This window comes from Haliotis rufescens, unplaced genomic scaffold, assembly GCF_023055435.1.
Source record: "Haliotis rufescens isolate VD_foot unplaced genomic scaffold, xgHalRufe1.0.p SCAF_76, whole genome shotgun sequence".
In the NCBI taxonomy this organism is placed as follows: domain Eukaryota; kingdom Metazoa; phylum Mollusca; class Gastropoda; order Lepetellida; family Haliotidae; genus Haliotis; species Haliotis rufescens.
The window spans coordinates 501,209-620,180 of record NW_025964368.1 but is presented as its reverse complement, the minus strand read 5'-3'; the positions used below and the strand labels follow the sequence as shown (position 1 = coordinate 620,180).

The 118,972-nt window shown below is 41.0% G+C and overlaps 6 protein-coding genes across 8 annotated transcripts; all 6 read right to left on the bottom strand.

The window, feature by feature from the left end:
- Positions 1-4,672: 4,672 nt before the first annotated feature.
- LOC124122032 (GTPase IMAP family member 7-like) lies at positions 4,673-13,137 on the bottom strand. Of its 3 annotated transcripts, none has more exons than XM_048388690.1 (7): positions 12,940-13,122; positions 11,737-11,876; positions 11,054-11,188; positions 10,192-10,263; positions 9,739-9,825; positions 9,160-9,267; positions 4,673-6,739 (listed from the first exon to the last, which is right to left on the bottom strand). In XM_048388690.1, exons 2-7 carry the CDS (start codon positions 11,855-11,857, stop codon positions 5,655-5,657), a joined length of 1,608 nt encoding a protein of 535 aa, XP_048244647.1. In that variant the 5' UTR covers positions 11,858-11,876; positions 12,940-13,122; the 3' UTR covers positions 4,673-5,654. The 3 variants fall into 3 exon arrangements, with proteins under 3 accessions (XP_048244647.1, XP_046341146.2, XP_048244648.1); XM_046485190.2 differs by having other exon boundaries at positions 11,737-11,905; positions 12,940-13,121; XM_048388691.1 differs by lacking the exon at positions 4,673-6,739 and adding an exon at positions 6,747-8,779 and having other exon boundaries at positions 11,737-11,905; positions 12,940-13,137.
- A 4,510-nt stretch (positions 13,138-17,647) lies between these two features.
- LOC124122035 (GTPase IMAP family member 9-like) lies at positions 17,648-27,283 on the bottom strand. The gene is made up of 5 exons (XM_046485197.2): positions 26,996-27,283; positions 26,294-26,332; positions 22,764-22,925; positions 21,277-21,438; positions 17,648-20,908 (listed from the first exon to the last, which is right to left on the bottom strand). The coding sequence occupies exons 2-5, from the start codon at positions 26,295-26,297 to the stop codon at positions 19,809-19,811; spliced, it is 1,428 nt and encodes a 475-aa protein (XP_046341153.2). The 5' UTR covers positions 26,298-26,332; positions 26,996-27,283; the 3' UTR covers positions 17,648-19,808.
- Positions 27,284-48,798: 21,515 nt separating this feature from the next.
- LOC124122040 lies at positions 48,799-73,876 on the bottom strand. The gene is made up of 8 exons (XM_046485202.2): positions 73,789-73,876; positions 72,401-72,654; positions 69,829-70,014; positions 64,956-65,129; positions 53,847-54,067; positions 52,661-52,824; positions 49,967-50,145; positions 48,799-49,132 (listed from the first exon to the last, which is right to left on the bottom strand). The coding sequence occupies exons 1-8, from the start codon at positions 73,851-73,853 to the stop codon at positions 49,089-49,091; spliced, it is 1,287 nt and encodes a 428-aa protein (XP_046341158.2). The 5' UTR covers positions 73,854-73,876; the 3' UTR covers positions 48,799-49,088.
- A 5,717-nt stretch (positions 73,877-79,593) lies between these two features.
- Positions 79,594-84,280, bottom strand: LOC125376774 (macrophage mannose receptor 1-like). The gene is made up of 4 exons (XM_048388679.1): positions 84,208-84,280; positions 82,365-82,615; positions 80,427-80,612; positions 79,594-79,913 (listed from the first exon to the last, which is right to left on the bottom strand). The coding sequence occupies exons 1-4, from the start codon at positions 84,276-84,278 to the stop codon at positions 79,660-79,662; spliced, it is 762 nt and encodes a 253-aa protein (XP_048244636.1). The 5' UTR covers positions 84,279-84,280; the 3' UTR covers positions 79,594-79,659.
- A 6,627-nt stretch (positions 84,281-90,907) lies between these two features.
- LOC124122036 (serine-rich adhesin for platelets-like) lies at positions 90,908-102,749 on the bottom strand. Its single transcript, XM_048388667.1, has one exon. It carries the CDS (start codon positions 102,577-102,579, stop codon positions 92,527-92,529), a length of 10,053 nt encoding a protein of 3,350 aa, XP_048244624.1. The 5' UTR covers positions 102,580-102,749; the 3' UTR covers positions 90,908-92,526.
- LOC125376773 (carboxypeptidase N subunit 2-like) lies at positions 102,633-103,953 on the bottom strand. Its single transcript, XM_048388678.1, has 2 exons — positions 102,779-103,953; positions 102,633-102,639 (listed from the first exon to the last, which is right to left on the bottom strand). Exons 1-2 carry the CDS (start codon positions 103,951-103,953, stop codon positions 102,633-102,635), a joined length of 1,182 nt encoding a protein of 393 aa, XP_048244635.1.
- Between the last annotated feature and the right edge of the window lie 15,019 nt (positions 103,954-118,972).

Here is a 118,972-nt window from a genome sequence, read left to right as displayed (position 1 = left end):
TTGCAGTTACTTAGTGTTGTATTCTGTGTGTTTTTGTTGTTGTTTTTTTTGTCTTTTTTGTGTGTGTTTTGTTGTTTTTTGTTGTTGTTTTTTGTTTTGTTTATGGGGGGGGGGGGATAAAGAAGGGGTATGTGAAGTTACAATCGGAACCCTAAACCACCGTGATATAGTTAGAATACTGCTGAGTGCGGCGTTAAATAACAATCAAATTATAACCAGTGTTGTATTCTGTGTGTTTTTGTTTTTCGTTTTGTTGTTTGTTTTTGGGGGTTTGTTTTGTTGTTGTTTGTTTTTTTGTTTTTATTTTGTTTTGTTTTTGGTTGTTGTTGTTGTTGTTTTGTTTTTGTTTTGTTTTTGGGGGGAGGGATAAAGAAGGAGTATTTGAAGTTACACTCATAACCCTAAACCACCGTGATATAGTTAGAATACTGCTGAGTGCGGCGTTAAATAACAATCAAATCATAACTCTCAAATAACACGCTCTGATTGTCGTGAAAAATGCGAAGAATTATAACTGGCTGCAGATAGCAATGCTGATAAAGCAACAGTAGCAAATGTTATAATTTTACTGATCTCTGAAAATTGATGATAATTATGATGTTATATATTATTTCGCTTCACAGAATTATTCATCTTCTCATTTCACGGTAACTGTAATTAAAAAAACCATAGAATTCGAAAATTCATTCACATTTTAATTTGATATTCACAGTATATTAGTACGAGTGGTCCAGGTGTCTGAGGTTCCCGGATAAGTTTTTCAGAGTTGCGTCCCTTAGGCGTGCCAGGAACTATTGAAGATCTCAGGGATCGACTACGGTTTGGCGCAAATGTGTTTCTAGGTTTGTTAGCACCATTGGTTTCGTCAAAGTGGCAAACGTCTGCGACATCCATCACTTCGGGTTTTTCTCCCTTATTAAACTGACATGTCGTGATATAACTGTTTTTGCTTGTTTTTGCTTGTGTGCAATATTCCAGCTATATGACCTCAGTCTGTAAATAATCGAGTCTGGACCAGACAATCCAGTGATTGACATGATGAGCATCGATCCACGCAATTGGGACACGATGACATGCATCAAACCAAGTCAGCGAGCCTGACCATTCGATCCCGTAAGTCGCCTCTGACACATGCATAGTTGCCTTTTACAACAAGCATGGGCTGCTGAAGACCTATTCTACCCCGGATCTTCACGGGTCGGAATGGCGTTACACCGAACTCACTCACAGTATATTGTGGTCCCAAAATGAAACTCCGAATTATCGAAATTGTTTCACTGTGTTCACTAAACACACTCGGTACACGGGAGCAACACGAAATTCACATTAGTCATATTCGGTTTACCATATAATCCGTTGCCCCTGGTCACAACAACACACAAATGCGACACAAAGACGCAATGTAATCTACAAGTGTCGATCACTTGCATGGTAAGGTAAAGTAGATCAACAACGCAGTACACTTACCCTTATATCAGTGATAAATATGCACCATTATCTGTCAACACCACGTGAGATCCAAGTTGAATATTTAGGCGTACATACACAATAGATCATGGTAAATAGTTCTTGTTCATGTATTCGGGTGTCGCATCGCGAAGTACATTTGCTTTGTGAACCAATGGAACAGGAATGTTGCGGAGGTCAGAATCTGTTTGCTTCATGTTTGGAGTAAATAATACATTTCTTGTGCATGTGGCTGTGAGGTGAAATTGCGTTCAAAGGCATTTAGGATTTATAGCGAATGGTTGTATGTGTTTGTGTGTGTCTGCTTGTACTAGTCCGGAGTAAAGTCGGTTGTATAGTTTAACATTACCCACTCAGACACAGTACAGTCCCAGCCAACCGGCAAAGACGCTTTCATTATGAAAAGATTGAGGAATTTTGCCAGCGAGGTAGGGTGATATGGGGTTAACGTCGCGTTCAAGATTATAGCACTTATGTGGCGACGTGCATGCAGGTATAATAAACCTTATGACCTATAATAACCTTTAACGGTTTATGTTTGGTCTAGGCTGATTATTATTCCTAGAATTAGTTGTCGGGGAATTAGCTTGGACCGCACACCTTACAACAGCAAAGAGAAGCATCTGTTAGTGGCCAGTCTTTATTCTGTGTATCTCATCAGTCATTTACATATCACAATAAAACATAAACAAAGTACAACCTAAGACAATTAAAGTATTCCGAAAATTATGAATTAACAGTTACAGTATAAATCTTACAATGTATCATACAATAAACAATTGCATTTAACAATGAAACGAAGACACTTTACATTTGGCTGAAAATATAAAACACGTGATATAGCATCATGTATTTTAAATAAATAGGCTAACTCTTTGGTAAGACACGTACTACATGTGTTACCAATAACTAAAATAATCTAAGCTATTTATGAAGAACGTAATGATAAGCGTTACCTTAATATACCTAGCAGAAGATAACCTAAACTGAATAATAAGAATACACATATATTAATAAATATCTCACCAATTACTAAAATAAGCTTACATGATCTTTGATGTTTATGAAGAACGTAATGATGAGCTTTACTTTAATACAACCTTACAGAATACAACTTAAACCGAATAATAAGAATACACAAATATTAATGAATATCTCACCAATAACTTAAATAATCTTACATGATCTTTTAATGTTCATGGGAAACGTAATGATGAGCTTTACTTCAATACAACCTTACAGAATATAACGTAAACCGAATGATAAGAATACACAAATGTTAATAAGATTTCAGTCTGCTTATTAAATAATATGGCCACATGTTTTATATCTTAACTACCGTTAATAACCAAAAGGCAATGTGTACAATGTAGACATAAATAGAGACTAATAATACTGAAAATATAGCAATACATCAGCAAATGAATTAAACAACAAGTGTTATGTCCGCTCACGGGTTTTTGCGTGTACAGTATAGTTGCCTCGCTTAATAAGTACATTGTTTAAACATAAATTACATCAAGGGTAGTTTGAATCATAAGTTTGAATCATTTGAATGGAACACACACAGTAATCATTTAAAGATACATTCATTTACATACACTTCAACTGCAAATAATCAATAAAATATACAAATGACAACAGATGCACATGAATTACTTTGCTTCCACGAGCCCGATTATGTGTAATTTTAATTTGCTGAACCAATGTCTAAAAACGTTATCACATTATATTTTATACTATTTGAATATACACTATATTGTTAGATTGTTTCTCGTGCTACATGATCTAACCTAACTATAATACTAACTTTACTGATTACCTTAATCAATAATGCCGAATTTAAAATGTTGATTATATTCAAAGCAACTAATAACATAGAATGCAACAGAAAACAGGAAAAATAGGAATATAGTTTAAGAACATACAATATATATGAAGTGAACATATCTTACCTTAAGACAACCAAGAGAAGCATCTGTTAGTGGCCAGTCTTTATTCCGTGTATCTCATCAGTGAGGTACCCGGAACAAAGGCCGTTATTTATACCACCGATGCTCTTAAGTCATCATATGGTCGCATTTTCAATTATTACTTACTTTAACAATACCTACACAATGTTGCTAATCTAACGTGCTGACTATCTGAATTTAGAGATTACCTCGCAGTTTTGAAGGACATGAGTATGCAGAAATGACTAAAATTACGTAAGATTTCTCGGACAGCGCGTTATCATACTATCAGAGTAATGTTTACTTCTCTCGCTGGACATGTGGTCTTAACGATTAGCCCATAACGCTTATAGACTAAATCTTGGGAATGAAGGCAGGCGTATATCAAAACCGACTGATAGTAGACTTCGGACGGTACACGCATGTAGTCTTAACGCTTAATACATACTGCCTATCAACTACACGCATGTAGTCTTAACGCTTAATACATAATGCCTATCAACCAAACCTTGTGAATGAAGGCCGGCGCATATCATCGCCGACTGAGATAGACTTTTAGTACACAAGTCATTGAGTAATATACACAAAATATGTTGTTTAGTCTTATTTTATAAAGTCAAAATTATTTATGAAAAATAGAAGAAGATATGACATATTTTCGAACTATGACACAGGTTTGAGTCTGTACTTGTCCGGACTGATGCCGATTTTAAAGTGCTAGCCTACTGAGATGCCTTGACGCAGTTTAACATGAATACCCAACTCGGACACAGTATACTGACTCCGAACCGACCTGTCCTTCTTGTATAGCCTTTTCACATAGCACCAGGCAGGGTACCAACAAGTACATCTTTTGAAGTCTTTTGATATGACGCACCCAGGGGATCGAAACACCGCCTTTCCGCTCTCTTTCGGCTTTCCTCCCACATCAAGCTTACATTATACGCAGTGAGAAACCACTTATAAACTTATAACACCTTTCTTAAAGATATAGTATGTTTTAATTTTGAACCAAAATCTCAGTACTAATGTTTAATTTCGAGTTGTCATAATTATATGGCTACTATATATGGTGAGAGGATGTTTTTCGCCACTAAAAGATAAAAAGTGAATGTGTTTTACATCACTTAAGAAAGCTGAGGCTGCAGGTACCCCGGGTGGTTGGGTAGCCTAGAGGTTTAAGCGTTCGCTCGCAAAGCCGAAGACCCTGGGTCGATTCCCGACGTGGGTACAATGTGTGAAGCCCATTCCTTGTGTACCCGGCCGTGATATTGATGGAATATTGCTAAAAGCGGCGTTAAACCAAACTCACTCACTCACTCATTTGATACAAATCTGAAGGTGAGCTTCTGTGCCTCTTGTACCATATGATGTCATCTCGTATATTGATAATAGTCCAAACAAGTATACCAGAATGTATGTGGTCACTAACTGATGTTTATTGTTACACACTGCGACACATTAGAGCATAATATAACCTATTTGTACATAATACACTACCTTCATATACATGGTATAGCATTTCTTCATTACGGGCATTTAAGGTACGCATATGCATATGAATATGTATGTTTGTAATGTCAAGTAAAGTTTTACTGTTCTTTAAAAAACGGAGCATGTAATGATATATTCAATATGTCTGCTGCTGCATTAGCATTGTCAAAACTAACAATCTTATAGTCTACTTATCATCCCTCGGCTTCGTTTGTACATGTCGAGCGGTGTTAATCACCACATATCGTATCTCTAGGAACACACCTGAGTTGAAATTATAGGATGTTAAGAGTCGTCTTAAAATGTTCCGGTTAATTACGTCTGTTTTTATCTAACATTTGGGTAACAAATTTTCTATGACGTGGCTGTTAAAATGGTTAACTTGTGTTGTATGATAGACATAGCACTCGATGGTTAAGATTAAACGTCGACACTGACGTTAAAACCTTTTGGTCGTCTTTGGGGTAGGTTTTGGAACACCCATGTGACTATGTCTTAACAATAACGCTTTCATAATGATTGGACTTGGATACTATTTTCAATAAAAGAGGGATTATTTTGCTTTACACCAACCTACAAAATATGTATTTACAGATATGGCATAAATATAGTCTGTATATGTCACCTTAAGTACTTCAACTATACAACTTGACATTGTTGCTACATTCCTAAAAATATGACAACATATAGGTGCTTTTGTTTACTGCGCAAAACAGAACAGTGAAACATGCAATGTCACTTTCATGAAAGGATACGCATGAACGCATTCTTTATTCCACGGCCAATTTGCTTAAATCCATCCCAGATACCACCCAATTCCCCCTTCTCGACCTCTGCACGTGCTTTCTCACGTGCCATTTCCTCAACCTCTTTCAGCTTCTTGTCCAATGTCTTCATTTCCTGCCTGTGTTTTCGTTCATTCAGTTGCTTTTCAATCTCAGCATCCTTCTTTGCGTTTTCAATCTCCCTCTTGAGAGCCTGTATTTCATCAGATTGACTTGACGTTGTATTTAACAGTTTGAGTTTATCTTGAAGATCATTGACATGTTTCTCGTTGTCTTCTTTCAGTTTGTCGATCCTTTCCTCAAAATCCAACTGTAACTGTTGTCGTTCCTGTCTTACAGTTTCCTCCATTTGCTGGCCAAGTTCTTTCTCTCTCCGTTTCATCAACATCTCTGCTTCTTGGTACATCTCGGTAGTGTAGTACGTTCCACCGTTTCTCTGAATATTAGCATCGATCATGTTGAGCAGTGTACGCACCTCGGCACCATCCTGCTGTGGAAGTCTGTTGTTGAAGGCAATATATCGCTTCTTACAATCAGAAAGAAGTTGTCTCAGTGTGTCAGGGACATCTTGTATGAAGTCGTGTATCTTCTTCCCGTCAGCGTCAAGATCGTCTTTCCTAGTGAAGAGCACGAATAAGTATTCATTCATTCCTTCCCCGAACACAGCCCTGAAGTGTTCCACTGTATCTTTTTCCTCCTGTGTAAAGCGGTCTATTCTAGTTACTAAAATAATGGCATGTGGTCCCGGAGATGAAAGTCCAATACATTTAACTACCTCTTTAATTATCTCAGCGTTTGACATTCCTGTATCAAACAATCCCGGCGTGTCCACTACCTGAATTCTGCGTCCGTATCGCTGGATGGAAGTACGTTTGCATTGTTTAGTGACGGACTGACCTCCCACTTTGGACTCAAAAAGCTTCTGTCCTGTGATGGTGTTTCCAGTAGCGCTTTTACCTGATCCAGTGCGACCGATGAGCACGATACGAACTTCTTTATCCAGGGATGATTCCGTGGTCAGAAGAGCGTCAATGTCGAAGTCTGGATGTGCATCAAATACAAAGAAATGTTTTTACTACTAGATACCTCAAACTATTTTAATAAGGCCAAAATGTTATCATGATCAATGATGTTATATTGAGTATGACATTATCAAGCTATTCCCAAATGTAGAGGTACGATAATACAATTTTTTTAAACTTTGTAAGAACAAATCTTTGGGTAAAAGTATGGTTAATCTTATGTGTGGCTTTAAAGAGATATGGCATTAATAGATGTATATTAACATATAGATTATGATTGGATATGACTGTAAATAATGAAATATGACATATGAAATGTCTGCTGAAAGCAGAGCCCAAGAAACACCTCGAATTTCAAGTCCTTTACATTTGTCAAATTGTTGAAAGACAAGATGTGAAGTGCAAATAATGATAAAGACGTTGATGTTTCAGCCTGTATGTTACATCCAAGACCAATGGCAATATGATGAAGGTCACCTTCCTCGAGAATAATATTATTTGGGACCGACCATTTTATACGTAAGTGGGTAGGGGGAGGGGGGCTGGCATTTTGTACCAGGATTACATACAGCTACAAAACCATTAGCCTCCTTCCAAGAAGTACACCTTTCAAGAATGTATTTTTTTGTGGCATGCAATTTCTTTTCAACAGTTTGAAGCATAATTATTCTTATCAAGTATTTTTGAGAACGATTTTTTTTCTAGAAAATGGTCGGTCCCATATCACACTTGTACACATAGCTTGAAATAGGCATTAATATAAATACACTTTTATGGAAAGTTATGATCCAAGCCATAAGTACTTATGAAGGCAATAACCTGGTAGAACACTGTTTACTGTGTTTGTTCTTTTCTTGGCATAATACTCTCGATGTAGATGTAGATTCATACAGTATTGGTCCATCATACTAGGATGCTAAATTGCCAATCCTTTTGTTGGTATAATAATACATTATTGTTCAATTTGAGTTTGAGTTTGACAATGAGTAACACTATAGAGCTACCAAGGCACCCACTATAACAGGGATGAGACGTTTCACAACTCTTAAAATCATTCTGCCAACTTTTCGCATCGTATCTTTGTTTTCAGTTTGTATTTCCTTCCGTACTTCTTCTCTGTAATCACGATTTATGTTTGCAAATATTTCTTGATATTGTTTTTCCTTGACTGCATATTCTTCTTGAAGTCTTCGTTTGTCTTCATCTTGACGAGCCCTTAATTCCTGCAGTTGTTTCTTTAGACCGTGTATCTCTGCCTGTTCTCGATATGACTGTTCTAAACTTGAAACCTCTTTTGAACATCGTTCAGTGAAGTTGTGAATCTTTTCATCAAAATCTCGTTTCAGTTTCGCTTTTTCATCGCGAGCTTCATCATGGAATTGTTGCCTTAGTTCCTGTTCTCGTTCAACTATTGCCTTTTCAGCCTCTTTGAACATTTCAGTACTGTACCAACTGCCTCCGGTTTGTATGTGGATACTATCTACGATTTGAAGGAACGTTTTAACATCCACATCCGATGGGTTTTGGTTATTTATAGCCATGCATCTGTGGTCGCACCGTTGGAGTAATCGTTTAAGTTCCTTTGATGCATCATTCAGGAATGTCTGAAAAGTTGTTTCATTATGTATCAAGTCATCCTTCCTCGTAAACACCACAAACATGTGGGTCAGCATCCCTTCTCCGAACATCTTCTTGAAGTGTTCCATGGTGTCCTGCTCCTCTTTCGTGAAACGATCAACCCTGAGAACCAGGACAAAGACGTGGGGCCCTGGTGCCGTCATCCCAAGAAACTTGACCAACTCCCTGGAAACCTCAGCATTGGACATTCCTGTGTCAAACAGACCTGGTGTGTCTATCACTTCTAATCTATGTCCAAATCTGAAAGTAGTCCCTCTCTTACAAGTCTTGGTAACTGATAGTCCAAAGGCTTTCGATTCAAACGCTTTATACCCAAGTATTGCATTTCCCGTTGCACTCTTTCCCGAGCCAGTCCTACCCATCAACACAATTCTTCTCTCACTTTTTGAATTTGCTGCAAGTTGTGTTCCTTGTCCAGTAACTGTGGATAGTCAAACCCTGATTTCATGTATGGTCACAGATACTGAGAGTAATTTATCACACCGATTTTCTCTACACAGCTGTTCTGTGTTAAAGTAGCTGCAGATACAATATCTCCTCATCTGTTTCATTAAGTATCATTATGTATCAGGTGTTTTTTTATCTGTCACTAATGGGTAGTATAGAGTGGATGCGTTCTCAAATTCCTTGCTGTAGACATCACTACCATTTTTTATTGAGGCAGTGTGCATGTATTATTGCATTTCTGATGCCTCCAAGTAGATCAAGAAACTACTGAGGGGTTTAAAATCAAATGTCCATGAATTAAAAGGATATAAAAGAAGCTTTCAATGAAAACGCAACAAATCTTGACTGATTTACCTGGAGCTGATATTCTTGGAGCGACTGCAATGCTTGACGAGGTTTGAATGGCGCGACTTTGCGGAGACGCTGTGGTGGAATGTTGCCCGTTGGGTGCTTTGTTCTCGGCTGGAAGAATCGATACAGAAGTGAATTTAGCTTCTCTCTGTATAATTCGAAATGATATTGTCCTGTGGTGTTGTAGCGCATACAGTTATGAAATAAGATTTTTTTGACATAATTGAAATTGGTTCTTTCCAAATATTTAAGCAAATCTTTGGAGTTTTGAGACTACACATGATATATATTCCGCTGTCTCAAATACTTTCCGTGATTATACGGAACGCCCTTCGTTTGTATTGTATTAAGGAACATAGTCAGACTGAGACAGGGATTTGGTGGTACTTTTTACTGGACACAGCAATATATCTCTCAGTGTAAGGATTTAATGGTGCTTTAAAATCCAATACAAAATAAAAATGGGAATGTATTCAGGTTTTAAAACCAAATCGAAGGTTTTGGCAGATTTCTTCCTCAGTTAAGAAACTGGCCTTATAAAGAAACTTTCAGTATAAACGCAAAGAATATGGACTGACTTACCTTGAGCTGATGTTCTTGGAGTCTCTGCAAACACTGGCATGGGATTTCTGGGAGACGCCATTTGCCTGCTTGATGCTCTCTTCTCGGCTAGAGGTATCGATGAAGAAGTTGATTTAGCTTCTGTGCATTCTAGTGTTAGTATGTGGCATTTATATCTGTCTTTATTCATCTATTAGTGAGTGGGGTTTAACGCCGAATTAAACAGTAATTGGGTTCCATAATGGCATGTCAGTTCGAAGTGAGAGGAAAACCCGAAGTCATGCAGGAAACCGCCATTACGGGGATGGTGATGACACACCAAAATTCACAATCAGATCAATTGGCTCGGCCAAGTAACGTAACATAAACAATCTGACTCTTTCTTAAGACTAACAACGAATGTTATGTGAATGAACATCTTAATGTCTTGAGTACAAATTACCCTTTAAGAAAATGAAACCTAGGTAGTTTTACCTGCATTTTGAAGAGGGGTAGCAAAGCCTGAAAATATGTCCCTCTCTCCTCCATATCTCTGCAACTGTCTTCCTGAAGAAAAAACACTGAGTGCATGTGGAAACCGTCAACATATTTTTAAACTGTTTTTATATATATTAATGCTAGAAATATTAAAAAATACTATTATCATATGTAAATGTAATACAATCATGAGGAAGAGCGACTCCAAGAAATATGAGTTCCTTTGTGTTTGTTGTGTAACGCCACGCTCAGCATTATTCCAGCTCTAAGACGTCGGCTTGTAAATAATTGAGTCTGGACCAGACATTCAAATGGTTGATATTGTGAGCAGCAATCCCCGACGTCGGGGTACGATGACACGCAATCAACCATGCCACTGAACATGATCACCCATTCCGTCTCCTCTGACGACCAACACTAGTTGGTGAGGATCTGGAATCCCCTCGGGTGGTGACATGCATGCAGTGGCACTGGGCGTCCAGTTTTCCATTCTACACATACCAATAATAATCCTCTACTACTGTACATACAACTCCCCACACCACCCCACACCACCACCACAACCACCATCCCCACCCTAATGAAGATCCGGTTTAGAATTGCTCTATCGCATCCTACGGGATCCAGTGAGCAGGCTCACTGACTTGCGTAAATCGATGTTCATGGTCCAGAGTCGGTTATGTTCGACGTCAATCAACATACAGACAAGCAAACAAATAACAATAAGTCAAAATTGCTTTCTCAGCTCACAGGGGACTTTGCTACTATTAAACTCTTTCACTACACTAAACAATTGCTCCATGATATTACTAGGTATTGTCAGTGGAAGCGACTACATAAATATGTATTTGTCTGTTACCTTGGAAAAAGGGTGTGTCCCAGTCACCTCCTCTGTGGTGAGCATGATTCGCTACCATACAGAGAAAGCAAACATGCCCATGCAGTGGATTATACAGAGGACAGGGGGAAAACGGCCATACATGCGCTCCTCCAGCTGAAAAAGATCGAATAATGTGAATGGCTGACAAGGTTGCCTGCTTGAGAGTGGAACATATTAGCAATAAGACGTTAACAGTTGCAATGTTGATGTGCGAACAGCTACATGCACCATACATTTATGTCTGAATATATATTTGACGTCAATAACTGGTGGAGTTCGTTGGGTAACCTTTAGCTGAGCCAGTCACAGTGTGTGACCTTGCTGATGATGTTGATCGTTGCTCATTGAATTAACCGCTGGCCCAGAATAGATTACATAAAAGTTAGAACAGTGCTTTAGATGACATTTACTCACTTACTCATCACGGAAATGTCAGATGTCAGATTAAAAAAAAAGTCTGGAGTAAATGATTTTACAAAATCATAATTGTTCTTTGGACATACTGTGTCCTGAACAGAATTTGTCGTGGAAAACATTGTCCGTTCCCTCTTTCTGGGGAAAAAGTGTGTATCTTGAAGACTTGGCTGTAAATATGTCTCTTATAGCAAAACATCCAGGCACCCCCGCCCCCTACTGCTGAATATTAAATGATTGGTCATTACCCAAATTACGGCTTAACACCGGGTGTTGATCTGGATACTGGTTTGGTCTTTCCATATCGCACACGGCACAGCGTACATCGCTGTCGTTATTGATCAGCGTGCAGAATGAACACTCCCACATGCTTCAGACTTTAGATGACCTATACAGCAAAACAACGAAAGATGTCATCTGAAATAAAGACATGTTTTATTTAAATTACCATGTAGAAATAACATATTGCTGTGTTGTGATGATCTGACGATTGACGTATACTGGCGCACCTAACGTCTACTCTAACCCTGATTCACCGCTCTTTGGGGACAATGATTCATGACCTAGAAGGTAAGCAGTGAAAATAGCACCCACAGTGGTTCACGAGGTGTATTGATATTGAAAGTTATATCATAAACGGTATATGAGTTTTAACGGGTTTGGCAGTGATGTGGTGTCTTATTGATGTGAAAGGACAGTACGACATCAAAATATAACTGTTTTTTTATATTTAATGATTTGCTATCCATAGAAAGTATCACCACAATGAGGAGGGTAGTTTCGGTTAAAAAATGTTATTGGGGAAACTGATTAATCTGTGGGGTCGACATTTTATAGTAAATGTATATTTTAGCACCAAAGTATTGTTATGATCAATCACATCTATTTCTCTCATATATATTATAGGCATTTTTCAAAGTTTAGATTGTTTTCCTTTTTTCGTCATGAACAAATCACTTCATACGAAGGTTTTATCAAAGTCTGTGCCTTGTTAGTTTTTGAAAAGGCGATTTTGAAAAGTATTTTGGTTACAGTTGTAGCCTTGTGGTCAGAGAGTTGGTTCGTCACGCAGAAAGTCCGGGTTCTATTCCCACAGGAAGCAATGTGTTAAACCAATTGCTGGTGTCCCCAGCGAAAGGGCTGCAGTATCACTAAACATTGAGTAAAACCCCAAACAACTTCACAATTTTACATGTAAGTGGAAAAAAAACATCTTCATCTCTTCAGTTGGTTCGGGAGGTTATGGACGGATGAATGACGAACGCACCACACCAGAAGGTATCTGGGGCGTAAGTTCCGGTGAAGACAAGGAAAACGAAAATGATATTAGAATCTTGCCACATAGATGAGTTAGTCCTAAATGCAACACATCATTCAAATGGGATTAGTATCAGTATATACAACAATATGAATACAAAAAAAGCAGTCCAACAAGATGAAGGTGTACTTACACGAGACCACAGAGAGGTACGTATGGCGTATGGAGTGATTTGACAGTCTGGCCCCATACAATCATTCACCTGCTTTCTTTATGGGAGTTCCATGGTCAACGAAGCGGCAATTCGTGGAAACATATTAACATATCTTGTAAGAGTCGATCACTTCCTTGTAGTATCTTTAGGTAGGTAATGATCCGTGTTCAAGCCAAATGAAAGGGTTATCTCGCCGCATACACACTAAAGAAGGACAAGTATTTTATTGGAACTGGATTTTCCTAGAATCGGTTGGGTGGAGTACCGAATGACTATATATTTTCTGGTACCATTCAGTGTCACTTTATGATGAGCAGACAAGTTTATCGTTTAACTAGGCAGGATTCGTAATGTATGTGTACCTTATTTAGGCCTACGATTAGAGTGAGTGAGTTAGGTTTAACGCCGCTTTGAATAATATTCCTGTTACATCTGGGCGTGTCAGCTTGCACGGGTGGACCAGTTGTCTAAGGCGCCGCGATTCGCTGTGCAGAGTTGCGTCCCTTGGGCACGCCAGAAACCTATGATTGTGGGTTCGAATCCCGGTTCGCCCCGATTATGTTTCTAGGTTTGTTAGCACCATACCCGTGTTCGTGGGTTTCACCGAAGTGGTAAACGTCTGAGACCTCCCACATTAAGCTGACACGCCGCGATATAACTGTAATAATGTTCAAAGCGGCGTTAAACCCAACTCACTCACTCAAGAGCGAAGAGTGCCCTCGGGAGGAAGACCTTCAACCGCCACTACTACGGATTATTTTATACTACTAATATTTGATAAAATACATGATTTGATTATCACAGCCAATACCGAAGGAATCTGTCACGAGAGAGCATATACTGGAATTAACTAGGCATGTCAAAGGTTTCAGCACGTTGGCGTCCTGACCCTGATAAAGAACGCTCCAGGGACATCATCTTTCGTGAGAATTTACTTCGTTTTTGCTGAGACTAAACAACAGCCAAAGCATTGGAAATATCTGATGTCTCCTTCTCCGAAGATGGCAGAGTCTGTTAAATCACCTGGCAAGGTTATGGCTTCGATTTTCTAGGATTGCAAAGAAACTGTCTGGCAAGTAAAAAAGTAAATGATGATGGCGTCACTTCTGCTAAGGAAGCCTTCTTCACCAGTAGGATACAGAAACTCCAGTAGCGTTGACAGTATGTTTAAAAATAATTAGCAATGAACTCCATCCATTACATTTATGCTTAGAACTTTTCAGCCACCCCTCGTAGGTCCCCGGTATTTCAGGCGTCAGTAAATAAGGTTCCCGGTATTTCAGGCGTCAGTAAATTAGGTCCCCGGTATTTCAGGCGTCAGTAAATTAGGTCCCTGGTATTTCAGGCGTCAGTAAATTAGGGCCCCGGTATTTCAGGCGTCAGTAAATTAGGGCCCCGGTATTTCAGGCGTCAGTAAATTAGGTCCCCGGTATTTCAGGCGTCAGTAAATTAGGTCCCCGGTATTTCAGGCGTCAGTAAATATGGGCCGCGGTATTTCAGGCGTCAGTAAAGTAGGGCCCCGGTATTTCAGGCGTCAGTAAATTAGGTCCCTGGTATTTCAGGCGTCAGTAAAGTAGGTCCCCGGTATTTCAGGCGTCAGTAAAGTAGGGCCCCGGTATTTCAGGCGTCAGTAAATTAGGTCCCGGTATTTCAGGCGTCAGTAAATTAGGTCCACGGTATTTCAGGCGTCAGTAAATTAGGTCCCCGGTATTTCAGGCGTCAGTAAATTAGGTCCACGGTATTTCAGGCGTCAGTAAATTAGGTCCCCGGTATTTCAGGCGTCAGTAAATTAGGTACCCGGTATTTCAGGCGTCAGTAAATTAGGTCCCCGGTATTTCAGGTGTCAGTAGATAAGGTCCCCGGTATTTCAGGCGTCAGTAAATTAGGTCCCCGGTATTTCAGGGGTCAGTAAATTAGGTCCCGGTATTTCAGGGGTCAGTAAATTAGGTCCCGGTATTTCAGGCGTCAGTAAAGTAGGTCCCCGGTATTTCTGGTGTCAGTAGATAAGGTCCCCGGTATTTCAGGCGTCAGTAAAGTAGGTCCCCGGTATTTCAGGCGTCAGTAAATTAGGTTTCCGGTATTTCAGGCGTCAGTAAATTAGGTCCCCGGTATTTCAGGCGTCAGTAAAGTAGGTCCCCGGTATTTCAGGCGTCAGTAAATTAGGTCCCCAGTATTTCAGGCGTCATCACTCTAGGTCCCCGGTATTTCAGGCGCCATTAGACTAGGCCGCCATTGTTTCAGGCATCATCCAACTAGTTCCCAAATATTTATGGGGTCAGTAAACTGAGTCTATTGTATATCATGCGTCAGTAAACCAGTTCGCCATTGTTACAGGCATCATCAAACTAGGTCCCAAGTATTTGTGGTTGGTTGGTTGGTTTGTTCTTTAACGCCGCACTCAGCAATATTCCAGCTATATGACGGAGGTCTGTAAATAATCGAGTCTGGACCAGACAATCCAGTGAATAATGTCATGAGCATCGATCCACGCAATTGGGATCGATGACATACATCAACCAAGTCAGCGAGCCTGACCACCCGATCCCGTTAGTCACCTTTTACGACAAGCATAGTCACCTTTTACGGCAAGCATGGGTTGCTGAAGACCTATTCTACCCCGGAATCTTCACGGGTCTCAAGTATTTGTGGGTCAGTAAGCTGGGTCTTAGGTATTTCAGGCGTCATTAAACTAGATCCCAGTATTTCAGGCGGCAGTAAACTATTAGGGCTGATAATTTCGAATGCATTTCGTCTTCCTTTATACGGTTTGGATATACTGAAGTAACTTTACTTTCATCTTTCGAGTTGCTTTAAAATGTTTTTTTCTACTTATAGGAAGTTATGGGCAGGTAGGCAGTTATACTGTACAGAAAATATATCAGTAAGAAACAACGAAAAAAACAACGTGATACTGATAATGTGATCCCTTAAGAAACTTGAAAAGATGTTGAAATAATTATTTTTCAAGGTATAATCATGTATTTAAGATATGCTCTATTTGCATTGCTGAATAATTCAGACATATTTAAAGTTGTCGGACACAATGGCGGATTCTGTAAGCGTATCAAGTGAGACTATCTGATTGGTCAATCATGTAGTTTGATTGACAGGTGGCGATAGGTTCATGATGTATCACTCCTATGGAGTAAATTGCTGGTTTGCCTGGTCCAGATTCGATTATTCACAAGCTGCTGTGAGAACGCGCTATCCAGGTGATAATACAATAGCATCAGTGTTATAATGTGTCCATACCAATGCTGGTTTTATTACCTGTATTGGCATTAAATCATCATCGTTTGCATAACGTTATTCTGGACAGTAACGTTGCAGATAATATTGTCGTGATCAACAAACTTTCGTATTAATGAAGTCATTAGCATATACTAATCTCCATCAATTCTCACATTTTCACTACATTTCATAACTACAGTGTAAGTATATAAAACAGTCAAGTTGACAGTGCACGTTCACTTCAGGTACCATTAAGATAGAGCACCTATAGCTTGTATGCTTGATGTATGTGTGGGTTATATGTACCGTGTTCTTATTTCATTTACATCTTGGATACATATTCAGGGTTTTTTTCAGAGAGATCATTTCTCTCTTGTGTTTTCATCCGACTTTAGGGGCGATCGGGTAGCCTAGTGGTTAAAGCGTTCGCTCGTCACGCCGAAGACCCGAGTTCGATTCCCGACATGGGTACAATGTGTGAAGCCCATTTCTGGTGTCACCCGCCGTGATATTGCTGGAATATTGCTAAAAGCGGCGTAAAACCTCACTCACTCACTCACTCATCCGACTTGACAACCAAGATCCATATCTTAAAAGTGTATTTCTGTAGTTACTGACAGTTAAACTATGTAAGTGTCACAAAATAAGTTTTAACTATCTGTACATATCATATTTAAAGTTATCATTCATTTAATTTTGCATGTCAATTCCCGGCGCAACGTATATGCAGCATTTTGTCTCATATGTATTGAAGATAATAATGGAGTGACCACTCAAACCGGTATTTAATTCTTAAACGAGGCTTTCAATACCGTGCTCTTTCAGCGTCACTGTTTTGCTTGACGCATAAGTCGAAAGACCAGAGTATTGACTATGTGCTGAAAGGGAGTGAGTGAGAGAGTGAGTGAGTTGGGTTTAACGCCGCTTTTAACAGTATACCAGTTATATCGCGGCGTGTCAGCTTAATGTGGGAGGAAAGCCCGAAGTGATGCAGGTCTCAGACGTTTACCACTTCGCTGAAACCCACGATCACGGGTATGGTGCTGACAAACCTAGAAACATAATCGGGGCGAACCGGGATTCGAACCCACAATTATAGGTTTCTGGCGTGTCCAAGGGATGCGACTCTGCACAGCGAATCGCGGCGCCTTAGACGACTGGGCCACCCGTGCCCCCTGTGCTGAAAGGGAATTCCAGTAGGGCATATTTAGGTCACATGTTCCAGCCTTTTCCAACTGATCAATTTTCCATACATATAATTTTCACCGCTATTTCGCCATTTACGAAAAATGGAATGTTTCGTCGGTTAATCGAGACTGGTTATTTTCTAGCCCTTACGTTGTACATTTACGGGATATTTTGGAAAGAATAATAAAAATCACTAGTTCTAATTCCTTTTACCAACATCTTATTGTGTTGGTTCATGTTAAATGAAAGAATAACACAAAGATATATTTGGTTCTTTAATAAAAACACTTTAATGAAACAATCCATCAAATGGACGTTACAGACGAACTACAACATATACGTGCAGCTTCTGTTTCGTCACGAGTTGGTTCTAATACAGCGAACGGAAGATAGTACATGGTACTAGTATATCATATCATAAATATGTTACAAAAGTTATATTATGTTTATATTACAACAACACTGCAACTCATCGTCCACTGTTGGAACCTATAGTAGAATGGAACATAGTTCCCGTATCATAACATTAAGGTAACCTCGTTCATCCAGACAGTCCCGTTCCAAGTGATAACGTTGAGATTGACTTCACAACGAGGCTGTTCTATTTCACCCAAACCACTCACAGTGGTGCAATTCAGTAGTTGCATGTATACTACTCAACATTTGCCAAGGGTCACATATTTGACTAATATTGCTATTTTGGTCCTTAGAAAATGATGAGTAGTATATTAATATTAGAATGTATCATAATTCAAAATTGATACTAATGGTACAATATGACAGATGGCAAGTGAGCACTATTTTAACAGGACAGTGGAAGGACAATAATATGTCGTCTGTTTCCATCAGTATCAACCAGGAAGGCGGGGTCGTGTCCGGATTATCGGGGTCTGGACTTATGGGGTTCCACTATTTATAACTGTCAGACGTCAAGGGTGGATGGCGCTCAAGTAACTGAGGGTTGTCCCCGCAGTTTGTAAGCATTTCCAAGGAAAGATTTCAAAAACACTGAACTTAACTGTACAGTGGAATGACGTAATATGTGTGTTATCATAATGAATGGTATTGTCGGTGTCATAAACCAATCCGTTACACTTGGTATCATGTAAATATGCAAATGAGTTCACTTCTTTTAATAAGCTCAATACATTGATGCAATGCCCAAAAGCCAACGACTTACGTTTCCAATAGGGGCAGATAGAGGTCAGCCGATGTGTGAATTTGTAAACAAACATGGCTGCAAATCTGGTGGCACTATATCATGAATGGCGCCTTTAACTGTGTTCCTATGCTGTTCCAAACATGCCTTAGTGAATCGAAAGACGTCTTAAAACTTATGTTTCAGCAATGACATAATATGATAAAGAAAGTATAAGCCTATTTTGTTTTCGTATCATAAAATATATTTTATAATAGAAAAATAATATTTGTATGACCCTCGCCAAAAGGTAACATATTTTTATATTCCTTATATGACATTTACTATACGAAAACACAATTAATAATTGATATTTATATGAACTGCATTGTTGTCTGGCTGGAAATAGTCCCAGCTAACAGGTTCTTGTGGCAGAGATAAGAGCATAAAAATAACATTTATAGACTTATATCTTCCATCTACAACGGAGTAGAAAGTTATATATCTATTTCAACATATCAATCTAGAAACGTAACAGTGTCTTCACATTGACGGTCAAACATATGTAATGGTTGACATTCGTGTAATACATGCATTGATATTGGCATATGTATTGGTCTTAATGTCCGTGGTAGCATAGCGTCAAAACATCGTTGGCATAACACATACAATGAAACCTCGTTATTCCGGACAGTGACGTTTGAAATGTTCAGGATCAGCACATGTCCTTATTGGCAGGGCATTGGTTCTGACAATGTCCCTATGCATTCTTAAGATGTTTCTCAATTAATTGTCCGAAGATGCGGGTTCCAGACTAAGGGGTTTCACTGGCTTCAGCAACATCCTCCTACTTCGTTATATAACTGTAATACCAAATGGACAGTAGCAATGGTGCACATATATCACATAGATATAAAAGAATATATTTTGTCACAGTGGATAGGTCGAACGACTTAAAGAGGGATGTGTCAAATTCTCGTTTGTCTAAAATGTCACAAGTCTGACTTTCTTTGTACCAATCAATGACCCGAAATAAATAGTAATGCACTCTATAACTCTGTTAATCCAAGTATGAACCGTGTCCAGACCAAAGCGACTCTTATAATATATTGATAAAGTTTGCAACCAAAAACCACCATGTGCAGATCGCAATAAACCCTATAACTGATACCTCTACTATGCGCATTGAAAATCAAACGGATATACATAACTAAGATCAGAAGCCCCATATTCAGCGAACATTGATAATGTGTAAGTCATATTATTTTCAATATGACATATATATATATATTTATGAGAAAATGCTTGTAATTCCTTTCCAAAGCCCCTTCCCAACGTGTTTGAGCCCCTTCCATATCTCCCCGAGAGATGACTCTTCTTCCTGTTCGACTGCTTCCCGTGCTCTTTCCCGTGCTCGTCTCTCCAAGTCTCTAGTTTCCTGTTCCAGGCTCTCCATCCTCTCTTCGTGGCGCTGTATGCGTCTCTGTCGCTCGTTCTCGGCTTCGCTCTTCATTTCCGCGACTTGTTTCCTGAGATCTGCAACATCAGAGTTACCTCTCCTTGTCGTCTGCTCCCCTTCCATTGCCGTTATACTCATCTGCAGCTGTTCAATTATCTCCTGCTGTTCCGACATGTCTTTGTTGTATTTCTCCTCAAACTCCTTCTCAATAGCCTCCCTCTCGCGTCTCTTATTCTCCTCCAATTCCTTTCTGAAATCTTCCTCCCTCTTCCTCATGACTTCCTCGGCCTCCCTAAACATTGCATTCGTGTAGTACTTCCCACCATGAGTTTGGACATTCTGGTCAATCATGTCCAGAAAGTGATTGACCTGCTTATCCTTCTCATGTTGTTTATCGTTGTTGTTAAAGGCGACGTATCGTCCGCCACACGCAGAGAGAATATCTTTAAGTTTATCTGGAACATTCCTCACATATTCATCTATGTGAGATCCCTCATGGTCCAGATCGTCCTTCCTTGTGAACAACACGAACATATACTCCATCATGCCTTCTCCAAACACGTCTCTAAAATGTTTCACGGTATCCTGCTCTTCCTGGGTAAACCGGTCAATCCTGGTGACCAAGACGATAGCGTGAGGGCCAGGACAGGTCATTCCGATACATTTGACGATCTCCTTGGTGATTTGAGCATTGGTCATGTCTGTGTCAAACAACCCTGGGGTGTCGATCACGTTGATGTTGCGCCCCATCCTTTGACCGTTCCCCCCTCTACAGCTCTTGGTGACAGACGACCCCCCGGCCCTAGATTGGAACATGTTCACACCGAGAAGTGTGTTGCCCGTGGCGCTTTTCCCCGACCCTGTCCGTCCGATGAGAACAATGCGAGTCTCTTTGTTTAAGAACGAAGCTCCACCTTGGTTGATCCCGGTGCCTGGAATACAGGAAATCCACATCATTTAATTACGTGGGGTATTAGCTAATACTGTGTTATGGATGTGACGATAAAATTGCCTCGAAAAAGGTTTAATAACTCGATGAAGTGATTTTGAAACGTATCAGCCTAAGTGAGTGAGTGAGTGAGTATGGTTTTACGCCGCTTTTAGCAATATTCCAGCAATGTCACGGCGGGGGACACCAGACACACATTGTACCCATGTCGGGAGTCGAACCCGGGTCTTCGGCGTGACGAGCGAACGCTTTAACCACTAGGCTACCCGACGGCCCGTATCAGCCTAAAGCAGTTGGTCAAAAAGGCATGTCAGCCATCCATCAATCAGCCACGCTCAGTAAATAGTTTACCTTGATAAGTTTGAGACGTGAAAGGGTTACTTGGCGAATCTGTCTCCGTCTCTTCCATGACAGGTCCCCTGTCTGGGTTCTGGCCTGGTTTAACTGTACCACAAATACCGCAATGGTCTGTTACGTCCGTGTTGATGTAGGTACACTGACCGCACGTCCACTCTGAAATGGAATTGACTTGGAAATGATATCGATGTGTCCGGTTCAACTGGCTCCAAGAAATGCATGATTGAATTTAGAATGTGTATTGCGGTGGAAACCCGTTAAAGGACATCTCTCATGGTAACAACACGTCGTGTGACGAATGACTGGACGTGTGAGTCCCATATGCCTCCCTAACTATGGAATCTGGTGGATAGAGCGTCTTCCCGGAGAGAGGGTGTGGTCGGGTAGCCTAGTGGTTTAAGCGTTCGCTCGTCACGCCGAAGACCCGGGTTCGATTCCCGACATGGGTACAATGTGTGAAGCCCATTTCTGGAGTGATATTGCTGGAGTATTGCTAAAAGCGGCGTATTCACTCACTCACTTCCCGGAGAGCGGACGGTTGGGGGTTCGATACCAGGCCGCGTCATACCGATACCCTCTGTATCTTTTGATAATCGTATCAACCGTGCATCTTGTGGGGATGGGATGTCAACCCTTCATGTTACTTTATATATTTGTGAAATTTCCCTCCCTTACCAATTAACCTACACATAACATCACAAATTACAACCAGTGCATCACACACTCTTTGGATTTTTCTCTCTCGGACGTATCCACTTAAATGAGGTGAGGTGAAATTGGGTTTAACGTCGCGTCCAAGATTATTGCACTTATATAGCGACGTGCATGTACGTGTGTGTGTTTGTGTGGCTGCTTGTACTAGTCCGGACTGATGCCGATTTATAGTGCTAGCTCACTGAGATACCATGCCGCAGTTTAACATGAATACCCCACTCAGACACAGTATACTGACTCCGAGCCGACCAGTCCTTGTTTTAGCCCCTTAATGCCGAGCGCCAGACAGGGTAACAACAAGTACCATCTTTTTTAACGTCTTTTGGTATGACGCGGCCGGGGATCGAACCCCCGACCTTCCGCTCTCCGGGCGGACGCTCTACCACTAGACCACGGAGGCGGTCTCCACTTAAATGATGTTATTCCACTTAAATTATTGCACATATTTTTGCTTCAAAACTTGTGTTCCATGTCTGAAGAAAATACAAAAATTTAAATGATATACAAGCAGATATTTTCAAAGAATCATAGGTATCCAGAGAGACCAAAATATATAACGTATAAAAAATATATCCATTTTCAAAATGAAGTGCTGTTTTATAGGTAACCGCGAAAAATTGAATTCAGAACGGAAAGTTCTGTTCCAGATTCAATCATAGCCGTCATATCTACAGGTAAAAATGATCTTCATGGAGAACAAAGTGGGATTATTCTTAAATATCTGATTGCGTGTTATTGTCAAGAATATGTAGCTTATGAACACTGACCTCCAGGAAGACTAGTCTCCGATCCCCCGAACAGGAAGTCATCTTCTGGGGGAGGGTCCACGTGGTGGGCGGGGTTTGGGGCATAGCACACGGAGCAGTAGCGTTTGTCCGGCAGGTTGATCAGGGTGCAGGCTGGACACTCCCACATACTAGCTAATGAAGCTGCAGCCAATCAGACAATGCATAATTGTCACGTGGTCTAGAGAGCATGGCATTACGATCATGTCTGCTGCATCACTGCGAGATACCAAGAAAGTGTTGACAATTGTACATGTAGGGTTTTCAAATTTGTACATGTTGGGTTAAATATATTGTACATGTTGGGTTTAATACATTTTACATGTGAGGTTTAATACATTGTACATGTGAGGTTTAATACATTGTAAATGTGGGATTTAATACATTGTACATGTGAGGTTTAATACATTGTAAATATGGGGTTAAATACATTGTAAATGTGAGGTTTAATACATTGTACATGTAAGTTTAAATACATTGTACATGTGAGGTTTAATACATTGTAAATGTGAGGTTTAATACATTGTACATGTGAGGTTTAATACATTGTAAATGTGAGGTTTAATACATTGTACATGTGAGGTTTAATACATTGTAAATGTGAGGTTTAATACATTGTAAATGTGGGGTTAAATACGTTGTACATGTGAGGTTTAATACATTGTAAATGTGGGGTTAAATACGTTGTACATTGAGGTTTAATACATTGTAAATGTGGGGTTTAATACACTGTAAATGTGAGGTTTAATACATTGTAAATGTGGGGTTAAATACATTGTAAATGTGAGGTTTAATACACTGTACATGTGAGGTTTAGTACATTGAACATGTTGGGCTTAATACATTGTACCATGTAGGGTTTAATATGTTGTACATGTTGGGTTTAATAAATTGAACAGGTTGGGTTTAATACATTTTACATGTGGGGGAATCGAAGCCCATCTCCGACGTGTGAGAACGCATTTGTGCATAAATTAATGCATGCGTCACGAGAGTAGGGTTTCAGGTATTTGCGACTGATTTTCGGGTTATTTGGATAGTGCATAAACGTGTCATATCTCATCCATGTGTCGCCGTTGATAGTCGTAATAAACAGTTTTCCTAGCGTATTTGGTTTCTTGTGAGTCATCACTGATGAGGAAAAAGATACCTGTGAATCCTTTACACTGCTTCCGGCCATATGTACAAGCAAGTATATGGTATTTTATTTACATTGGTCGTATCGATAATTTGAATGATAACATGTCCTCAGTAAACTATAAACTATATGACAGATTGACATTAATGTACTGATCACGCTCTCCAATGTTCACACTCCTCCTAAATACCCCTCTACACCCGACACCCCTCACCCAAATCAATGATTACCCTACACGCCTCACCCACAATCTATTGTGTACCGATATCCCCAATCTATCGAGTACCCACTCGTCTCACCCAAAATCTATGGGGTACCACACCCAAAACACCCTATCTATCGAGTACCCACACCCCTCATCCCAAATCTATCGAGTACCCACACCCCTCATCCCCAATCTATCGTGTACCCACACCCCTCATCCCCAATCTATCGTGTACCCACACCCCTCATCCCCAATCTATCGAGTACCCACACCCCTCATCCCCAATCTATCGTGTACCCACAACCCTCATCCCCAATCTATCGAGTACCCACACCCCTCATCCCCAATCTATCGTGTACGCACACCCCTCACCCCCAATATATCGTGTACGCACACCCCTCATCCCCAATCTATCGAATACGCACACCCCTCATCCCCATCTATCGAATACGCACACCCCTCACCTCCAATCGATCGAGTACGCACACCCCTCACCAACAATCTATCGCGTACCCACGCCCATCATCACCATCTATCGAGTACCCACACCCCTGATCCCCAATCTATCGAGTACCCACACCCCTCACCCCCAATCTATCGAGTACCTACACCCCTCATCCCCATATATTGAGTACCCACACCCCTCTTCCCCAATCTATCGAGTACCCACACCCCTCGCCCCCATCTACCGAGTACCCACACCCCTGATCCCCAATCTATCGAGTACCCACACCCCTCATCCCCAATCTATCGAGTACCAACACCCCTCATCCCAATCTATCGAGTACCCACACCCCTCATCCCCAATCTATCGAGTACCCACACCCCTGATCCCCAATCTATCGAGTACCCACACCCCTCATCCCCAATCTATCGAGAACCTACACCCCTCATCCCCATATATTGAGTACCCACACCCTCATCCTCGATATACCGAGTACCCACACCCCTCATCCCTAATCTATCGAGTACCCACACCCCTAACCTCCAATCAATCGAGTACCCACACCCCTCATCCCCATCTATCGAGTACCCACACCCCTCATCCCCATCTATCGAGTACCCACACCCCTCATCCCCATCTATCGAGTACCCACACCCCTCATCCCCAATCTATCGAGTACCCACACCCCTCATCCCCAATCTATCGAGTACCCACACCCCTCATCCCCAATCTATCGAGTACCCACACCCCTCATCCCCAATCTATCGAGTACCACACCCCTCATCCCCAATCTATCGAGTACCACACCCCTCACCTCCAATCTATCGAGTACCCACACCCCTCTTCCCCAATCTATCGAGTATCACACCCCTCATCCCCAATCTATCGAGTACCCACACCCCTCATCCCCAATCTATCGAGTACCCACACCCCTCATCCCATTATATCGAGTACCCACACCCCTCATCCCCAATCTATCGAGTACCCACACCCCTCATCCCCAATCTATCGAGTACCACACCCCTCACCTCCAATCTATCGAGTACCCACACCCCTCATCCCCAATCTATCGAGTACCACACCCCTCATCCCCAATCTATCGAGTACCACACCCCTCACCTCCAATCTATCGAGTACCCACACCCCTCATCCCCAATCTATTGAGTACCCACACCCCTCATCCCCATCTATCGAGTACCCACACCCCTCATCCCCAATCTATCGAGTACCCACACCCCTCATCCCCAATCTATCGAGTACCACACCCCTCATCCCCAATCTATCGAGTACCACACCCCTCACCTCCAATCTATCGAGTACCCACACCCCTCATCCCCATCTATTGAGTACCCACACCCCTCTTCCCCAATCTATCGAGTACCCACACCCCTCATCCCCAATCTATCGAGTACCACACCCCTCATCCCCAATCTATCGAGTACCACACCCCTCACCTCCAATCTATCGAGTACCCACACCCCTCATCCCCATCTATTGAGTACCCACACCCCTAATCTCCAATCTATGGTGTACCACACCCCTCATCCCCATCTATCGAGTACCCACACCCGTAACCTCCAATCTATCGACTACGTTAAACCAAACACACACACTCCGGCCCAACAAGAGTCAGAAGGAAATAATTCAGCTCCATATTTAAACATGGCGAGGGACTACAGTTACCTAACACAGTAGAGCCCCCACCCCACCCCATACACACTTACCCATGCGTGTATCTTCTCTCAAGACTTGGTGCAAGGGATCTGCAATCAAGACACGCCTGTGAACAAGTTATATCCACAACACAACGCAGTTGAACATGACTAAGAACTAGAAAAAAATGAACCTGGATAAATTTATTGTCGATGACAAAACGTTCCCTAGTTTCGCTTTCACATTCGAGATCAATCAAAGCATATTTCAGCAGTTTTACCTTATTCATATTAACAGCCATTCGGTGAGGTACCACTTAATTAAATGTTTATTAACAAAGTGACACAATTCCTTGTAGATGTGTTATCGACATGAATATTAGCCGTGATCCTCATCCTGCATCACGACGTCGATTTCTGTTTCAGAATATTCATATTTTCTAAATCACAGAAATATCTTGTAAAAAAAGATTATGTTAGTCTACCGACGGAGGTAAGGGGTTTAAAACCAATACAAGATGCGTGAGACTGGGTCGATATTATTACTTGGGTGACACAGGGTCTTGTCTTGAGTGTTAGACCCACCACACGGGTCTCGGTTACAGGAACATGAAGGTCAGGTCTAGATCTACTGGTTCATATACATCACCTAATTAACCAGACTCTACAGACACTCTGTCATTTCAACTTAATCAAACGTTTGATAATTTGCGGATTCATAAGTTGAAGACATGAACATGGAAATATTAGAAAGTTTCAAATCAAATCACTCACCGTTCAGCCAAGCGTTGTTGGTAAGCTTCAGATACGGTCGGGTTTTCCGGATCTATTTTTAGCTCTTGAGCTGGCGCTCATCCTGTCTGCAATATCTTCTCGTGTGATCTCATGTAATCGCTGACTTCAGCGTTTCCTGGCTGTCATCCAAGTAAGGAACAAAGATGACTATTACTAAGCCCCAACAGAGCCTGAAAACCAAACTATCAGTGATAGCACACCAGGTAGTCGAATATTACAATGGCTGCCGTGACTTCCCGGAGAACATGTTGACACAGTTGTCGATCGGCAAAGTCCGCCTATTTCCGTTTAAATAGTGATCACAGCTGCCGAGTCGAGTTTGAAGTGCGTTTAGAACATGTTTAATAACCCCGCGGTTGCGACGAAATACATGTGTGCCTAAGTACAACGTTTGATGACCACGTTAATGTATATTGTTATATTGATGAATGTATAATACATATGATATATTAAAGAAATAAACGACGAGTGGGAGTTGTTTATCGAACAATATAACACTGGGGGGAGAATAAACCACGAGGGACGCAGCGAATCGTTTATTTCTTATGAGATATCAACATTATGTGCCGCCTCTTTAAGGATGTTAATAAAATGATTTATTTTGTTTGTTTGTTGTTTAACGCCGCACTCACCAATGTTCTAGTTATATGACGGCGGTATGTAAAATAATCCGAGTCTGGACCAGACGATCCAGTGATTGACATCATGAGCATCGATCCACGTGTCCTTTTACACATGATAACTTATGCTGAATCTGACCACAGATATTTCAAGAAGGTGTTGGTGTGTTTAGCTTCCTGTACTCGGAAAAGGAACAGGCTAAGCTAGCCAACATTTTTTGTTTTTGTTGCAGCTTTAATGCCAGACTTTGCATACATGTACATTTTATGACTTTTTAATGCCTGTTTATTTCAATATATATATTTATCATATAATGGGTAGGTGTCTCGGCAGGATAAAGCCAACGGATAAAAACGATATCCGTTGGGGTCACATACGGACAGAGATACAAATATCAAAGGTCAAGTAGGGACTCCTTTCAGTGTTTATGAACAAACATGGCGTCGCCCTTGTCATTCGGCGATCGAGTCAGAATTAACAATCGGGAATCTGGACAAACTACAGGGATAATTGCTATCATTATAAGAAGAGCAGTCTAAAATACTGAAAATCGGTGTCTAACTGTAACGTAGCTAAGGCATTTTATAAGTTTTGGCAAGTTTGGAGATATAAATTTCCAAACAACTAAATTTGGTTTGAAAGTATTAATAAAATAACTTTCTTTTATCTTTCCCAGTGCATCACTGTCCCATTTGTTAAACCGGAATATCACAAAATTTGGTGTTTTATTCCCGGCACACTGATCAATGTGTTGACTGAGTGGGATACACCGGCAAGAGGGGTCCCTAATTTGTTGTCTGTGGACCCTCACTCTCGCTCTTAGGGTGTCCCCTGTCTGTCCAATGTATTCGGCCTTGCATCCAGTACATTGTATGACATAAATCAAGTTTTTCGAAGCACAATTCATATTTTCACGGACATACACAGTCTTCCCCGTCTTTGAATGTAAAAGAAGAACATTGTAAAACATGAGGGCAAGTAGCACAAATTGGTCTGTTACACTTTTGTACTGTTTTACATTCTTGTTTTCCATTTGAGAAAGAAGCCCTAGTAGGAATCTGTTTCAGATTTTGGCACTGTCTTTTACTTTTAATAAGTTTATTTTGTGATATTTTTTGTTGTAGTTCTTTACACTTATTTAAGGAATACAGTGTTTCCCGAACACTTCCAATATAAATAACGTTTCTATAAAAGTCTATGGGAAAACATTTGCTTTTGTATAACCTTCTATACAGACCATATATGGAGCCTCTGTTGATGAAGTCTTCGCCTCCGCTGTACTTTCAGTCATTCAATGAAATTGATAGACATGATCAAAGTACAAATGAATCATTATTTACGCGCAACTTGGTTGATTTTGTTTTGTTGTTTAACGCCGCATTCAGCAATATTCCAGCTATATGACGGCGATCTGTAAATAATCGAGTCTGGACAAGACAATCCAGTGATTAATATCATGAGCATCGTTCACGCAATTGGGATCGATGACATGCATCAACCAAGTCAGCGAGCCTGACCACCCGATCCCGTTAGTCGCCTTTTACGACAAGCATAGTCACCCTTTACTGCAAGCATGGGTTGCTGAAGACCTTTTCTACCCCGGAATCTTCACGGGTCTGACTATGGCCGAAGGGACAAGGGAATTATAACTGTATCAAACTTTAATAATAAGTAAATCGATAACGTTAATAAATACAAAAAAAAATTTGCGAGGGAACGCAGTATTATTTTGATCAGTATAGTAGCTTGGAGCTTGCGTAAGATACAGACAGATATGTTTATACAGTAAATATGCCCCCGGCTTATATACACTTATAGGAAACGTACGTCGCCCATGTTTGAGTATTTATAGTTGAAGAAGTATTTCTCAATGTATGAAAATAAATATACCAATGTTATGAAGGATAATCCTCTCTTTCATCAACCGTATAAAGTTCGACACTGCGTGAGAGTTCACATGAAACATAGAAGGTATTCACTGCGGATACTGGAATATTGTTCGCATATAATCATCATGTGGTATTCACCTTCAACATATTTGTGGCTTCGTTGTTGGCAGCATTCGAATAATCTTTCTGTCTTCCAACAGCAATGAGAAAACTGTCGATGAACTGTATAACAGCGCGGCTAGAATTCCAGGCCTGACCTGACCGCCTCCGTGGTCTAGTGGTAGAGCGTCCGCCTGGAGAGCGGCAGGTCCGGGGTTCGATCCCCGGCCGCGTCATACCAAAAGACGTTAAAAGATGGTACTTGTTGTTACCCTGTCTGGCGCTCGGCATTAAGGTGCTAAAACAAGAATTGGTCGGCTCGGAGTCAGTATACTGTGTCTGAGTGGGGTATTCCTGTTAAACTGCGGCACCTATCTCAGTGGGCTAGCACTATAAATCAGTCCGGTCTAGTACAAGCACACACGCACGCACGCACGCACGCACGCACGCACGCACGCACGCACACACGCACACACACGCACGCTGTATAAGTGCGATAATCTTGGACGCGACGTTAAACCCAATTTCACCTCACCTCACCTCCAGGCCTGACCTGACATTACGGCCATATTGAGAAAGGCGACCATCGTTAAATGTTTTGACAAAGTTCATGGCCCTACAGCCAAAATTATTCATCTTGTCTAGAGCTGATAATGTGCACTTTTCAACATACCTATTCATATCAAAGTTGTTATTCGGTTTCATAGTATTAATTGTGTCAGTTCTTGAAAATGGCGGCCATTTTGCTTGGACCTACAGCCAAAATTAATCACCCTGGTTAAAGGTTTTATTGTACAAAGTTTCATACTTTTAACTCAAAGTGCATAATTCGGCCCTTTTTCACACTTAGCCGTTCCACTCACAAACATGTTTAAAGGAAATTGTGACATCTAAACTTATAAATATACAGCTTTGTATACTGAGAAATGTCCAAAATTAAGTAGCGTTCTATTTTGTGAATATAATTACACCAAGAGGTTTATTTCACTGAACTATGCTCTGATAGAGAAATTCATGTAGAAATAGTTCAACATCACCGGGATCTTGTATTCCGGAGACCCGTGAAGATCCGGGGTAGAATAGGTCTTCAGCAACCCATGCCTGCCGTAAAAGGCGACAATGCTTGTCGTAAGAGGCGACTGACGGGATAGGGTGGTCAGGCTCGCTGACTTGGTTGATACATGCATGTCATCGATCCCAATTGCGTGGCTCGATGCTCATGATATTAATCACTGGATTGTCTGGTCAAGACTCGATTATTTACAGACCGCGGTCATATAGCTGGAATATTGTAGAGTGAGGAGTTAAACAACCAACCAACCAACTGTATTTGGTAGATATCAATCGATACATCGATACCTTGTCCGTTAAGATACTATTCTTCCCGCCCCTTCGAAATCCAATACCTCTAGTTTTATTTAAATTAACTTTCATTCAAGTAGTTTTAATGCAAAAATATTCCCGTATCACAATTTCCTTCTAAAAATCACATTGTAAACAGTTTTTGCGACGGTTGCCGATGTTGCAGTTGATCATTCTTCACTCGAACACAACCAAGATGATCGATTAGCGAACATAGATATAATTTTTTACCGTAAGAAGTTACTATTTACTCAAACTCGTTTTAAACTTTCAAGAATAAAATCATGGTTTACTCTGTCGAACGCTTTAAAAAATCAATTAAAAAGCCCTTGGTCCTGGTGTTGAAAAAGTAATTATTGGGTCCATACTTGAGTATCTCATATTGACGGACATCACAACCATGCAACCGACATCAGCCTGCGAGATCGACCATTATTAAATTCATAGTTTAAATATTCAGATATTTCCTGTCATACAGAGGTGTGTAAATACCCTAGCCTACATAGAGTGTGGTGTACTCACTATGCTGTAAATAACAAACGTTAACCCCAGAAAATAACCTGTCTCGATAGTCTGACGAAATAGATTCCTTTTGGCATAAAAGGCAAAATAGCGGTGAAACGTATATGAATGGATCACTGAGATTGTTTGTTTGTTGTTTATCATCCAAAACTGGCTCCAACAGGAGATATCGCTTGGATGAGATTGATAAAAGTGGCAAACATCCTCGGCAAGCCTCGGAGTTTTCCCACTTTTATCAACTCGTGTTGATATATTTGATATCAAAAGACACGAGGGTGAGATTCTCTATTTAACGCCGCACTCAGCAATTGGGATACGATGACATAACAATATCTTCAATAATGTACTTGTTATAGTTATGGAAAGGGTTTTGTTGCTTTATAGGACTTCTTTCTTGCATCTACTACAAGCCCAAAGATATCTAGTGACATTTATACAAGACTAATTGGCCAGGAGTTTGACCCTCAACAAATTGCAACAGAAATAAATCCAGCTATTTTGTACTCAGTCAAAATCAGTGAACACTACACTAAAAGTCTTAGTGAATCCATCGAGGGGAAAATATTTTAATTTGACTCTAATTAAATAAGTAATTAATATACACTTGGAAAAATATGAAAAGATTTTTTGGGAAATATATTCAGCATGTTACATATCATTTTAAAGCTTATTACAAGACAGTATCATTTATTACATAAGTAAGCTCATAAGATTAATTATTTCTTTATTAATTAACTTTTCAATTGATTTTGATTGATTGGTATAAGTACAAGAGAAATGTACTGAGAACATGTTTGTAACTACTCTCTGAAAAGCTCATATCAGTCACTCTGTGATTAGTGATATACTTATTACATAATGAGCATGCTTTTTACAATAATTAAGAGACAAGAAACTCATCTAAGTATTTCCAGATGTAATTCAATGGATTAAATAATTGCAAATCTGCCATTGTTGTGCATGTCTAATAATTTCAGGTTACTCTCGCCGTCCTTGGTTAGATGTGAAAACTAGACCATATGTGCAAATTACCTCAAGCACTACATACACTATTAAAGGTTATTCTACTGTTCAGTTCATGATTGTGTCTGAAAATGTTTTAACACGATGAATAATTCCGCAATTGTAACAATGGTACTGTAACACGATTTCACTGAAGTCACTCAACAACTTGATCATGCATTTTTGTACCAATGAGCAGATTCAATCTTCATCAGCTGCACTGGAATTGGTTGGTTGGTTTGTTGTTTAACGCCGCACTCAGCAATATTCCAGCTATATGACGGCGGTCTGTAAATAATCGTGTGACAATCCAGTGATTGATATCATGAGCATCGATCCACGCCATTGAGATCGATGACATGCATCAACCAAGTCAGCGAGCCTGACCACCCGATCCCGTTAGTCGCCTTTTACGACAAGCAGTCACCTTTTACGACAAGGATGGGTTGCTGAAGACCTATTCTACCCCGGAATCTTCACGGGTGGTGCACTGGACTTGGCCCAGCTGACACCCATATACTCGCCACATGCAGTAGAACAGTCAAGGCCATGACTCCTACAAGAACATTTCAGTATACTCTTACAAATACAGGGGCCAAGGATAGCTTTTGTTCTCTTGATATCCCAAATCCTCTGTTGCTTCTTCTTTCACTTCTGACTTGAAGAAAAGCTCTGACTCTGTATCAGCATGATAGCAAAGAGGAACGAGGGGGTCTGTGTCTTCACCGATGAGAACTGTTGGTCCCTGTGTCGCTTCTTCTATAGCTTTCTGTACAATAAGAAGATCCGCATCAGACTCAGCATACAAAGCCAGAATCTCCTCATACGTCATACCATAAGACCATGGAAGTCGGTGTAGGAGAGAACCACCATCCAGTGGGCATCGTCAGTAGGAGACGTTTGAGATGAAGGCAACAGTGACCACATAGCGTCTGCAAGAACTGATTCTCGCAGCAGAGAATGGGAATCAAACAGGGCTGGTTGGTGGCTACACATTTCACATTTGAGCACATTCCCCATGTGAACAGTTTGCTGCAGTAATTAAGCGTTGACATAACAGCTGTGGATCCACTTGAACTGTTTCACCATCAATCTTCACTGATAAATGCGAAGCAAGTGTTACGGCTTGATCTTTTTGAAGCTGAAATCTCCAACCCTGTTTCCTGTCATTTTCTTGAAGATGCAAATACAAACTTCCTTTGCCTTGTCAACATTCACTGCAGTCTCTGATGTCACACCAGTAGCAATGCTCCTTAGAGTTGAATCTTCAGAGAAAGGGTTTCGGTCTTCAAGATACTGCAATACTTACAGAATATCTTGTGAATATCTTGCTTGTCTGGTAGTTGTTTAGTTGTATCCTTGTGGTGGTCATCAGTATCAGATGATACATTTGTGAGTTCTTGCATGGAGTTGCTTACTTCAGCACATGCTGGCAAGAGAACGCTGCATTTCAGTCATTCCTCTTCCCCTTGTCAAACCACCTCTTGACTTCAAGTTTCGCATCAGTGAGTGAGTGAGTTGGGATTTACGCCGCTTTTAACAGTATTCCAGTTATATCGCGGCGTGTCAGCTTAATGTGGGAGGAAAGCTCGAAGTGATGCAGGTCTCAGACGTTTACCATTTCGGTGAAACCCACGAGCACGGGTATGGTGCTGACAAACCTAGAAACTTAATCGGGGCGAACCGATTAACATTTTCAGATTTATATCAATATAAAGATAAAGTTATAACCTTTCACTAGGTATATTGCTTAAAAGGTTTCAAGATATTTCTTTAAAAGATAAAATAAAACAGTTCATGATTTTTTTTTAGTATTGGTATGTTCATAGTTAACCTCAATTTTGATATTATTAATGTTCCCCACCTAAGATATCTTAAGACTTTTTTAGTATGTGAATACTCAGGTATTTCTGACCTAGAAACAAAACAATTTGTTTCTGTTGCAATTTGTTTTAGGTTCCCCGACTTTTGGCTCTAAATCTCCTGGCCTATAAAACACTTACCTAATACACATCCACCCTACACAAACAGATTTGCACGCCCGCCCGCGCACACACACACACATTGTCATTATAAAAGCCTTAGAAAAGTGTTTGCTTATTTGGAATATTTTACAAGCCATATTCTAGTTTTTTTTAAATATTTTGTTTCACTACTTGCAAGAAGTTCAAATGGGAACACTGGTTTCCATTGGCTGCCGCGTACTTATAAATATCAAGAAGACCTATTATTTCTGATAATCCTGTGGTTATCAAATTAATTTCAAGGAAATTTTTCTAATTATCATTTAACTAAAGCATTTATCCTTGGCATAAGTTTATGACATAAAAACATGTATGTCATACCCCAATGACATAAGTATGCAAATTAGATATGCGAATAAGATAACCGGAAGTGGGACTTTTTTCGCCGGTGCACGTGAGTACGTGTTTACAAACAACATGGATACCTTTGATGTTGGAGATGTTTTAATAGATCAAAGGGGAAGTGCTACAGTGATATCCGTGTTGAAAATGGATATTACAGGTTACAGGTTGATGGTACCGAATTTGAATTTGACTGTGATGAAGGCAGATTATCAAAACTTCCCTGTGGCCAAAGTTTCATCATCGAAACGCCATCGTCGAACACGGCGAAACAGACGACGAACACAAAGCCGTAAGATGCCCAAGGAAGATTTGTGGCTGTTGAGGACGGCATGATCGATGGTGTGATCCTAGACAATCAAAACAAAAACACAGCCAAGAAAACTTTATACGATTTGAAACTGTTCGATAACTTTCTAAAAGTCCAAAATGAATTTCGCCAAATGCATGAAATCCCCCCAAACGAACTAGACACACTTCTCTGCAAGTTTTTCATTAGTGTTCGAAAAACAAATGGGGAAAATTATGAACCAAACAGTTTCACGGGTTTTCAGAGCAGCATCGAGAGATCACTAAAACGAAGGGGGTATGGCTATTCACTCACGTCATCTTTAGAATTTTCACGATCACGGGAAGAATTAAAGGGGAGAAAAATTGAACTAAAGAAAGAAGGGCGCGGCAACTTACCAAGGAGAGCCGACCCGATTGGTGATGAAGAGATGGAGTCCCTGTGGCAGTCCGGATCCATTGGAATCAGTAATCCAATGAGCATAATATACTGTCTATGGCTCTCCATCACAATCCATTTCGGGTTAAGAGGTGTCAATGATCACTACAACATGTGTTGCGGGGACATCACATTGCAGGTTAATGGTGCGATCACGAATATCTTGAACTGTCGATGAGACAAGAAAAGAATAGGTCCGGTGAGAATCCTCGTGATTGTCGCGACGTTAGGCCCAAAATGTGGGCTAATGTTGCTGATCCCTCTCGGTGAACTGTGCAGGTGTATAAGTTGTATGCCTCCACGCGTCCACTCGACTTCTGTCGAGATGACGATCCCTTTTACATCCACACACACACTTTATGTATGCCTAAACCTGGCGATCAGTGGTTTATCCGCTCTCGTATTGGGAAAAACAAAATTTCCTCTCTCATGAAAAACATTTGCGATGCCGCCAGTCTCCAAACATCGAAACGACTCACAAATCACTCTGCACACAAACACCTTGTGCAAAAGTTGAATGACAATAATGTTCCGCCAAATCAAATAATGCAGATAACTGGCCACAAAAACACCCATTCTGTGAACAATTACTGCCATATTAATCCTCACCAGCACAAGCAAATATCCAACATCATTTCACGAAACACTCCATCCCACACTGTGACATCCCAGCTTGTTGATGAAACTCCCGTTATGCAGAGCGGCCCCTCGCGTCATGTCCAAATCGACAGTAGACAACACAGTCAGCGGTCTCAAATAATAAATGTTTCTGGTGGTGTCAACACTATGTTTGCTGGCAACATTACTGGTGGGAACGGTGTCCTCCCATTAGTTAGACAACCAGTTGTTAGACACCTTAAAATAACAACTTTTCTGGTTGAGTGCACAACAAATTGCAATACTGTTACCTTGATTGATAATGGAATAAACATAGCTAAACATCAAGATATAACATTATTTTCTAAATTGAGAATTTAAAGACTAATAAGGTTACGCAATGGCAACAGTCTTAACTATGTCTGCTGAAAGTATAATTTGTTATGCTTAATAGAAGATACTCTCTAATATTAACAGCTTGCAAGTATGTGCTAATCAAAGGGTTAAACAATGTCGGTGTTAGCTTGCAGGTAAAAAAGTGTTTGTCGGTTACACTACTTGTTATATTGTATCACAAAATCTAGCCAACTGCGATCCTACAGGAAATAGTTTGAAGAGGTATTTGGCGGAGTTATCACTTGTTATTCTTGCTTACAGTATTTTCTCAGATGAGAAATTAAAGACTAAAGAGGTTACACATCGACAACAGTCTAAAGCTATGTCTTTTGAAATTATCATTTGGTATTCCTACTAGAAGATATTCCCTAACATTTAAAACTTGCACGCATGTACTAATCAAGTGGTTTAATCATACTGGTGTTAACATACACATAAACAGGTGATTTGGTGGTTATTTTTCTTATTATTTTGTACTTAAAATAGTAAGCCATTTGGTAACTTGCGATCTCAATAAGTACATATAACGTTAAAATATGGTGTCCAGTAGACTAAAATCTAGTCTCTGAAATGAACATATCGTACATAAAAAAACAGTTGTTTAGTTATCTTAATAAAAATATAATAAAAAGGAGCCCAGTGACTCTCTTCATACTGCAGTGATCTAGACTTGCCAAACATTATAGACTTGCATGGGCTGTATTTGATATATATTTGTATCAGGGTCTGTAAGACAGACTAGGTGTCCAGCAAAATTGACAGTTCCTTGGCTGCTGGAATAAGAAAAGATGATGGTACAATGTAAGAAAAAAGCTTACAATGTTTTACTTGGATACTTTTATACATGTCTCATAAGCCTGTAAAGGCTGGGTGCAATACCGATGATAATTGTTTTTTTGTTTTTATGCAGTATGTATATGTTATTTGCACGTGATATCTTAATAAAATATTCTATCATAAAACACAACAAAAAGACGTGTTAAGTCAGATGTACTTATTTTTTAAACGTTCATAAAATCAACATCAACAAGATATTTAGAATGTTATTATAACAAGCAGCTAAGTGCAAGTGTAACTTGAGTAGTAGTCTAGTTGAGAAGTTCTTCATTTTCCACAACTTTTAAAGATTAAACACTACATATTGGATTAACATAATAACTTATAATCAGAGTACAACATGCAACTGGAGTAGCAATCTAGTAAATTACTATAACAGAGAATAACAATAAGTAGGGAAAGATCAAATAATGAACCTTGAGACATGCCTAATTAGTTCACTGAGTAGGACTGTACCATTGTTGTGGGTACTGCCCTAATTAATCCCCTACTTCGGTGTCTGACAACTGGCTGTCTAACTAATGGGAGATAACCGTGGAAACATAACGATTAACCTCGTTAAACCTCCAAGCCCGATCCCACTCAAAAGACGCCGGATTGTAATCGAAAGTGATAGTGACACCGACTGATGCATCTGCTCTGACCTCTCAGCCGCGAGACATTCTTCAAGTGAGAGAGCGGTTTGATTTGAAACTATATATTATAAGTGAAGTTACACCAGAGATATAATCAGAGTTACACACAATCGTTGTTGTTACCGTTATTAAAGTTTCAATTTTTCTGCAAAAGTCTGTTCAAGTATTTTGTTTAAAATAATCCGAGGAACTTTTTTTCTCAGCGAAGGAATATGCCATAAAGGAGTTAAGAGGTTGTTTATTTTGGTTTACACGGCTATGGAAAACATGTATCACTACGCACGATCTATACGTAAAATTTCGACAAATTGCTGATGTTAATGTTAGTGCAATTATTCCTTAAAAGGGAAGCAAAAATGTGAAAATGATAAATATAATTCATCACTCGTGTTTTTTAATATGGGAAATATCAACCGAGTCTTAGTTAATCGGTATTTGCCGACCCTTTGAGCCAAAGGCTCGGCAAATACCGATTAACTAAGACTCGGTTGATATTTCCCTTATTAAAAAACACTCATGATGAATCCTCTATTTATCTTTCATGGTGGCCTAGCAATCGTATTTCAATAGTTTTTCCCTAATTATGTGTGCTACTTTTTATGCACCCGTTCCCGGATTCATATTGGATGACTATGAAGCATTAAATACAAGTTATAAATAAGGTACGTACTTCAACTGCGCCTTCTTATCTTTGTATCATCTAATCATTTAACTTTATTGTTTTACATAAACTGAATACATTTTTTTGAGAATACTAAATCCTCAGTAATACACAAGAACTGTTCTATAATAATCCACGTCCCATAAAGTTCAAGTTTGTGGGTAGACTTCCTTTCAAATATACATTCGGAAGCACTTTCAATAAGTAGCATAACTCTAGAAATAAGACCAGCCAACTGAACTGTGTTTCTGATCGCACCAATCAACCTTCCGTTCAATCGGTCGGTTTGTTGTTTTACGCCGCACTCAGCAATGTTACAATGGTACTGTAACACGATTTCACTGAAGTCACTCAACAACTTGATCATGCATTTTTGAACCAATGAGCAGATTCAATCTACATCAGCTGCACTGGAATTGGTTGGTTGGTTTGTTGTTTAACGCCGCACTCAGCAATATTCCAGCTATATGACGGCGGTCTGCAAATAATCGAGTCTGGACCAGACAATCCAGTGACTGTTATCATGAGCAACAATCAACACATTTGGTATCGATGACATGCATCAACCAAGTCAGCGACCCTGATCACCCGATCCCGTTAGTCGCCTCTTACGACAATCATAGTCGCCTTTTACGGCAAGCATGGGTTGCTGAAGACATATTCTACCCCGGATCTTCACGGATCCAAACAACTATGAATACAGGTGTTATGATAAAATGTTGGTGACACGAATCGTGCACTTCTGCAGTTATATATACCGGAGGTTATCTGAATACAGTGCAAGGTAGACACAATTGTATGGATAACAACTTCTTTGATACTGTAAAGATTGACGTTTCGGTATAGACCATTATACCGTTGTCAAGCAAAAAAGACAATTAAAAAATTAATACAGTGCAGGCTTCTATTAGTTAACTTAACAATGTGGCCCAAGATGCAGACAATGTGCTTAAAATAACGACTAGTTTTGCCATACTTGCCTCTAAAACATGAAAATGACCTCACAAAAATGACAGCATTGATGTTGTTTTCTGCAGATGTGACTTACCACATTGCCATTCAAGAGAAATGGTATTTTCAGCGATATTCAACTAAACCTGTTGTTATTTTATCCATGTTTTTATATAGGAAGGTTCTGCAATCGTATATCTGCTGGTTATCTGGATGGTTGTAAACTTGTATATCTGACAAAACTGATGCAAAACTCTCAAAATAGCCTGCTTTACTTTCGGTTTTTTTTGCTTATTGTTTCACGCCGCACTCGGCAATATTCCAGCTATATGACGGTGGTCAGTAAATAATCCCTATTGCGTGCATAGATGCGCATGTTTCAATCACTGGATTGTTTGGTCCAAACTCGATTACTTACAGACCGCCGTCATACAGCTGGGATATTGCTGAGTGCGGCGTTAAACAAACGAACAATAATCAAGTCTTGACCAGACAATCCAGTGATATTGATATCGTGAGCATCGATCCACTCAATTGGAATGTGATGATTTGGTTGATGCGTGGATCGATGGTCGTGATATTAATCACTGGATTGTCTGGTCCAGACTAGGTTATTTACAAAACCGCCATCATATAGCTGGAATAATGCGGATCGAGTGTGGCGTAAAACAACAAACCAACACAGTTGCGTGTGGATCGATGCTTAGGTCTTCAGCAACCCATACTTGCCGTAAAAGGCGACTAACGGGATCGGGTGGTCAGGTTCGCTGACTTGGTTGTTACATGTCATCGATCCCAATTGCGTGGATCGATGCGCATGCTGTCAATCACTGGATTGTCTGGTCCAGACTCAATTATTTACAGAGCTCCGTCATATAGCTGGAATATTGCTGAGTGCGGCGTTAAACAACAAACCAACCAACCAAAGCTTATGTCAATCACTTGATTGTGTGGTCCAGACTCCATTTTGTACAAATTTATTTGCTGAGTGCGGCGTTAAACAAACAAAATCATAATATTCATTAAAAAGGACATGTTGAAATGTTTTTTTATCTCAATATTCTACGAAAGCTTTCTCTCAAATTTACTCGTTTTTTACCCATCACTTTTTTTTAAACATACTTAATATCGAATGTTAAACAATAAGTAGAGACAAAACTCCACATATGAAAACCAAAAGTAAAATTCAAGTAATTCCCTTGTTTAAAAAGATATGAAATTAAAAATGTTTTCTTAAAGTTTATATTGTGATGGGTTCCTTTTATCAGTGAAATGCCACCAACGTTGAGACAGAAACAACAACTAGATTACTCTGGACTCAACACTGAGCCATCATTTAGGCTGCCAAACCCAAAAGAGAAAGGCTGGAAAAGTTCACAGCTTTTTGATACAGATGCAGATTATTTACAGATTTTTTTATTTGCTGACTGCAGGGTTAAACAACAAACAAACAAAACCATAATAAAATAAATAATAAAAAGGACATATAGAAAAGGCTGGAAAAGTTCACAGCTTTTTGGATACAGATGGAACTGATCTGGTCAAAGTTCACCACATAATGTTTCTCAGTAAGTTTGAGACCCGTGAAGATCCGGGAGAGAATAGGTCTTTAGCAACCCATGCTCGCTGACTAGGTTGAAGCATGTCATCGATCCCAATGGCGTGGATCGATGCTCATGATATCAATCACTAGATTGTCCGGTCCAGACACGATTATTAACAGACCGCCGTCATATAGCTGGAATATTGCTGAGTGCGGCGTTTAAGAACCAACCAACCTCCTACAGTTTTGATATGTTTCTCAGTAAGTTTGAGACCCGTGAAGATTCGGGAGAGAATAGGTCTTCAGCAACCCATGCTCGCTGACTAGGTTGAAGCATGTCATCGATCCCAATGGCGTGGATCGATGCTCATGATATCAATCACAAGATTGTCTGGTCCAAACACGATTATTAACAGACCGCCGTCATATAGCTGGAATATTGCTGAGTGCGGCGTTTAAGAACAAACCAACTAACAGTTTTGATATCTATAATATACTTGATATCTAGATATAATATACTTGGAGATATTAAGATACATGATGCTGATTGTCTGTACTTGCAGAACTAAGTGTTGGGGATAACCTAGCTGAGCCTGTACACTGTGCTCCATTCCTACAAGTCCGACTGAATCAACAGGATCTTCTAAGGCTTTCAGTCCAATTATCTTCACACGTGTGTGCAATCAGGATCCTTAACTGTGCATTCAAGCCTTCAATACCAGGGGATGGACTGAGCAGTGTGCGAAATCAAAGAACATGGCTGATGCCTATGGCTGTGTAAATTGGAACCCAACTGTGAAAAGAGTACAGAGTGAACTGCAAGACGTGTTTCTCGGGGACCCAAAGGCGTATTCATGGATCAACATTGAAGAAATGGTGGACAGGACATTCGGTTTTCAGAGGGAACTTATCAACCATTCTGGTAAAGGTGCAGATGGCATTCTTAATGAATGGCCTTTCCTTCAGGAGGGTGGGATCCTAACCCAAATTTTGTTTTGTGGTAGATTGCAGAACAATAATAGCTGATGCCTTTGCTGCCGAAAGTCCACGCCTAAACAGATTCTTCACTGGTACAGTAAACTACGGTTATAACGAATTTAAAGGGACTACTAATTTTAGTTCGTTTTAAGCATATCTACATCATAACTACAGCAAATAAACGGGACCAAAAAGTAAGTTCGTTATATCCGTCAGTTCGTTAATAACCGTAGTTTACTGTAGTGTGTCCAGGGTGTGAATGAGAAGTGGTTTGAAGTAGCAAATGAACAAAGTTATCAAGACAATGTTACAGCCTACACCCCAGTGCTTATTTTGTGCTTAGTTGCGAGCCTGCAAGAGAAGCCGTCACTGTTTCTGGTTGTTGATGTGAGTAATATGTGGTATAATTTTGTTGCGTTAATTAGAAACCACTAGAGGATTTGGTTAATATGAAGCATATCAAATTTAAGATACATGTACTATGGATATCCTAAGACGTTTATTGGGTCAATATTTGTGTGCTAATTCAAGGGGCTAGAATAGTTACCCATTGAATAGTTGATTGAAATTCAAATTTTTCCATAAATCCGTGAAGACCCGGGGTAGAATAGGTCTTCAGCAACCCATGCTTGCCATAAGAGGCGACTAACGGGATCGGGTGGTCAGGCTCGCTGACTTGGTTGATGCATGTCATCGATCCCAATTACGTGGATCGATGGTCATGATGTCAATCACTGGATTGCCTGGTTCAAACTCGATTATTTTACAGACCGCCGTCATGTAGCTAGAGTAATGCTGAGTGCAGCGTAAAACAACAAACCAAAACCAAAAATTTGAGATCCACGCAATTGGGATCGATGACATGCATCAACCAAGTCCGCGATCTGACCAACTGATCCCTCCGTCGCCTCGTACAAGCATAGTCGCGTTTTACGGCAAGCATGGGTTGCTGAAGACCTATTCTACCCCGGATTTTCACGGGTCCAACGCAATTGGAATACGATGAAATGCATCACTCGCTGCATTGTTTATTAACGTGTTTCATTTTCCAATCTATAACTGTTCGGCCCGCCAATCTAAATTCTTTCCTTAGACAACAATCAAGGTAGGTACCCGTTTAATGAAAACGTTTACCATGTCAGTATTATGTCGGTAATGCTTCTTTCACAGGATAACCAAAAACCTATCGCCAACCCCCTGACACAATTCAACCCAGCTTATCAAAATGCCAGCCAATCAACAAATAATAAATGCACCATCCATTAGTCAAGGGCACCAAAACCTGGCCACGTTGCCGCAGGCGAGCCTGAAATGATCACAACTTCTCAAACTGCCAATCCGCCAATTATAAAAGCCGCAACCCAGCTAGCCAGAAATCAACATCTAAACACCAGCGCCGAAAACATTGGGTTTCACGTCAAACAGGCAATTAGGGAAAATACACCGGGGAGACTTCATCGACATGAAAACGCTGTTACCACTAGGTAGAAAGCCAACACAGGAAGGATCAAATTTTATCATGGAACTGGATGCATCAGGGCAGGTAACCTTCAAGCCAAGGCAACAGCCATCCAAGCCTCTTAATATCGGGTCTTTTGACATCAGCCTTTCTGACATTCATCAGCATCGTCATAAAGCGAAGCACACACATCAACAAAATGCAGGAGCTGCACACCTACGTCGAGACGATCCGCGGCGCTGCTGCCCGCTTTGGGGGCGACTGTTGGGCACAATACGACATACAGTTTAGGCACAATACAACATACAGCTTCGACAAAAAATGGAGAGGGACATACTCCATTTCAAAGCTCGTTATATACCAACCCAGGCAAACATAATTGCAGACGCTCTTTCGAGATTTCAGTAGGCCCGGTTTCGAGCAGCGGCACCTCAAGCGGACCAGCAGGCAACCCATATCCCGCCTAACATTTGTCTCGCCTAATCACAGAAGTAAGCAAATTAGTTGCAGGCTCAATGGCCGGCCCCTAATACATCGAGGACATGATTCAGCGGTTAAAAAACCCTGTCCCTGATCGCACCAATCAAACCTTGGCCTCAATCGGTTTGTTTGTTGTTTAACGCCGCACTCAGCAATATTCCAGGTATATGACGGCAGTCTTTAAAATAATCGAGTCTGGACCAGACAATCCAGAGATTGACATCATGAGCATCGATCCACGCAATTGGGATCGATGACATGTATCAACCAAGTCAGCGAGCTTGAACACCCGATCCCGTTGGTCGCCTTTTACGACAAGCATAGTCGCCTTGTACGGCAAGCATGGGTTGCTGAAGACCTATTCTACCCCGGAATCTTCACGGGTCTCTCCTTGTCAGGTAGGTCACCCAGTACAGCGCGATCTTATGTCTCAGCCTTGTCATCAGCGCAACGGCTAAATTCTATGCAGGGCATGTGTAACCATTTTCCAGTGCAGAAGGCCATTGCCGGGATGTCCAGGCTCTCTTGGCGCACTGACGCAAGACGACCTATCACAGTGAAATTATTATTCCGCATCATGCAGCTCCTCCCCACGGTATGAAGCAATTTTTATGAAGCATCACTTTTCTCATCGGCATACCTGAGGCGTGTTCAGGAGGGCGGGCGCTCGCGCGAGCGAACAGCGAGACACTATAACGCCTTCCTGAACGGAAGGCGCGTACTCGCTCTCGCGGCACAGCATTCAAAATGGCGGTGTCGGGACTGCTCTATTCGAGTTGCCGTTAGATGACTTATCAAAGCCGGCGGAGGCTATGGATGCCACTTATTTAGATTACGCCCACACTGCTCTCAGTGTTTTATTACAAGACAGAAAGAGGGATCAATTTTGTATTATCTCCGTTTGTTAGGCACAGTTCCATCATTTGCACAATGTTGGACGCCATCTTGAATGACTAGGCGAACTACCTCCCGCGCTTGATCGCGAGTACACGCGTGCGCTCGCGCGGTCAGCCGTGTTCAACAGCGGGCGCTCGCGTAATATCGCGAGCGCCCGCCCTCCTGAACACGCCTCTGTTAACCTTCTTTGGCTTTTGCAGGGTAAGCGAAGTAGTGGCGGACTCAGCAACAGACACAACACAAAGGGCATTTTTGTTATCCGATCTGTCCTGTGCCAGCGGCATTGGGTAGTCAGGCTCGCTGACTTGGTTGATGCATGTCATCGATCCCAATTGTGGGGATCATGATATTAATCACTGGATTGTCTGGTCCACTAGATTATTTACAGACCGCTGGAATATTGCTGAGTGCGGCGTTAAACAACAAACAAACAAACCGATTGAGGCCAAGTTTGATTGGTGAGATCAGAAACAGTTAGCTGATATTAATTCTAGAGTTATGCTACTTGTTGAAAGAGCTTCCGAAGGTTTATTTGAAATGAAGTGAGTGAGTTAAAATTTTAAGTCACATCGGCAGTATTTCGGCCATATCGTGACTATCAATAGTTAAACATAATACATATAGTGAAACGTATATAAAAACCTGTCAACGAAGGACAGTCAAATAACTAGATTTATCACAGAAAAAGATATAAAAACTAGTACGGAATTATAAAAGAGAATAGCACTATACATAACGATATAAGATATAAACGGGCTATAGATCACCAGCAACTGAAGGTAGACCACCATACTAGGGACCATGGGGGTTTACAGTACCTTTGCTACCTGCACGGACATTTGAAATGAAGACCACCACCCACAAACTGGAATTTTATGTTGGTTTGTTGTTTAACGCCGCACTCAGCAATATTCCAGCTATATGACGGCGGTCTGTAAATAATTGAGTCTGAACCAGACAATCCAGTGATTGATATCATGAGCATCGATCCACGCAAATGGGATCGATGACATGCATCAACCAAGTCAGCGAGCCTGACCACCCAATGCCGCTGGCACAGGACAGATCGAATGACAAAAATGCCCTTTGTGTTGTGTCTGAAAACTAAAATGGTTAGTTTTTTTTGGTGTATTATGACCGTCTAGAATATTTCACTGATCTCAAATATCAGGGAGGCCACCACTGATGCTGTACTGAAAAAACAACTTTTTCAAGGTTTACAAGGGGTTCTCTGATACATCAACGTTGACAACTGACGTTGGAACAACGTTGAAGTGTCAACGTCAGTCCAATTTTCGTGTGAAACCAATTTGCAACGTTGTTTCAACGTTGAAGAGTGACGTTTCAACGTTGTAATGCCTGCTGGGAAGTAGGTTGATAAGTATATTACCGATAATAATGACAAAGAGATAAATCAACGCAGGTCGGGTAACGACACTTGCCCCTGCCCTGAGAAATAATGAGGAAGTCGTCTAAAATATGCAGCATATGTCCTATCCCGAGCTTGTTAATTGCAATCCAGTTCAACGCAGTGCTAAACGTCTCGAAAATTTTGCATGCTGACGAACAACCCATTGGCAAGCACTTATCGAAGTAATATTCTCCTTTCCAGGTGAAACCAAGTAGGTACAATTCTGAAAGCTGATTCAATGTCGCACTTCGCCATATAAGACCCCGAGCCCATCCTAACAATAATGTCAATTGCTTCATCTAAGGAAGCATAATGTACATTGCTCGCCTTTTCAGGTATACCATCGTTTACAGAGTTACCGTAAGGATAAGAAAGGTGATGGATCATTCTAAATTGACCTGGGACTTCTTGGGGGCATACCCCTAGGGGAGATAGATGAAAATCCTTTAGTAGAAACTGTTTATAGGGGCCTGATATCCTACCTAGTCTTAATTCTTTGCGTATTTTGTTTTGGACCACATCTATGTTATCTGAAGCACTTTTTAAGTTGTGACAATCTCCTGATTTTAAATTACCCTCGTATCCAATGCGAAACCCAAACTTGAACCCTCTAATAGATAATCAGTGATTTCTTTATCATAACCTTCAAGCCAATGTTCTATCTTATGCATGTTTATTGGGGTTGGGAGGTTGGTTTGCTCGGTTTGGTCTACCAAATTCTTTCCTCTGCCCACATTTACTGTAGCCATGGTCACCTCCGCATTGGGGACAATAGTGACTGTATCTACAAGGTTTGGCATTGCATTCCCGTCCGAGATGAAAGCTGCAGCAGAAACCGTTTGGGATGGCAGATTTGGCAGACCCTGAGGTCTTTGCCTTAAATTGCCTTTGGTTTGAGGGACGAAAATTATAACCATAATTCCCAGTGTACTGTTCCCCAAATTGTTTCTGACCTCAACTTCCGAAATTTGGTATCATAGGCATACCAGTTACGCCCTTTCTGGGCTAGCTCTCTGATTGTACTAACATACTTTAACATAGCCTGAACATCCTCAGGATATTTCTGAATGTTAACCGACATGAAAAAGTGGAATGCAGAAACCCATTTGTCAATAGACAAAAACCTTTTCTTTGATGAATCGGAGACATTGACAGATTGACCATTTACATTAATTGTAAGATTTTAGTCGTGAGTATCACCTGACAAAAGTGAGGCCATTTCAACGAATTCGTTTTGCCAAATTTTAGCTTTAAGTTTGTCTCCTACCCTAAAGCCTAAGGGTATGGACCATACGTAGATTTGAATTCTTGCATTTCAGTCTGGTTTATACTATTGGACGCAAAAGGATTGAGGACCGCCTCACCCTGTGCAATATTGATGTCATTGATAGCTGGTGTATATTAGTCCTTTCTTCCGGATAAGTTGTTAAAATGAGACAGGGCACGTCTGGAGCTGGCGGCTATCCAAGCGGAGATGCCGTGGATGACGTCACCGTTTACGTCATATCTTTTTAGTGATGTATTGGTTCCCGCCATGAGTTGTAACCGGGCAGCGCACATGAAGCACAACTGGTTTTTTTCCCATAAAATGTTTTCTTGGAAAAAATTTGCATTTATCATCTAAAAAATCGAATATCGTATTGTATCTCTCGCCTTCGTCTCCGTGAACTTTCTGCCCATTTTTTAATAATTCGTGAAGATAGGCGCAGTATCGTAACATTTACATATATAGTCATATTCAGAGACCCGTGACGATTCTGGGGTAGAATAGGTCTTCAACAACCCATGCTTGTCGTAAAAGGCGACTAACGGGATCGGATAATGAGGCTATAATCGATCCCAATTGCTAGGATCGATGCTGATGATGTCAATAACTGGATTGTCTGGTCCAGACTCGATTATTTACAGACCGCCGTCTTTTAGCTGGAATATTGCTGAGTGCGGCGTTAAACAACAAACCAACCAACATTACGCCGCACTCCGCTGTATGACGGCGGTCTGTAAATTATCGAGTCTCGACCAGACAATCCAGTGATTAATATCTTGAGAATCGTTTTGTTTTGTTTGTTTGTTTAACGCCGCACTCAGCAATATTCCAGCTATATGACGGCGGTCTGTAAATAATCTAATCTGGACCAGACAATCCAGTGATTGATACCTCACAAGTGGGATCGATGACATGCATCAACCAAGTCAGCGATACTGACGACCCGATTCCGTTAGTCGTCTTTTACGGCAAGCATGGGTTGCTGAGACCTATTCTAGTTCAATGAATACGCCAGAATCATATGCATGTAGCTAAATGGACACACTTTGAAAATGCATTTTCGCGTTTTGGTAATATTGGGCAAAATGGCCTCAAAAATCAAATTAAGTTGTTCTGTGTATTTAGGCCTCATAAATAGAACAAAACATTGTCGTCGTTTGGGTCCGAATTTTATTTGATATGTTTCGAGATGGACAACACAGCTTGTCTTATGCTGATGATGTTGTGTTATCGTTGTGCGCCAGGATACGATGTCGCCATGGACAAGAGACTGACTGATAATGGCATCGAGACGCCAATGGTTTGCATTTGGTTATGGTTAAATTTCTTGATCACTAAATTCCATTGTTACAGAGGATGTTGATAATGATGTCTACACCTTCACCATGATCGCCATCACATCGGCAACGGCTGGGTCTGAAACAAAGTGATAAAGATAAATATCCCGACAAATCCAATATCTCAATTGCTCATCGTTCAGAAACAGGCATGTCCGGCAACACCTAACACGAGAGAGGGGCCCGGTTACACGAAGCAATCGTAGCGCTGCTTCTTAACGTAAATAATTATTTCTTTCAGACTCCTTATCCTGTCTTCAGGCAATAAAAAATACTTCGTGTCAACATCCAATTTTACTTAACATCAATGAATTACACAATAATCTTGCTACTGGCGAATACGACATCGTCTTTTGTTGGTTACCCAGGCATGTTGGGATCGTTGGTAACACAATGGCTGATGCTGAGGCTAAGGCAGCACTCGTCATACCCTATAGTGATTACAAACCTGTAATTAGATGTTTCATCGGAAATCTAATGCAGAAGAAGTGGGACACCCAATTGGGTATATAAACATTACATGCAATAAAAGCAAATATCATTTATACCTACTTTTTGCAATATTCCAACCATATGACTGCGTCTGTAAATAATTGAGTCTGAACCAGACAATCCAGTAAGTGACATCATTCGCATAGATTACTGGATTGTCGGTCCAGACTCGATTATTTACAGACCGCAGTCAGTTATTGACATCATTCGCATGGAGACCCATGACGATCCGGGGTAGAATAGGTCTTCAGCAACCCATTCTTGCCGTAAACGGCGACTATGCTTATCGTAAGAGGCGACAAACGGGATCGGGTGGTCAGGCTCGCTGACTTGGTTGAAGCATGTCATCGATCTCAATTGCGTGTGGATTTAAACAACAGACAAGCAGACAAACAAACAAAGCTTAGATTGTTATACTCACTGCCGTGGTCCCAGTTTGTGCTTGTTTCACCAGCTGCTGTCATGAAGTACGGGAAGCTCGTCGCATTAGCCTCCCATAGACAACCTTCACCCCCAGGCTGGTCTATCACCACCAACCAGCCCAGGTCGTTTTCACAGCCAGCGTAATTTTCGTTCATTATGAAATGCCGAGAGCCGCCTCTACAAGCAAGATACGTTTACTTAATATACTTACGGAAACAATGACTGTGCTTCATAAAAGTTCAATTAAAGTAGATTTGTTTTGAAATGAAATAATGCATCTTTCAATACATATTCGTGAATGCATCTCCTCGACCTCGTGATTCACAATTTGCAAGGCGAACAAGTTTGATGTGTGTTATTTTGGGTTTTTTTTTTTTTTAAATGTGAACAGGACACAAAGATTGTATAGCTATCAGGGGCTCATAAAACTATAAAAGCGTATTTCTACCATAGATTTGGGAATTACTCGATTATGATTGGTCAATCAGAGGTCAAATCACAATAAACCCTCTGATTGAAACAGCTGAATTGACGGCCGCATCATCGTGGAAGCTAATATCAGCACAGTCATCTTTTTCAGTCATTGTCGGTAGGCATATTTAAGTAATTTTATCTTAACTTATAGATTACAAAATGCAAAGTTGTGGTTACCGCAATATTCAAAGGATGTGTTGCAAAACATTTTGTGCAGAAAACACGATAGGAACCTACAATGAGAATGTAATTTAAGTTTTGGAGACAAAAGAGAGCTTGGAATTTGGCGCTTTTCTATATACGATTATGACGCCATATCTTTTGCATCAGAATGAATGTTTGGCGTCTTAATGGTGACGTGCGGTGAAGAACGAAAGCTTTGCAAAGCTTGCTTTGTTTTCTTTAGAAGTGCACACCTCATGATAGCTTACGAATTGCCGTGCTTGTATGCTTTCAATGCATGTTGAGTAAAGTATTGCGGTGTTAACAGACTGATCAATCATATACAGTGCCATATTTTGTTTAATGGCTGTTTTAACATTTGAAACCTTGCGCTGCGCGTTCAGTTCCAAATTAAACTTGTCGCAGCTATAGGACGGCGGTTTGCAAATAATCGAGTCTGGACCAGACAATCCAGTGATTAATATCATGAGCATCGATCCATACAATTGGGATCGATGACATACATCAACCAAGTCAGCGAGCCTGACCATCCGATCCCGTTAGTCGCCTCTTACGACAAGCACAGCCGTCTGTCTATGAATAATAAGTGTTTGTATGTCTATGAATAAATGATGTTTGTTTGACTTTCTGATGATGTTGTTAATACAAGTAGAAGTCCGACAGATAGGAGTACATACACCCTGATTCCTTCCCACCTTCAGGGTATCATGAAATAAGAGAAGGATGATGGTGGCCACACGAGTTTAGCTCTATAGAAATATCTGCCCTATTTGTGGAATCTGCCATAGTTCTCAGTATGCGCCAATATCTGCCCTATTTGTGGAATCTGCCATAGATCTAAGTATACGCCCATATCAACCCTATTTGTGGAATCTGCCATAGATCTGAGTTTACGCCAATATCAACCCTATTTGTGGAATCTGCCATAGATCTGAGTTTACGCCAATATCAGCCCTATTTGTGGAATCTGCCATAGATCTGAGTTTACGCCCATGTCAACCCTATTTGTGGAATCTGCCATAGATCTGAGTATACGCCAATATCAGCCCTATATGTGGAATCTGCCATAGATCTGAGTTTACGCCAATATCAGCCCTATTTGTGGAATCTGCCATAGATCTGAGTATACGCCAATATCAGCCCTATTTGTTGAATCTGCCATAGATCTGAGTTTACGCAAATATCTGCCCTATTTGTGGAATCTGCCATAGATCTGAGAATCACTTTGAATCTTCATGCGTAGATCTGATGAGGCGATTTTATTTTCAAAAGCCAACTTTTGAGCAAGAGTCGAATGAAGCATTTGGAAATGCAGGATCAAGAAATGGCTAAAAGGGAACTGATAGAATGTGGTTGGTATTGAATGTGTTATAATATGAAAAATGATAGGAAAACGTTTGGTATGCGAGAGAACTAAATAATCGAGTCTGGAACAGACAATCCAGTAAATGATATCATGAGCATCGATCCACGCAATTGGAATCGATGACATGTATCAACCAAGTCAGCTAGCCTGACCACCCGATCCCGTTAGTCGCCTTTTACGACAAGCATAGTCGCCTTTTACAGCAAGCATGGGTTGCCGAAGACCTATTCTACCCCAGATCTTCACGGGCCCATTCGGGAAAAGGATTTCCTCCTTCAAATCAAGGTTGTAAGGTTAAGATTATTTATACATGTAACACCCCACAAAAAATATGATTCCATCTGTAATAAGAAATAATTTAAGTAGGAATAGGAATTAAATATTGCTCAAAAAGCCGGGAAAAGGAAGTATACAACCCTGCTTAATGGTGGCATAAATTGAACCCAAAAAATGGTTATTTGATGGTGATGTATTTGATACGGGTGTCATGGTTGTGGTTTGGACCTTACGTTTGCAGTGTGGTGGCAACTGTGTTCATCCTAGTAACGTTTTGATAATATTTGTAATGTTTTTGTCAAATCCAATTTTCAAGTGTATTTACGTTCTATTGCCCAGCTCCTTATATACGATGTACGATAAATGATTTAAAGTGTTGCTTTTGTTCATTACCCCTGAACACTGAAGTAGTTGTGGGGAGTTTCTGGTGCCAGGAGATCGGTCCATGGGGATGCTGTCACGTGAAGAAGGTCAAACCAGGAAATGACGTTGCATCCGGTACATTCGAATGTTACATTGACAATCATCTCGCCGTCTTTGTAGAGACCCAGCAAAACCTGTGTTGGAATCTTGTCAGTTAGAGAGCAAGGTTACGGTATGTGATTCTAGATACAGAACCCTGGTTTGGATGTTCATAAAAAAACATAAAGATTAAGCGTTATTTATAAACACCTAATTATCTATGAAAATGATACCTGCACGTCATCCAAACATTGTCTGTTCATCAACTCGTCTGTTGGTGCTTAAACTACAAGCCGTCCTTGCAAGCAAATACTTTCACTGCATTCTATCCATAATCAATAAGGCTAACGAAAAAAACCAGATTAACATATATGCCTGACATTTACTCTGGATTATTTTCAATATTTAGTTTGTAATCTTAAAGATTGAACAAACAGACACCGTGTACCTGAATGACTGTCAATAATACGGCAAAATATGTATTTTCCTGTTGATGACAAAAGCGAATAACTCATCTTCTATGTCCATGGTGTGCTGAAGCATGGACCCCTGTCTTCTACGCACGTTTTCGATTCTTCGCTGTCATATAAATATCTTTTCCTTATGTCTATCATACAAACACTATTTTATTCTCTAGCTCAGCAGGGGCGGTCGGGTAGCTTAGTGGTTAAAGCGATCGGTCGTCACGCCGAAGACCCGAAGTTCGATTTCCTACATTGGTGCAATGTATGAAAGCCCATTTGTGGTGTCCCCCGCCGCGATATTGCTGGAATTATGCTAAAAGCGGCGTAACACCTCACTCACCCTAGCGAAACAAGATTTTTATCATTTCAGTATGGTGTTTTGTTCTCAATTATCATATTAAATACGACCTGTTTCTTACATCGCTATCATAAAATTAAGATATTTTCTTAAGTACGATATTGTTCTCCATGACGTTATTTATATATTAATACGACCTTTTATCCTTACTGAATTATCATATAATTAAGAATTTTCTGCAACATCGTTATCATATAGCAGGATTTTTGTCTGCTAGATTAGAACTCCAACATGGAAAAACATTAGCACGTGCTTGTGAAACTAGGACAACACGATCCACACTTGGTCATATTACCTGTGAAACGCCTCTCTGATCCCAAGTGTCGAGGTATCTGCTTCTGTAGTGACGGTCACATGGTATAGAACCGTTGAGGGACAAGCAGCCCTTGGGGACGTTGTTGACGACGGTGTACTGGTCGTCGCGATGACTTGAGTTGGTGTATTCTTCCAAGGCTGATTGGTTCAGTCCAGCAGTTGCTCGGAATACAAGCGTCCACTCGCCAAACTTTGGGGCACCTGTAGCATGGTAAAAAAATAATTTATGTCGTGTTTACATTAAAGAGAAATGTACTAGATCCCATAGAGTTTTCAGCTCAACTAAATGAAATTGCAATACCCAAGTCCGCTGCCAATCCTCATATTCGTAAGACCCGTGAAGATCTGGGGTAGAATAAGTCTTCAGCAACCCATGCTTGCCGTAAAAGGCGACTATGCTTGTAAGAGGCGACTAAAGGGATCGGGTGGTCAGGCTAGGTTTGTTTCTTTGTTTGTTTCTTGTTTAACGCCGCAATCAGCAATATTCCAACTATATGACGGCGGTCTGTAAATAATCGAGTCTGGACCAGACAATCCAGTGATTGACATCATGAGCATCGATCTACGCAATTGGGATCGATGACATGCATCAACCAACTCATCGAGCCTGACCACCCGATCCCGTTAGTCGCCTTTTACGACAAGCATAGTCGCCTTTTACGGCAAGCATGGGTTGCTGAAGATCTATTCTACCCCGGATCTTCACGGGTCTACGACGCTCTTTGAAAACATGGTAGAAAGAGCATGCTCGATTACAATTTAAGTCTTGGTTGATGGATGTCATCGATTTCAATTGCGTGGATCGATGCTCATGATATCCATCACTGGATTGTCTGGTCCAGACTCGATTATTTACTGCCGTCATATAGCTGGAATATTGCTGAATGCGGCGTTAAACAACAAACCAACCAACCAACAAAATAAGTGGCAATCATGGAAGAACTATGTCTCCAATATTAAATCACGCACGCCCATTAATAAGGTATGGAACATGATTAAGACAAGTAAAGGCAAAGGTTCAATTTTTTCTGTACAGCATCTTAAAGATGGTGACACAATAATAACTGATAAATCTGACATTGCAAATAAACTTTGTGACACTCTTGCAAAAAGTCTTCATCATCAAATTATCTCCCTGGGTTTCAGAGATTTTCGAAACAAAAGGAAAAGAAAAAAGTAAATCTTGCTTCTTATAACGGTGAAGATTACAGTGGCGTATTTTCATTGCATGAGCTACATACCTCTCTTTATTATATACTTCCAAAGCTGAGAAAAGTAATATTTTCATTGCAGTAAAAAAAACACTTGATATTTCACTGCAGTTAACATAACACTTGATATTTTACTGCAGTGAACATAACACTTGGACTGAATTATTGTCATACAAGAGTTACCTCCCCTCAAATTGTCTCCCTTTATATTACGTGTCCAGCCCGTACACAAACTGTTGACGTCCTTTTTACGTGTACGTGCGTTCCACATTGACAGGCAAAATTATGACAAATGGGCCTTTACGGAATTAATGTCACTTCTTGCCTTTTGTTATTCTCTTGAAAATGTTTCGTTATAAACTGTAGAGTTCTCATTTAACTCGTCAATTGAGACTGTTCGTTTCGCAAAGCGCCAATTTTGTTACTTTACCAGCGTGTATTATGTCGCTTCCAACAGCTGTCTCGAAGATTTTAAGAATATTTTCTGTTGAAGTTGATTTTAAAAGTCAAATCAAAATGTATGAAAACGGATATCCGTGACCGTGAGTATTTTTTGTTACTTTTGTTTATATTTTTTTAAGATTTTGCAAACACAGAACTAAATTTTAAGTTGCAATTAAAAGGGGTGGTCAAACGCCCCTCTGTGTTAGGTAGGGAGAATTTACGTTACAAAGTTTTACATTCGTAATGAAATAATTTCATTTTCCGTGAAGATTCGGAGTAGATTAGGTCTTCAGCAACCAATACTTGCCGTAAAAGGTGACTATGCTTGTCGTAAAAGGCGACTAACGGGATCGGGTGGTCAGGCTCGCTGACTTGATTGATTGGCTATCAAAGATAAAGTCTCAAGAACTTCTCCTTTACAACTTTGAGAAGGGTGCCATTCAAAAATAGATCTGGGTCCTTATGCAACTTTTATGTTCTGCAGACACAATTTGTTTTTGATATAGAGAACTTAAACCCGTTTTCCACAGAACATTTGTGAATTTTATTCAGACCGATTTGTAACTGCCTCTTCATTGTAGCTCCGACAAGAGTTAAGAACATTGAGTGTTTCAATCGAAATATTTGCTTTAGGCGAGACATATCCTGCATGACCATTCTCCAGGGACAATTCCCATAACGCTCAGCGATTATTGGAAACTTTTAACGTTGCAACTGCCATATTTTCAACTCTGTGTGTGAGTGAGCGAGAACCGTCACGAATAAGCCCGCCATGTCGACAACTCGTGTTGAGCTAACATCAGACTCTGAGACTCTCTCCAGAAAAAGAGAGTTGGAGGAGAAAAGTGACTTTGGTGAGGCAGAGGACGATAATATGGATACGCCGTGTACAAAACGGTTAAAACATACATCGGAGGAAAACAGTGGAAATGATGTGAGTAAACAAAATGATGTAAATAACTCTATCCTTCTGTTTGCCATTCGCGAGGTTGGTGATAGTTTGGGTGCCAGAATTAGTTCCCTAGAAAACACTTTATCCGATAAAATTAGAGAAGTTGTTCTTGAAGAAATGCAGAAACTCAGGGATGAGTTCGAGGATAAGTGCGACATATCTCCGAGAAACTTCAACATCTCAAGCAGAAACAAGTAGCAGACGACGCACATCTGAGGGACAAGGTTCAGGTTTTAGAAAAAAACCTATGCTTCAGCTACTGCCACTACCTGTGATAATGTGATCGTTATAAAAAATCTACCACTTCAAGCTAATGAAGAAAAGAACACGACCATCACAGAAAACAAAGTGTCTGCACTCTTCAAAGATGATCTTAAATTAGGGGGCATCTCTGTTACTTACGGAAGCCTTTTAGGGCCATTTGTTTGTTGTTTTTTTTCGATACTATCTTGAAATTTCAAGATATTAAGTTGAAATTTCAAGATACTAAGTTGAAATTTCAAGATAGAGAAGTTGAAATTTCAAGATAGAGAAGTTGAAATTTCAAGATACCAAGTTGAAATTTCAAGATACTAAGTTGAAATTTCAAGATAATAAGTTTTTTAAAATCCTAAGATGTAAAAATACGTTTGAAGTGAATAATCTTGAAATATCAACTTAGTATCTTGAAATTTCAAGATAGTATCGAAAAAATTAAAAAAACAAATGGCCCTAAAAGGCTTCCGTAGTTACTGGTGTGGAGCGAAAGAGAGCCCCAGTAAAAGACCAGGCATAGTGATTGTGCGGGTCAGCAATGCTGAGCAGAAATCAAGAATAATGAAAAATAAGTCAAAGTTAAAGCAACACAAGCGATACGAAAATATTTACATTGAGAACAACATGTCTCCTGTCGAGTTGAAGACACAGTCTAGTCTTTTGACCCTTGTAAAAGAACTAGATAAACAAGACAAATTCTATGTTAAAGGCAGCAGTATTTTTAAAAGGAAGGTACAGAATTAGGATTTGCGACTGTGCCATTGGACTTGTATGGTTGGTCCACAAAAAGTAACGAAAACTCTATTTTCCGAGAAAATCTTATCAAGGCTAGTGAATATGATATCATTTCCCTCCGTGAAACATTTTTACGCGACGATGAACAAATACAAGTTGAGGGTTATAAATGGTTCGGTCATAATATGAAACAAGTCGACAAGAAAGCTAAATGGGGCTCAGGAGGCGTAGGATTCCTTATCAAGAACAGCTTAACCAATGTGTTCAAAATCTCAGTTTTAGATGATACAATTGAAGATATTTTATGGCTAAAATTAGAAGCCCGTGACATCACCTTCTGTGCATCTCCCACCTGCAGGATCATCTCGTGCAAGGGACCCGGATCTGTTCTTCAGTGACTTGCTACACCAGGTGTACACATATCAGAATGAAGGTATCTTGTGTGTGTGTGGCGATTTCAATGCTAGATGTGGAATTCAAATGGATTACATTGAGGGAGTGGATAAAATACATCCCAGGTCAGTCATTGATTGCAATGAAAATAGCTATGGAGCTATGTTTATCGACTTCCTTTGTGAACGGGAGGGTTGGTGACAGTAACGACTTTACGTATGTGTGTACTACAGGGCGATCGGTCGTTGACTATGTTGTGGTACCGCACGAGCACATTTGTCACCTCACAGATTTTAAAGTTAAACCTATGTCAAGTATTATATCTATGCTTAATATTCCTGTGCCTGACAAAATCCCAGATCATTCTGTGCTCGAATTCAAAGTTGCTATCAATGTTTTTGATCAGTACACTGTTGGTATTGCCCCAGATCGTCCTGAGAGACCCGCTCATAGACCAGATATCCCTTAGGATTTCTTGATATCTCACGATGTGGTTCGTTTACAAGACTGTATCAAACGCATTGAATCCAGTTTGAATGCACACAATCGTCTTAATGAAGCTTACGACAGATTCACGTCTCTTATTCAACACGAGCTTAATACATGTGCAAAACCTAAACCGGTTAATATTCATAATGTTAATAAACCTAAACCATATTGGAACGACGAGTTACAGCGCCAGTGGTCACTAACATGCCCCGAGAAAGGGAGTTGTTAGCATGTAGATCACCAGGCGTGAAACGAGCCAGGCATCAGTTATATAGCAGTCAGAGAGAATACTTATATCAGCTAGAAAAGCAGAAGAAACTGACAGACTCGTTTGATAATACTGACACAAGATATTTCTGGAAAATGATTGGTAGATTAGGTGTAGCTTACGACCGTTCAGGTAAGTTGCCCTTTGAGGTCAGAGACACCGAAGGAAATATTGTTTGTGATACTAGCTCTGTCCTTGAAAGATGGAAGGATGACTTTGAGAATCTATACGGTTACGACCCACACCCTGATAGAAATTTTGATAATGAACACCTGGATAATATAGTGCAAGAATTATCCAATTTTGTTATAACAAAGGAAGATAAAACAAACTGATCCCTTGAACGTCCCTATTACGTTGGTGGAAGTAGAGAAGGCAATAGAACGCGCTAAATTCAGAAAGGCGGCGGGTGTTGATAATCTTCCTGCTGAGTGTCTGAAAAATCCTGTCTGCGTTGACATATTGTTTAAAGTAATGACTCATTGTTTTAATAATGGTGTAGTACCTGATGCATGGCAACAGAGTATCATTAATCCTATTGCTAAATCTGACACCGATGTTCACAATCCTCTGTCATACAGAGGTATCTCGCTTATTTCTGTACCCTGTAAAATTTATTGTGACATTTTAAATGCCAGATTGAGATAATATTTTAGCTGAGGAGCAAAATGGCCTGAAAAAAAGGAGCTGTTTGGATCACCTCTACAGCATTTGTACAATAATCAAAATTAGAAAATAATCAAAATTATCAACATTTATGAGTATGGACCAGACATTCCAGTGATTGACATCATGAACATCGATCCACGCAATTGGGATACGATGACATGCATCAACCAAGTCGGCGAGCCTGACCACCCAATCCCGTTAGTCGACGCTTACGACAAGCATAGTCGCCTTTTACGGCAAGCATGGGTGGCTGAAGACCTATTCTACCCCGGATCTTCACGGGTCATAGTCGCCTTTTACGGCAAGCATGGGTTGCTAAAGACCTATTCTACCCCGGATCTTCACGGGTCATAGTCACCTTTTACGGCAAGCATGGGGTGCTGAAGACCTATTCTACCCCGGATCTTCACGGGTCATAGTCGCCTTTTACGGCAAGGATGGATTGCTGAAGACCTATTCCACCCCGGATCTTCACAGGTACAGGCTTTAGCTGATTCAGTAGATGGATCACTTTTCATTGTTTTGTTCTGGTAATAATATGCATACAATGAAGAGGCAGTTACAAATCGGTCTGAATAAAATTCACAAATGTTCTGTGGAAAACGGGTTTAAATTTTCTATATAAAAAACAAATTGTGTCTGCAGAAAATAAAAGTCGGATAAGGACCCAGATCTATTTTTGAATGGCACCCTTCTCAGAGTTGTAAAGGAGAAGTTCTTGAGACTTTATCTTTGATAGCCATATTAAATACCTTAAAGTTAAATGCTTGAATGCTCTTGATTTGTGGACAGGATCAGACAACCCTTGTGTACTTGTACAGGTCACTGATCCGCTCTAGACTTGATTACTGTTTCATCGTCTATGGTGGAGTATGTAAAAGTAATTTACAAAAACTAGATACTATCCATCATCAAAGACTGAGGCTTTGCCTTGGAGCCTTTCGGACATTATCTGTATGTTGAGGCAGATAAGCAATCCCTTAAACGAAGCCGTAGGAAATTATCCTTAGAATCTCCAAATTATATTCTAATCAGTCAGATCCAGCTTTTTATTGCGTATTTAATCCTCTCTCCGAGGAAATATACAATACGAAATCATCACTTGTGATTCCACCACTCGGAATCAGCTTCTAATATATATTAAACAAGATTTAGCTCCCACTCAACCTTTTTCGTCGCCTGCTTGGCAAATTGTAAAGCCCAAGGTGAACAATCAAATCAATCATTTTTGTTCCAATACATATAGGCCACAGACCTTTGTGTACTAAATTTGAGTACAGACGGGTTTAAACCTTCAGTTTCGCATTTTTTACTTCATTTGCATAATATAGATATTTTGCTAGATGTGTAATAATATATGTATCTGGTGATGACAGAAGCATGTTAAATTTATGAACGTTAGGATTACATTAGAACTTTGCTTTGAGATATAGTTGCCGAAACTTGACATGCGTTGGACAAATAAGCAGAAAGTGGTACTCGGTTTCAACACAGTCTAATTTACAAAGTTTGCATTTTCTTAAATTTCTTGGAATTTTATAATGACGTCCATTCTCAATTTCCAAAGTATGACAACTCAGTCTGAATCTCGTGAGGTTGTTTTAATATTTTGCGAATTAAAGAATGACAACTAAGGTTCACATTTAACATAAGTTTTAAAAAGTATAATCTGACATTTTTTAACTTGCAGGAAGTTCGCAATGCCAAATCTGCTGAAAGTTGTCTTTTAAAAAACCCACCACGTTTCGGTTTCCATACATTTGAAACATCCATACATCTCCGAAGTCAGTTTACAAAGGCTATTCTTAAATTTAGTTACCCAAATGACACGACCACATATGGATCAATATCTGCTATGTACCCCTTCTTGGGCAATATAACCACACGATACCTTGATGGCCTACTGTTGATTAATTTGCGTATGGTTCCCATTGGTATTACCCGCCATTCCGTCTGAAGAGCTACCCCAAGCTGGGCCTCGTCGTTAGGGTGCTGAGTCTCTGGCGTACATTCTCCGCCAGAAAAACATCCCTCAGAGTCTCTATTGGGGACATGTCTGGGGACTTAGAGGGCCAGATAATCGGTGATGACCTTCGGCTTCCATACATATGAAACATCCATACATCTCCGAACCCAAGTTTACAAAGGCTATTATTTAATTTAGTTACCCAATTGACTCGACCATGTTCATCATACAGGCACAACATATTGTAGCACTTCTTGGTAAACGGAAGTCTTGAGTATGTTCAGCCAATATTTCACACATCTGGTCAAAGCATATACACGAATGGGGTATCTGCCACACTCGCCCAATACATCATTATTTAATACGGATAATTTTAAACCCTAAAACCTTTTGCAATCATATAACTGCACAGTTTCCATTTTTTTTACATTTTCAAACCCCCAGACCTCGGCACCATACGGAAGCAATGGCATGATCTTCGCATCGAAAATTTGGAAGTGGAAATCTGGTTAAAAAGGTTGTAGCGAATGTATACCTCTCAGGATAGTTATCCACACCCTTTTCGCCTGCAGGGCATCTTATCAAGAGTTTAAGACCAGTTAAGCCTATTATTAAAATACAAACCCAAGTAATTATAGCCGCTAAACATCTTCAACCCTTTCCCTTTGTAAAACCACTTTTTCGAAACGTGACACACAACCACCATTTTTTAATACAACCACTTTGGTATAAGACATATTAACTGACATTTTCCGGGTGTTACACAAATTCTCAAGGACGCTTAATTTCTTCTGGAAGTTAGAAACACTAGCACCAAGGAGTATCAAATCATCTGAAAATAGAAGTAAAAGGATGTTGATAATGTCTGGATGGAGCTGTACACCAAACGGACACTCCCCTTCCATCTCAAGAACTATTTCATTTATAAACAAACTGGAAAGAGAACGGGCTAAGTACACAGCCTTGCCTGACACCCAAAGGGCAATCGAATGCCTCAGACACAGGATTGTTAGACCATACACACGCCTTAACGTCCTTTATTAAAGCCCAAGGTGAACCTTGCATTAATAATGCTAAAGAAATCAGATACAAACCAACAAATTAACCAACAAGAATACAAGCAATTAAGAAACACATATGACACTTATAAAGCTATATTTACAGTATGGATCCAAGGATGGTGGCGCAGTTCCTAGTGCCACAGTCATTGGTTCCAGAACAATATCTTAAGATTACCAGAAAACAGTTCCAAATTCACAGCACGAGCAAATGCCATTTTAACAGCTATAAAATATATCAATAATCAATCTAAACATTAATAGTTCATAAGTTTTTCAGATTCTCTCTTTCTTGCCTTCAGGCTATTAAGAATATGTCTTGTACACATCCACTTTGTTGAATTGTTTAATGGTTTTGATACAGGCCAATACGATATTGTTGTTTGTTGGTTACGGAGCCATGATGGAATCATTGGTAACACAATGGCTGATGCTGCAGCTAAAGCTGCACTCTAAGATACCACTTCTAATTTCATACAGCGATCATAAATTCTTGAACAGATGTTACATCAGATATATTATGCAACAGAAGTGGGACATCTAAGAGGGTATCAATAAATTACCTATTTGGGTTGTCAGTCCAGGTTAGAAGAGATCGTAATGCGACGATGTCATATTGATCGTGATAGATATCCTCATCAATATTTATTGAAAGGTGAGAAACCACCTTTTCTATTCCTTGTGATGAAAGATTTACGTTCATGCACGTCCTGCTTGACTGTATTGATTTGTCCATCACAAGGTATAAATATTTCAGAGTCAAAATAGTCAAAGAACTTTTTAGTCATCTTCATTCTCATTTAATGTGATTTTAAAAAGAAATAGAATTAATTCATAAATGTTGATGTTCAAAGTGTGTTATTATATAATTGGTTGTGCTAATTAGTAAGATTGTTAGTGGTTGTATACTCGGTTGAAGAAGTGATAAAGTATTGTCACCCTAAGAGGGTATTTAAGATCCACGTCTTACAAATAACATTTTACGCTTGCCAGAATGTTAAAAGTAGTATTTATCATTTTACTTTGGTGGCTAAACAATCAAATAGCCTGTTCCCTTCCACTGATTTACCCACCCAATCTCATTAAAATCAGATCTTAGTTCTCGCTACTGCTAAACAAAGATCTGAGGACATCCCATTACGGGCCAGGTCAAACCGACCTTGCGCGAACTTTGACCGACCAATGGAATGACCAATCAGATGGCAGCTTTCTCGTGCTTTACGGCCCTAATTTCAAATTGGCGACTACGCTTCGAAACATATTTTGACATATTCTCGATTACAAATTTGAAACCTGAACAAAAGAACATTCTGGAATGGCTAATAGATGGTCTAGATTGTATGGATTCAGTCGTTAAGCCCGTAACTATTGTTCGGAATACCCCGTGTTAAAATTTTCGAGGTTGCATGATTAGAAATCACATTCCGACTGTCACTTTCATAATCTGGTAAGCGACGCTCTGATTGTTATAAATTACTGCCTATCGCTGACAGGTTTTTATTCAATCTAAATATATTTATGATATATATATATTATTTAAGTTTTTGTCAAGATGTTGCTGAAAAATTGGCATTTTGACGGTAAATTTTAACTCAATCACTCACTAACCTCGTAACAATAGATAAACTGCTTAATATAAAAGTCGCAAGTATGGTTTGACATCAAGGAAACAATAGGAAGTTAAAAATAGTGTCTGGCGCGTTACCGCTCCCCTCCAAAAGCATTCTGGTCATAAGAAACAAACACTTCCCTAAATGCCCTTTCCCACAAATCCCACGCATCCCGCAAAATTGGACTGTGTTCTCAAATACCATATCTTTAGAGGCACACAACTCTTACCTCCCATCTGTTTCTGTGACGTGTTAAATTGGATTGGTGTTTATTTTGCTAAACAAAATACCTTTTTTAGATTTCTTGGTCAAAAATATAAACAAATCAATTTGAATTCTGCCAATACTTTCTGTGATTTCAATTCACATACATCTTTTCTTGAAAAGAGGACACAACCCAAAATGTTTGGGACAGTCATTGAAGAATATTTGTAGGGATGTAAAACCTGAGGCAAAATGACTTATTTCCAGTATTTGTAAAACACGCCGGGACGGTCGTAAACCCACTCCCAATCAAACAGCTCGCGTCCCATCCCGTCAACATCCGATCACTAACAAACACTGCCCTTCTCAACCCCAAACCCACAAAAGCGACAAAAAGCATTTCCATAATCATAAGAAATCTCAACTAAAACTACCATGAAGATCCGGGGTAGAATAGGTCTTCAGCAACCCATGCTTGTCGTAAAAGGCGACTATGCTTGTCGTAAGAGGCGACTAACGGGACCGGGTGGTCAGGCTCGCTGACTTGGTTGATGCATGTCAACCTTTCCCAAATGCGTGGATCGATGCTGATGATGTCAATCATTGGATTATCAGGTCCAGACTCGATTATTTACAGACCGCCGTCATACAGCAGGAGTATTACAACAAACAAACCAACTATATCATAAGCATGTGTTTAAGAATCATTATCAAATAGTGATGCTATATGGTGTTCGCGAAAAGGTGAGTGTATCCTTCCCAACCGGAGACACCTGTCACAAACGCATGCAAGGGCTAGTGAATTTTCTTAAATGGTTAGTTCCTGATCACCTACCGTCCGGCGGTTCCAGGATGATCCATTCGGGGACGTTCTCCTCGACGGTGGCGTTGCTGTAGAGAACGCTGGCGTCGTGGAGTTGGCACACGCTGGTGACTGTGTTGTAGTTGATGACAACACAAGCAGCATTACAGCGACAGTGACTACTACATTTTGTCACTGTGCAGTAGTCTGTTGGCCCACAAGGTATAGACTCTAACATCCCGCTTAGAATATGGTAACCCGAGTATCTATCAAATACCTCAGCATAGGAACATATGGTATTGATACCGATCCAAATCAGCAAAAATATATAAGGCTTTTTGCACATTGTGAAATCATACATGTGCGTGTTCGAATATCCAGTCCTGTCGCCCCCCTCTCACCTAATCCTCTCACTCCAGATGCGAACTTCGCGCAGATATTTTATACTCCATTTGTAACTCGTTGACGTAACAATTACCTTTACCTGGTCAATACTAATCAACGACGGTGTCTACTTAAGGCCGTTAATTCTGATCGACAAGGATCTAAGCACGCGTGTGGTAGTGTGTATTATTGACTATTGTACAGAACGCAATACACAAGCCACTAATCATGCTTTGAGCCGGTTCGGTGCAGCGTATACTCAACTTCGATTAAGTCTCATAATGGTGGCAGTACATGCCTACCGTTGACAGTGGTTCTCACAATACACAAAGCAAAATAATTGCTAGTAGTCAAGGAAGTACAGAATACAATTTGGTTTTTGGTATCTGACAATGGAAAAAGTTCAAAAGATACATTACTTTGCATTAACGTTGTGTAAAATCGATACTTTTCCATTGTGTCCCGACTGTCAGGATGTGAAGGGAAGGTTTAAATTTCCATGCCTAATCTACTGTCATGTGTGCTAGCTACAGTAGTGGTCGCGGAAACAAAAGCCATATTTGTTTCAGGGTCTTTTAAGAGACTTGTTTTTTTCTGCACGGTAGCTGCGGTGATGCTGATTTGCAGGAAGAATTTCTTGTTGATCGTGCCACGTTCACCTTCTGCGTGACTACAGTCAGTAGTGTTATCGTCACTGCCTATATATTATGTTATATGACTGCTATGAAACGGTTCATCGGGGACTGATCTGTTGATCAATATTGTTATGATTGGTTGGTTGGTTTGTTGTTTAACGCCGCACTCAGCAATATCCCAGCTATATGACGGCGGTCTGTAAATAATCGAGTTTGGACAGGGCAATCCAGTGATTGACATCATGAGCATCAATCCTCGCAATTCGGATACGATGACATGCGTCAACCAGTCAGCGAGCCTGACGACCCGATCCCGTTAGTCGCCTTTTACGACAAGCATAGTCGCCATTTACGGCAAGCATGGGTTGCTGAAGACCTAGTCTACCCCTTGCTCACTTGATTGTCTGGTCCAGTCTAGATTTTTTACAAGAGTGAGGCGTGAAAGAACAAACAAAATATACCAAACCTTTATGCAGACACGTTCTTTTACACAAATCTACAAACATAAGATAGCAAATATGAACGGCTTCAATATCTTCGCTAGTTCTCGTCGGGATCGGTGGTCAGGCTCGCTGACTTGGTTTGATGCATGTCATCGTATCCCAATTGCGTTGATCGATGCTCATGACCTCATTGTCTGGTCTAGACTCGATTATTTACACACCGCGTCGTATAGCTTGAATATTGCTAAGTGTTGCGTTAACCAACAAAGAAAGAAAGAAACAAACACTAGAATCGTTCTCTCTTGTTGCACATAGGGTTTTTCCTACTAACTCAATAAATAAAAGAATTCAAAGGAAGATATTGACAAGTTCATATTTTTAAAACGCAACATCAAAGGGAAAACAAGCAAATCGACCACAGAAATGATGAACCGCTTATGGCAAGTTATACCTTGAACCAAAACTTGAACATACCTAGGTTCACCCCGAATAAAAAATCATTCATTTGTCATTGTAAATGTAGATTTTTATGATCCGCTTAAGTGAATTAATTCAGAAATTGAGAACTGTTAATATCTCCCTTTGTTGTATATTGATAATTGAATTACGATTTTTAACTCCTCTGCATTGTCACTAGTATTGTTGGATAGCGTTGATCAATAACTGTTACATGTTTTATTCAAAATATTCGGGAAAAAATATAAATACGTTTATATTAAGTATCCATTGATAGCTGTCTGTCGAAGATACGCATCGATAAGTTGCAGTTTTTCTCGGGTGAAGTGGCATGCTTAAATAATATTGACATTGTTGACACTGTTTTTTGCTAAAAACGGCTGTAATTTGATACGGAACACAACATCTCCATGAATAATTCTAGTTTGACCATGACCCCATCATGTCGATCTGGCACACGTAATATAAGGCCGTGTCACAGGGAAAGTCGTGGAGACCGCCTCCGTGCAGACCCATACAGTCTTCAGTGCCGCCTGGAGTTGGTTGGGTAACATCCCAGAAGGTGTTCACGAAATTCCTGCCATCGGCCCATATGTACGTTCCTTCTGTATGAATGTCATCAAGGCCAACATACACACCCTCCCCACCTGCAAATAATGATATACATTGAAACATGGGGTAGAAGCAGATTTAGCGAAAATAACTCTAATGTACAAGATGAATCCAACAATAACGCCATTGACACTTGATTCAACACTCTTGTGCCTTCTGGGATGAATTTTGTGCTCATGGACTCAGGACTGATAGTCAAGGTGCTTAACCAAATTATTGTTTCAAGAAATGTTAAAGCATCAAATTTGGCACATTGACACAGTCACCCATACTGAATAGTTTTGGGATAGGAGATTTGTTTGCGAATTAATTTGGGATTCGAACCCACAAGATGATCCGGACACAAGACAGGACTAGCAATGTCTTCCAATAGCCGTTGACATCTAATAGAGTTTTATATCTTCATTAACAGGGGCGGTCGGGTAGCCTAGTAGTTAAAGCGTTCGCTCGTCACGCCGAAGACCCGGGTTCGATTCCCGACATGGGTACAATGTGTGAAGCCCATTTCTGGTGTCCCCCGCTGTGATATTGCTGGAATATTGCTAAAAGCGGCGTAAAACCATACTCACTCACTCACTTCATTAACAGGTTGGTATTTGCACACCTAATCAAAAGTGACGAGACCCGTGAAGATCCGGGGTAGACTAGGTCTTCAGCAGGCCATGCTTGCCGTAAAAGGCGACTATGCTTGTCGTAAGAGTCGACTAGCGGGATCAGGTGGTCAGGCTCGCTGACTTGGTTGATGCATATCATCGTATCCCAATTGCGTGGATCGATGCTCATGATGTCAATCACTGGATTGTCTGGTCCAGACTCGATTATTTGCGGCGTTAAATTGCAAACAATCAAACAAGCAATATTGCGGCCAAATAATTATCCAAGCAATGTAAAAAGTTGTGAAAATTGTAACCTTACTTACAACTGTGACGTTGTATATCAAATGAAAGGTCTTTTGATACCCTGACTGGTAACGCGATTATGGTTAACAGTTATGGAAGGGGGAAAGGAAAATGTCACAAAAGACAAAATATATTAAATTCTAAAACTAATGGAGACAGATGAAGTCAGACTGATGTTGAGGTTATTCCAGTTTGTCTAACAGCCTCACACCCGTGAAGATTCCGGGGTAGAATAGGTCTTCAGCAACCCATGCTTGCCGTAAAAGGCGACTATGCTTGTCGTAAAAGGCGACTAATGGGATCAGGTGGTCAGGCTCGCTGACTTGGTTGATGCATGTCATCGATCCCAATTGCGTGGATCGATGCTCATGATATCAATCACTGGATTATCTGTCTAGACTCGATTAATTTCAGACCGCCGTCATATGGCTGGAATATTGCTGAGTGCAGCGTTAAACAACAAACTAACCAACCAACCAACTTGATTACGGGTATGGTTTCTGACACGCTGTCCTATAGTGGTTACACTCACGCTGGTAAGTATTAGCTGTAGCAGAACATTTGTAACTACATCTGATATAACACAAGTGTGAGTCGGATAACATTTTCCAGCTCACTGACTGGATGGTCTTTGGATGGTCCGGATGGCTTAGTTATCTTTCGGCTATTTTTTCATTCAAATCCTAGTGAGGGACTGCATTCATGGAGTTGTATGCTTCAGGTAAGCCGGAATAATATGGCTGTGGGTTGGAATCACGAATTCGGACCCGTGAAGATCCGAGGTAGAGTAGGTCTTCAGCAACCCATGCTTGTCGTAAAAGGTGACTATGCTTGTCGTAAAAGGCGACTAACGGGATCGGGTGGTCAGGCTCGCTGACTTGGTTGATGCATGTCATCGATCCCAATTGCGTGGATCGATGCTCATGATATTAATCACGGGATAGTCTGGTCCAGACTCGATTATTTACAGACTGCCGTCATATAGCTGGCATATTGCCGAGTGCGGCGTTAAACAACAAACCAACCAACCAACCAACCTTGCTCGTGAGTTTTATAGTATGGTGGCTGAAATCTAATCTGAGTGGTAAATCTTCAGCAACTCAAACATTAAACAACCGGCCGGGAAATAACTGATATTCAGTTCATGATCATTCCAGTGAGTGGGTGAGTTGGGTTTAACGCCGCTTTTAACATTATTCCAGTTATATCACGGCGTGTCAGCTTAATGTAGGAGGAAAGACCGAAGTGATGCAGGTTTCAGATGCAGGTTTACCACTTCGGTGAAACCCACGAGCACGGGTATGGTGCTGACAAACCAAGAAACATAATCGGGGCGAATCGGGATTCGAACCCACAATCTTAGGTTTCCGGCGTGCCCAACGGACGCAACTCTGCACAGAGAATCGCGGCGCCTTAGACGACTGGGCCACTCGTGCACCCCAGAAATTATTTTATTATGACATCGATTGAAACTCACCCCTGATGGCGGCAGTGGCTTCCATCACTTGCTGCTGCTTGTCCACGTCTTCCAGAACAACCAGGTGACCTCCATCTCCTTCACAATCAGCCTTAGCATCCATCCACGTCTTCCTGACCAGAGATAGTCTGTAGCATGCAGTCGGGTTGTCAAACGTAACGTAGCCGTTGGCGAGGGGGCATGTATCTGCAACCAAGAGATCTGATTGACCCTTAAAGCCATGTGAAGTCCAAGCATTACGTTTTGGAAGATTGACATTAGGATGCTCAAGTATTGCAGAAATATGGTGGGGACACCAAGAAACCTCGAAGAAGAGGATCTAAGTAATCACAAAGGATCACACCCTTTGCATCCCAGACTTCAATTTCTTTGGTACCGGAGAAGAGAAGAGGAATGGATTGACGTTTTGACACGGGATCACAGTGGTAGACCCATCTTTCATGACTCGTTACTTATCTGACCCGTGAAGATTCCGGGGTAGAATAGGTCTTCAGCAACCCATGCTTGCCGTAAAAGGTGACTATGCTTGTCGTAAAGGCGACTAACGGGATCGGGTGGTCAGGCTCGCTGACTTGGTTGATGCATGTCATCGATCCCAATTGCGTGGATCGATGCTGATGATATTAATCACTGGATTGTCTGTTTCAGACTCGATTATTTACAGACTGCCGTCATATAGCTGTAATATTGCTGAGTGCGGCCTTAAACAACCAACCAACCAACCAACGTTACTTATCTCTTTTTTTAATTTGACGAAAACCTCATCAATTAGCTCTAAATTTTCTTGGGCAATGTCAGGTATTTTTTCCTTCAGATCAGATTTTAGAAACTTTGGCACACAACGAACAGATAGCTTAGTCATCTGTACATGTTCATGAATAATAGTTTCAATGGATCCATGGCCAAGACCTATCTTCCTCAAATTCAACAATGGTAATACGTCTATCTGTCTATTGAAGGTTTTTCCCTCTCCGTGATTGAATCTTCATTGATGGAAATTGAGGGACGTCTTGACCAGGGTCATCATCAAGGCTTGTTCTCTCAGCCTTAAACATAGCTGCCCAACGTTTAACAGTGGCATAGCCAGGGCACTTATCCCTATACACTTGTGACATGCGGTCATGAATGTCTGGGGGATTCTTTTCTCTTGATGACTGCTCGGTACTCGTTCGTTTTCATCTCTGTGTCCATTTGGACCCCTATCACGTTCAACTGGCTGTCACTAAAATACAAACGTCCTCAACAGACCAAAAACACTTGCAATGAACTACTCAAACAATGTACGACATTGACCAGTTCACTTTGTTATGGCCAACTCTGTAAAGTAAGTCGGGCTTACAACTTTTAGGGGAGGGGCACGTGTGGCCCAGTCCTCTAAGGCGCCGCAATTCGCTTTCGCCCCGATTATGTTTGTAGGTTTGTCAGCACCATGCCCGTGCTCGTGGGTTTCACCGAAGTGGTAAACGTCTGAGACCTGCATCACTTTGGGCTTTCCTCCCACATTAAGCTGACACGCCTCAATATAACTTGAATACTCTTAATAGCGGCGTTAAACCAAAGTCACTCACTACAACTTTTGGACCAGCACACATGTGTGTATGTTTTTGTGTCGCGTACTAAACTGACAGTTACAGGGGTATGTGTCTTGTTTGATCATTCCATAAGTAAAAGGAAATGTCTATATGAACTTTTGAAGTTATGAAGGTGAAATGAAAAACACCTCGCCTTCAGTTTTAGATCATGAATATGACAGATAAATCACAAACATTGACAGCAGGCTATGTAGCCATGTGACCTATAGCTACTGGATATGATTCACACTGTTCGTAATGCTCGTCCATAAGCCTTCGGTCAGGTGATGTGAAATGGGATTTAACGTCCCGTTCAAGCATTTTGCACTTGTATAGCGACGTGTATAAACGTGTGTGTGTGTGTGTGTGTGTGTGTGTGTGTGGCTGCTTGTACTAGTCCAGGCTTATGCCGATTTTATAGTGCTAGCCCAATGAGATGCCATGTCGCAGTTTAACATGAATATCCCACTTACAGAAAGTATAGTGAGTGAGTTGGGTTTAACGCCGCTTTTAACAATATTCCAGTTATATCGCGGCGTGTCAGCTTAATGTGGGAGGACAGCCCGAAGTGATGCAGGTCTCAGACGTTTACCATTTCGGTGAAACCCACGAGCACGGGTATGGTGCTGACAAACCTAGAAACATAATCGGGGCGAACCGGGATTCGAACCCACAATCATAGGTTTCCGGCGTGCTCAAGGGACGCAACTCTGCACAGCGAATCGCGGCGCCTTAGACGACTGGGCCACCCGTGCCCCCGACAGTATAGTGATTCCGAGCCGACCAGTCCATGGTTTATGCCCTTAATGCCGATGACAGTATGACAACAATGCGTCAGACAAGGTAACAAGAAGTACCGTCTTTTAAAATCTTTTCTATGACGCGGCCGGCGAGCGGACCCCCGACCTTCTGGCAGACGCTTCGTCCACTAAATGATGGAGGCTAGTTTTAAACCGACACATTCACTCACTCACAAAATTTAAAAAATTCCAGTACATTACCTGAGACACGCGCATACAGCTTGGCTCCATGGAGTGTACTACTGCTTATCACAGAAGGAAAGAACGCTGAGAACAGGAGACATTGGCCGTCGTCGCTGTTGATGTCGAACATGGTGCAGTTGTTGTTGTAGTAACATTCTCGAGCACAGGTGAATTCTGTTCTCGGTGTGAGTTCGATGATGAATTGAGGGTTTATCATGTTCAAGTTGTTGAACTCCGACAGCAGATGGTAACTCTGCTGCTGTTGGTAGAATCTATGTAGAGGAACGAGCGTGTTATTGGTTTGCAAAATTAGCCAAGGGGGTCATTTCCATTTTACCTTAACATATAAATAGCTAATGGCAGACATGGGTGAACAAGTGGGTATCACACCGGAGAGCTACAAATACTTTCAAAAATAATTTAATTTGTATTTATATGTAACAAAACCAACTGATCCAATGGGTGAGTGAGTGAGTATGGTTTTACGCCGCTTTTAGCAATATTCCAGCAATATCACGGCGGGGGACACCAGAAATGGGCTTCACACATTGTACCCATGTCGGGAATCGAACCCGGGTCTTCAGCGTGACGAGCGAACGCTTTAACCACTAGGCACTGATCCAATGAAACGATTCCTTGAACCTCTGACTTCAATGTAGGAACTGTACTGGAACGGTTCCTCTTTAATTGTATTCATTCTTGAACCATTAATTTATAGATAAACATAAACGTTTTAACGTTGCATTTATTTCGCTTCACGTAAATATTGTCCAGTAGGCCAGTGGCCGGGTACCTGGGATCAGGATAAGCCGGCTTCCACTGTATTCTTGCATACATGCAGTCAGTCAGGGCTATTCTTGTAAGTTTGACAGTTCATATTTCTTTTAAAAATATATTAGAAAATGAAAGTAATTGTAGTAAGTGAGTGAGTGAGTTGGGTTTAACGCCGCTTTTAACAGTATTCCAGTCATATCACGGCGTGTCAGCTGAATGTGGGAGGAAAGCCCGAAGTGATGCAGGTCTCAGACGTTTACCCATTCGGCGAAACCAACGAGCACGGGTATGGTGCTGACAAACCTAGAAACATTATCAGGGCGAACCGGGATTGGAACCCACAATCATAGGTTTGTGGCGTGCCCAAGGGACGCAACTCTGCACAGCGAATCGCGGCGCCTTAGACGACTGGGCCACCCGTGCCCCCTGAAAGGAATTGTAAAGTTTCTTTCTCCAATATATTTCTACACATGACATTTATTAGATAGACTTTGAACTGCCGTACTTTGACCAAGTATGCAAGGACATTGATTTCCTCGTAGTAGCTTTACTTTGAATGAATTTGACCACACGTTAATTATAAGAAATGGATATAGAAAGGGATTTGGACGTGATCATGGAGGTATACATACCCACACTGGTTGGCTGAGGTTCTGAAAGTCAGACAGAGCAACATCAGACCGAGTCGGTTTTCCATCCTTCTACCACCTCAACTCCGTGGCTATTTGAGTTACTAATGAGTAGTAGGTGTATTGCCTTGGCCAGGTTATAGATTCTACACCCCTCTAAATGGACAGCTAATTGCAAATTGCGAAAATATCGATAATATGGTTCAATTAATAAAACGTTATTAGGTTTTGGAGATTTAACAAACACTTGACAGTTAATTTGTGTGTTGGCTTACTAATTACGACTGCACTAACGATTTTTGATAGCATTGTTCTGCCCATCCTAACATACGGCTCCGAACTTTTGGGATACGAAGTCGTGGATCAATTTGACAGAGTTCAGACTAAGTATATAAAAAGAATTCTGTATCTGCCTCTGAGTGCTTGTAATGATGCTGTTCTTGGAGAAAGTGGTCGACCTCTATTATTTCTAATTCATGTAACAAAATGTGTAAAATATTGGGCAAACTAGTCACTATGAATAATGGCCGACTTCCGAGGCAAACGTATCTAATGCTAACTTCTTTCAGTGGAATTTAGAAGTTGGTTTGATGAAGAAAGACAAATTCTATGGATGAACAACTTCTTTATTACAATTAATGCGACGTTTCGCGATCGGTGTCGATCCTAACACCTTAATCAAGCAAGTGATGGATAGTGCTGTATGGATTGGACTGCGTAAACAGAACTTCCTGGGCCACTAAAATAAAACATATCTTATTCCAGTTTGGCTTTGGCTATGCCTGGATTATGCAAGATGTTGGAAATGTTTATCTTTTTATATCTAAGTTAAAGCAACGTGTATCCGATTACAACATCCAACGATGGCATTCATCAATATCCTCAAATCCAAAGCTAATGGCATATTCAACCTACGGGGTGGCACGTGGTCCTGTGCACAGCGCATAGATCCCAAATCAGGTGAAGTTCAGCAACGTCGGTGTCGGAGAGTAGTTGGATGGGTGACCACGTTCAGCAGCTTGGCTCCTGAGAGTTTCTAGGGCTTCGGTCCTGCCCCACACTGAAGCACATGTACCACATGTGGTGTCTCCTTAGGCAAGTGACTTTGTTCGAAATGTGCCTCTGTTCACCCAGCAGTGAGTGGGTACCCGGTAGGATGAGATGGTAATGTGGCTGTTAACCTTCTACTGCCTTACAGCCAGCTTTGGGTTGTATACTCCCCAGGGAGCTGAGAATGAAAATCGAGTCCATTGACCGGGGTTATAATAGTGTAGCGCTATGAGCATCCACTTGGTGAATGGAATCTGGCGCAATATAAATGCACTTATTATTATTATTTTAACAAATCAGTTTTACAGACCAAGTATATCTTACACAAGTCGACTCTACACTATTGAAACTGTCAAGATTTAGATGTGATGATCGAAATAGGCAGACGCAAAGGCATCGATCCAGAATGTCGCTTGTGTAGATATTGTCTTCGATTAAATGTTTGTCTAGTGGAAAATGAACCTCATTTTGCACTTGTATACCCTGCTTTTTATTATTTAAGACATCGATACAGTGATCCTAAATACTTTGTAAATCCACTGGAATCCTTTGTTCGTCTGATCTAATCATAAACCTACTATTGTACAGCTATCGAAATTCACATTGAATGCAATGAAATTGTATAAGTTACTTTATCAGTAATTGTATTCTGTAATGTCATGTTCTATGGGCCTGTGGCCTGTGACATTTAATCAGCGTCCACTTAACTCTTACATACTAATGTCATTTTGAATGAAGCAAGAGATATGTCTGTAAGCGTTGTGCAAAGAAATGGAATGTCGGACGCATTAACACAATTAACCTCTGTGACTGTTGTATACTCGTACGTTCATGAAAGCTTCCATTGAAGACTTTGAATCCCTCGCTGATGGATATATTGACCAGTCTCTAAGTGGGACAATTAGTACACCCGCATCCACTAAGATCAAGTACTGTTTGAGTCGAGAATATAAAGCGACAAAACCCTCACCATATGCACAAGAAATATCTGATAAAAAGTACATTGTAGGATTCCGACTATACCCTAAGTGTGTGTCTAAATAGTGATACATCTGGTGTTCGCGAAAGGTGAGCAAGTTCTGCCTCACTGGTAGCACCCGTCACAAACACATGCAACGGCAAGTCAATTGTTCACCTGAAGAACAGAGGAATATACTGTACAAGTGAAAATAGGGAATTGCATCGGTCACCGATGCGTCGAATATTGAAATACCCTCCACATTTCTTTTTTTAAACTTTTTGAAAGCTTTACTGTAACCTTGATCAAATGAGTCTTCTGGCGCTTTTTGAAATCTTTAAACTTCAATGGTCATACATGCTAGTCTTCCTTGCACATGTGTTGTGTTTGGGTAAATATAGTCCGAATCAAACTTCCACGAGCTCTATCATAAGCTCAGTTGCATTTATCTATGCCGAGACATAAAACTGCCCCCACTGTGTTGCAAAACGAACATATTTCTTGAACGTTTTTTTCTTTTCTTATACGCAACAAAATCTCTGCAGACAGTAAAAATTAAAATTAATAAATGCGTTATGGTGTCATTGAATTATCTGGTCCATCACTTGATTGTCTGGTCATTTAACAAGCCGCCGTTGCACGGCAGGAGTTGGGCTATGCGGCATAAGGCAAGAGTGAGTGAGTGAGTGAGTATGGTTTTACGCCGCTTTTGGCAATATTCCAGCAATATCACGGCGGGGGACACCAGAAATGGTCTTCACACATTGTACCCATGTCGGGAATCGAACCCGGGTCTTCGGCGTGACGAGCGAACGCTTTAACCACTAGGCTACCCGACCGCCCCCATAAGGCAAGAAACAAATACTCCTTTATGCAGATTGTGCGAGTGGCGGGTGCTACTTGTGGGGCGGTACATATTTACCCTTTTCACGACCACTTATGTCATCACTGGTGTTCAGGGTTTTATTCATTATAATTTCGCTATTTCGACTTCGTTTCGGTGGATAATGGTTGTACTCTATCGTTGACGATTCATGTTTGGGAGATCTATATGAAGGTAAATCTGGTAGTCTCAACCAGTACTTAATAACCTGAATGTACGTACATATATACATAGGACATCTATACCTTGACGACCCGTGATGATTCCGGGGTAGAATAGGTCTTCAGCAATCCATGCTGGCCGTAAAAGGCGACTATGCTTGTCGTAAGAGGCGACTTACGGGATCGGGTGGTCAGGCTCGCTGACTTGGTTGATGCATGTCATCGTATCCCAGTTGCGCGGAGCGATGTTCATGATATTAACCACTGGATTGTCTGGTCCAGACTTGATTATTTACAGACCGCCGTCATATAGCTGGAATATTGCTGAGTGCGGCGTTAAACTACAAAGCAACCAACCAAATATACCTTGACATTGGGTGCATTAATTTCATGCAAACAGATGTACTTTTTCTTTGTCAAACTGTTTACTCCCTTTTACATCAAATTGAATCAGGAATTATAGAATTTACCGCCGGTGCTTTGTTGTTTTTTGTTGTTGGAAGAAATCATATCTCTTCTTTTTACATGTAGCGTCATACATTTATAATGCAGTTGTACTCTTCAAAAGATGTGATGTCCTTATAATTTCTTATGTAACTTATTTAAAGACCTACATCTTTTTCCTTTTTCAATAGGGGGCACGGTAGGCCGCGATTAGCTGTGCAGAGTTGCGTCCCCTGGGCACGCCAGAAACCTGTGATTGTGGGTTCGAATCCCGGTTCGCCCCGATTATGTTTCTAGGTTTGTCAGCACCATACCCGTGCTCGTGGGTTTCACGTGATTAACATCATGAGCACAGAGCTACGCAATTGGGATACGATGACAGTGAGCCTGACCACCGGATCTCGTACATCGCATCTTACGCCAAGCATGGGCTGCAGAAGACCAATTCTAACCCGCATCTTCTCGGGGCAGTATGAATATTTAGACAATTAGACATCTGCCAACACGTTATACAATTGAGTCGGCAGAGAAACGCTGCGAATTAAAGCAATCAAGGAGAAATCTCAAAGTGAGTGATTTTAGCCTTGAGTGTGTCACATTATATCATTACCCACTAAATCAGGCTTGGTGCCCATCCGAGCATTAAAACAACAACAACCTAAAATATACACGCATGGTAAAAATCTCTGACAGTCTCTCTTGGATTAAGGTAATTCCATTTTGACGATATTAACTATCTGGTTGAGTCCTCTGGGTGGATGAACGCCGAGAATCAAGTAAGTCTAAATCAAGACCAAACAATTTTCTGTGATCTTTGGCCATTTGAGATAATAAACAAACTTTTGTTTTAGTAATATTGGTATCACCGCAGAAATTCTTCCATTGTTGGGTATTTTCTCTGCATTTTTCGATGATTTCATAATCTTTTTATATTTCATTTAAATTTCAGTAGAACCTATCAAAAGACATGGCATTATCAAGGAAGTCACCTTCTTTTTCCGTCAGTGTAATACCAGATATATTCCAAAATATGAAACTGATGAAGTTATCACAGCCATGAGAAGCGGCATTGTATTTTAAACTGACATCGTTTGGAAGCGTCCTACAATCACTACTGTTACTTTGACCCTGACTATGCTTGTCGTAAGAGGCTACTAACGGGGTCGGGTGGTCACGCTCGCTGACTTGGTTGATGCAGGTCATCGATCCCAATTGCGTGGATCGATGCTCATGATATTAATCACTGGATTGTCTGGTCGAGACTCGATTATTTACAGACCGTCATATAGCTGGAATATTGCTATATATATTACGTTGAATGTGATGATATATATATATATATATATATATACCATCACATTCAACGTAATCTGTAAAATCTCACATTTTACTCCCAGTGCTGTGTGGTATCAGTGATGTTGCCACTGGTTGGTCAATAATGAGTTTATATCTCGACACATTGTAATTTCGTAATACAACATTTGCATCAACATGTGTTTTTTGTTGTTGTTTTTTTAAACTGATCGATATACTTTCTTATGATCGTCAGTTTATATCAACACAGTCAATCCATTGTATTATTCCTCTACAGATCAATCTATACAGATGAAAATGTATGTTATCGAGCCATATTCTTATCAAGATAAACTTAATGCAGACATGTGCAACTGTTGTCAACACAGACATGCCAAAACAACAAGAGGTATAAAATATATTGACAAAATAGACGTTTATTAGTTTTGAGGATGTATGTCGATGTCCTCGTTACCTTTAATCAATTCCATTTTGAAACGGTTCCCAGGCGTTTTTAGGAATAACACATTCAGGTTACATGACATTCAACCAAGACAACAAAACAAGAATCTAAAAACTAAATATTATACCATCAATAGAATTTCACATTTGGAGCATAAGACCTTGATCCTTTTCGTGTCTTCATTGCAACACCCCAAAAATCAATTTTACAGTTATATTTGTTGGTATTGTATACATGTAGTTCCACTGTTTCAATGTTTATGGATACGATGAACACAGTTACAGGACTTGAACTCAGACAATGAAGATTGTTGACATGTGTCCGCCGGTACAGTTCTGCACATAAATAGGTTCCACTTTAATTATCATTACTTAAACTACAGTAAACTACGGTTATAACGAACACGCTTATAACGAACTGACGGATATAACGAACTTACTTTTTGGTCCCGACTATTTGCTGTAGTTATACTGTGTATATGCTTGTAACGAACTACGGTTATAACGAACTAAAATAAGTAATCCCTTTGAGTTCGTTATAACCGTACTTTACTGTACTTCACAAACGTAGGGCTTAACCTGCTGTTGGGATTCTCAGTCCACTCTGTAACTATAACCATCTCTCAAGAAGAAAACATCATCAGGAATGGCTTCCACTTTACCATCATCGTAGTGTCAATCTGGCACATGTAATACGAGGGTATGTCACAGTTAGAGGCATGGAGCCCGTGGTTATACAGAACAGCACAGTGCTTATTCCCAAATAGGGTTGGTTCCCCCGAATCCCAGAAGGGGTTTACGAGATCCCTGCCATCAACCCATACATACTTCCCGTCCGCATCAATGTCACCAAGGCCAACAAAAACAGCTTCTGTGTCTGCAAATAAGGATATGAAAATATGAAAGTTTAATATTCTCTAGCTTCCTGTAATCATCGATCACAATATTCATTTATGCAGCTCATTATCTTTTTTGTTTGTTTTTTTTGCTTCATGCCGCACTCAGCAATTGACCAGCTATATGACCGCGGTCTATAAATAATAGTCTCGTGCAGACAATCCAGTGATTGACATCATGAGCATCGGTCCACGCAATGATGACATGCATCAAGTCAGCGAGCCTGACCACCCGATCCCGTTAGTCGCCTCTTACGCCAAGCATAGTCGCCTTTTACGACAAGCATGGGTTGGTGAAGACCTGTTCAACCCCGGATCTTCAGCTCATTTTTGTTTGTCTAGAGGTTTCAAATACTATCATTAAGGTTTGACTCTCTGTTCCACAGCAGTTAACCTCACAAGGAGAGTACCGTATATTGAATATCTTTATCGACGTATGTTAGTACTTACTTGGTGTAGAAATTATTTTTATTATGACATCGATGGAAACTCACCCCTGATGGCGGCAGTGGCTTCCATCACTTGCTGCTGCTTGTCCACGTCTTCCAGAACAACCAGGTGACCTCCATCTCCTTCACAATCAGCCTTAGCATCCATCCACGTCTTCCTGACCAGAGATAGTCTGTAGCATGCAGTCGGGTTGTCAAATGTAACGTAGCCGTCAGCGAGGGGGCATGTGTCTGTAACAGACAGTCAGACAACGAACACAAAGTGGTTACCAGTCGCATATATATTGTTATATGGCACTTCTCACCTTTAAATATGATAAGGGGTGGTGGGGTAGTCCGGTGGTTAATGCGTTTGCTCGTCACGCCGATAACCCGGATTCGATTCCCAACCGTGTCCCCCGCCGTAATATTGCTGGAATATTGCTAAAAGCGGCGTAAAAACATACACACTCACTCACTCACTTAAATATGATAATTTCAAAGTGTGTAGCGAGGAGCCAGGATTTTAACCCTGTGTCACGATGTGTCACTGTATTGTGAAATGAAAGCCCAGCTGTGCAGCTTAGATTGTTTACATCTTGCTGCAACCCACGAAAGATTCAAGATTTGTTTGGGAATTAATTTGGAATTCGAACCCACAAGATGTTCCGGACACAAGACAGGACCAGCAATGTCTTCCAATAGCCGTTGACATCTAATAGAGTTTTATATCTTCATTAACAGGTTGGTATTTGCACACCTAATCAAAAGTGACGAGACCCGTGAAGATCCGGGGTAGCATGCTCTTTCTACCATGTTTTCAAGATTTCAGCTCAACTAAATGAAATTGCAATACCCAAGTCCTCTGCCAATCCTTATATTCGTAAGACCCGTGAAGATCCGGGGTAGAATAGATCTTCAGCAACCCATGCTTGCCGTAAAAGGCGACTATGCTTGTCGTAAGTGGCGACTAGCGGGATCGGGTGGTCAGGCTCGCTGACTTGGTTGATGCATGTCATCGTATCCTAATTGCGTGGATCGATACTCATGATGTCAACCACTGGATTGTCTGGTCCAAACTCGATTATTTACAGACCGCCATCATATAGCTGGAATATTGCTGAGTGCGGCGTTAAACAACAAAGAAACAAACAAACAAAGTGACGAGCGAATGCTTCACCGTTATACCACTGCCCATATTGTGAGACACAAAGTAAGGGCTTCACTCTTTGTATCAGACTGAATCATCAAACACTGGTCTTCTGAACAATGAGCTAAAGCCTATATCTTCATGAGACCTTACCAGTAATGGTCCTCTGGACGCGGACCGCCTCCGTGGTCTTGTGGTAGAGCGTCCGCCCGGAGAGCGGAAGGTCCAGGGTTCGATCCCGGGCCGCGTCATACAAAAAGACGTTTAAAGATTGTACTTGTTGTTACCCTGTCTGGCGCTCGGCATTAAGGGGCTAAAACAAGGACTGGTCGGCTCGGAGTCAGTATACTGTGTCTGAGTGGGGTATTCATGTTAAACTGCGGCATGGTATCTCAGTGAGCTAGCACTATAAATCGGCATCAGTCCGGACTAGTACAAGCAGCCACACACACACATACACGTGCATGCACGTCGCTATATAAGTGCAATAATCTTGGACGCGACGTTAAACCCCATTTCACCTCACCTCCTCTGGACGCTGTATGCTTTGTGCTCGCATGGGAGCACGGGGCACTGGGACCATTCACGTATTTGAATAAATGACATCCTTTTCTCAATTAGCATGTGCCATGTTCTTATCATATACGATTTAAACGAAGTACACGTCTTCACAACAGACATTAAACATTTACAGTAAACTACGTTTATAACGAACACGCTTATAACGAACTGACCTATATAACGAACTTATGTTTTAGTCCCGACCATTTACAGTATGCTTATATGCTATATACTTATAACGAACTAAAACCGTAGTTTACTGTAATCAGCTCTTAACATTTGCCATTCTTTACCCGAGACACGTCCATACATCCGGGCTCCATCGAGGGGACTACTGTTTATCTCAGAAAGAAAGGTCGCCGAGAAGAGCAGACATTGGCCGTCGTTGTTGTTGATGTTGAACATGGTGCAGTTGTTGGTGTCGAGACATGCTCGAGCACAGGTGAGTAGTGTCCTTGGCTTGAGTTCGGAGATGCACTGAGCGTTGGTCATGTTCAAGTTGTTGAACTCCGACAGGAGATGGTAACGCTGTTGTGGAACCAGTCTATTTAGAGGAACGAACGTGTAACTGGTTTGCAAAAGTAACCAAGAAGGCCATTGAAATAGCAAATGGTAGAATTGGCTGAACGATTGTACGGTAGAGTGTGAGTGAGTGAGTTCGGTTTAACGCCGCTTTTAACAGTATTCCAGTTATATCACGGCGTGTCAGCTTAATGTGGGAGGAAAGCCCGAAGTGATGCAGGTATCAAACGTTTACCACTTCCGTGAAACCCACGAGCACGGGTACGGTGCGGACAAAACCTAAAAACATAATCGGGGTGAACCGGGATTCGAACCCACAACCATAGGTTTCTGGCATGCCCAAGGGACGCAACTCTGCACAGCGAATAGCGGTGCCTTAGACGACTGGGCCACCCGTGCCCCCGCATTTTGTCAAATAGTATTTACCACCAGAAGTGGTCCAAACATTTTATTCTATGAATGTCTTACTTCATATGGAACTGTGGCAATTATATTTTCAAGAATCATAAAGATTTGTGAACAGCATCAATAGGGATTCTCGTCAGTGAATATAAAATATAACCAAACTTTATTCTCCACCGGTACAGATTCAGTTGGACGTAAAAGCCAAAATAGCGGTTAAAATTATGTGAATTGATAAACGAAAACAGTGTTGACACCAGGTGTTCGCGAAAATAGTTAGTTTAAAAAAGTACATGGCGCGGCAGTGTTCCTGCCATACAACGGCAGGATGTAAAATAACAAGACAATCACGTGATGGACCAGAAATCCAGTCACACGGATTTACTGTTTGGTGTGCAAGCGCAGAAATTTGATTAAAACAGACTTCAATTCGCGTCAATTTGAATATTCGAGTAAATTCAAACATTAAAAGAATAGAATTAAAAAAGTAACTTCTGCCCGCCGTTTATTTATTTCCATCTTCCTGAGGCAGGGAGTTAATTGACTATAAAAGTCCAGTTTTCACCCCTGCGAACCAGAATGGAATTTCCTGGCTCGATCGTAGCGCCAACATTGGCTTTCACGAGTTATGCCCTTTCTATGTCCTTTCTACTGACCAATCAGATTTCACCTCTCATACCACTTGCATTTGCTTCAAACCGAAAGGACGATCTGATTGATAATCAAGAACTATATTATAACAAAACGGGTCTCACCACGCGAAGTACATCAAACCACTCGGGCACCTTGATTAAAATCTTGAAAAGATTTGGAAACTCTTTGCAAATCCTGCAGTCGAGCGAAATCTGCAGCTTAAATCCATGCTGTTTACGAACCGGATGTCTAGTTCGTTACGCGATTTTGATTGGACAATGCATAGACTCGTTAGTCCAGCCAAAACATAACTCCGGATTTCCAGCCTACTTTGGCAAGGGTGGACACTGGACTTTTATAGTCAGTTAACTCCCTTGCCTCGGGAAGATGATTTAATTCTAAACACGACAATTGTGAGAGAGAAACTCGGACTTTGAACCGCCGTCCTATCACTACGTCTATAAGGACGTTGATTTCCTCACAACAGCTTTTCCTTCAATGCATTTGAAAAAAAAGTTCCCCGAGTTATACAAGAAAAAACAGAAGGGGATTTGGACGTGATCATGGAGGTGTACTTACCCACACTGGGTGGCTGAGGTTCTGAAAGTCAGACAGAGGAACATCACACCGAGTCGGTTCTTCATCCTCATGGCACATCAAACCCTAAATAAATGGCTGACTATCTGCCACATTAACACTAATGGTAGTGTACTTGCCCGTTGTCATTGGAGGAGGGCTGGAAGGGTATAATCGATTATAAACCCAGCGTCGTTCTCAATCTAAATGGTAGTCTAATTGCCAATTTTCAGTGCTCCAGGAAAAAGTCAATGAGACATTTACATCCATAAAAGATTGGAGAGCTTACCAAAGTCTTAAGCAAATGTATATTCAACATCACTTAGGGCTTAAATACTAAACTGCGTAACATGAGGTTTAAGAAAACAGCATAAAATAGTACAATAAGCGGTGTGTAAACGCATCAAAATTAGGAAAACCTCAGAAGATAGCACAATAAGCGTTGTGCAAACGCATCAACTTTTGACGCATTAACACAACTACCACTGTTGATCTATGTTAGTGTTTTCGACATATTGATACTGAGTGAGTGAATATTGTTTTACAACGTCTTTAGCAATATTCCAGCAATGTCATGGCGGGGGACACCACAGTGTAAAATGTGTTTAGAATGTAAACACGTACAAGACATGTTAAGATCCAAACATGATTTGGAATGTGTTTAAATCCAAAACGGAATACACATTTGGCGTGTTCCATCTGAACACGTTAAGGGTCTAACACGTGAAATCAGCTGTCGTTTCACAGCCAACACATCCCAATAATCGAAACATGTTTAGAATTTAAGCACATTTAAACATGTTTAAATAAAGTGAATTTAGTCATATACTGAGTCAAAGTAAAAACTTCACATTTTTAAAAGTAATCCCATATATGATATACAATTGACAAATGTATCAGAGAAGGTAATTTTTAATCATTAATGTCCAAAGAAGGATTTTAATTAACGGTGGTAACCATAATTTGTCCCAAGCACCTACGGTATTCGGTAATAACATCAACAGTTTAAATCATAAGTCCCAAGCACGAGAATCTGATGGCACACAAGTTCAGTAGCGTGTATGGCCACCATGTGCGTTGACAACTGCCACACAACGCCTCCGCATGGACCTTGTGATGCTTGTGAACACATGATTGGGAAGACGACGCCATTGTTGCTGCAAAATGGTGCCAAGATCTTGCAAATTCTGTGGTTGGTTCTGGAGAGTGCGCAGACTTCTGCCAAGAGCACACCAGACGTGTTCGATGGGATTGAGGTCGGGAGACCTTGACGGCCGCATTCTGAAGGAAATTCCTTGTCAAAATTGCTGTGTGGGGTCTGGCATTGTCGCGTTGGAAGATCAAACCGGGTCCATGTGCTGCCATAAAAGGCAGAAGTTCTGGTGCCAGTACCTCGTCGCAGTAAGTAGCAGCGTTGAGGTTGCCACGGATGACAAGAAGCCTGGAACGTGCATTGCCACAGAAAGCACCCCACATTAAGCTGACACGCCGTGATATAACTGGAATACTGTTAAAATCGGCGTTAAACCCAACTCACTCACTCACTCATATCCCGCCGACGTTTTAAAAGTATTGTGTTCGTATATACTGTAAATCTTGAAATTAACGCGAGCGTGAATTAAATGCATATTAAACACCGCATTTATATCAACAATAAGACATAACTATGTTGTTGTTGTATGACAAAAAACATTTCTCTTATACAGGACCGGGGTAGAATAGGTCTAAAAGGCGACTATGCTTGTCGTAAGAGGCGACTAACGGGATCAGGTGGTCAGGCTCGCTGACTTGGTTGATCCCAATTACGTGGATCTATGCTCATGATATTAATCACTGGATTGTCTGGTCCAGACTCGATTATTTACAGACCACCGTCATATAGCTGGAATATTGCTGAGTGCGGGGTTAAACAACAAACCAACCAAATCGTATACAGGAAACGGAAGCTGACAATGAAAGTATATATGATTACTACGATAGGCCCTTAGCAATGTTGAGTTACATCATAGCGACATCTACAATATATACCGGGTATGCTCAGGAATACACCCACTGATGGCTATAAACTCCTCCTATGTCAAGACCCGTGAAGATCCGGGGTAGAATAGGTCTTCAGCAACCCATGCTTGCAATAAGAGGCGACTATGCTTGTCGTAAAAGGCGACTAACGGGATCGGGTGGTCAGGCTCGCTGACTTGGTTGATGCATGTCATCGATCCCAATTGCGTGGATCGATGTTCATGATGTAAATCACTGGATTGTCTGGTCCAGACGCGATTATTTACAAACCGCCGTCATATAGCTGGAATATTGCTGAGTCCGGCGTTAAACAACAAACAAACCAACTCCTATGTCAAGTGAATACAATCAGGACTATGTTGTGTCTGCTGAAACACGGCCTGTGGGCCCACATTTATAAAGCCGCTCTTCCATCTGGCAGTATTGGTGAAGTCTAGACGCCCATAAAAACTACGTATGTTTTACCATTGATCATCATTCGACACCCGTCACCAACACTTGTTATTGCTGCCGCTGTATATGGCCCATTGTATTGCCACTTAATACACTTTGTAATATCATTACCCACTGTGTTTTTGCCCATTGTGGAATTGGGTGAGTTTTGTGTTGTTAGATGATGGGATTGGGTGAGTTTTGTGTTGTTAGATGATGGGATTGGGTGAGTTTTGTGTTGTTGGATGATAGGATTGGGTGAGTTTTGTGTTGTTAGATGATGGGATTTGGTGAGTTTTGTGTTGTTAGAAGATGAGATTGGGTGAGTTTTGTGTTGTTAGATGATGGGATTGGGTGAGTTTTGTGTTGCAAGATGATGGGATTTGGTGAGTTGTGTGTTGTGAGATGATGGGATTGGGTGAGTTTTGTGACGTTAAATGATGGGATTGGGTGAGTTTTGTGTTGTAAGATGATGGGATCGACTGGTTTGGACACAGTATATCAGGTGAGATTGGGCCACAATTGGATTGGCGTTGTGAGAATTGGATAGTGTTTCTTTGTGTTTCTTTAGGTGGGAAGATATATACGATATTATAGCAATGTAATAAATCAAACATATCTCGTGGAAGAGCTCTTGCCTTGCTCCTTAATTGAACAACGAGTACATCGATATGTGACAGAAGCGACCATAAAATATTGTTCAAAACATTGGCACATACCCCTCCTCGTACTCCTTACCGTGTTCATTATGACAGCTTACGATTCACTCCTCGATGAGAGTCCCAAAATCATATTGCAAGGGGTGAAGCCATCATGTGCGCCAGTGTCAATGATGCCGGACTAGCTCACTGAGATATCATGCCGCAGTTTAACATGAATACCCCACTCAGACACATTATACTGACTCCGAGCCGACCAGTCCTTGTTTTAGCCCCTTAATGCCGAGCGCCAAACCTAGTAACATAATCGGGGCGAACCAGTACCATATTATCGATGAAGGCGGATTTTGCATTCTTGAATCAATTAAACATTCGTGACAAGGCCTTGGTCATTGTAACAAGTTAAACACATGGCGAGGAGTATAGACGTTGTTAAAACCAAATATCTCTATTTTCGTTGATGTGCCTATATTCACTTCTGCCAAGCACCGAAGTGCTTATCCTGTTCGCGAGTCGAGCCGTAACGCATGTTATGGCCGAGTCCACTACAAAGTGCGGGGTGGTAGGAATATTCAGGTAGAGCACAGCTCAATGTGATCACGTGTCAGCCTAGGTTACTTATGTGCATGCAAGTGTGGACCCGTGAAGATCCGGGTTACAATAGGTCTTCAGCAAACCATGCTTGCCGTAAAAGGCGACTATAGTTGTCGTAAGAGGCGACTAGCGGGATCGGGTGGTCAGGCTCGCTGACTTGGTTGATGCATGTTATCGCATCCCAAATGCATAGATCGGTGCTCATGATATCAACCACTGGATTGTCTGGTCCATACTCGATTATTTACAGACCGCCGTCATACAGCTGTAATATTGCTGAGTGCTGCACTAAACAACTAACAAACAAACAAATGCATGGGTCTGTCACTCTCATACCTGTACCATGTATATCAGCTCGTCTACATCCATATGCAGTGTGTGAAATAGTCTCCAAATATTGCTGGCTAGGTCGGCCACCTAGTCTTATAAGTTACTCGCCAGTTTCAAAATTCACTAGCTTAAATATTTTTCAAGAAATTTGATTCTACGAGTGAGTGAGTGAGTGAGTGAGTGAGTTGGCTTTAACGCCGCTTTCAACAGTATTCCAGCTATATCGCGGCGTGTCAGCTTAATGTGGGAGGAAAGCCCGAAGTGATGCAGGTGTCAGACGTTTACCACTTCGGTGAAACCCACGAGCACGGGTATAGTGCTGACAAACCTAGAAACATAATCGGGGCGAACCGGGATTCGAACCCACAATCATAGGTTTCTGGAGTACCCAAGGGACGCAACTCTGCACAGCGAATCGCGGCGCCTTAGACAACTGGGCCACCCGTGCCCCCTGGTTCTACGAAGGTATTAATAGAGTTAACTCAAATTGCAAATCATGAGTCTAATATTATGAAAGGTAACTCTGTGCTTGAGGGGCCGTGGGGTAGCCTAGTGGTTAAAGCGTTCGTTCGTCACACCGAAGTCCCGGGTTCGATTCTCCACATGGGCACTATGTAAGAAGCAACTTTCTGGTGTCCCCTGCCGTGATATTGCTGGAATAGTGATGAAAGCAGCGTAAAACCATACTCACTCACTCACTCTGGTCTTTCAAATTCGAAGCCTTGCAATCGTTTTTGTACAGATATTAATTTGATTTTCGATAGTCGTATTGATCTACAGAAACGGGAGAATCTTTTTTTTTTACCAACTAAGAGGTGTGTATACAAACAAACATAAGAGGCGGTGGGGTAGCCTAGTGGTTGAGGCGTTCTCTCGTCACGCCGAAGACCCGGGTTCGATTCCCGACATGGGTACAATGTGTGAAGCCCATTTCTGGTGTCCCCCGCCGTGATATTGCTGGAATAGTGCTAAAAGCGGCGTAAAACCATAGTCACTCACTCACACACTCACAAACAAACATAACCGTTAACATGTCAGTAACCAGTAGGGGTAGGGACATTGTATAATGTTTTGTCAGACTAATATTTTGCTAGCCAAACTATAGCGGGCAAGCGGCTATTTCGCACACTGATTATACGTGCACTGAACATTGACCCATATTAATCACTTGAATGATGGCTGCTGTGCTACAACTCACACGTACTTAGTATCCTTCCCTTCACCCTGGATTATCCCACTCATGCATATTCATCGGGGTCACTCGATCTTCGGGTCGATATTGTATTTCTTGCGTGTACCATTATGATAGGTTGATATAGACAATTAATGTTCGTATACATTATCGACTTTAGCAGCCTCAAACTTTAAAGAGCACTTGTAGATGTTGAAAGCTCCGACAAATATTGCCGACATGTTCGTCGTCAATCACCCAGGCAACGAGAGACCAACGCTTCGGTAAATACAAAAACACACACCAAACACCAAACCAAACATTGCAATCAAGTTATTTATATACTGACACTAAATATTTAATCCGAATTTGGATTTTGTCAATAACAAGTGGTTAACCAATTTCATTACTTCCCAAGGATAATGTCCATCTGTTCATGAAAGATAAATTCAAATATCTAAAAAAACGTAAATGTCGAATCACAAACTTGAAAACAGAAAATGGCTTATAATTTGAAATTCCGCTAAAACATTTCTTTGTCTTCTTTCTAATCAAGGTATCCTGCAAAAGCAGAACATTGTTCCATAGGAAAAAACGAAAGTTAAAAGATTTAAGTACATGCATTTATAGGAACAGTTTATCACAGGTTGAGGTTATCACAGGCGAACAACAGAAATATAGGTAAACAAATAAAGGTAAACAAATAAAGGTAAACAACACAGAAACCCCGTTAATCAGGACACTCCGTTTCTAGACTGTGAGGACGCTACAGATGCTGCCATCCTAACGCCGCGTATCGTCCAGATTGCGCGGGTTTCACTGTCAGTATACCTACAATGACTATACATGTATATTGAAATACATTTCAAATATTCAAATCTTGAAATTTCAAATCTAAACAGAAGAGCAAAAGAACCATACCTCTCAGTTGATATTATAATCTGTATTCAAATGAAAATAACTTCAGTTTATGTTTTATAGTATATTTAAATACTGTCCTGGCGCTTTGTCAACACTCAAAGAACACTTCCACATGGTTTTATTTAAAAAAATATAATTTGATTTAAAACTTTAAGAAAATAAACAAAAACAAAGTCGCATTATTCACAACTACTGATGGGTATCTGAGATATCTGTTTTTGTAAATCAATACATTTTGTCGGTACAAACTTACAACAAATTGAACCAATTTAATTTTACACAAACTAACCTAGCTACAAATAACTTTTTACAAACTGTTGCAGGAATTGAGTGATGGTTAAATAGAAATGATCAAATTTTACAACAATTATTTTGATTTTCAATTACATAAAAAACTAACTCGGTATACTTTCTTTTCCCATAAGTTTTCATGGTTATTGTATAGGTATCCAATGGGTGGTGTGTGTGTGTGTGTGTGTGTGTGTGTGTGTGTGTGTGTGTGTGTGTGTGTGTGTGTGTGTGTGTGTGTTGGGGGGGGAGAACTTTTTTTAGTGGGGGGGGGGGGGGGGGGGGGGGGAATAAAACTATCGCAAAAACCATATCATGAGAGTTTTTGTAGGCATTTAAAAGTTGGATGCAATCAGGAAAAGGAGGATAATGGTTAACAACGTGTTTATTCTCCCACCCTGTCAAACACCTGATGGATGGGCCTGAAGTGGCCCGGATACGCGTATGTATAAAAAAAGAAGTTGTTTTATCCATACACCTCCTTTTTGTGATGAGTGAGTGAGTATGGTTTACGCCGCTTTTAGCAACATTCCAGCAACATCACGGCGGGGGGACACCAGAAATGGGCTCCAAACATTGTACCCATGTGGGGAATCGAACCTTGGTCTTAGGCGTGATGAACGAACGCTTTAACCACTGGGCTACCCCAACCTCCCCCTTTTTTGTGATTACATCATTTATATACGAAACTAGATCAATGGCTTGCTACATATAATGAAAGAGGCGGGGGAAAGTTACAACTTCGCGACTAGGTAATGTCACCGGTCGAGATAACACAAACAGCTAAACCCCGTTAATCCGGACATCTAGTATTCCGGACAAACTTTGCAGTCAACGTCTACATACATATACAAAAGGACTTTCATCAATACTAATGATCCGTTAATAAAGAAATTGCATCTTTCAACTGCGAACAGTACCGTCCGGATAAACAGGGTTTCACTGTACATAATGTACACCAAAGAAACAGTTACATCACTCAAAATATCACAGACGCAGGCTGGACCATGTACATAATGGCCATTTTGTTGACGATATATAGTAGTATAGTATTTGTTTGATCTTCAATATAACCAACCACTAGTATCACAGGATGAAGCTTTGTAAAAAAAAAAAAGTTACGTAAGCCATCATTGAATTTCGGAAAACAAACTCGAACAGGATTACTTATATTACTAAGATAGGAATACATGAAATTCATAACAAGAATTGTGATACTTTTTAAAACAACACCTCGATAAAAACATGAAGTTCTTGTAAAAACAACAACTGAGAAATACATATACTTTCAAAAAAACAGTCTCTGTTGCTGTTTTCGGAGTCGACTCGTTCGAATAACAATAGACAATAGTCTGGTCTTAACACAATTAAATACCGTAAATCTTGAAATTAACGCGAGAGTGAATTAAATACGAAAAATGCGAGTGGTCTTTGTTCGCATTAACTAAACATCGGATGTATGTCTCCAAAATGATATCGACAAAAAGACGGCCTTCACTTCACACTGTGGATAGCGGAAATAAAAGAGACGCATTAATTTCAAGATTTACAGTACTTTGGACGGACATAAGTGCATGACACCAGCATATTGATAAATACCAAATTGTAATGTTACATTGATTTATAAATTATGATTAAAATGAGGCTAAAGCCCTGACTAAATAACATCAGCGATTATTCTTATTGCGTATTGTCTATCAAAACTGGGCATAACGAGATTATAAGCCAAGAATATGCTAGTTATAACAAACGTGACCAATGACGCCACACGATAATAATATCAAACGACGTCTTATACAACTGATTAGAACTGATTTCATTATATCCAGGTGTTTTTGTTGCATCCACCCACGTCAAACCCAAAGTTTATGTATAAAACATATATATCAGAAACGTTTGGGTTGGAGGTTATACCTGGACTTCCGGCATGCTTTCCGCTTTGTCGCCATTGTTAGCTGGTTTATTCCGAGGCCCGCCATTGTTGTTCCCGCCAGAACTGTTAGCAGCAGACGACTGGGCAGCCGGGGGTTGTGTAGTGGCTGGGGGCTGGGCGGGGCCTGAAGGGATGCTTGACGTCGTTGGGGTGGATTTAGGGCACAACTTACCCACCAGTTTGAACTTCCATATTACAGCACCACAGGCACCGAGGAGCGCCACGGTACCCGTCACAGTACCGGCAATGGTGGCGGCGTCGCTGTTGGACGCGCTCGCTTCATTAGTTGGATCGTTCGATGTTTTCTCTGTGGACGCAGTTGTTGTATCACTTGTAGTTGTCGTAGTCGTCGCAGTGGCTGTACTCGTTGATGTTGTTGTACCAGTTGCTGTGTCCGTTGTAGTGGTTGAACCAGTTGCTGTGTCCGTTGCAGCTGTTGTGCCAGTTGTTGTATCCGTTGAAGTAGTGGAACTAGTTGCTGTGTCCGATGTAGTGGTTGAACCAGTTGCTGTATCCGTTGTAGTGGTTGAACCAGTTGTTGTATCAGTTGTAGTGGTTGTACCAGTTGCTGTGTCCGTTGTAGTGGTTGCGCCAGTTGTTGTGTCGGTTGTAGCTGTTGTGCCAGTTGCTGTATCCGTTGTAGTAGTGGAAGTAGTTGCTGTGTCCGATGTAGTGGTTGAACCAGTTGCTGTGTCCGATGTAGTGGTTGAACCAGTTGCTGTGTCCGATGTGGTGGTTGAACCAGTTGCTGTATCCGTTGTAGTGGTTGTACCAGTTACTGTATCCGTTGTAGTGGTTGTACCAGTTGCTGTATCCGTTGTAGTGGTTGTACCAGTTGCTGTATCCGTTGTAGTGGTTGAACCAGTTGCTGTATCCGTTAAAGTGGTTGTGCCAGTTGCTGTCTCCAATCTAGTGGTTGAACCAGTCGTTGTGCCAGTTGCTGTATCCGTTGTAGTGGTTGAACCAGTTGCTGTATCCGTTGTAGTGGTCGTACCAGTTGCTGTGTCCGTTGTAGTGGTCGTACCAGTTGCTGTGTCCGTTGTAGTGGTTGTACCAGTTGCTGTATCCGTTGTAGTGGTTGTGCCAGAGTCTGTTGTGGTTGAGTCGGTTGGTGTTGTATCTGGTGCAACACTATACACTGAAGCAGACGGGTCTGTACCAAATGCACTTGTTGTAGATGGAGTTATTGAAAGTCTTGTTGATGTAGCGGTCGCAAGGCTGTCACTTGCCGACTGTGATGGGAGGATCATCTGGCTAGAGTCACTTGGATTATACATAGATGAAACATCACTGTATGGTGCTTGTGAAATCTGAGATGTTGGACTGTCACTTGCCGACTGTGATGGGAGAATCATCTGGCTAGCGTCACTTGGATGATACATAGATGAAACATCACTGTTTGGTGCTTGTGAAATCTGAGATGTTGGACTGTCACTTGCCGACTGTGATGGGAGAATCATCTGGCTAGAGTCACTTGGATTATACATCGATGAAACATCACTGTTTGGTGCTTGTGAAATCTGAGATGTTTGGCTGTCACTTGCCGACTGTGATGGGAGGATCATCTGGCTAGAGTCACTTGGATTATACATAGATGAAACATCACTGTTTGGTGCTTGTGAAATCTGAGATGTTGGACTGTCACTTGCCGACTGTGATGGGAGGATCATCTGGCTAGAGTCACTTGGATTATACATAGATGAAACATCACTGTTTGGTGCTTGTGAAATCTGAGATGTTGGGCTGTCGCTAAGTCTTGCCGACTGTGATGGGAGGATCATCTGGCTAGAGTCACTTGGATTATACATAGATGAAACATCACTGTATGGTGCTTGTGAAATCTGAGATGTTGGGTTGTCACTTGCCGACTGTGATGGGAGGATTATCTGGCTAGAGTCACTTGGATTATACATAGATGGAACATCACTGTTTGGTGCTTGTGAAATCTGAGATGTTGGACTGTCACTTGCCGACTGTGAAGGGAGGATCATCTGGCTAGAGTCACTGGGATTATACATAGATGAAACATCACTGTTTGGTGTTTGTGAAATCTGATATGTTGGGCTGTCGCTAAGTCTTGCCGACTGTGAAGGGAGGATCATCTGGCTAGAGTCACTTGGATTATACATCGATGAAACATCACTGTTTGGTGCTTGTGAAATCTGAGATGTTGGACTGTCATTTGCCGACTGTGAAGGGAGGATCATCTGGCTAGAGTCACTGGGATTATACATAGATGAAACATCACTGTTTGGTGTTTGTGAAATCTGATATGTTGGGCTGTCGCTAAGTCTTGCCGACTGTGATGGGAGAATCATCTGGCTAGAGTCACTTGGATTATACATAGAGGAAACATCACTGTTTGGTGCTTGTGAAATCCGAGATGTTGGACTGTCACTTGCCGACTGTGATGGGATGATCATCTGGCTAGAATCACTGTATGGCAACAGAGATGGTCGGTAAGAACTGTCACTATCTGACTGTGTTCTGCTCTCCACAGGCAAAATTTCTGTAACGGTCACAGAGGGAGGGGAGTAGCTTGGTGAGACACTGAACTGGGAAGACTCAACACAAGCACCCAACTTCGAGCACATATCAGAGCTACTGGCAGGTGTGTTTGTCTGTGATGCATAAGCTGACATCATTGAAGACTGAACTGCCACAGAGGTATCCAGAGTATAAGAGGGTCCTGGAGAGTAGACTTGTGAAAGTGGTGGAGTTGCATCAGATGGAGGAACAGTCTGTGGACTATCTATTACTGTGCTCACAGCACCAATGTTAAATGAATCTGAAAAAAACCTTGAGTCTGAAGTGTGCAGGAGAACATCTGACGGTTGTATTGATGATGTGTCCATGGCATAAGGATTTTCTGATGATTGCAAAGTAGATGGTCCTAGAGAGACCCCTCTGTAAGTGTCTGTTGAAGCCGTAATTGACAAGACATCAGTTGGACTTCCTGCAGTCTCTGTTAGAGGTGACATCATTAGAGATTCGGTGTTTGTAATAATCAGATGTGTAACAGACTCAGTAATTGATGCTGTCATTACCATCGAGGGACTCAAAGAGACATCAGGCGTGGTGTATTCAGAGGAAGGGAGAACAGTTGTTGACAGGCATTGTACTGCAAGTCTTCCTGCTGCATCCTTCAAATAGATGCGTTCATAGTCATACGGGGATCCACAGTCCGGATCCGGGGCTTCGTCAAATCGTTTATATTTCACACTGTCTATATCACGTATAAACTCGGCAAACCAAGCACTGTTGCAGTCACACGCCCAGGGATTTTCACTGATATACACACTGTCACATTGTAATACAAAGTCTTTGAAGGAAAGTGGTACAGTGGTCAAACTGTTCGCTTCCAGATCTGTGATTCCTGCTGAACAGTTTGTAAAGGCATTATCGGCTATGCTCGATATACGATTCCCCGCGAGGATCAGTTCCGAAAACACCAAACCAGGACACATGTAGTTTTCAAGTAGAGATATCCTGTTGTCAGAGAGATCTAAATTCTGAAGACTGTTTCCAACAGCATTCAGAGGTCCTGATGGGAAGGATGTCAACTGGTTGTTTCCGAGATTTAACTGTGTCAATGAGGTGTTGGAAAACGCTAGGTCAGATATTTGTGATATTTGATTGTCAAACAAAATCAACATCTGTAATCTTTGAAGGCTGCTAAACATTTGGGACGTTAGGGACGTGAGTTTGTTCTGTGAAAGGCTCAAACCAATTAGGGATGTGGCAGTGGCCATAGATGCTGTATCAAAAGATGTGAAGGAATTGTTGGAGAGATCTAGAAACATTAAACTGCTCAGATCTGTCAGCGTGCTAAAGGATATTTCAGTCAAGCTATTGCCAGTAATACCCAATTGTTGTAATGAAGTCATGTTTTCGAATACATTGTCCGGTACGACTGTCAAACCACTATCACTAACAGTGAGTTTCTGTATGAGAGGGTTATCCTTGAAAGTGTCTGCAACAAATTCTGTTATTCCATAGTTCTTAAGTGTAACAGACTTTAAGTTTCCTTTGCCTGCCAAGAAACTGCCATCCATTATTCCACCTCGGATCACGTAATCAGACAGTGTCATTTCCTGCACCGTGTTTGGTACTACCATTGGCGGTATGCCTGAGCATTCCACGCTGATGATGTCACCTGTTCCTGGGTCTCTGTTACAGACGGAACACTCAGACGGGCATGTCAATGGAGTGAGGGTAGTTGTGGTCGTGAGGCAGTCTACTTCCAAACTGGTAGCAGCGGCAGCGAGACTAACAGATGAATATGATAATGGCGCAAAACATACAAGGTCTGTTGTGTTTTCTGACCTTACGAATTTTCCAGGAAAATCACGAATTAACTGCATCATCCATATCTTTTCACAATCACACAGCCAGGGGTTTCCAGACAGATATACACTGGACGACTGAGAAAGGAAAGTCGATAAATCAGTTGGCAAGGACTCAATGTTATTACCTTCAAGGTTGGTCACAGTTATATTGGATCTTCCAATCATTGATGTGTCAAACGATGATAAAGAGTTGTTGCTCAGATCAAGTAGATCAAGATTCAGATTATCCAACTCTCCAGCTGAAATACTTTGTATGCGATTCTTGCTCAGTTTTAAGGTCTTCAAGGTGAAGGACACATCTTGAACCGAAGATGGTATAGCAGAAAGAATATTATTGTTCATGTCTAGTTCTTCTAATGGCATACCCCTGAATACGTCTGCATCAACCACGGCAATTTCATTTTCGGACAGATATAAAGTCAGCACATTTGCCAGATTTGCAAAGTCACCAACGTTCAGTGAAGCTATGTTGTTGCAATTGAAATTGAGGCTTGTCACACTGACAATGTTTTGTAGAGAGGCTGGGTTAACACTTCTAAGTTGGTTACCAGAGACGTCCAGGCTCTGGAGACTGTTCAGACGCCGGAATGCATTCTCAGATATTGTATTTAGTTGGTTTCCCGCAAGGCTCATTTTCTTCAAGTCTCCTAAACTGGAGAAGGTGTCATCGGGAACAGATGTGATGCTGTTGTTTTTCAAATACAGTTCTTGTAGATTGGAAACGCTGGCAAACATGCTTGATGTAAGAACAGACATGGGATTTTGCTCCAGAAGTAAAACAGTCAAATTAGTGTTATCTGAAAACACGTCAGATGCCAAGGATTCAATACCAAAGTTCTTGAGTTCCACTCTTTCCAAGAAGACTTTGCCAGCAAACAGGCTGCTGTCAAGAGTCGGGGATCGCACTTGATAGTCAGATAGGATCATTTCCTTCAGCGTGTTGGGTAGGGCTCTAGGTGAAATTCCAGAACAAACAACCTTCACAATCTGACCAGATATTGGATCAGTTTCACAGCTCGAACATTCAATAGGACAGGTCGGTGATGTCGTGGTCTCAACTGTTGTTGTAGTCAAACATTCCACCTCCAGATCTTGGGCAGCTGTCTGTAGGCTGGTACCAACATACTGGGTTGGACTTGCACAAGCTGGATCGGATGCATTCTCAGACAGGAACTTGTTGGACGCATCGCGAACTGATTGGGTCAGCCACATTGTATCACAGTCACACAGCCAGGGGTTTCCAGACAGATATACACTGGACGACTGAGAAAGGAAAGTCGATAAATCAGTTGGCAAGGATTCAATGTTATTACCTTCAAGGTTGGTCACAGTTATATTGGAACCTCCAATCATTGATGTGTCGAACGATGTTAAAGAGTTGTTGCTCAGATCAAGTAGATCAAGATTCAGATTATCCAACTCTCCAGCTGAAATACTTTGTATGCGATTCTTGCTCAGTTTTAAGGTCTTCAAGGTGAAGGACACATCTTGAACCGAAGATGGTATAGCAGAAAGAATATTATTGTTCATGTCTAGTTCTTCTAATGGCATACCCCTGAATACCTCTGCATCAACCACGGCAATTTCATTTTCGGACAGATATAAAGTCAGCACATTTGCCAGATTTGCAAAGTCACCAACGTTCAGTGAAGCTATGTTGTTGCCATTGAAATTGAGGCTTGTCACACTGACAATGTTTTGTAGAGAGGCTGGGTTAACACTTCTAAGTTGGTTACCAGAGACGTCCAGGCTCTGGAGACTGTTCAGACGCCGGAATGCATTCTCAGATATTGTATTTAGTTGGTTTCCCGCAAGGCTCATTTTCTTCAAGTCTCCTAAACTGGAGAAGGTGTCATCGGGAACAGATGTGATGCTGTTGTTTTTCAAATACAGTTCTTGTAGATTGGAAACGCTGGCAAACATGCTTGATGTAAGAACAGACATGGGATTTTGCTCCAGAAGTAAAACAGTCAAATTAGTGTTATCTGAAAACACGTCAGATGCCAAGGATTCAATACCAAAGTTCTTGAGTTCCACTCTTTCCAAGAAGACTTTGCCAGCAAACAGGCTGCTGTCAAGAGTCGGGGATCGCACTTGATAGTCAGATAGGATCATTTCCTTCAGCGTGTTGGGTAGGGCTCTAGGTGAAATTCCAGAACAAACAACCTTCACAATCTGACCAGATATTGGATCAGTTTCACAGCTCGAACATTCAATAGGACAGGTCGGTGATGTCGTGGTCTCAACTGTTGTTGTAGTCAAACATTCCACCTCCAGATCTCGGGCAGCTGTCTGTAGGCTGGTACCAACATACTGGGTTGGACTTGCACAAGCTGGATCGGATGCATTCTCAGACAGGAACTTGTTGGACGCATCGCGAACTGATTGGGTCAGCCACATTGTATCACAGTCACACAGCCAGGGGTTTCCAGACAGATATACACTGGACGACTGAGAAAGGAAAGTCGATAAATCAGTTGGCAAGGATTCAATGTTATTACCTTCAAGGTTGGTCACAGTTATATTGGAACCTCCAATCATTGATGTGTCGAACGATGTTAAAGAGTTGTTGCTCAGATCAAGTAGATCAAGATTCAGATTATCCAACTCTCCAGCTGAAATACTTTGTATGCGATTCTTGCTCAGTTTTAAGGTCTTCAAGGTGAAGGACACATCTTGAACCGAAGATGGTATAGCAGAAAGAATATTATTGTTCATGTCTAGTTCTTCTAATGGCATACCCCTGAATACCTCTGCATCAACCACGGCAATTTCATTTTCGGACAGATATAAAGTCAGCACATTTGCCAGATTTGCAAAGTCACCAACGTTCAGTGAAGCTATGTTGTTGCCATTGAAATTGAGGCTTGTCACACTGACAATGTTTTGTAGAGAGGCTGGGTTAACACTTCTAAGTTGGTTACCAGAGACGTCCAGGCTCTGGAGACTGTTCAGACGCCGGAATGCATTCTCAGATATTGTATTCAGTTGGTTTCCCGCAAGGCTCATTTTCTTCAAGTCTCCTAAACTGGAGAAGGTGTCATCGGGAACAGATGTGATGCTGTTGTTTTTCAAATACAGTTCTTGTAGATTGGAAACGCTGGCAAACATGCTTGATGTAAGAACAGACATGGGATTTTGCTCCAGAAGTAAAACAGTCAAATTAGTGTTATCTGAAAACACGTCAGATGCCAAGGATTCAATACCAAAGTTCTTGAGTTCCACTCTTTCCAAGAAGACTTTGCCAGCAAACAGGCTGCTGTCAAGAGTCGGGGATCGCACTTGATAGTCAGATAGGATCATTTCCTTCAGCGTGTTGGGTAGGGCTCTAGGTGAAATTCCAGAACAAACAACCTTCACAATCTGACCAGATATTGGATCAGTTTCACAGCTCGAACATTCAATAGGACAGGTCGGTGATGTCGTGGTCTCAACTGTTGTTGTAGTCAAACATTCCACCTCCAGATCTTGGGCAGCTGTCTGTAGGCTGGTACCAACATACTGGGTTGGACTTGCACAAGCTGGATCGGATGCATTCTCAGACAGGAACTTGTTGGACGCATCGCGAACTGATTGGGTCAGCCACATTGTATCACAGTCACACAGCCAGGGGTTTCCAGACAGATATACACTGGACGACTGAGAAAGGAAAGTCGATAAATCAGTTGGCAAGGATTCAATGTTATTACCTTCAAGGTTGGTCACAGTTATATTGGAACCTCCAATCATTGATGTGTCGAACGATGTTAAAGAGTTGTTGCTCAGATCAAGTAGATCAAGATTCAGATTATCCAACTCTCCAGCTGAAATACTTTGTATGCGATTCTTGCTCAGTTTTAAGGTCTTCAAGGTGAAGGACACATCTTGAACCGAAGATGGTATAGCAGAAAGAATATTATTGTTCATGTCTAGTTCTTCTAATGGCATACCCCTGAATACGTCTGCATCAACCACGGCAATTTCATTTTCGGACAGATATAAAGTCAGCACATTTGCCAGATTTGCAAAGTCACCAACGTTCAGTGAAGCTATGTTGTTGCCATTGAAATTGAGGCTTGTCACACTGACAATGTTTTGTAGAGAGGCTGGGTTAACACTTCTAAGTTGGTTACCAGAGACGTCCAGGCTCTGGAGACTGTTCAGACGCCGGAATGCATTCTCAGATATTGTATTCAGTTGGTTTCCCGCAAGGCTCATTTTCTTCAAGTCTCCTAAACTGGAGAAGGTGTCATCGGGAACAGATGTGATGCTGTTGTTTTTCAAATACAGTTCTTGTAGATTGGAAACGCTGGCAAACATGCTTGATGTAAGAACAGACATGGGATTTTGCTCCAGAAGTAAAACAGTCAAATTAGTGTTATCTGAAAACACGTCAGATGCCAAGGATTCAATACCAAAGTTCTTGAGTTCCACTCTTTCCAAGAAGACTTTGCCAGCAAACAGGCTGCTGTCAAGAGTCGGGGATCGCACTTGATAGTCAGATAGGATCATTTCCTTCAGCGTGTTGGGTAGGGCTCTAGGTGAAATTCCAGAACAAACAACCTTCACAATCTGACCAGATATTGGATCAGTTTCACAGCTCGAACATTCAATAGGACAGGTCGGTGATGTCGTGGTCTCAACTGTTGTTGTAGTCAAACATTCCACCTCCAGATCTTGGGCAGCTGTCTGTAGGCTGGTACCAACATACTGGGTTGGACTTGCACAAGCTGGATCGGATGCATTCTCAGACAGGAACTTGTTGGACGCATCGCGAACTGATTGGGTCAGCCACATTGTATCACAGTCACACAGCCAGGGGTTTCCAGACAGATATACACTGGACGACTGAGAAAGGAAAGTCGATAAATCAGTTGGCAAGGATTCAATGTTATTACCTTCAAGGTTGGTCATAGTTATATTGGAACCTCCAATCATTGATGTGTCGAACGATGTTAAAGAGTTGTTGCTCAGATCAAGTAGATCAAGATTCAGATTATCCAACTCTCCAGCTGAAATACTTTGTATGCGATTCTTGCTCAGTTTTAAGGTCTTCAAGGTGAAGGACACATCTTGAACCGAAGATGGTATAGCAGAAAGAATATTATTGTTCATGTCTAGTTCTTCTAATGGCATACCCCTGAATACCTCTGCATCAACCACGGCAATTTCATTTTCGGACAGATATAAAGTCAGCACATTTGCCAGATTTGCAAAGTCACCAACGTTCAGTGAAGCTATGTTGTTGCCATTGAAATTGAGGCTTGTCACACTGACAATGTTTTGTAGAGAGGCTGGGTTAACACTTCTAAGTTGGTTACCAGAGACGTCCAGGCTCTGGAGACTGTTCAGACGCCGGAATGCATTCTCAGATATTGTATTCAGTTGGTTTCCCGCAAGGCTCATTTTCTTCAAGTCTCCTAAACTGGAGAAGGTGTCATCGGGAACAGATGTGATGCTGTTGTTTTTCAAATACAGTTCTTGTAGATTGGAAACGCTGGCAAACATGCTTGATGTAAGAACAGACATGGGATTTTGCTCCAGAAGTAAAACAGTCAAATTAGTGTTATCTGAAAACACGTCAGATGCCAGGGATTCAATACCAAAGTTCTTGAGTTCCACTCTTTCCAAGAAGACTTTGCCAGCAAACAGGCTGCTGTCAAGAGTCGGGGATCGCACTTGATAGTCAGATAGGATCATTTCCTTCAGCGTGTTGGGTAGGGCTCTAGGTGAAATTCCAGAACAAACAACCTTCACAATCTGACCAGATATTGGATCAGTTTCACAGCTCGAACATTCAATAGGACAGGTCGGTGATGTCGTGGTCTCAACTGTTGTTGTAGTCAAACATTCCACCTCCAGATCTTGGGCAGCTGTCTGTAGGGTGGTACCAACATACTGGGTTGGACTTGCACAAGCTGGATCGGATGCATTCTCAGACAGGAACTTGTTGGACGCATCGCGAACTGATTGGGTCAGCCACATTGTATCACAGTCACACAGCCAGGGGTTTCCAGACAGATATACACTGGACGACTGAGAAAGGAAAGTCGATAAATCAGTTGGCAAGGATTCAATGTTATTATCTTCAATGTTTGTGATGTTGATGACTGCGCCATCGAACGCAAGGGGCCCCAGTGACGATAGTGAGTTGTTGCTCATATCAAGAAGGTCTAGTGAGTACCCAGTGAGTCGGGATTCCTCAATGCTTGATATTCTATTACCAGCCAATTTAAGAGTTCTTATCGTGTCTTGGATTGCTGCTAGAGAACCAAAGGGCACTTCTTGAATACTGTTGTTTGAGAGGTCCAGATATGCCAGTGATGTGCCATTGAAGGCATCAACACTAATGCTTGATATGTCATTCTTCTGAATGCTGAGCAGAGAGAGAGTGGCCAGGTTGCTGAACTGGAGGGTATCCAAAGAAACGAGATAGTTGCCCGACAAGTCCAGGGACACGAGAGTGCTTGCCAACGACAAGGCAACACCATTGATAGAAGTGAATTTATTGTTCGACAAATCTAGCTCTATCAGATTTCTTAAACCAGAAAATACATTGTCACTCAGGATCGAAATGTTATTATTCGCCAAATTTAGTTTCTGTATGCCACTTACGGTGCTAAACGCGGTGTCGTCTATGGTTGATATGGAATTGCTGTCCAAGATTAGTTCCGTTAGAGATGGAGAACTGAGGAACGTGGTTGTGGTGATTGTAACCATGTTATTCACACTCAGATCCAGCGTTCTCAGAGCCGTGGTGTCAGTAAACACATCTGAAGCCAATGTCTCAATTCCGAAGTTTTTCATCCGAACATATTCCAGATTTGGTTTTCCTTGAAAGTAGTTCATAGTCACCTCCGTGCTTCGCAATGCAAAATCTGAAAGTTTGGCAACTTTGATGGATGTGTCGAGGTTCATGGGGCTGTAACCTGCACACTCTACAGCTATGATGTCCCCTGTCCCAGGATCATTCTCACACACAGAACACTCAGCAGGACAGGTAACACCCTGCGAAACATGCACCAGACCAACGACAAGGACCAGTACATACAGCCGGCCTCTATTTCGTTCCATGATCATTTCAAAAAAATGATTTTAAATTTTGAAACAATACTTCTCCAAACTTGTTTTTTTCCTCCCGACGATGAATGTAATGGTTACCGTAGCTTGAATATGATCTTATTAACACATGTCATGTAGTAGTGTTTCTGCTACCTAGGTTAACTGCATTAACACCACGTGTGTTTTGCTATTTTGTCTCATTCTGCTCTCTCAACGATCAGTGTTCTCCTTTCTTAAAATTACCTTCTTTTGAAGACCTTGCACGCTCATGTTGGATTATATACCGCTGAGTAAACGATGGCAGTGGGACGAGGTCTCACCGCATGTTTCAACCAATCACCTGTAGGCTGGCCTGTTTGAATCAGAATCACATTTACCTGTAGTTTTCCTTTTAGGTGAAGATATTGATGATCTCAGGTGACTCTGGCTATAGAGAAACCGTGTTTGAAGATCTGATCAAGGGGAGCCAGTAAATGAGAATGCGATGTTGAAATATGTGTTGACTAAACGAGGACGTTATCAAAAGGACTAGTCCTGAATGGGTAAACTCAACGTAAAAGCTTGAAGGTGTAGTTTGTTGACATTGTTGAATATGCACGGAGGGATCACATTGCATCGCCTCAAACATACAGTAATGACGTCCTAGGCGCGGCATTAGCAACGTCCACACAACAACACCGTGCGGGGAGACGGCATGGTCCATTGATGAAGTGGAGATAATTGTTAATGCGAAGTACTGAAGACGAAATAGTGTATATTCTTTAAACGGATCGAACATTGTAATTTATATAAGTATTAACAACCGTAGGTCCCTAAACATTTCTGTGAATTTTATATTTTATCATATTACGAATTATTTTACATTTCGCTTCATACTTTTGCCGTCTCTTGCGGTAAATATTTTTTCTGTTCACTAGATGGAATTCCTGTTCCCCAGGTTATTGAATGTGATAAGTGTAGTGATGGCAACTGAGTCAAGGCTGGGTTGCTCCTTAGATAACGCTCGGTCCATATAAGGTATATTTACGTAGGCACGTGAACGCTAACGTTGACAACGCCAGCAAACATCTGGACCGAGCGAACACAGTGACATTCCCGCTAGCTGTACGTTTGCAACACTGGGTCGAGAAGGAATATGTCACTGTTAATGTCAACATTTCGCAAACATATTCTTGTGTAATAGGGGCGGTCGGGTAGCCTAGTGGTTAAAGCGTTCGCTCGTCACGCCGAAGACCTGGGTTCGATTCCCGACATGGGTACACTGTGTGAAGCCCAATTCTGGTGTCCCCTGCCGCCGTGATATTGCTAAAATATTGCTAAAAGCGGCGTAAAACCATACTCACTCGCTCTTGTGTAATAACGTCATATTGTGGTGTGTCAATACAGACTCTACTGTGATTTTCAAACCACATATCATTTATTATTCAACAATGCCGCGTGTATAAGAGACTCATTGTGAGAGTGTGCTGGTAAATCTGTTAACACCCATCACCAGTGTATAAAAGTGGATGAATCGACTTGGGGTCTTAAACAGTGTGCTGAGTCTCGGTGTCCGTTTTAGTCATCAGATGATTATGTACTTGAATTAAAAACTGCCCACCCTAATCATCACAACCAAAGCCACCAATCACCACCACCCTCCCAACGCACGCCCCTACCCATTGCCCCTACCCATTGCGAAATAAATCCTAATCGTCAAATGCTTCACTCGGAACACTTGTGTGTAAAGGGTAAAGTCACATGATATTTAGATTGGATTAAAAAAAACATAAAGCAAGGATCCGATTGAACCAAGTTAGCGGTTAGAGACGTCACGATATTCTCGATATATTTAATCATACTTGGTGTCCATACGACCTTTCTTCTCTCTTTCATGAATTCAATGCATAGGGGTTAAGTAGAGGTCGGTGTTTATTGAAAGGGTTGCAGTTCTTTAGGCCCAGTCAGTGTTCCGTACATGTGTGTACCTGGCTTTTTTTTTATCTATATAACTGTGTTCTTGTATTTATTATAATATAGTTCTTTTAATGTGCATAACATGGTTTCGTTCAAAACACTAAGATTGTGACCAAATGGATCAGGTGATCAGACTCGGTGACTGGGTTGATTGCGTGTCATCGTACCCCGACGGCGTGGATCGCTGCTCATAATATCAATCACTGGATTATTTACAAGCACACACCATACCACTGGAATATTGCTGAGTGTGCCGTTAAACAACAAACAAACAAATAACTCGTGTATTGATCTGCTCGGGGGGGATTCAGGGGTAGAATGAACCCCAATCTCATTAAAATCAGATCTTAGTTCTCGCTACCGCTAAACAAAGATCTGAGGACATACCATTAGGGTCACGTCAGAACGACCTTTCATCCGACCAATCAGAGCGTCGCTTACCAGATCATGAAAGTGAGAGTCGGAATGTGATTTCTAATCATGCAATCTCGAAAACTTTAACACGGGGTATTCCGAACGATAGTTACGGGCTTAACGACTGAATCCATACAATCTAGACCATCTATTCGCCATTCCAGAATGTTCTTTTGTTCAGGTTTCAAATTTTTAATCGAGAATTTGTCAAAATATGTTTCGAAGCGTAGTCGCCAATTTGAAATTAGTGCCGTAAAGCACTAGAAAGCTGCCTTCTGATTGGCTAATGTCGACTTCTTGTCAGTCATTCCATTGGTCGGTCAAAATTCGCGCAAGGTCGGTCTGACGTGACCAGTAATGGGGTGTTCTCAGATCTTTGTCTAGCGGTAGCGAGAACTTAGATCTGATTTTAATGAGATTGGAATGAACCCCGGTTCCCAATAAGAAGAGACCATCATAAGGACAGGTGGTCACAGTGTGTGCCCTGTGTATGCCAGAGTCCCTGATTTCCAGGATAGGTGATCATGACATCAACCCCTGGTTTGCCTGTCTCTATTAGTTTACAGGCCGGCGTTACTCAGCAGTAATATCACTGACTGTGACGCAACACCTCAAACACTCTCTCCCTTACCACTGATGATAATCAATCATACTCAGCCACCTCGTGTTTGATCAGCTTTCTGTTCGGGGATTTCAATCCAATCATGTTTACAAACAGCCATGATAAAGGTGAATCTATTTTGTAATATTTGCCGTAATAATGAGGAATTATTTGCCTCCATCAGAAGCGAGCCGAGCGATCGGGGTTTTTTTGTTTACCAAAATATTTTTCGACATATTCCCTCGTCTTGGATCTTACCTGGAATTGTGCATAGAAATTTCAATGATGGCAGCCTCTGAATCAAGCTGTACGACAAGAAGATTATTAATCGTGAATTTCCACGTAATGTGGCGTCTACGCTTCTCAATTGCTGATATATTTCGGAGCATTTGTGTATGTGTGTGTGTGTGTGTGTGTGAGTGCGTGCGTGCGTGCCTGCCTGCCTGCCTGCCCACGGGTTCGTCTGTGTGCGTTTAAGTGCTTGTGTATTGTATGGATCATGATCAAAGGGGTCATTCCAGATTTGTTTTGTTTGTTTGTTGTTTAATGCCGCACTCGGCAATATCCCAGCCATATGACGGCGGTCTGTAAATAATCGTGTCTGAACCAGACAATCCCGTGATTGATATCATGAGCATCGATCTACCGTCTGGGATACGATGACATGTATCAACCACACACACGCTGCCTGACCACCCGATCCCGTAGGTCGCCTGTTACGACAAGCACGAGTTGCTGAAGACTTATTCTAACCCGGGTCTTCATGGGTCTGTCATTCAAGAAATGTTATTGAAGAGAAATGTACAAAATATGACACTTAGCTTGTCAACATAATGCGCGATGCTATCCCACCCTTGGGCCTATACACGGGGTTATTCGCGGTCACTTACTTTTCAACGAGACTTTCGTGAGTGACATGCTGGCCCCTTTTGCGAACACCTGGACCCCGTTCAACAAAGCGATCTTAGCGCTATGACTGTCGTAAGTCAGTTTTAAAGAAAGGGAGTTACGATCGACTTAGAGCTAAGATCGCTTTGGGGAACAGGGCCCAGGGCCCACTTGCACAAAGCGATCTTAGCGCTTAGATGATCTTAACTCCCATACTTTAACAAAGGCTTACGATAGGCTTAGCGCTAAGATCGTTTTGTGCAAGTGGGCCCTGGTGTCGTCACTGATTTTCAGTGATAGAATCATATAATTTTCATCACTATTTTTCCTGTTAGGCCAACAAATCTGTTTCGGTGGCTATTCGAGACAAATGATTCTCTAGCGTTGATCGCCGCGAACAGCAGCAAGATATCTTCAACACTCACCTCTTTTTTCTTACGCTTGCAAGTTTGGTACTGATACTATTCTCAAGTTTGGTACTGATACTATTCTCAAGTTTGGTACTGATACTATTCTCAAGTGACCCGTGAAGATTCCGGGGTAGAATAGGTCTTCAGCAACCCATGCTTGCCGTAAAAGGTGACTATGCTTGTCGTAAAAGGCGACTAACGGGATCGGGTGGTCAGGCTCGCTGACTTGGTTGATGCATGTCATCAATCCCAATTGCGTGGATCGATGCTCATGATGTCAATCACTGGATTGTCTGGTCCAGACTCGATTATTTACAGACCGCCGTCATATAGCTGGAATATTGCTGAGTGCGGCGTTAAACAACAAACAAACAAACTATTCTCAAGTACAGGAGTATGCTTAAATGAGTGGAAATTGTCGATCCGTCATGCACAAAGTTAACTGTGAGGCAGTCCGTGGCCCAAGATGAATGTTTTACATGTTGCAACTAACTAAACAACGCCGAACAAAATCAGCTTGGGTTTAGTACTATTCATGTTCAAATGTAAGAAACAAAATTGTTCAGAGAATCTGTAAGCGTAGCATTTGCTTCTACATTTGGTGTTGTTTTATATAAACTGAGGGACAAAAGAAAGTATACCGAGTTAAATTGTCATGTAATTGAACATTTTTAAAAACTGTTGTTAAATTTCATTATGTCTATTTTACTATCCCCTTTCGTGCAGCAGTTTGTAAAACAAAATCTGTGGCTGACATTTTGCGTCAAAATAAATTGATTCAATGAAGGCTGGAGTAAGAAATGATTTAGGAACCACATGGTCCCAACCATGTTTGTAATGTACATTTGTGCCGAAAAAAAGCAAATTTATTGATTTTCAAAGATAAGAGGTATAATATACCCACCAGCATTTCTGTATTATGCGAAAAAATATTTTAAAGTTTTTAAAGTTTAAGATCAAATTATATTTTAAAAACATAAATCATGTAGCAGTATTCTTCGAGTGCTTAGTAAGCGCCAATACATTATTTGTATATAATATCGCCTCAAACATACAGTAATGACGTCATAGGCGCGGCATTAGCAACGTCCACACAACAACGTGCGCGGAGACGGCATGGTCCACAGATCTTTTATCACATTACGAAATATTCTACACTTCGCTTCATACTTTTGCCGTCATGTCATATGTTTTTTTAAATACACCATGTAGAAGTATTCTTTGAGTGCTTATTTAGCGCCAGTACAGTTCATTTTTGTGAATAATATCGCTAACATAAGATATTTTCAATTGACAATCAAACAAATGATAAGATCAGCTGAGAGGCATGCATAGCCATTTCACATGCACAACATTTACTCACGTAAGTAACTTTGCACATGTGTAACTATACATACGTTTGTATATGTAAATTCCCTATGCGTTCACATGATAATTAACTAAGGTGTGTAAATAAACTATGTAAATAGTGCAAGGCACACATATTCATCAGTTTGTTCACGACTTTCAACATGAAAAGGTTGGTTTCCAATCAACGTCGAATTAGGAGACAGTTACCTTGCAAAAGACTTCATATGACAACATGAGTTTGATTGAATCTAAACCTAAACTTTTACTCCTTGAGTCTAAAGAAAACACTGTCCGTCCAGCTCTGGGTGTCCTTATCAAAGTTGGTATTGTTGTATACTGAATAACGTCAAATTCAGAATACAGAACAATTTGTTTGGGAGTGAGTGAGTGAGTGAGTGAGTGAGTGAGTGAGTGAGTGAGTTGGGTTTAACGCCGCTTTTAACAATATTCCAGTTATATCGCGGCGTGTCAGCTTAATGTGGGAGGAAAGCCCGAAGTGATGCAGGTTTCAGACGTTTACCACTTCGGTGAAACCCACGAGCATTGGTATGGTGCTGACAAACCTAGAAACGTAATCGTGGCGAACCGGGATTTGAACCCACAATCATAGGTTTCTGGCGTGCCCAAGGGACGCAACTCTGCACAGCGAATCGCTGCGCATTAGACGAGTGGGCCACCCGTGCCCCCAATTTGTTTGGTGCTGGCACATTAACAGATATATTAATTTGATCATCTTCGGTGGTGTTGGCATAAACGTTCACATGACAACATATACACACAGGGAAAATTTGCACTAGTGCTGCGTTACATGTGCATTTGCTCCAGACATGATGCAAATTTGCCCCTGGTGTAAATAACTGAAATTGTTAGTGGCTCTACCTTGAAAGGGGGTTGAAGTAATGTAAAATAATTGTCCCCCTGAGAGGGTACGTAAGTCCCACATCTTTCAAAGCATGTTTCTTCTCTCCATACTTTTTAATCGTAGTATACTTGCTGGTTTTAATTGTTTGACTTAACTTCTAATGGTCGCCAATAGCCAGATGGATGGCGTAAAACCTGCGTAAGTCCCCATGGTTTCTAGAATGGAGGCCTAACTTTGGTTGATGGTGATCTATAGCCCATCTTTTTTACTAATGTCACCCGTGAAGATCCTGGGTAGAATAGGTCTTCAGCAACCCATGCTTGCCGTTGGTTGATTGGTTGGTTTGTTGTTTAACGCCGCACTCAGCAATATTCCAGCTATTTGACGGCGGTCTGTAAATAATCGAGTCTGGACCAGACAATCCCATTCTTCAGCAACCCATGGCGACTAACGGGATCGGGTGGTCAGGCTCGCTGTCTTTGTTGATGCATGTACACGTGTCATCGCATCCCAATTTCGTGGATCGATTCTCATGATGTCAAACACTGGATTGTCTGATCCAGACTCGATTATTTACACACGGCGTTAAACAAGAAACGGTCTCATGGTCTACCGGGCTGTCTAGCACTGCCTGCTAAGGCCCATTAGCTGCCGGGAGTCGATTTGCTGGCTAACGCAACTGAGCGGGACAAGAGACTGAACTATCGTCTGTGACCACAGCGGAAATAAACTTTGAGGCAATATTCCGTGATCTATGGCGATTTCGATTTCGATATTACAAAGAGCGCATTTTAATTAATTTCGTCAACATGAACAAACAGACAGTATTTAAGTTACATCACGGCGGGACAGCTTGATATGCCTCTATTCATAATGGACGGTCGGGTAGCCTAGTGGTTAAGCGTTCGCTCGTCACGCCCGAAAACCGGGGTTATATTCTGACATGGGTACAATGTGAGAAGCCCATTTCTGGTGTCCCCCGCCGTGATATTGCTGGAATATCTGTCATAGATCCCCTAAAGCCAAGAGATGCAACAGCGAAGGCCAAACTAACTCTATTTCTGAGAGACGGACAGCTGCTCGAACGTATATAAACAGAGCAGCCAAGGATAAAAATGAAATCATATCAATATATGAAAATAGAAATCATATCAATGCAAAAACAGAAATTATGTGAACACCGAACTCACAATAGATATGTGAACCCTTCTCACACACAGGAGTCCCAAAGAGGGACAGGTCGGCCGAAATTGCCTAGGCAGAAGGCGACCTCTTAAACACCTAATGCAACAACAACAACCTCATTCAGTCTTGCTTGACAACGGTATACGGATCTATACCGAAACGTCGCTTTTTACAGTATTAAAGAAGTTGTTATCCATAAAATTGTGTCTAAAACCTTGTAAGCCATTTATAGGTTACAGAAAGATGCCAGTGGTGAGGAATGGTACCAAATTGAAAAGAAACCTGACAATATCCTACTGTACGGAGAGCATTTCGTCACCTTTTCCGACTTGTGTGTCACAACAATTTGAAATCATTTTTTGTTTACCCAGTTCATTCATCCGAGTCACCATGTGGCCGGACCAGTGCCCTGCGTGCTTCATGAATTCAGTCCATATACCCTTTAAACTACGTGATGGGATTTGTATGGCTACACTATACTACCACTTGACAAATCCTTTCTTTTCTATCTCATCATATTACAGAACTGTTCTGGCCAATCGCCATCAGAACAATTTGTTCTAAAAGCTTTTTTATGCAATATGGTTCAAACACAAACAGTCTATTCAAAATGTTTGGTATCATTTCTCACATGGCCCTAAAGTACATATTGAAGATTACCCAGTTAGTTAAAGCCACATTGCAGTAAGTGCTTCTAGTATATCGGGTCTCTGGTATTTCAATATGTTTGATGTCATTTCTCACATGGCCGTAAAGTACATATTGAAGATTAAACAGTGAGTTAAAGTCACACTGCAGTAAGTGCTTGTGGTATATCAGGACTCTGGTGAACCATTAGCTGGGTCATAACCTGTAACACCCCACATTCTCATCTACCTTACCATCTCATTATCAAACCTGAAATATATTCTATATAGAATAAGTAGATTTGTTTGAATGTTGGTGTCAAGAACGTTAAAGCTTTTGAATATATGTTTATTTACAATCTGACTCGAACTAGCAATTTATATTTTCAGAAAACAAGAGGTGTGTGTGTTACAGTGCGTGTTGTTTATCCAACTGTTTAACCCACTTATGACCAGCACAGGTTGTTGAGGTCCAACTCTAACCCAGGCAGGGGGCGTTGGTAGCCCAGTCGTCTAAGGCGCAGAGATTTGGTGCGCAGAATTGCATCCCTTGGGCACGCCAGAAACCTATCATTGTGGGTTCAAATCCCGGTTCGCCCCGATTATGTTTCTAGGTTTGTCAGCACCATACCCGTGCTTGTGGGTGTCACCGAAGTGGTAAACATCCAAGACTTGCATCACTTTGGGCTTTCCACCCACATAAAGCTGACACGCCGTGATATAACTGGAATACTGTTAAAAGCGGGGTTAAACCCAACTCACTCACTACCCCAGGCTCCCCACAGGGCATGTCAACTGTGACTTAACTAGCATAAAGCTTACTGTGGCATAAAACACTATACATAACAACGGCCAATATTCAACTCAGGTTAATTCATAAAAAAACATAATTATAAAACATTATCCAATGAAACAGATTCCAAGGATCATTAAAGGCGAAATAGTAGTGATAATGATATAAATGGATCAGTGAAAATCAGCGATGACACCAGGTGTCCGGAAAACGCAACTTTGCTGAGGTTAGTTTGTTACCTGATCCGTTATCCTCATTAAAAGAATACACACATCCTGCTGGAAAGTTTGGGCAGGATACATAGATCTAAATAACAACATAATAACTGATATATAAATTTATTGCTCATAAAATATATTCAAACCCGACCACATTCATATCCAATTTGCATCATGGAATATAAAGTATCATATCTTACAAGCTAACAGCATGTTCAATAATAAATTAGATATCATTAGTTGTACAAAAGAGGTAAATTCATGGATGTTGAAATCAGTGTTAGAAATTGGCACTAGTCCTATAGTCCTTGACAAACTGCCCAATAGTTAAGGTATCACAAGGACTAGTAGAAATTTGACATTTTTTAGGGTTTTGCTACATGTGATAATAATGAGGACAAGTGGACTAAAACAGTAAGTTTCTACCGTTGGAAATGCTTTCAAAAATAAAGACACAAGTAGGACACAGTTAACAAATCATTGAATGGCATAACATGATGGGAAGGATCTGTACCTCAAAACTACATTGGTACATGTAGCACATGATAGATAGTGTTCAGCCCTATTACATATTTATATTTAATGACAAAACCCACAAAAAGACCATACTGACATTTGAATTTTGACATATATATCAAGTCATAAGTATATCCCAATATTGAGCCTTATCTGTACGCATAATGGTTAGTTCATTTACTCAATGTATAACAGTGACCATGACCTTCAAGGTCAACCAATCACGCATCAGATAAGAATAAAACACAAGCAAATTTGAGGAGCATTGAGGACTGAAAAAGCTGAAAGATCTGATGTTATACATCTTGCATAATTTCTTTTAAAAATTCATTTGGACTGAATGACTTGTAATATTGAAGTCATAAAGGGGAAATACATTCCACGTCCGGGTCCCATTTCAAGTCAAGATCAAGACATAGTGACTAATGCCTTTTGTGAAATGAGACATTGCGAAAGTGCCTTGTGTGAAATGTGCAATTCTAACAATTTACTGCACGATTGAAAAAAATCTTAAAATTGAAGTAGGAGTTGTATTTCCCAGGGCTGCCAATTGCCTGGAGCTTAGTTCCCCTTTAATACCACACAACTATCAATGAATAAGTCAAATAACAAAATGTTTTACAATGTGGTATCTGGTCATCTTGACACATAATCTTGGCCAAAACATACTCAAATGTAGACCCAGCAAGACAGCATTTATAGCAAGCTCTGTAACATTCTTATGTATTCTCTGTCTCAAGTTACAGTGATTACAAAGAATTCTCCAACCCGCATCATGAATAGTAACCTTGACCTTTATGTCAGACAATGGTATGCCATTACCTCTTTACAATGATTTAAATATTTTCAATTTCAGAATCACAATATTACTATTTAAATTAACAAACCATCAGAGTGTCAACGATTTGGATAGTGAATGTGACATTTAACAAATGATAGGGATGTCAGTAATTAATCCTGTTTGACAAAGGGTTGTGTTTAAAGGAACTCACTGCTTTGTTAAGGGTACCAAGCATATCATTTCTGACCGATGTTGTTCACTTGTGGTACAGGTGTTAGTGAGTGAGTGAGTTGGGTTTAACACCGCTTTTAACAGAATTCCAGTTATATCACGGCGTGTCAGCTTAATGTGGGAGGAAAGCCCGAAGTGATGCAGGTCTCAGACATTTACCACTTCGGTGAAACCACCGAGCACGGGTATGGGGCTGACAAACCTAGAACCATAATCAGGGCGAACCGGGATTCGAACCCACAATCATAAGTTTCTGGCGTGCCCAAGGGACGCAACTCTGCACAGTGAATCGTGGCGCCTTAGACAACTGGACCAGCCGTGCCCCTAGTACAGGTGTTAAGTGTCTTATGTGCTGCCATTTTCTGCCAAGTCACCTCCTGTGACCTTCACCTATTTATTCTTTGATTTAAAGATCATTTATTAAACAGTAAGGTAAAAAAATGTAAACATGATAAATATCGAGTTATATCTTAAATCAGGATTTGATTTCACAGAATTCAGTCATAAAAGACTCTTTCCAACTGAGTATTTTCTCCTACTACACAATAAGATAAGCTGCTACCTACCTAGTTACATGCTGCACTTCTAAGACACAATGCCTGAGCATCATTGGTTCTTTAGATAACAACTATAGGTGGGTACATACTGCAACAAATGCTTTGTTCTTCAGATTTCATTTCAAAAGATGAACTTAGGGAATTTTGTCATCATTGAATCCAAATCACGATTGCCTTTTTCATGTACTGGATCATGTCAGAGGTCAAATTTGCAAGTGCTAGAAGGAAACGGTATATCTTAGACACATGAACATGTCTGATAATTTTCATAACAATATGTCAAATATTGCATAACTTTGAATTTGGTTTATCCAGTGGGACAAAAAAGTGTTTATCATACGTCATCCCTTGGCAACCGTAAACTCCTGCTTAACAACGTATAATTGTAGTTTTTACTTAATTTTCTTGTTTCATCTGAACTTTAGCATTTTGGTTTTTTTAATCTGATTTCAAAGAAAGCACCACTGTAGTGAGATAAAACATCATTCAAATAAGAAACCCCTACCTTCACATAATGAAAAACGTTTTTGATAAAATGAGGCACTAATTTCAAATTGTCACTGGAACAGATGTAATAATTTGATGTGACCTAGTACAAACTAAACTGACTACATCCATACGGGAAGCAAATACAAACATATATATGGAAACTCAAGGTCCTGCTGCTGCCATTATCTGAGTATGTCTATCATGTATCTTGTATCACATGTAGGAATATCAACAAGGATAGACAAGCTGTGTTGGACAGACTAGCTATTGTCATGGTTTGGGCCTAACAGTCTACCGGCGCTGCATCAAAATAACTTCAAAACACTCACAATCTTTTACTCTAACTACAACAGTTTGTAGAAAGTTTCAATCAAAAAATGAAAAAAAAAATACTATCCCTATGAATTAGTATAATTTAATCTACAATTAACCTCTCATTCTAGTGGTTGTGTTTTCATGACTTAACCATTTACAGAATAACCTACAAAATACGAAAAATAACAAACTACATGTATCTGAGTGAATTCATTTTGTTCGCAGCCTTAAGTCCATAATTTATGCAAGATCTTAAGACCAGTATAATTTTCTTAAACATTTCAAAAGTATAAAAATAGAAAATAGATTTCAAAAACCTGTTTGCAAGTGTTTCAGGCAAACTAAGCAACGAACTGAACAAAAGCTGACCAACTGTTTCTGCACTACACTTTTTTGTAATTTCCTTCAAATCAACATTTGACATTTTCATCCATTTTCCATTGTGCCTCCTGAAGCTTAGCATATTTGCCTAGGTAATCTGTAAATCGAGGAAATCTAACTGTAAAGGTAACCAAATATTGTTGGCTTAACTGTACAAAGTAACAGACAATAAAACAATTAAATGAATAAATTGATTCAGAAAATACATCAGTCTTCAAATTGCTATCTGTCATCTTATCACTTCATCAGTTTTGTTATCTCCTGAAAATTCTTGTTTCATTTAGACAGACTGAAAAGAAGCATGATTCCGTGTTTAACACGAGACATGCTGTTTCCGTGATCGATAGGCTACTTAACTCGTGTTTACCCATCCCACACGACAACACCCAGATAAAGACTGTGTGTTGACAAACGACTCGAGCTGTCCCTGGATATGTGCTCAGTGGCATGTCCTGCAGGTCTATCTTACTACTCAGGCCTAATGCACAACACACTACATATGTATTATTTACATGCGTTTTAACATTTTTTAAACATTTCTTTTTGATTTGGAAATTGTGATGGTTAGAATGAAAATTCTCTCTATTGTAGAAAATGATTGAGATAATGTCCTGGGTTAAATGTTGATGATATGAAGAGAATGATCAGGTCCTGAGATGGCAACAGGATAGATTTCAACACTTTAGCCTTAAATCCTTCAATTCAGTGTTTTCAGTATGCACTGGTACAATCTCATTAAAATCAGATCTTAGTTCTCGCTACCGCTGAACAAAGATCGAAGGACATCCATATAAGGGGTCAGGTCAGACCGACCTTGCATGGACTTGGATGATCAATGGAACGTCTGACAAGAAGTCGACATTAGCCAATCAGAAGGCAGCTTTCTCATGCTTGACTGCACTAATTTCAATTTGGCGACTAAGCTTCGAAACATATTTTGACAAATTCTCGATAAAAAATTGAAACCTGAACAAAAGAACAATCTGGAATGGGTAACTGATGGTCCAGATTGTATGGATTCAGTCGTTAAGCCCGTAACTATCGTACGGAATACCCAGTGTTAAAGTTTTCGAGGTTGCATGATCACATTCCAAATCACATTCCAACTGTCACTTTTATGATCTGGTAAGTGACGCTCTGATCGGTCGGGTGAAAGGTCGTTCTGCCATGACCCCTAATGGGATGTCCTCAGATCTTTTTTTAGCGGTAGCTAGAACTAAGATCTGTTTTTAATGAGATTGGCACTGGTATGCATGCATACTTGTACCCGACTGAAAATGTAAGAATAGAATGAATAAAAATATTGAAATCCATAGTCAATCTTGCTTCAGCTTTTAAATCACAACTCAGGATACTGTTTTAGAAATACTGAAACCCATTATCGCCAGGGGTCACCAAGAATGGACAGCACCAATTGAACCAATCTGAAAACTGAACCCAGGATGTCACTGTGACACTGAAGTACTGTCACTAAAGATATTTACAAATCCCCACAAATACAACCATTTTAGGTAAATCTGCACCATGTCTTAGAAAGAAAATAATCTGTTCCTTTCTTTCTTTCCGAGTCAACACATGAAAGATGCATGAGTTTCTTGCATCCCTGACACCATATAAGCCTTATTTGGTAGAGAAAATAATGAGACTAACTATAAAAAAAATATTCAAACCAGAGCTGTACAATCATAAGATCGGCTCAACATAATATTGAAAGTTATGTACATTGTGAAACCCTAATGGTACATCATATGTAGGTCAATATACGTTCCTAAAAAACAAATCGGGTATTAAGTGATTAGAAGAGAAACAGAGGCAGAGCCATTCATACAGAATTCACACAAAACGGTCTTAGGGTATATTTCCCTACTGACATAGGTGCGATAATGATTAATAGGGTTTAACGTCACGTTCAAGATTATTGCACTTACATATTGATGTGCATGAGTGTGTACGTGTGTGTGGCTGCTTGTACTAGTCCAGACTAATGCCGGTTTTATAGTACTATCCCACTGACATACCATGCTACAGTTTAACACAGTATACTGACTCTGAGCCGACCAGTCCTTGTTAAGCCCCTTGATGCCAAGCACCAGACAGGGTAACAACAAGTACTATCTTTTAACGTCTTTTAGTATGACATTGCCAGGACTAAACCACAGACCTTCCGCTCTCCGGGCAGACGCTAGACACTAGACCACGGAGGTGGTCCCATACTTACAAAGACATGAAATAGTGATAGTGCTAAGATTGGGCCAAGGCTGGGATGATACTATGCTACATATCACGATAGTGAGGTCACGATACAATACGTACCATGATACAAAAAGATTGTAACAAGCTGACAAAAGAAGAAATAATAGCAAGAATAATGTAAACAAGAATATTTTTGTCCCGCGTCCATGAATTGAAATTTAACAAAAATAGTGTGAAGCACTTAAATTTGCTGTGCACAGCCACA

What these genes read in the sequence shown, in the direction of transcription:
- LOC124122032 (XM_048388690.1), bottom strand. Translation starts at nt 11,857, where the DNA reads ATGTGGGAGTGTTCATTCTGCACGCTGATCAATAACGACAGCGATGTA. An exon ending in GGACACACCCTTTTTCCAAG is followed by an intron (nt 10,264 to 11,053) that starts GTAACAGACAAA and finishes TTTTTTCTTCAG; the next exon opens with GAAGACAGTTGCAGAGATAT. An exon ending in TCCAAGAATATCAGCTCCAG is followed by an intron (nt 6,740 to 9,159) that starts GTAAATCAGTCA and finishes ATGCACATCCAG; the next exon opens with ACTTCGACATTGACGCTCTT.
- LOC124122035 (XM_046485197.2), bottom strand. An exon ending in GGAGACTAGTCTTCCTGGAG is followed by an intron (nt 21,439 to 22,763) that starts GTCAGTGTTCAT and finishes ATTCCATTTCAG; the next exon opens with AGTGGACGTGCGGTCAGTGT. An exon ending in CACGTCTCAAACTTATCAAG is followed by an intron (nt 20,909 to 21,276) that starts GTAAACTATTTA and finishes CCTGTATTCCAG; the next exon opens with GCACCGGGATCAACCAAGGT.
- LOC124122036 (XM_048388667.1), bottom strand. Translation starts at nt 102,579, where the DNA reads ATGATCCTATCTGACTATCAAGTGCGATCCCCGACTCTTGACAGCAGC.
- LOC125376773 (XM_048388678.1), bottom strand. Translation starts at nt 103,953, where the DNA reads ATGGAACGAAATAGAGGCCGGCTGTATGTACTGGTCCTTGTCGTTGGT.
- LOC124122040 (XM_046485202.2), bottom strand. Translation starts at nt 73,853, where the DNA reads ATGGAAAACCGACTCGGTCTGATGTTGCTCTGTCTGACTTTCAGAACC. An exon ending in CATCCTGGAACCGCCGGACG is followed by an intron (nt 54,068 to 64,955) that starts GTAGGTGATCAG and finishes ACCATGCTACAG; the next exon opens with GTGCCCCAAAGTTTGGCGAG. An exon ending in AACTACTTCAGTGTTCAGGG is followed by an intron (nt 50,146 to 52,660) that starts GTAATGAACAAA and finishes TCTTGCTTGTAG; the next exon opens with AGGCGGCTCTCGGCATTTCA.
- LOC125376774 (XM_048388679.1), bottom strand. Translation starts at nt 84,278, where the DNA reads ATGAGGATGAAGAACCGACTCGGTGTGATGTTCCTCTGTCTGACTTTC. An exon ending in GATGTATGGACGTGTCTCGG is followed by an intron (nt 80,613 to 82,364) that starts GTAAAGAATGGC and finishes TGTCTGTTACAG; the next exon opens with ACACATGCCCCCTCGCTGAC. An exon ending in AGCCACTGCCGCCATCAGGG is followed by an intron (nt 79,914 to 80,426) that starts GTGAGTTTCCAT and finishes CCTTATTTGCAG; the next exon opens with ACACAGAAGCTGTTTTTGTT.